At 52.0% G+C, this 141,891-nt stretch overlaps 2 protein-coding genes across 3 annotated transcripts; both read right to left on the reverse strand.

Moving 5' to 3' along the window:
* Positions 1 to 363: 363 nt before the first annotated feature.
* On the reverse strand, positions 364 to 64,050 carry RAB11FIP4 (RAB11 family interacting protein 4). 2 transcript variants are annotated; one of them, XM_073565269.1, is made up of 15 exons: positions 63,779 to 64,050; positions 31,970 to 32,057; positions 28,289 to 28,377; positions 9,109 to 9,317; positions 5,876 to 6,064; positions 5,672 to 5,806; positions 5,463 to 5,498; positions 5,290 to 5,389; positions 5,109 to 5,212; positions 4,261 to 4,401; positions 3,790 to 3,871; positions 3,552 to 3,689; positions 3,196 to 3,354; positions 1,856 to 1,999; positions 364 to 1,714 (listed from the first exon to the last, which is right to left on the reverse strand). In XM_073565269.1, the coding sequence occupies exons 1-15, from the start codon at positions 63,929 to 63,931 to the stop codon at positions 1,598 to 1,600; spliced, it is 1,884 nt and encodes a 627-aa protein (XP_073421370.1). In that variant the 5' UTR covers positions 63,932 to 64,050; the 3' UTR covers positions 364 to 1,597. The 2 variants fall into 2 exon arrangements, with proteins under 2 accessions (XP_073421370.1, XP_073421371.1); XM_073565270.1 differs by lacking the exons at positions 28,289 to 28,377; positions 31,970 to 32,057; positions 63,779 to 64,050 and adding an exon at positions 15,698 to 15,866.
* A 70,950-nt stretch (positions 64,051 to 135,000) lies between these two features.
* LOC141079072 (retinoid-inducible serine carboxypeptidase-like) lies at positions 135,001 to 138,504 on the reverse strand. Its single transcript, XM_073565268.1, has 4 exons — positions 138,350 to 138,504; positions 138,142 to 138,279; positions 137,652 to 137,809; positions 135,001 to 135,285 (listed from the first exon to the last, which is right to left on the reverse strand). The coding sequence occupies exons 1-4, from the start codon at positions 138,405 to 138,407 to the stop codon at positions 135,223 to 135,225; spliced, it is 417 nt and encodes a 138-aa protein (XP_073421369.1). The 5' UTR covers positions 138,408 to 138,504; the 3' UTR covers positions 135,001 to 135,222.
* Between the last annotated feature and the right edge of the window lie 3,387 nt (positions 138,505 to 141,891).

Below are 141,891 nucleotides of genomic sequence, written 5' to 3' on the forward strand. Positions count from 1 at the left end.
AGAGCGGTCCAGAGAGTCGGAGCGGTAACCTGTAGAGCGGGCCGGAGAGCCGGGGCGGTAACCTGTAGAGCGGTCCACAGTCGGAGCGGTAACCTGTACAGCGGTCCAGAGAGTTGGGGCAGTAATCTGTAGCACGGGCCGGAGACCCGGGGCAGTAACCTGTAGAGCAGGCCCGAGAGCCGGGGGCAGTAACCTGTAGAGCAATCCAGAGAGCCGGGGCAATAACCTGTAGAGTGGGCTGGAGAGCCGTGGTGGTAACCTGTAGAGCGGGCCGGAGAGTCCACCGGTACTGGAGGTAGGGGGGAGCGACAGCATGATGGGACTTGTGGTGCCAGAATGGTAGAAGATGAATAAAACAATGGATTTGATCATTGGACAGAACAAGATTTATTAAGAAAACCAGGTATCAGGGTTCGCAGACCCTCTTTTGCGGCCCGCAGGCCCTCGTACAATATGGCTGCTGCGTCCAATATTTTTTTCCTGGATTTCTTTACAATTTTATTTTTTACAACTTTCATCAAATCATGAATAAAAAAATAAATAAGTCGCCATCGTCCACATCCGAGCGCTAGAAAGGTCCGATATCTGTACAAAATAGCGGGGTCCCATGTGCCCCCACCAGAGAAGCTCATCATCTGTGACGTCACACTACAAGGACGCCGGCGGCTCGTGAGCGTCCACGTGGCACCAAGTGTACAAGTCACCGTGTATTTACACCTATGTACAGTGAGTCCGGGATGGCACCGCCGCGGCTTAAAGGCACGGCGCCAATACAAGTAACATCTACAACATACTGCCCCCTAGAGGTCACATATGTACACGAGTTCAGTGTGAGGATCACCATCTGGTGGTGACTGAGGGCAGTGCAAGTAATGGAGATGTGTGCGCTTCAAGTAGTGAGGCTATTCAGGGGGACGGGGACCCCAGATATCTTACTGTGAAAACCAGTGCAGGGGAGGAGCGTACAGGCAGCCCCCCATTGTGTGCGCAGAGGGGGAGGGTACGGGCAGCCCCCCATTGTGTGCACAGAGGGGGGAGGGTACGGGCAGCCCCCCCATTGTGTGCAGGGTGGGCGGTAGGAAGTGATGTGGGGTTATAGTGCGGTACCGATTACGAGGCAGTGACAGATCCACAACTTCCAGCGCAATTATCCATAGGAGAGGTCTGCGGCGATGGTGCCGGGCCAGTCAGACCGCGGCCCCGACTCCAGGAGCCACAAAGTGAAAGAACAAGACAAGTTCACACTCCCCGCAGAGGAGGAGGAGGCGGCGGCGTTGTGTAGTGCAAGCTAGTGTATCCAGTGGTCAGGCATACTGAATTATTCCAGTGCTTGTGGTCAGAAGTCGCCGCTCTGCCACCATGGGTCACACCAGGAAGCCCCCCAGGGTACACCAGTGTGGGGGGGTGAAATGAATCCCGGTCCTGTCACTTTACATCCACAGAGCGGCACTCGTGTGTTCCAGTCTAATCCAGTTCTGCTAGAGAAGCCTCAAGTCTTAACATAAAAAGGAAGAGGGAAGGTCTCGAGGAAGCACCGCCCCTGAGGAGCTCCGATGTAGAAAACCAGCAGAGTGTGGCACTAAGGCTGGAGCAGCGCTCAGTACTTGATCTCCAGGATGGACGGGTTATGGTCCAAGATGGCCAGAATGATCTTATCCATGTACTGGCGGAGGCGAAGGTTGATCTCCTCTTGCTCCTTTAAGGCTTCCATCAGCTAAAAGGGGGGGAAAGAACAAGTTTACATCCAAAATGTGTAACACAAGCTCCACCGTAATCCCGATCACAGACAGATGTGACCCTCCATGGTGACACAGCCTGAATCTGAGGCGGCCCGGCAGCTGTCTACAGCCCTCACCTCATCCTTGGAGGCAGAGTCGATCTCCGCAGCCAGAGACTGGGCCTTGGTTTGGGTGGATAGCAGGTTCTTGGCTTCGTACAAGCTGAGGCTCAGGATCTGCCCGTTCAGGTCGTCGTTCTGGTCCCTTAATTTCTGGTTATCCTATAGGAGAGGAGAAGGCGGCAGTTACTAAGCGGCACCCTCATCATCACCACCCTCATCATCACAATTCACATTACATATATAATGGGTAAAACTGCATCCAAAGCTGCACTCACAATTCTGCCTCATGTTATACTGTAGTCTCCTCCAGAGCTGCGCTCACAATTCTGCCTCATGTTATACTGTAGTCTCCTCCAGAGCTGCACTCACAATTCTGCCTCATGTTATACTGTAGTCTCCTCCAGAGCCGCCTCACAATTCTGCCTCATGTTATACTGTAGTCTCCTCCAGAGCTGCGCTCACAATTCTGCCTCATGTTATACTGTAGTCTCCTCCAGAGCTGCGCTCACAATTCTGCCTCATGTTATACTGTAGTCTCCTCCAGAGCCGCCTCACAATTCTGCCTCATGTTATACTGTAGTCTCCTCCAGAGCTGCACTCACAATTCTGCCTCATGTTATACTGTAGTCGCCTCCAGAGCTGCACTCACAATTCTGCCTCATGTTATACTGTAGTCACCTCCAAAGCTGCACTCACAATTCTGCTTCATGTTACACTGTAGTCACCTCCAGAGCTGCACTCACAATTCTGCTTCATGTTACACTGTAGTCACCTCCAGCGCTGCACTCACAATTCTGCCTCATGTTATACTGTAGTCCCCTCCAGAGCTGCACTCACAATTCTGCCTCATGTTATACTGTAGTCTCCTCCAGAGCTGCGCTCACAATTCTGCCTCATGTTATACTGTAGTCACCTCCAAAGCTGCACTCACAATTCTGCCTCATGTTATACTGTAGTCACCTCCAAAGCTGCGCTCACAATTCTGCTTCATGTTACACTGTAGTCACCTCCAGAGCTGCACTCACAATTCTGCCTCATGTTATACTGTAGTCTCCTCCAGAGCTGCACTCACAATTCTGCCTCATGTTATACTGTAGTCTCCTCCTCCAGAGCTGCACTCACAATTCTGCCTCATGTTATACTGTAGTCTCCTCCAGAGCTGCACTCACAATTCTGCCTCATGTTATACTGTACTCCCCTCCAGAGCTGCACTCACAATTCTGCCTCATGTTATACTGTACTCCCCTCCAGAGCTGGACTCACAATTCTGCCTCATGTTATACTGTACTCCCCTCCAGAGCTGCACTCACAATTCTGCTTTACGATCTGCCTTTGGCCGCAGGGATGTTCCTCACCTGTCTGAGGCGTCGGATCTCCTGCTCCAGCTCGGTTTCCCGGGTTTTGGCATTAAACTCATAGAGTCCGGTTGATGAGCTGCGTCCTCGGCCGGCGCGCTCACAGTCCAGGCGATAAATCTGCAGATGTTCTAGTTCTTTCCGCAAGTCCTCGATGAGCTGGAGGAGAAAGCAGAGGATGAGGCTCAATACCAGCCCTGTGAGTGGAGGTAACGAATCACACGCGGCGGCCCGGGGAAGGGGGGCAGGTCACACATGGCGATGGCCCGGGGAAGGGGGGCAGGTCACACATGGCGATGGCCCGGGGAAGGGGGGCAGGTCACACATGGCGGCGGCCCGGGCAGCATCACACGCACCTCCTGGGTAGCCTCCCGCTCCTGCTGGAACTTCTGGCGGTTCTGTCGCAGTTTGTCCATCATTTTCTTGTACAGATCCATCTCGTCTTTGAGCCGCAGACTGGTGTCCTCCAGCTTATCCGACATCCTCTGCCGCTCCTGAGGAAGAAGAGGGTGAGGGCTTATACAACACTATGCTAAAGTATGTAGGACAGTCCACACAAAGCGCACGCGCGCACACACCGGCCGCGGCACGCACCTCGTCCATCCTCTCGCTGTGGGACTTCAGTCGGGTGATCGCGGTCAGTAAATCGTCATTTTCTTCCTCCAGCTCCTGAACTCTGAATCAGAAACAGGATGTTACCCACCAGAGACTACAACTCCCATCCTCCCCCACTGCACAGTGTGGAGTCCTGACACCGCCGCAGTCTGCTCCTGAGTTATCTCCATTTCTGCACAGCAGCATGGAGTCGTGACAGGTAAGACCCCCAAATATCACCATGTCTAGTAGGGGGAGGGGAAGAAGAGGACAGAGCCGGAGGGAGGGCCGGCGGCGACAGAGCCGGAGGGAGGGAGGGCGGCGACAGAGCCGGTGGGAGGGAGGGCGGCGACAGCCGGAGCAAGAAGGATACAGCCAGGCCTCTCAGATGACCACCAAGACTCCAGAATGGTAAGTGTGCCTTGTCGGACCCTCGGCCGTCCTTCTCCTCCACACTTTATGTGGCCGTACCTGGCGTTCAGCAGCTCCATCTCCACGCTCTTCTCCTTCTCAAGGCGGTTGTATGTGTCTCTGTGACGCTTCAGCTCGTCATCCAGGATCTGCTCCGACCTCGTCTCCTGGTCCTTCAGCATCTCTTCCAGTTCATGGACTCTGCACAAAAGCAATCACTGTCACTGCCGGAATCCAACACCCCCCGACCCAGGTATAGAAACCTGTACTGTCTTATCTATGGAAAAGGGGGACAGTGCACGAGGCGGGGCACTGTGCGAGGCGCTCACCGACCCTCCAGACAGCACGCAAGGTGGGCAGTGCCCCTCAGGACAGCGGACGAGGAGGGGCACCGTGCGAGGCGGGCAGTATCCCTTCAGACAGCACGTGGCTGGCCATCACCGCCCCTCGGGGCACTGTGTGAGGTGGGCGCCGTCCCTTCGGACGAGACGGAGTACTGTGGAAGGCGGGCACCGCCCCTCGGGACAGCACGCGAGGCGGGGCAGTGCCCCTCAGGACAGCGGGCGAGGAGGGGCACCGTGCGAGGCGGGCAGTATCCCTTCAGACAGCACGTGGCTGGCCCTCACCGCCCCTCGGGGCACTGTGTGAGGTGGGCACCGTCCCTCCGGACGAGACGGAGTACTGTGGAAGGCGGGCACCGCCCCTCGGGACAGCACGCGAGGCGGGGCACCACCCGAGGCGGGCAGCACCCCTCTGGCAAGCGCGTGGCCAGTGCTCACTGCCCTTCGGGACAGCGGGCGAGGCGGCGCACAGTGCGAGGCAGGCACCACCCCTCGGGACAGCGGGCGAGGCGGCGCATCATGCGAGGCAGGCGCCGTCCCTCCAGACGGCGGGCGGCCGGCACTCACCTCAATACGAGCTGTGTATTCTCCAGCCGCAGCTTGCTCTTCACGTCTCCATTCGTCAGGTTGTCGTTCTCCAGCTCCGTCACTTTCTTCTCCAGGAAGCTGACCTATCACGAAAGTAACGTTGGCATTAGAGGAGTCCTCAGATGGGGTCACTAGCGGGATCGCCGCCCAGACCCCTCACCTTCTCAGTGATGTCATTCTCACAGGAGTCAATGCTGTCTCTGAACAAGTCCTCGGTGCTGCCATTGCTGCTGCTCAGGTTACTGGTGTTCATCAGCTGCCTGCAAGACAGCGAGGGTCACTGAGCGCCCCACCATGACTAAGGACCACCCAGCCGCCATCGCTGACCCTTACCTCCCAAATGCCGTGCTGGAGATCTTCCTGTTGGGGCTGTGAAAAGATACAAATTAAGAAAAAAGTAAAAGCCACAAGCCAATCCCAGAAAAGCTGAGACCCCATCATGTTGCACCCCAGAGATGGGGGCGTCCTACAAGGCAGAAGAGCAGAACCACCCAGGGGACAGGTCATGTACAGGAGATGGGCACTCGAGCCCCCAGCCTCACCTGTTGGCTCGGAGGTTCCTCAGTCGGGCCTCCAGGTCGTTGAGGAGGGTGATCTTCTTTGAGCACTGGCTGCAGTACATGTCCAGGATCTCGCTGTGGTAGAGGCTCCTTATCTTACGTGGCGTCTGCCCGGCACTGCAAGAAGACACAAGGTTAAAGGGTCCTACAGACACCGGACCCCACAGGACGAAGAGGGAGGGCTACCTGGAGGAGACGGAGGAGCCCAGGTCAGAGAGGGCGTTGGTCCGGCTCTCATCATCGGGGCAGGGGCTGCTCGGGGTGTAATCCACATCATCACCTTCACCGTAGTCCTCAAACTGCTCCTCGTTACTAATCAGGGAGGCCGAGGAGCGACTGGAGAAGTATGAGGAGGCCGCGGGAGTGAGGAGGCTCCTGGGAAAGATGAAACATCATGGTGAGTGACAACTGTCTGCCCCCCACCAGAAAGGGGGAGAAGGCCACAGCCCGGACCCACCACAGAAGGAGCATGTGGCTCAGACCCACCAGAAAGGGGTAGGAGGCCATAGCCCAGACACACCAGGAAGAGGGGAGGAGGCTCCTGGGAAAGATGAAACATCATGTGAGAGAAATCTGTCACCCACCAGAAAGGGGGAGGAGACGACAGCCCAGACACACCACGGGAGGACGCTCTTTGGAAAAGATGAAACACCATGGTGAGCGAAACTGTCTGCCCCCCCACCAGAAAGGGGGAGGAGGCCACAGCCCGGCCCCACCACAAAGAGGGAGGAGGCCACAGCCCGGCCCCACCACAAAGAGGGAGGAGGCCACAGCCCGGCCCCACCACAAAGAGGGAGGAGGCCACAGCCCGGCCCCACCACAAAGAGGGAGGAGGCCACAGCCCGGCCCCACCACAAAGAGGGAGGAGAGCACAGCCCAGACCCACCACAAAGAGGGAGGAGGCCACAGCCCGGCCCCACCACAAAGAGGGAGGAGGCCACAGCCCGGACCCACCACAGGAGGCTCCTGCTAAAGATGAAAAACCATCGTCAGCGACAACGGTCTGCCCCCCCACCTTCTGGGAGGAGGAAACATTCCCGGACCCACCAGTATAACAATCTGGTAGATTGTGGCTTCGGAGTCACCGAACTATCATTATGGAAAGAAGACAGCGCAGATGTGGAATGGACGCTAACAGGACGGTGCAGATGACGGGCCTTGTTGCTGTGCATTCTGTGGGTGGTTGTAGGTGAGGGCAAGAGAAGCTGATAGGTACGATGGTGAGGGCGGTAGGGGCCGATGAGTAAGACGAGGCAGGCTGATGTGGAGAGGAGACCACTACTCACGGAGCCATCAAGGGGAAAGATGGCAGATACAGAGATGGAGCCTGTATGAACGAACGGCTAATGCATGCCCGACTGGGCCTCTGCAGCAAATGAAGCCAGGGACTAAATTAGAGGCCCAACACCAGTGGACAACTTGATTGACCAGAAAAGTAGTGGTGCAGCCAACAATCTGCAGGTAATAGCAGCCAGGAAGCCGCACAGACATGCGTCAGCAGAGTCTACACTACATGTACGAGGCGGCACCGCTCAACATCCAACATCACTAATATTCAAAGAAGGAGCTCTGTGCAGGGCGAAACCTCACTGGTGTAGGACGTCCCTGCTTGAAGAAGGAGCTCTTATCAAGGCAAAACCTCACAAGTGTATGACGTCCCCGCTGGAGAAGGCGCTCTGATCAAGGCAAAACCTCACAGGTGTAGGACGTCCCCACTGGAGGAGCTCTGGTCAAGGCTAAACCTCACCGGTGTAGGACGTCCCCACTGGAGAAGGAGCTCTGATCAAGGCAAAACCTCACTGGTGTAGGACGTCCCTGCTTGAAGAAGGAGCTCTGATCAAGGCAAAACCTCACAAGTGTATGACGTCCCCGCTGGAGAAGGCGCTCTGATCAAGGCAAAACCTCACAGGTGTAGGACGTCCCCACTGGAGGAGCTCTGGTCAAGGCTAAACCTCACCGGTGTAGGACGTCCCCGCTGAAGGAGCAGCTCTGATCAAGGCAAAACCTCACAGGTGTATGACGTCCCCGCTGGAGAAGGCGCTCTGATCAAGGCAAAACCTCACAGGTGTAGGACGTCCCCACAGGAGGAGCTCTGGTCAAGGCTAAACCTCACCGGTGTAGGACGTCCCCACTGGAGGAGCTCTGATCAAGGCAAAACCTCACAGGTTTAGGACGTCCTCGCTGGAGAAGGAGCTCTGAGCAAGGCAAAACCTCACAGGTGTAGGACGTCCCCACTGGAGGAGCTCTGGTCAAGGCTAAACCTCACCGGTGTAGGACGTCCCCGCTGAAGAAGGAGCTCTGATCAAGGCAAAACCTCACAGGTGTATGACGTCCCCGCTGGAGAAGGCGCTCTGATCAAGGCAAAACCTCACAGGTGTAGGACGTCCCCACAGGAGGAGCTCTGGTCAAGGCTAAACCTCACCGGTGTAGGACGTCCCCACTGGAGGAGCTCTGATCAAGGCAAAACCTCACAGGTTTAGGACGTCCTCGCTGGAGAAGGAGCTCTGATCAAGGCAAAACCTCACAGGTGTAGGACGTCCCCGCTGGAGAAGGAGGTTTGATCAAGGCAAAACCTCACAGGTGTAGGACGTCCCCGCTGGAGGAGCTCTGATTAAGGTGAAACCTCACAGGTTTAGGACGTCCCCACTGGAGAAGGAGCTCTGATCAAGGCAAAACCTCACAGGTGTAAGACGTCCCCACTGGAGAAGGATCTCTGATCAAGGCAAAACCTCACAGGTGTAAGACGTCCCCACTGGAGAAGGAGCTCTGATCAAGGCAAAACCTCACCGGTGTAGAACGTCCCCACTAGAGAAGGAGCTCTGATCAAGGCTAAACCTCACAGGTTTAGGACGTCCCAACTGAAGAAGGCGCTCTTGATCAAGGCTAAACCTCACAGGTTTAGGATGTCCCAACTGAAGAAGGCGCTCTGATCAAGGCTAAACCTCACAGGTTTAGGATGTCCCAACTGAAGAAGGCGCTCTGATCAAGGCTAAACCTCACAGGTTTAGGACGTCCCCACTGAAGAAGGCGCTCTGATCAAGGCTAAACCTCACAGGTTTAGGACGTCCCCACTGGAGAACGAATTCTGATTTGGCAAAACCTCACAGGTTTAGGACGTCTGAAGAAGGAGCTCTGATCAAGGCGAAACCTCACAGGTTTAGGACGTCCCCACTGAAGAAGGCGCTCTGATCAAGGCTAAACCTCACAGGTTTAGGACGTCCCCACTGGAGAACGAATTCTGATTTGGCAAAACCTCACAGGTTTAGGACGTCTGAAGAAGGAGCTCTGATCAAGGCGAAACCTCACAGGTGTATGGTGCTGGAGGAATATTTTTCCCACAGGCTGTCACCCAGTGAGGAAGTCTTCCCTTACACTTAATGATGGATTAGGGGGCGCTGCAGACATTTCTTCTCACTTACTGATCTCCAGGGAGGTAAAGTCCCCCCAGATCTTTGCCGTCATCTCCCCGACATTCATCGGAGGCCTCCGAGCTCTGGGTGCTCTCGATGGCGCTGTCCAGGTCCGACTCATGGTGGCCAAGGGTTATACCGTCCTCCTCATGGTAGAGCTCAGAGTCGCTGTCCGCGCCGTCTGCGTTCACGTACATCCCATGTGTGAGGTCAGAGCTCTGCAACACAACAAGGGCAATGAGCACAGCGAAACGCATGAATGCACGGGGTCTGACAACAGCCTCATGTGGAGACCCTGGCTCCAGCCATGTGTCACCTCCTGATACAATCACTGATGCCCCCTCCACTGACTCACAGCTGTGTGACCACTGTGCATAGGCAGAAAGCTGACAGTCAGCACCACCGGTGGGAGAGGGGCCCTGGAAGATCTGCAGCAGCAAAACCAGAAATCCGAGCAAAACTGCAGGAAGCCCAGAAAGAGACTCTGCCCGACATCGGGGCAGCACAGACTGCATCCAAGCTCCGCGGCATCTCAGGGATAGGATTAGATACACGGCTCAGCAGTCAGTATCACACAGGAGAGAATTAGATACACTGCTCAGCAGTCCGTATCACACAGGAGAGGATTAGATACACGGCTCAGCAGTCAGTATCACACAGGAGAGAATTAGATACACTGCTCAGCAGTCCGTATCACACAGGAGAGGATTAGATACACGGCTCAGCAGTCAGTATCACACAGGAGAGAATTAGATACACTGCTCAGCAGTCCGTATCACACAGGAGAGGATTAGATACACGGCTCAGCAGTCCGTATCACACAGGAGAGGATTAGATACACGGCTCAGCAGTCAGTATCACACAGGAGAGAATTAGATACACGGCTCAGCAGTCCGTATCACACAGGAGAGGATTAGATACACGGCTCAGCAGTCCGTATCACACAGGAGAGGATTAGATACACGGCTCAGCAGTCAGTATCACACAGGAGAGAATTAGATACACGGCTCAGCAGTCAGTATCACACAGGAGAGGATTAGATACACGGCTCAGCAGTCAGTATCACACAGGATAGGATTAGCTACACGGCTCAGCAGGCAGTATCACACAGGATAGGATTAGATACACGGCTCAGCAGTCAGTATCACACAGGAGAGGATTAGATACACGGCTCAGCAGTCAGTATCACACAGGAGAGGATTAGATACACGGCTCAGCAGTCAGTATCACACAGGAGAGGATTAGATACACGGCTCAGCAGTCAGTATCACACAGGATAGGATTAGATACTAGGCTCAGCAGTCAGTATCACACAGGATAGGATTAGATACTAGGCTCAGCAGTCAGTATTACACAGGATAGGATTAGATACACTGATCAGCAGTCAGTATCACACAGGAGAGGATTAGATACACGGCTCAGCAGTCAGTATCACACAGGATAGGATTAGATGCACGGCTCAGCACACAGTATCACACAGGATAGGATTAGATGCACGGCTCAGCACACAGTATCACACAGGAGAGGATTAGATACACGGCTCAGCAGTCAGTATCACACAGGAGAGGATTATATACATGGCTGAGCAGTCAGTATCACACAGGATAGGATTAGATACACGGCTCAGCAGACAGTATCACACAGGAGAGGATTAGATACACGGCTCAGCAGACAGTATCACACAGGATAGGATTAGATACACGGCTCAGCAGTCAGTAGCACACAGGAGAGGATTAGATACACAGCTCAGCAGTCAGTAGCACACAGGAGAGGATTAGATACACGGCTCAGCAGTCAGTATCACACAGGATAGGATTAGATACACTTTGCTCCCCCGTGTCCCCCCCTCTTTCCTCGGTGATTTCTCCCCCATGTCCCCCCTCTTTCCCCGGTGATTGCTCCCCCGTGTCACCCCTCTTTCCCCGGTGATTGCTCCCCCGTGTCCCCCCTCTTTCCTCGGTGATTGCTCCCCCGTGTCCCCCCTCTTTCCCCGGTGATTGCTCCCCCGTGTCCCCCCTCTTTCCTCGGTGATTGCTCCCCCGTGTCCCCCCTCTTTCCCCGGTGATTACTCCCCCGTGTCCCCCCTCTTTCCCCGGTGATTACTCCCCCGTGTCCCCCCTCTTTCCCCGGTGATTGCTCCCCGTGTCCCCCCTCTTTCCCCGGTGATTGCTCCCCGTGTCCCCCCTCTTTCCCCGGTGATTGCTCCCCCGTGTCCCCCCTCTTTCCCCGGTGATTGCTCCCCGTGTCCCCCTTCTTTCCCCGGTGATTGCTCCCCGTGTCCCCCCTCTTTCCCCGGTGATTACTCCCCCGTGTCCCCCCTCTTTCCCCGGTGATTGCTCCCCGTGTCCCCCCTCTTTCCCCGGTGATTACTCCCCGTGTCCCCCCTCTTTCCCCGGTGATTGCTCCCCGTGTCCCCCTTCTTTCCCCGGTGATTGCTCCCCGTGTCCCCCCTCTTTCCCCGGTGATTACTCCCCCGTGTCCCCCCTCTTTCCCCGGTGATTGCTCCCCGTGTCCCCCCTCTTTCCCCGGTGATTACTCCCCGTGTCCCCCCTCTTTCCCCGGTGATTACTCCCCGTGTCCCCCCTCTTTCCCCGGTGATTGCTCCCCGTGTCCCCCCTCTTTCCCCGGTGATTGCTCCCCCGTGTCCCCCCTCTTTCCCCGGTGATTACTCCCCGTGTCTCCCCTCTTTCCCCGGTGATTACTCCCCGTGTCCCCCCTCTTTCCTCGGTGATTATTCCCCGTGTCCCCCCTCTTTCCTCGGTGATTACTCCCCGTGTCCCCCCTCTTTCCCCGGTGATTGCTCCCCGTGTCCCCCCTCTTTCCCCGGTGATTGCTCCCCCGTGTCCCCCCTCTTTCCCCGGTGATTACTCCCCGTGTCCCCCCTCTTTCCCCGGTGATTGCTCCCCGTGTCCCCCCTCTTTCCCCGGTGATTGCTCCCCCGTGTCCCCCCTCTTTCCCCGGTGATTGCTCCCCCGTGTCCCCCCTCTTTCCTCGGTGATTGCTCCCCCGTGTCACCCCTCTTTCCCCGGTGATTACTCCCCGTGTCACCCCTCTTTCCCCGGTGATTGCTCCCCCGTGTCCCCCCTCTTTCCCCGGTGATTGCTCCCCCGTGTCCCCCCTCTTTCCCCGGTGATTGCTCCCCCGTGTCCCCCCTCTTTCCCCGGTGATTACTCCCCCGTGTCCCCCCTCTTTCCCCGGTGATTGCTCCCCGTGTCCCCCCTCTTTCCCCGGTGATTGCTCCCCGTGTCCCCCCTCTTTCCCCGGTGATTGCTCCCCCGTGTCCCCCCTCTTTCCCCGGTGATTGCTCCCCGTGTCCCCCTTCTTTCCCCGGTGATTGCTCCCCGTGTCCCCCCTCTTTCCCCGGTGATTACTCCCCCGTGTCCCCCCTCTTTCCCCGGTGATTGCTCCCCGTGTCCCCCCTCTTTCCCCGGTGATTACTCCCCGTGTCCCCCCTCTTTCCCCGGTGATTACTCCCCGTGTCCCCCCTCTTTCCCCGGTGATTGCTCCCCGTGTCCCCCTTCTTTCCCCGGTGATTGCTCCCCGTGTCCCCCCTCTTTCCCCGGTGATTGCTCCCCCGTGTCCCCCCTCTTTCCCCGGTGATTGCTCCCCCGTGTCCCCCCTCTTTCCCCGGTGATTGCTCCCCCGTGTCCCCCCTCTTTCCCCGGTGATTACTCCCCCGTGTCCCCCCTCTTTCCCCGGTGATTGCTCCCCGTGTCCCCCCTCTTTCCCCGGTGATTGCTCCCCGTGTCCCCCCTCTTTCCCCGGTGATTGCTCCCCCGTGTCCCCCCTCTTTCCCCGGTGATTGCTCCCCGTGTCCCCCTTCTTTCCCCGGTGATTGCTCCCCGTGTCCCCCCTCTTTCCCCGGTGATTACTCCCCCGTGTCCCCCCTCTTTCCCCGGTGATTACTCCCCCGTGTCCCCCCTCTTTCCCCGGTGATTACTCCCCCGTGTCCCCCCTCTTTCCCCGGTGATTACTCCCCGTGTCCCCCCTCTTTCCCCGGTGATTGCTCCCCGTGTCCCCCTTCTTTCCCCGGTGATTGCTCCCCGTGTCCCCCCTCTTTCCCCGGTGATTACTCCCCCGTGTCCCCCCTCTTTCCCCGGTGATTACTCCCCGTGTCTCCCCTCTTTCCCCGGTGATTGCTCCCCGTGTCCCCCCTCTTTCCCCGGTGATTACTCCCCGTGTCCCCCCTCTTTCCCCGGTGATTGCTCCCCGTGTCCCCCCTCTTTCCCCGGTGATTGCTCCCCCGTGTCCCCCCTCTTTCCCCGGTGATTACTCCCCGTGTCTCCCCTCTTTCCCCGGTGATTACTCCCCGTGTCCCCCCTCTTTCCCCGGTGATTACTCCCCGTGTCCCCCCTCTTTCCTCGGTGATTACTCCCCGTGTCCCCCCTCTTTCCCCGGTGATTACTCCCCGTGTCCCCCCTCTTTCCCCGGTGATTACTCCCCGTGTCCCCCCTCTTTCCCCGGTGATTGCTCCCCCGTGTCCCCCCTCTTTCCCCGGTGATTGCTCCCCGTGTCCCCCCTCTTTCCCCGGTGATTACTCCCCGTGTCCCCCCTCTTTCCCCGGTGATTGCTCCCCGTGTCCCCCTTCTTTCCCCGGTGATTGCTCCCCGTGTCCCCCCTCTTTCCCCGGTGATTACTCCCCCGTGTCCCCCCTCTTTCCCCGGTGATTACTCCCCGTGTCCCCCCTCTTTCCCCGGTGATTACTCCCCCGTGTCCCCCCTCTTTCCCCGGTGATTACTCCCCGTGTCCCCCCTCTTTCCCCGGTGATTGCTCCCCGTGTCCCCCTTCTTTCCCCGGTGATTACTCCCCGTGTCCCCCCTCTTTCCCCGGTGATTGCTCCCCGTGTCCCCCTTCTTTCCCCGGTGATTACTCCCCGTGTCCCCCCTCTTTCCCCGGTGATTGCTCCCCGTGTCCCCCTTCTTTCCCCGGTGATTGCTCCCCGTGTCCCCCTTCTTTCCCCGGTGATTGCTCCCCGTGTCCCCCCTCTTTCCCCGGTGATTACTCCCCCGTGTCCCCCCTCTTTCCCCGGTGATTACTCCCCGTGTCCCCCCTCTTTCCCCGGTGATTGCTCCCCGTGTCCCCCCTCTTTCCCCGGTGATTACTCCCCGTGTCCCCCCTCTTTCCCCGGTGATTGCTCCCCGTGTCCCCCCTCTTTCCCCGGTGATTGCTCCCCGTGTCCCCCTTCTTTCCCCGGTGATTGCTCCCCGTGTCCCCCTTCTTTCCCCGGTGATTGCTCCCCGTGTCCCCCCTCTTTCCCCGGTGATTACTCCCCCGTGTCCCCCCTCTTTCCCCGGTGATTACTCCCCCGTGTCCCCCCTCTTTCCCCGGTGATTACTCCCCGTGTCCCCCCTCTTTCCCCGGTGATTACTCCCCGTGTCCCCCCTCTTTCCCCGGTGATTGCTCCCCCGTGTCCCCCCTCTTTCCCCGGTGATTACTCCCCCGTGTCCCCCCTCTTTCCCCGGTGATTACTCCCCGTGTCCCCCCTCTTTCCCCGGTGATTGCTCCCCGTGTCCCCCTTCTTTCCCCGGTGATTGCTCCCCGTGTCCCCCCTCTTTCCCCGGTGATTACTCCCCCGTGTCCCCCCTCTTTCCCCGGTGATTACTCCCCGTGTCTCCCCTCTTTCCCCGGTGATTACTCCCCGTGTCTCCCCTCTTTCCCCGGTGATTACTCCCCCGTGTCCCCCCTCTTTCCCCGGTGATTACTCCCCGTGTCCCCCCTCTTTCCCCGGTGATTGCTCCCCGTGTCTCCCCTCTTTCCCCGGTGATTACTCCCCGTGTCCCCCCTCTTTCCCCGGTGATTACTCCCCCGTGTCCCCCCTCTTTCCCCGGTGATTACTCCCCGTGTCTCCCCTCTTTCCCCGGTGATTACTCCCCGTGTCCCCCCTCTTTCCCCGGTGATTACTCCCCGTGTCCCCCCTCTTTCCCCGGTGATTACTCCCCGTGTCCCCCCTCTTTCCCCGGTGATTACTCCCCGTGTCCCCCCTCTTTCCCCGGTGATTGCTCCCCGTGTCCCCCCTCTTTCCCCGGTGATTACTCCCCGTGTCCCCCCTCTTTCCCCGGTGACTGCTCCCCGTGTCCCCCCTCTTTCCCCGGTGATTACTCCCCCGTGTCCCCCCTCTTTCCCCGGTGATTACTCCCCGTGTCTCCCCTCTTTCCCCGGTGATTACTCCCCGTGTCCCCCCTCTTTCCCCGGTGATTACTCCCCGTGTCTCCCCTCTTTCCCCGGTGATTACTCCCCGTGTCCCCCCTCTTTCCCCGGTGATTACTCCCCGTGTCCCCCCTCTTTCCCCGGTGATTGCTCCCCGTGTCCCCCCTCTTTCCCCGGTGATTACTCCCCGTGTCCCCCCTCTTTCCCCGGTGATTGCTCCCCGTGTCCCCCCTCTTTCCCCGGTGATTACTCCCCGTGTCCCCCCTCTTTCCCCGGTGACTGCTCCCCGTGTCCCCCCTCTTTCCCCGGTGATTACTCCCCGTGTCTCCCCTCTTTCCCCGGTGATTGCTCCCCGTGTCCCCCCTCTTTCCCCGGTGATTACTCCCCGTGTCCCCCCTCTTTCCCCGGTGACTGCTCCCCGTGTCCCCCCTCTTTCCCCGGTGTCTCTCACCTCGGGGCGGCCGTCACTCGCGCTGTACCGGGGGCTGCGGCTGATCTGGGCCGACATTCGCGGCGGCCGTTGATCTCAGGCTTTGTAGTGAGATCAGACACCGCAGCCTCAGCCCCGCCCCCGTCACCTAGAGACCGGAGACCCCGCCCACAGCAGGATGTGACCAATAGTGGAAGAGGAAGTGCTGGCACGCTCATTACAGCTCCGCCCCCGTCACCTAGAGACCGGAGACCCCGCCCACAGCAGGATGTGACCAATAGTGGAAGAGGAAGTGCTGGCACGCTCATTACAGCTCCGCCCCCGTCACCTAGAGACCGGAGACCCCGCCCACAGCAGGATGTGACCAATAGTGGAAGAGGAAGTGCTGGCACGCTCATTACAGCTCCGCCCCCGTCACCTAGAGACCGGAGACCCCGCCCACAGCAGGATGTGACCAATAGTGGAAGAGGAAGTGCTGGCACGCTCATTACAGCTCCGCCCCCGTCACCTAGAGACCGGAGACCCCGCCCACAGCAGGATGTGACCAATAGTGGAAGAGGAAGTGCTGGCACGCTCATTACAGCTCCGCCCCCGGCACCTAGATACCGGAGACCCCGCCCACAGCAGGATGTGACCAATAGTGGAAGAGGAAGTGCTGGCACGCTCATTACAGCTCCGCCCCCGTCACCTAGAGACCGGAGACCCCGCCCACAGCAGGATGTGACCAATAGTGGAAGAGGAAGTGCTGGCACGCTCATTACAGCTCCGCCCCCGTCACCTAGAGACCGGAGACCCCGCCCACAGCAGGATGTGACCAATAGTGGAAGAGGAAGTGCTGGCACGCTCATTACAGCTCCGCCCCCGGCACCTAGATACCGGAGACCCCGCCCACAGCAGGATGTGACCAATAGAGGAAGAGTTAGCCCACTATCACCGCCCCTCAACCGATTAATAGAGAAAGGGCCGCCCACTCACCGCGGGGCCCTCGCCGCGCTGACACAGCTAGCTTGGTACGGTGTCACACGAGTCCAGGGAGGCACCCCACTCGCTCACAACCCTGACAGGCTCAGGGACCCCTTTCACTAGCCCCAGTGAAGCAGTGCTGCCTGCCCGGTAGGACTGCCTCCAGTTCCTCGTTGGATATATAGGGTTATATCAGGCCAGAAACCAGCCCCGGTAGTATTGGAAGTTAATCCGATAAATGGTCGTGTGCATCATGTTGCCTCGGGCGCACGGTGCAGTATCTACATATACAGTGATCAGTGTAGGGATGAGGAAGGGACAGGAAGACTATTTCAGTAAAATGTCCAGGCTGGTTTATTAAGTCTTCATAAACTGCACAGGAAGCCAAACAGACAGCACAAGGTAAGCGATCCTTACAGGATCGCGGTGTCGCCCGCTCAGGACAGTGTCCGGTTCTTCAGGCCTTGGCACAGACCAACAACAGGAGATCCGCGCAGCTCCAGACTCTGAATGAGACACTTGGCCTCCATCTTATCTGAGAAACCACACCCCTAGTGTGTGGCTATGTGTACAGTCGTTCTCACCCATGACTGCTCGTAAAAGCCACCGGCCCCGATACGCCCTGTTAACTCTCTAAGCACTATATGTGCTGGAGCATGCTATGCTGGGCTTCCATAACCGAAGCTACCAGCCTCCATGACACATCTCCCCTCAATGTCCAGCAGCCAATTTACATACCTGCCCTCTGCCCAGAGCTTGGCATCTTCTGCCATCAATCAGTGGGCGTCAGCTAGTCATGTGTCAGTCGAAAGAGCCGGCTCCCTGCTGTGAACTATGGGAGCCGGCACTCCAGTGAGAGACTAAAATCCCTGAATGGCTCTCACTGGGCCTAAAATCCCTATGTGCAGCAGGCGTAACTCCGCCCACCCGGACAAAACTCTGCCCACTCAGCAAACTGGTTAATAGAAAGTGGGCGGAGTTTCAGAAGCCTGCACATGTAAGCCGGCTCTTTTTGGTGAGCGGAGCCATGAGAGCCAGATCACCAAAAAGAGCCGGACTGCCCATCACTAGCGTCAGCACTGCCATTCAGTTTCCCTTGGCTGTGCTCTACATGGAAGCTAAATCCTGAAGTGCTAGGAACCACCTGGTCAATCAAGCATTGTCCCCTTTCTTCTCCCTCTTCCACCATAGTGGGGCATGGTCTTGACACTAGCCTAAACTTCCTAAGAGTTAGTATCTAAGAGAGTCCAACGCCCACTTGATGGCCAAGCGTTCCTTCTGCACTATGGAGGAATTCGCACAGGATGACAACTTCCGACTCAGACTCATTATGGGGTGCTCTTCCCCGTTCACCTCTAGACAGCAGCCAGCCTGACATCTGACGTGTCCGTCTGGACCACAAGCTCCTTGGAGAAATTAGGTGCTACCAGCACCGGCTGTTACACAGGGCCTAGCTTCAGTTCCTGGAAGGCAGTCTCAGCTTCTGGAGACCACTTAGCCATAGGCGACTTTGTCCCTTGTAAGGAGGTCCGTCAGAGGGGTGGCTATCATGGCATAGTTAGGGATAAACTGGCGGTAATAATCCACAATGACCAGCAACGCTCTGACCTGCTTCTTTGAGAGGGGTTGTGGCCAACTCTCTATCACATAAACTTTATTTATTTGGGGCTTTATTTTGCCTCTGCCCAGGACACAGCCCAAGTATTTAGCTTCCTCCATTTCCTTGGCATATTTCTTCAGGTTTATAGAAACCCCACCTTCCGTAGAGCATCAAGTATCGCTTGGAGTTTGCTCAGATGGCTTCCCCAATTCTGGCTGAAGATCACGATGTCATCTAGGTAGACCACTGTGTACCTCTTTTGGGGAGCTAGGAATCCGGTCCATGCCTTTCTGGAATGTGGCTGGAGCTCCTTGTAACTCAAACGGCATCCTTGTGTACTATAAGCATCCATCTGGCATGGAGAAGGCAGTCTTCTACTTGGTGTCTTGGGACATGGGAATTTGCTAATACCCTTTTGTGAGGTCAAGGGTGGTAATGTACCAGGCTGGCCCCTGGGTGGTAATGTACCGGGCCAGCCCCTAGCCTTTCAATCAATTCATCGACACGGGGCATTGGGTATGTATCGAACTTGGAGACCTGATTCAGCTTCCTATAGTCATAGCAAAACCACCATTCTCCATCTGGTTTGGCACTAAGACTAATGGACTGGACCAGCCAATCTTGGATTCCACGATGACTCCAAGGCTCAGCATTCTCTTCACCTCTTTCGAGATCACCGCTTGGGGTACTTCGGGAATCCGATTCGGCTTCAAGTTTACCTGGATATGAGGCTCCGTCAGAATTTCATGCTCTATGATCTGAGTACAACCTGATAGATTTACCAGTGACTGTTGCGTGGGTTTGTAAGTGTGGTAATTCCCTTCCCTCCTCTTACTATGGCTTTTCCCCGTCCTCCACTCCCCGGTGCATTCCTCGGTTATATGTGAGTGAATATTTGTATGCGTGGTATTTTCAGTTTACCCTTGTTTGTGTTGCCTTGTTTGTTGGGTTTGTGTACTGCGGTGCATGGCAGCTCCATTCTTCCCTGGGTGGGGGAAGAGAACAGACTAAGGGCTGATTCAGAAGAGGGTGGAGGCCCTGGCTTCTTCACCTTCAGAAGTGTTCTGGGGAATAGGGCAAGCTAGGGTGCCCTCTTAGTGTTAGTGCCAGGGAAGGAGCGCCTGGTCCCGGGTCACCCGACAGCTGAGTTGTGACACAGACTTGACGAGGGGTTCCACTAGATCCATGACTATGGCACCTCAATGATGGACAATTTCACTAAAGGGCTATGAAAGCTGGCAAGTACGACAGGACCTACAAAAGAACCACAAATTCTTGGTGACTACTGGGTCAGTAGGACTTCTGGAGGATCCGTTCCTGGGTTTTTTTCTACCCGCAGATGATTACCTAACACATGAGTATGGGCCATATCTAACACCTTGTGTCTGGACGGCCCTGGCTACAGTAACTGCTTGATTACCTCCCCTCTCAGCTTGGTGACCCAATATAGTAACTCCCCATTCATGGCAAAATACATATATCGGAGGTCAGCCACTGGCTTTGAGCAACACCATTAAGTACCGTCACATTATCAAATGCGCCCTTTAGAGTTAAATCCCTGAGTTGTGCAGTTCCAAAGTTTCCCTCGGACACCTCCAGCTCAGAGATGTTGGCCTCCATGGATGCTTCCTCATCCTCATCGTCAGGATTCTTTAGGAGCGACCTGGCTGTTATCCGGGCAACCAGATGTCCTCAACCCCACAAGTTACAAAACAATGGAAAGTCCCACCTTATTATAACAGGGTGCAATAGGTCCTTGACTACGCCCACCTCATGGGACTCTGTGCCACATTTTGTGTCTGACCACTCGGGCCACAAGGTAGTCCTTTGCGTCCCCATGGATATAGTAGACGCCCACCAACTTCCCAAGAATTAGCCGATGAGGAATTGTGGCCCTTACTACGGTTACCAAATTCCTCAAGCCCAACAGGCCAGTCATTTGCACTCCATTCACTGATACGGGACATGCCTGCGGTCCCTCGCTTGACTGAGGGACAGCACTGCAGGCAGGATATGCAAAATAAGAGCAGCGCCGTCCTGTGCTGCAGTCCACTGGCTCGGTGGTCATGGGGCAACGGGCAGCTATGTGACCTGGGAATGACACCTCCAACAAATTGCATTGTTAGAGCTTTTGGCAACAACTCGGATGCCTCCTGGGCTCTTGGACGCCCCCAGATGTGACTCTAGCTCCCCTCTTTATGGTGTCGGCCCCACTTTGGGAACCCCTTGCTTCCCCAAGGAACTCTCGACTGCCTGGTACCTTTCACCAGGCCTACCAGGTCATCGGCATTACAGAGATCTCCCTGGAAAACCCAGGATTGCACCGGCCTTGGAGGGGACTATATGAACCTGTCCATGAAGACTCTCTCCACCATCTGCGCTGGGGAGGAAGATTCAGGTTGCAACCACTTTTGGACCAGGTGTAGGAGGTCAAACATTTGGGTCTGGGGAGTTTTGCCACTGGAATAGGCCCAGTGGTGCATCCATTGCGCTCTGACAGTCACTCCTAAGCGCACCAAGATCTCAGTTTTCAACTTGGCGGAATCTTTTTGCAACCTTCAAGGCCATAATAGGCCTTTTGTGGCTCCCCTGATAAATATGATGCCAGAGCCTTCACCTGCTGCTTCGGAAGCAATTTCTCCTGTTCCACCACCCTTTCCAACACATTTAAGAACGCCTCGACGTCATCACCAGGGGTCATCTTTTTTGAGGCTCTCCTTACTGTCTTCCTCACTTGTGAGTCATCACTTCGACCTGGAGGTGGGTCGGTTGCCCTGCAACGGATCGCCTAGGCTAGGAGTTCTATCTGCTGCTGTTGTCACTGCTGATGCAGCTTTTGCCACTGCTGTTGATGCTGCTGCATATCTTTTGCTGCTGGAGATCAGCCTGCATCCGTTGCTTTATCAACTCCACCATGTTGACTTTCGCTCCTGCAGTTGCTTCCATCCAGGACTTGCGGTATCTCTGCCCCTCGGGATTCGTACCCATGCTCCCAATTGTAGGGTTTACTCGCTCAGCTGTGGTTGAGGTACGCACAGGAAAACCGTTTCATTAACACTAGAACTACCGGAGGGGTCATTTTGACCCTTTTGCTATTTTTCCTATGATTTCTAAAATTTTAACAAATGAGTTCTGACTTTTTGTGACTTTTATTTATTCATGGTAGTGTATATTTTAGGACACAAAAATGAAATGTAACTTTTTCAGGAGCCCGGATTTTACAATTCATACCTATAAGTACTGAAGGGGTCAATTTTACCCCATACATAAAAGAAGTAGTAGGCAAGACACCTAATATTAGAGTACAGAAAATCACAGTGCTTCTCCCTAGTTGTAGAGTGTAATTGTATCTTTGCATATCAGGTGTCACGGTCACGTGTGTCTGGACGCAGCGAGTACCGCAAGGCGAACCCGTGACACGCGTGACCCTGGATACACCGCCTCTAGTAGGGCGAATTTAAATAATAAAACGTGCATCTGGATACACCGCCTCCAACTGGCGAATTTAGGTAATACACGTTATAAAACAGTAGTCTGGAAACCCCGCCTCCAGTAAGGTGAATTTAAATAATAAAGGGGAAACCTGGGTAACAATAACAATGGTGGGCCCTGCGATAGGGAATAGGGACGTGGAGACCTCCTGAGCTCCCCTGAGCCAGTGTCCCTGCATTCCTAACGTTCCCTATGCCGGTTCCGCACCGGGCGACGCACGAGTACCTCAAACCCTGACTCGCCCTGCACCTAAACCCTCACTAGGGAATTGGTCGGTGCGGAAACTAATCCCACCACTGCACTAAACACATAAGGGAAAATGACAATACAGGGGAACACCACTTAGCTTTGCTCTGCTTATGCTCCCTGCAACAGAGCCCACCACCTGCATGCATCTTCAATCGGATCCATCACCATAACCGGATCCATCACCATAGTGCAGCCTTGGAGCAGAGTCCACCACCAGTTGCAGCTGTCCAGTAACAGAGTCCCAAAGATGAGTCCAGCTTCTGCCAAAAAGTCCAGCATGCTTGAGTTCAACTTTTCTGCCAATAAGTCCAGCATGCTTGAGTCCAGTTTTCAGCAACCAAGTCCAGCATGCTGAGTGCAACTCTCACCATAGTCGCCACTCCACCAAGCCATGCAAGCACCTCCTGCTGACACCATAAACTGCGACTCCACCACGCCATGCCAGCCCTTCTTGCAGACCACATCGTTGGACTCCACCAATCCATGCCAGTACTCCTTGCAGACTCCAAAGCTGCCACTCGTCCCCTCTGGCTGGGCTGCCCAGGACTCTAGCTCAGCTCCATCTTTCACCCAAGCTTCCTTATAAATGACTAACTATCACCAACACTGATCAACACACCTGACACTCTTTTATAGAGCGTCACACCTGATTTGTAATTACGTGCACATTAAACCAAAGAACTAAAGTGCGATACCACTCACCACCACCGGGGCAAGTTAGAACAAACGACACCACGTGTAATAATTCTAATGGCCACCGGGGGCAATCAACCCACTTTGGCACCAAGCCACAGGAAAAAAAGTTCACTTTGTCCATTTACTTGTCAGATCCACCTTGGATCATGACATCAGGGATGATTCAGCATTTTGTTTTGTCTGAACATGTTTGATCCCTGTCTCTTGTAGCGATTTCTGTCTGCACTTCAGTAGCAAACATTACAGTTGAAGCTACAACTCTGCGTGTTTGTACAGTGTCGTTTTATTACTTCTGCGATCTTACAAGTCCCTTTTTGCGACGTATATTTGAAGCATGAGTAAGCAGAGGGGTCTGACAAGTGATGAAATTTTGAAATGTCTTCAGAATTTATCTGAAAATGAGTCAGAAGAAGTGGCCCATCATCCGCAATGTCTGAACCACAAACAAAAGGACAAGAAATCTGCAAGCGTCGAAAATGTGGAGTTGGAAGATGCAACGAAAACAACTAAAACTAGCACAAGCTGTAACAAACTAGTTTGTGGAAAACGCACTGGGAAAGTGGAAGTACTGTTTGTGTTAACTGTTGGACACCGCCTGCTATGACCATGTAGAAGGAAAATGCGTGCGATACTTGATGTTAACACTGTTCCATAGAATCATAGAATTGTAGAGTTGGAAGGGACCTCCTAGGCCATCTGGTCCAACCCCCTGCAGAGCAGGATTCGCTAAATCATTCCAGTCAGATGTCTGTCCAGCCTCTGTTTGAAGACTTCCATTGAAGGAGAACTCACAACTTCTCGTGGCAGCCTGTTCCACTCATTGATCACTCTAACTGTCATAAAGCTTTTTCTAATATCTAATCTGTGTCTCCTTCCATTCAGTTTCATCCCATTGATCCACTCCCGCCTGGATTACTGCAACGCTCTATTAATTGGCCTCCCCGTCACTTGACTATCTCCTCTCCAGTCCATACTTAATGCAGCAGCCAGGGTCGTCCATCTGGCTAATCGGTACTCGGACGCGTCCGCTCTTCGCCAGTCGTTACATTGGCTGCCCATTCATTATAGGATCCAATTCACAGTACTTGTTGTCACCCACAAAGCTCTCCACAGTGCAGCACCCCCCTACATCTCCTCCCTCATTTCTGTCTATTGGCCTAGCCGATCGCTGCGTTCTGCAAACGACTTTCGACTAACCTCTGCACTAATCCGTACCTCCCACTCCCGACTCCAAGACTTCTCCCGTGCTGCTCCTATACTCTGGAATGCTCTACCCCAAGAAATTAGGACTATCCACAATTTACATAGTTTTAGGCGCTCCCTCAAAACACATTTGTTCAGAGCGGCCTATCACATTCACTAATCACAGTCATTATATGTGTAAGTGTGCGTGTGTAGCCCATTCACTATCTCCATCCATCCCTCACTCCCACAAGATGGCTGGACCTTCATTGTAAATACACCATTGTATATACACCCCTGTACTCTGTATCTCCCCCACCTCACTGTAGAGTGTACGCTCTCACCAGCAGGGGCGGATTATTTGCTTTCATTATTGTATTGTTAACGTTATTTATGACTTGTGTTTGAAACGTTAAACTGTAAAGCGCAGCGGAATATGTTGGCGCTATATAAAGATTATTATTATCCACACGGCAGCAAGCCTTTTGTTCTGCTCTGAGCTGAATCAAGGTATGAGATCTGTCACTCACAGCCTTTCAGGCTTTATTAACCTGCTGAGCTAGCTGCACACTGAAGGGGGTCTTATAATCCCATGCCACATAGGATACAAATTATTGGTATGAGATTATATCTCCAGTATTCTTCACATAAGGACACCACGCTGTACCACTTCTCTTTCTGAGTAACCATTTACATGCTCACAGTATTACACTATTCTCCTCACAGCCATCCCCCTGCCGCCCTCTCGATACCGCCTTCCTCCTGCCGTCCTCGCTGCCTCCTCCTGTCACCCTTGCTGGCCTTCTCACTGCCTCCTGCTGCACCCACCACCCTCCTGCTGTCCTCGCCGACCTGCCATCCTCTCTGCCCCTACTGCTGCGCTCACCACCCTCCTGCCATCCTCACTGCTTCCTCCTGTCACCCTTGCCGACCTTCTCGCTGCCTCTCCTGCTGCACCCACCACCCTCCTCCTGCCACTCTCGCCGACCTCCTCATGCCATCCTCGCTGCTCCCTCCTTCACTCACCACTCTCCTCCTGCCATCCTCTTTTCCCCCTCCTGCGCTCGCCACCCTCCTGCTATCCTCGCTGCCACCGTCCTGCTATCCTCGCTGCCCCCTCCTGCTGCGCTCGCCACCCTCCTGCCATCCTTGCTGCCCCCTCCTGCTGCTCTCACCACCCTCCTGCCATCCTCGCTGCCCCCTCCTGCTGCGCTCACCACCCTCCTCCTTCCGTCCTCGCTGTCCCCTTCTGCTGTGCTCACCACCCTCCTGCCGTCCTCGCTGCCCCCTTCTGTTGTGCTCACCACCCTCCTGCCATCCTCGCTGCCCCCTCCTGCTGCGCTTACCACCCTCCTTCCGTCCTCGCTGTCCCCTTCTGCTGCACTCACCATCCTCCTGCCGTCCTCGCTGCTCCCTTCTGCTGTGCTCACCACCCTCCTGCCGTCCTCGCTGTCCCCTTCTCCTGTGCTCACCACCCTCCTCCTTCCGTCCTCGCTGTCCCCTTCTGCTGTGCTCACTACCCTCCTCCTTCCGTCCTCGCTGTCCCCTTCTGCTGTGCTCACCATCCTCGCTGCCCCCTTCTGCTGTGCTCACCACCCTCCTCCTGCCGTCCTCGCTGCCCCCTCCTGCTGCACTAACCACCCTCCTGCCGTCCTCGCTGCCCCCTCCTGCTGCGCTCACCACCCTCCTCCTTCCATCCTCGCTGCTCCCTTCTGCTGTGCTCACCACCCTCCTGCCGTCCTCGCTGCCCCTTCTGCTGCGCTCACCACCCTCCTGCCATCCTCGCTGCCCCCTCCTGCTGCGCTCACCACCCTCCTTCCGTCCTCGCTGTCCCCTTCTGCTGTGCTCACCACCCTCCTCCTGCCGTCCTCGCTGCCCCCTTCTGCTGCCCTCACCACCCTCCTGCCGTCCTCGCTGCCCCCTTCTGCTGCGCTCACCACCCTCCTGCCATCCTCGCTGCCCCCTCCTGCTGCGCTCACCACCCTCCTGCCGTCCTCGCTGCCCCCTCCTGCTGTGCTCACCACCACCCTCCTCCTTCCGTCCTCGCTGTCCCCTTCTGCTGTGCTCACCACCCTCCTCCTGCCGTTCTCGCTGCCCCCTCCTGCTGCACTAACCACCCTCCTGCCGTCCTCGCTGCCCCCTCCTGCTGCGCTCACCACCCTCCTCCTTCCGTCCTCGCTGCTCCCTTCTGCTGTGCTCACCACCCTCCTGCCGTCCTCGCTGTCCCCTTCTGCTGTGCTCACCACCCTCCTCCTTCCGTCCTCGCTGTCCCCTTCTGCTGTGCTCACTACCCTCCTCCTTCTGTCCTCGCTGTCCTCTTCTGCTGTGCTCACCACCCTCCTGCCATCCTCGCTGCCCCCTTCTGCTGTGCTCACCACCCTCCTGCCATCCTCTCTGCCCCTTCTGCTGTGCTCACCACCCTCCTGCCATCCTCGCTGCCCCCTCCTGCTGCGCTCACCACCCTCCTGCCGTCCTCGCTGCCCCCTCCTGCTGCGCTCACCACCCTCCTCCTTCCGTCCTCGCTGCCCCCTCCTGCTGCGCTCACCACCCTCCTCCTGCCGTCCTCGCTGCCCCCTCCTGCTACGCTCACCACCCTCCTGCCGTCCTCGCTGCCCCCTTCTGCTGCGCTCACCACCCTCCTGCCGTCCTCGCCCCCTCCTGCTGCGCTCACCACCCTCCTCCTTCCATCCTCGCTGCCCCCTCCTGCTGCTCTCACCACCCTCCTCCTTCCGTCCTCGCTGCTCCCTTCTGCTACGCTCACCACCCTCCTGCCGTCCTCGCTGCCCCTTCTGCTGTTCTCACCACCCTCCTCCTGTCCTCGCTGCCCCCTCCTGCTGCGCTCACCACCCTCCTCCTTCCGTCCTCGCTGTCCCCTTCTGCTGTGCTCACCACCCTCCTCCTTCTGTCCTCGCTGTCCCCTTCTGCTGTGCTCACCACCCTCCTGCCATCCTCGCTGCCCCCTCCTGCGCTCACCACCCTCCTGCCATCCTCGCTGCCCCCTCCTGCTGCGCTCACCACCCTCCTTCTGTCCTCGCTGTCCCCTCCTGCTGCCTTCACCACCCTCCTGCTGTCCTCGCTGCCCCCTTCTGCTGTGCTCACCACCCTCCTCCTGCCGTCCTCGCTGCCCCCTTTTGCTGTGCTCACCACCCTCCTGCCATCCTCGCTGCCCCCTCCTGCTGCCTTCACCACCCTCCTCCTGTCCTCGCTGTCCCCTTCTGCTGTGCTCACCACCCTCCTGCCATCCTCGCTGCCCCCTCCTGCTGCGCTCACCAACCTCCTTCCATCCTCGCTGTTCCCTCCTGCTGCGCTCACCACCCTCCTGCCATCCTCGCTGCCCCCTCCTGCTGCGCTCACCACCCTCCTTCCATCCTCGCTGTCCCCTTCTGCTGCGCTCACCACCCTCCTGCCATCCTCGCTGCCCCCTCCTGCTGCGCTCACCACCCTCCTGCCATCCTCGCTGCCCCCTCCTGCTGCGCTCACCACCCTCCTGCCATCCTCGCTGCCCCCTCCTGCTGCGCTCACCACCCTCCTTCCATCCTCGCTGTCCCCTTCTGCTGCGCTCACCACCCTCCTGCCATCCTCGCTGCCCCCTCCTGCGCTCACCACCCTCCTGCCATCCTCGCTGCCCCCTCCTGCTGCGCTCACCACCCTCCTGCCATCCTCGCTGCCCCCTCCTGCTGCGCTCACCACCCTCCTGCCATCCTCGCTGCCCCCTCCTGCTGCGCTCACCACCCTCCTTCCATCCTCGCTGTCCCCTTCTGCTGCGCTCACCACCCTCCTTCCATCCTCGCTGCCCCCTCCTGCTGCGCTCACCACCCTCCTTCCATCCTCGCTGTTCCCTCCTGCTGCGCTCACCACCCTCCTGCCATCCTCGCTGCCCCCTCCTGCTGCGCTCACCACCCTCCTTCCATCCTCGCTGTTCCCTCCTGCTGCGCTCACCACCCTCCTGCCATCCTCGCTGCCCCCTCCTGCTGCGCTCACCACCCTCCTGCCATCCTCGCTGCCCCCTCCTGCTGCGCTCACCACCCTCCTGCCATCCTCGCTGCCCCCTCCTGCTGCGCTCACCACCCTCCTGCCATCCTCGCTGCCCCCTCCTGCTGCGCTCACCACCCTCCTGCCATCCTCGCTGCCCCCTCCTGCTGCGCTCACCACCCTCCTGCCATCCTCGCTGCCCCCTCCTGCTGCGCTCACCACCCTCCTGCCATCCTCGCTGCCCCCTCCTGCTGCGCTCACCACCCTCCTGCCATCCTCGCTGCCTCTCCTGCTGCACCCACCACCCTCCTGCCACTCTCGCTGTCCCCTCCTGCTGCCTTCACCACCCTCCTCCTGTGGTCCCGCCGCTCTCCCCTTGTCAGTAGCATGGTCACTTCTGTGCCCCACCCATGTGAAGTGTCACCTCACAGAGCTCGCACCCGGCTGTTATCACTTACCTGATAGTGACACCCAACACAGCAGGATGAAAACGGGGAGGACTTTCTGCTATTCATCCGGAGGACGCCCCGCAGCAGCTCACTACACCCTAAAAAGAGATGGAGCAGCCAGAAATCAGCAGAGTCAGGAGTGCAGAACAATCCACTGTCCATTATGATCATCATCAGGAGTCTGGTCAAAAGGGACTGAAGAAGCACAGAGGAGTTTGAATGTGATGGGATAGTCTGAAATAGAGGAGTCTGATGGGGACAGATGGGTTTGGATCAGTACAGAAAAGTATTTGGGAGGACGATATGTTTAGTGGAGGACAGGTGTCTGGAGGAGGACAACTGAGGAGTCTGTAGGAAGGAAGAGGACAAGTGAAGAAAGGAGGAGGACAACAACAGGAGTCTGGAGGAAGGAAGAGGACACCAAAGAAAGGAGGAGGACAACAACAGGAGTCTGGAGGAAGGAAGAGGACAGTGAAGAAAGGAGGGGTCTGGAGGGAGGAGGAGGGCAACAGAGGAGTCTGGAGGAAGGAAGAGGACTGTGAAAGAAAGGAGGGGAGTCTGGAGGGAGGAAGAGGACAGTGAAGAAAGGAGGAGGAGTCTGGAGGGAGCAAGAGGACAGTGAAGAAAGGAGGAGTCTGGAGGGAGGAGGACAATAGAGAAGTCTGGAGGAAAGAAGAGGACTGTGAAGAAAGGAGGAGGAATCTGGAGGGAAGAGGACAATAGAGGAATCTGGAGGGAGGAGGAGGACAACAACAGAGGAGTCTGGAGGAAGGAAGAGGACAGTGAAGAAAGGAGGAGTCTGGAGGGAGGAGGAGGACAACAGTGGAGTCTGGAGGAAGGAAGAGGACTGTGAAAGAAAGGAGGGGAGTCTGGAGGGAGGAAGAGGACAGTGAAGAAAGGAGGAGGAGTCTGGAGGAAGATGGAGGACAACAACAGAGGAGTCTGAGGAAGGAAGATGACAGTGAAGAAAGGAGGAGGAGTCTGGAGGGAGGAGGACAATAGAGGAGTCTGGAGGAAGGAAGAGGACTGTGAAGAAAGGAATCTGGAGGGAGGAGAAGGACAACAACAGAGGAGTCTGGAGGAAGGAAGAGGACAGTGAAGAAAGGAGGAGGAGACTGGAGGGAGGAGGACAGTGAAGAAAGGAGGAGGACAACAACAGAGGAGTCTGGAGGAAGGAAGAAGACAGTGAAGAAAGGAGGAGGAGTCTGGATGGAGGAGGAGGACAACAACAGAGGAGTCTGGAGGAAGGAAGAGGACAGTGAAGAAAGGAGCAGGATTCTGGAGGGAGGAAGAGGATAGTGAAGAAAGGAGGAGTCTGGAGGGAGGAGGAGGACAACAGAGGAGTCTGTAGGAAGGAAGAGGACTGTGAAAGAAAGGAGGGGAATCTGGAGGGAGGAAGAGGACAGTGAAGAAAGGCGGTGTCTGGAGGGAGGAGGACAATACAGGAGTCTGGAGGAAGGAAGAGGACAGTGAAGAAAGGAGGAGGATTCTGGAGGGAGGAAGAGGACAGTGAAGAAAGGAGAAGTCTGGAGGGAGGAGGAGGACAATAGAGGAGTCTGGAGGAAGGAAGAGGACTGTGAAGAAAGGAGTCTGGAGGGAGGAAGAGGACTGTGAAAGAAAGGAGGGGAGTCTGGAGGGAGGAAGAGGACAGTGAAGAAAGGAGGAGGAGTCTGGAGGGAGCAAGAGGACAGTGAAGAAAGGAGGAGTCTGGAGGGAAGAGGACAATAGAGGAGTCTGGAGGAAAGAAGAGGACTGTGAAGAAAGGAGGAGGAATCTGGAGGGAAGAGGACAATAGAGGAATCTGGAGGGAGGAGGAGGACAACAACAGAGGAGTCTGGAGGAAGGAAGAGGACAGTGAAGAAAGGAGGAGTCTGGAGGGAGGAGGAGGACAACAGTGGAGTCTGGAGGAAGGAAGAGGACTGTGAAAGAAAGGAGGGGAGTCTGGAGGGAGGAAGAGGACAGTGAAGAAAGGAGGAGGAGTCTGGAGGAAGGAGGAGGACAACAACAGAGGAGTCTGAGGAAGGAAGATGACAGTGAAGAAAGGAGGAGGAGTCTGGAGGGAGGAGGACAATAGAGGAGTCTGGAGGAAGGAAGAGGACTGTGAAGAAAGAAGGAATCTGGAGGGAGGAGGAGGACAACAACAGCGGAGTCTGGAGGAAGGAAGAGGACAGTGAAGAAAGGAGGAGGAGACTGGAGGGAGGAGGACAGTGAAGAAAGGAGGAGGACAACAACAGAGGAGTCTGGAGGAAGGAAGAAGACAGTGAAGAAAGGAGGAGGAGTCTGGATGGAGGAGGAGGACAACAACAGAGGAGTCTGGAGGAAGGAAGAGGACAGTCAAGAAAGGAGCAGGATTCTGGAGGGAGGAAGAGGATAGTGAAGAAAGGAGGAGTCTGGAGGGAGGAGGAGGACAACAGAGGAGTCTGTAGGAAGGAAGAGGACTGTGAAAGAAAGGAGGGGAGTCTGGAGGGAGGAAGAGGACAGTGAAGAAAGGAGGAGTCTGGAGGGAGGAGGACAATACAGGAGTCTGGAGGAAGGAAGAGGACAGTGAAGAAAGGAGGAGGATTCTGGAGGGAGGAAGAGGACAGTGAAGAAAGGAGAAGTCTGGAGGGAGGAGGAGGACAATAGAGGAGTCTGGAGGAAGGAAGAGGACTGTGAAGAAAGGAGTCTGGAGGGAGGAAGAGGACTGTGAAAGAAAGGAGGGGAGTCTGGAGGGAGGAAGAGGACAGTGAAGAAAGGAGGAGGAGTCTGGAGGGAGGAAGAGGATAGTGAAGAAAGGAGGAGGAGTCTGGAGGAAGGAGGAGGACAACAGCAGAGGAGTCTGGAGGAAGGAAAATGACAGTGAAGAAAGGAGGAGGAGTCTGGAGGGAGGAGGAGGACAATAGAGGAGTCTGGAGGAAGGAAGAGGACTCTGAAGAAAGGAGGAGGAATCTGGAGGGAGGAGGAGGACAACAGCAGAGGAGTCTGGAGGAAGGACGAGGACAGTGAAGAAAGGAGGAGGCGACTTGAGGGAGGAGGAGGACAGTGAAGAAAGGAAGAGGAGTCTGGATGGAAGAGGACAACAACAGAGGAGTCTGGAGGAAGGAAGAGGACAGTGAAGAAAGGAGGAGGAATCTGGAGGGAGGAGGAGGAGAACAACAGGAGTCTGGAGGAAGGAAGAGGACAGTGAAGAAAGGAGGAGGAATCTGGAGGGAGGAGGAGGACAACAACAGGAGTCTGGAGGAAGGAAGAGGACAGTGAAGAAAGGAGCAGGATTCTGGAGGGAGGAAGAGGACAGTGAAGAAAGGAGGAGGAGTCTGGAAGGAGGACAACAACAGGAGTCTGAAAGAAGAGGACAGTGAAGAAAGGAGGAGGAGTCTGGAGGGAGGAGGAGGACAACAACAGGAGTCTGGAGGAAGGAAGAAGTCGACACAGGAGTGTGTCGGGAGGCGGAGGACAGTGCAGAAAGGAGGAGGACAGAGGAGTTTGCACAGGCCAAAGAGCATGATAGACATGGGCATGGCTAGGAGGTTTGGCTGTCTTTAACCCTGTGGTTGCTGGAGCATGAGTATTGATACCTCACGGCCCTTCCTGCCGGTAATGTTGTGTAATGGACTGTTACATGTTGCAGTACTCGGGGGGATTCAGGGGCACAACATGTGGTACGGGGCAGGGAGGACAGTGGTTACTGGAGTTCAGTCAAGTGACACTTACCTTTAATGGCCAACACCCCCTGACAGAAGTCCCTAAAGGTGATTCGTCCCAGGTCATGGGGGTCTAAGTATTGTACAAGTTTTCCCACCTGAGAAGAAAATGTGACAATATATAGATGTCAGGGTTAGGGGTTGTTGACCTTTGGCCACACACGGCTATAACATGTGCAGGGGGGCTTATCCTAGTTATCCCACCACTGTCACAATGTGATGAAAACAGCAAGCTAGTCTTGCCATAACAATTTACCACAGGGGCTTATTGGAGTTATCCCACTGCTTTCCACTATATGTCACGAACTGCGGGGATTTATGTATATCCCACTTTTCAGTTCCACTTTGGAACTCGCAGCTCTCCGGCGCCCCCCCTTACCCTCAGGACAGTCAGGGAACTGCACCTAGGATAATTAGTCACCGGATGGGCCACATGATGTGCACTGGCTATTAGGCACACTGCAGCGAGGAAATTTAAATGCTTTGGCCGCAGCCACACAATCAGCTTATAAATCCCGCTCCGTCACTCCGTCAGCCAAAACACACTTTGCTGCCATCAGCTTCCAATTTCTCTATACATTTTTTAATGAATAAAGGGGTACAAAGCCAACCCAAATTAGTAGCGTAATCACTTCAGGCACGTAAAAGTTCGGTATAGAACATGGAGATGGAACTAATAATTTTATATTTTACTCCCAAAAGACAGGCACTGTTTACAGAAGATATAAAAAGATTTTACAATATGAGACAACTAAAATATGTACAATGCAAATACAAATAAAAGGGGATTAAGAGAAGAAATAAAACTCACGTATTGCTTAGATCATCTTAGGCAGAACCATGCTGGTAGGAGGAGCCATACGTCACAATGCACAATGAGGTTCTGCATCATTTTGGTCAGGTTAGTCACCTGACCTGACAGAGCACGCAGTGAGTCCATGACACACAGTGAGTTACAAAGCCCCTGAAAAAATGTAGGGTCGGTGATAATGTAGTGACACTGGATTAGTGTCACTGAGGAAAGCCTAGAGGGCGCTAGCAGGGGGCACAGGTCCGCACGCAGGGAGTGTAAGGACTAAGGCACGCAGTGCGCACAGGACCTGAGACTAAGTAGACGGTGGGGGGAAGAGCCACCGCGCGTGAGGATGGGGAACCAACCAAGAGAGCGGTGTACAGGGCACAGAATGATAATGTAGTCAGTAGGGAGCCGAGGGTCAGAAGCCAGATGAGAGTGAGGTTCCCAGGGGCAAGACAGAAGAGTAAACCAAGACGAACCAAGGGGTCAGAGAACCAGGACACAGCAGTACCGAGCAGAAAACAGAGGCAAAAGTTAGGGGACAAACCGGGTCATGCACAACGATTACAGATGAGTAACCTGGGTCAGCTACCTCTAACCGAGTAAACGGAAGTATCACCAACACTGACCCCAGGAACTACCAGCAATAAATAGACGCCCCAGAACCAAAAGGAGGCGAACTCACTTTTCCCTGACCTGACCAAAACAGAGCCCGATACAACCCCATCCAGAGTCATGACAGTTTGCCTGTTTTGTGGTTCAATAAAGTGTTGCCACAGTCACACTGTTTTACCCTTGCCCTGTGTTGTCTGAGTTGTATTACACCCATGGTAAAAGGAAACTAGGCGTTCTGTGGGATGAGCCCTGGTCCATGCGGTTTCGGCTAGCGGGGTAGAGCACTCACTGACCCCCGTGTCTCTGCAGCTACCCTTCCTCTATAATTAGTTTTCTTTCCTAGTTTGTGATATTGTTTCTCTCAAGTTATGAATATCATTTCTCTCTAGCTATGGATATCCTTCTTCCATAGTTAGGGTTATCTTTCCTCTCAATTTAGGGTTATCCCTCCATAGTGTTCTCCTCCCTCCACAGTTTGGGTTATCCTCTCTCCACAGTTGGGGTTATCCTTCCTCTCAATATTGGGTTATCCTTCTTCTCACTTTAGGGTTATCCTTCCTCCACAGTTGGGATTATTCTTCCTCCACAGTTGGGGTTATCCTCCCTTCACAGTTGGGGTTATCCTTTCTCTCAATTTAGGGTTATCCTTCCTCTCACTTTAGGGTTATCCTTCCTCCACAGTTGGGATTATTCTTCCTCCACAGTTGGGGTTATCCTCCCTTCACAGTTGGGGTTATCCTTTCTCTCAATTTAGGGTTATCCTTCCTCTCACTTTAGGATTATCCTTCCTCCATAGTGTTCTTCCTTCACAGTTAGGGTTATCCTTCCTCCACAGTTGGGGTTATCCTTCCTCCAAAGTTGGGGTTATCCTCCCTTTACAGTTGGGGTTATCCTCCCTCCACAGTTGGGGTGATCCTCCCTCCACAGTTGGGGTGATCCTTTCTCAATATAGGGTCATCTTTCCTCTCACTTTAGGGTTATCCTTCCTCCATAGTTTTCTCCTTCTTTCACAGTTAGGGTTATCTTTCCTTCACAGTTAGGGTTATCCTCTCTCCACAGTTGGGGTTATCCTTCCTCCACAGTTGGGGTTCTCCTTCCTCCACAGTTGGGGTTATCCTCCCTCCACAGTTGGGGTTATCTGTTATGAATCGGTCACCGAGGAGGATGGCAGAAATAGGAAACCAGAAAGGTTGGTCACTGAGCGGATTGCAGACCCCTAGTCCTAACAACACAACTAACAGCAGCCGTGGAGCGTACTGTGAGAATCATGTGGGAATAGTGGATGAGGGCAGGTATATCTCGCCCAGATTCCTTTCCTATGTGGCCTAGTCTGGTCAGTATCTCACCTGCTTACTAATGGATAATGGGAGGTGGATATAAAAGGATGCCAGGTGGTTATGTGAGGGTCTCAGCCCGGGAACACAGAGAGCCTGTCTGTGTGAGAGACACACGTGAGTGGAAGCAGTGCCCACTGCAACTGTGGTTTGGCTGGACGGGAGAAGCCCGCCAGTTGGTAGTTAGGTTGTCCATTGTTTAGTTAGTGCCGGACAGGCAAGGATTTGTTTTATGTTTTATTTCCTTTTGCATTGCTTTCACCATTAATAAACCTGACCCAGGGTCAGTTATACCCGAATCCCAGCTCTGCGCCTGAGTTTCATGCTGAACGCACGTGACCTTTGACCCCAGCAAAGCCGATCCCGGAGTGTTTTATCACATTGTGGTGGAGAACGCGGGCATCACGTTGCAAGCATGAGCATGGAGTACGTGGTGAAAGCGCTGGTACAGTCCACCGCCGTCCAGCAAGAAGCTAATCGGGTGATGATGGCGCAGCTGAAGGAGTTGGTGGACATGACAGTTACCAATCGTTCGCTTCTCCAGCAGGTGGCGCAGCGCTTGGCAAGCTTACCTGAGCTTAACCTGGAAGCCGAGTCGAGAGTGATTCACGTGAGTCGGTACTGGCAGAAAATGACGACCGAAGATGACGTCGAGGCATACCTGACCACGTTTGAACGGACGGCGGTGCGAGAAAAATGGCCGAAGGCACGATGGGCCGGCCTGATTGCCCCGTTTCTTTTCGGTGAGGCCCAAAAGGCTTATTATGACTTAGAGCCTGAAGCCGCGCAGGACTTTGACAAATTGAAAGCCGAGATCTTGGCCCGGCTGGGAGTGACGACCGCTGTCCGTGCACAGAGAGTGCATCAATGGACTTATCAGCCGGATAAACCACCGCGGTCACAGATGTTCGACCTGATCCACGTGACGAAGAAGTGGCTACAACCCGAGGTGTTGACAGCGCCAGAGATAATCCAGAGAGTCGTCATGGACAAGTACCTGAGAGCTCTACCGCCAGCCCTGAGGAAGTGGGAAAGCCATGGAAATCCTACGACGGCAGATCGACTGGTGGATCTGGTTGAACGTTACTCCGTGGCGGAAGGACTCCGAGACGACGCTACCCCACCTCGTTCTTCATCGTCTCCACGTGGAACCGGTAAGACTGTTCCAGGGAGTAGGGGAGATGGAACAATCCCTAAGACAGTGGGGGAGGAAAACGGGACTGCCCGCACTGCGAGGCCGAGAGTAACGAACTATGGTCTAAGCAAGGGGCCCGTTAGGTGTTTCCGCTGCCAAGAGATGGGACATATTGCTGCAAACTGTCCGGTCACTACTGAACCCATGCAGTGCGACGTCACAGACTCTAAAAACCGCATGTCTATGGTTGCACGGGTAGTGAGTGTGAATGCCGGTCAAAAGGATGTGGAAAAACACTTGTGTGATTTAACTGTTGATGGCAAAAATGTGGTGGCATTGTTAGACTCGGGAAGTGTGGTGACTCTGGTGAAGGCCAGTCTGGTGTCAGCCCCGACTGGACTATCAGACAAATTTTCTGTAACGTGTGTGCATGGAGACACCTGTTCGTACCTCACCACGGTCATATGCATTACTACTTCCTATGGGTCTGTGCAACATAAAGTGGGACTCGTCCCGGCGTTATTGCATGATGTTATCCTGGGCCGGGATTTTCCCCACTTCTGGCAATTGTGGGAGAATCAGTTGATGCCCTCGGGTAATAGTGTACACGATTCTTCTCCCAGGGCGCGTGTGGGTCCCGAACCCCTGGAAGAGGTCTCCCCGGAAGACTCTGGGGAAGAGTCTGCGGGAAATTACCTGCAGTTCCCGTTTTCAGTCATGGCGGGTGATACGGAGGAGACCGGGGAAGAGGAGGAGGCCGACAGCCGTCCACCTCCCCGTTTGCCGGATTTAGAAGTTCAGAAAGATGACTTCCAAAGAGAGCAAATAAAGGATCCTACCCTTTCTCAGGCTAGGACAAATGTAAAAGTGATAAATGGGGTACCCGTAGAACCTGGCTGTAGGCTGGCATATCCTTACATGGTTCTGGAGAATGATTTACTCTATCAGATAGAGAAAAAGGGGGAAGGTACGGTGCAACTATTAGTCGTGCCAAAACCCTACCGGCGGCAGGTGCTGGACCTGGCCCACGGACATGTGATGGGAGGTCACCTGGGAGTCCAGAAAACCACCGAAAGGATATTACACTGTTTTGTTTGGCCAGGCATGCATCACGATATTCGAGTATATTGTGAGTCTTGTCCTGACTGCCAAGCCTCTGCGCCTAAGCCCCGGTTCTGTAGCCCTTTGGTACCCCTACCTATTATTGAAGTCCCGTTTGAGAGGATTGGGATGGATTTAGTTGGGCCCCTTCCACGGTCTGCACGTGGACACCAACATATCCTGGTCATCTTGGATTATGCCACTCGTTACCCGGAGGCCATCCATTTGCGTAACACGGCCACCAAGACGATTGCCAAGGAACTGGTGCATGTGTTTAGTGGGGTCGGTATACCAAAACAGATACTCACCGACCAGGGGACCCCCTTTATGTCCAGGGTAATGAAGGAGCTCTGCCGATTGTTACAAATTGAACCGTTACGCACATCCGTGTATCACCCTCAAACAGACGGGTTGGTCGATCGGTTCAATAAAACTCTGAAGCAGATGCTGAGAAAGGTGATAGACAAGGATGGGAAGAACTGGGACTATTTACTTCCGTATTTGCTTTTTGCCATCAGGGAAGTACCCCAGTCTTCCACGGGATTCTCGCCTTTCGAGTTATTGTACGCCCGACGTCCTCGCGGACTGTTAGACGTTGCAAAAGAAACCTGGGAGGGTCAGGTCACTCCATTTAAAACAGTGATAGATCACGTCACACAAATGCAGGACCGTATTGCGGCTGTTATGCCTATCGTCAAAGAACACATGATACAGGCTCAAGGAGCCCAAAAAAGAATCTATGATAGGGGCGCCAAGATCCGTACGTTTGCACCCGGAGATAGGGTGTTGATCCTGGTCCCCACAGTGGACAGTAAGTTCCTGGCAAAGTGGCAGGGCCCCTTTGAGATCAAGGAAAGAGTTGGTGAAGTAAACTACAAAGTATACCAGGCAGGTAAACGGAAACCTGAACAGATTTATCATGTAAATCTGATAAAGCCCTGGAAGGATCGGTCTGCCTTGTCAGCGGAGCTGGCCCGTCCCGTCTGCTCGCATACCGTACCGGAGGTACGGGTTGCAGAGACTCTCTCGGAGCGGCAAAAGACTGAGGTCAGGCAGTTTCTACTTCACAACCAAAAGTTTTTCTCAGAAAAACCTGGGCAGACTATGCTAATGAAACATGACATCGTAACGGAACCTGGTGTCACAGTTCACGTAAAGCCCTACCGAATCCCGGAAGCGTGCCGTGAAGCCGTTTGCCGAGAAGTGAAGGCAATGTTAGAGTTAGGAGTCATTGAGGAATCGCACAATGCTTGGTCCAGCCCGATTGTGCTAATTCCTAAACCGGACGGCACAATCCGGTTCTGCAATGACTTCAGGAAACTGAATGCGGTCTCAAAATTTGATGCCTACCCCATGCCCCGGGTCGACGAGTTAATAGATCGGTTAGGAAAAGCCCGGTATATTACAACCCTAGACCTAACAAAGGGGTATTGGCAGATCCCTCTGGCTGAGGCTGCCAGAGAAAAGACGGCATTTGCTACGCCGGAAGGTTTATTTCAGTATGTGTATATGCCGTTTGGACTGCACGGGGCACCGGCAATCTTCCAGAGACTGATGGATCGAGTCTTGAGGCCACATAGGCAGTACGCTTCGGCCTATTTGGATGACATTGTCATTTACAGCTTGGACTGGGAGACTCATCTCCAGAAAGTACAAGCTGTGATTGACGACCTGTGGGAGGCAGGTCTTACCGCGAACCCCAAGAAATGTCATATCGGGCTAGAAGAAGCCCGGTATTTGGGGTATGTAATTGGGAGGGGTATTGTTAAACCCCAGCTCGATAAGATTCAGGCGGTTCAGGACTGGCCACAACCTGTCAACAAGAAGCAGGTGCAAGCCTTCCTGGGGATCGCCGGCTATTATCGCCGGTTCATACCCAATTTTGCAGCCATCGCTACCCCCCTGACGGATCTTACAAAGGGGAAAGACTCCGTCATGATTAAATGGAGTTTAGCGGCTGAAGAATCCTTCCATAGCCTAAAACGGGCACTTTGCTCTCAGCCCGTACTGGTGACTCCGGACTTCCGCAGTGAGTTTGTGGTACAAACGGATGCCTCTAATACCGGTATCGGGGCCGTACTGTCAAAAGTGAGGGACGGAGTGGAACACCCAGTCCTCTATCTAAACACGAGCAAAGGTATGCAGTCGTAGAAAAAGAGTGCCTCGCCATTAAGTGGGCTCTAGAGGCCCTCAAATATTACCTGGTGGGCCGAAAGTTCAGGCTGATCACTGACCATGCCCCTCTCAAGTGGATGCCCTTGAACAAGGAACGGAATAGCCGGGTGACCCGGTGGTTCCTTGCCCTGCAGGCCTACACTTTTACGGTGGAGCACCGCCCAGGGGAACAGATGGAAAATGCAGATGCCCTGTCCCGAGTGCACTGTTTGGCGGGTGTCATTGCTCGACCGGAGTGGTCTGAGCAGAGGGGGGGATATGTGAGAATCATGTGGGAACAGTGGATGAGGGCAGGTATATCTCGCCCAGATTCCTTTCCTATGTGGCCTAGTCTGGTCAGTATCGCACCTGCTTACTAATGGATAATGGGAGGTGGATATAAAAGGATGCAAGGTGGTTGTGTGAGTGTCTCAGCCTGGGAATACAGAGAGCCTGTCTGTGTGAGAGACACATGTGAGTGAGAGCAGTGCCCACTGCAACTGTGGTTTGGCTGGACGGGAGAAGCCCGCCAGTTGGTAGTTAGGTTGTCCATTGTTTAGTTAGTGCCGGACAGGCAAGGATTTGTTTTATGTTTTATTTCCTTTTGCATTGCTTTCACCGTTAATAAACCTGACCCAGGGTCAGTTATACCCGAATCCCCGCTCTGCGCCTGAGTTTCATGCTGAATGCACGTGACCTTTGACCCCAGCAAAGGCGATCCCGGAGTGTTTTATCACAGTACCTACGATGCCCTAGACGCCTCGGCACAGCCGGAGAACTAATTAAGCCTAAAGTAAGAAAGCTGAAATCTAAACTGCCCTGGAGAAGAACCCCAAAGAAATAGATAGCCCCCAAACATATATTGTCTGTAAGACAAGATGAGGCACAAACACAGACAGAAAATAGACTGAGCAAATGATGGCGCCCAAACTGTCTGAATAGGACAGGAAAGGAAAGACACTGTCTGCAATCACGCAAAAACCCTAAAAAATCCAACACATCTGATGTACAAAAAATACTGAGGTCTCGTGACCTCTCCCCCACTATATCCGCATTCTGGTGTGAACTGGCAGCAAAGCAAAAGAGACTAATATAACAGGGGACTGAACAAACTGACACAAGCTGTAACATATGGAGCGGGGTCCAGCACAGCCCCAGCAGGGAGCTCGCTGAACCCTCACAGCAAAGCAGAAAGAGGCAAAAACAGATCAGATGCAAAGGATTAGCAAATGAACAACCTAGCTGAAAAATGTAGGATCAGGCAGGAGACAGCAGACCTCAAGATGCACAAGAAGAACTAATCACCAGCAACCACTGAGGGAAGCCTGCTCACTTATATCCTGCCAGTCAGTAACCCCTGATTTCCAATCATCGTCGTCAGGTGGCAGACTTTCAACCCGGCCAGCTCCACTACTCGCAGTGACCACCAGAGGGAGCCCCGAATCAGAAGTCAGATCCAGAGAGTTCACAACAGTTATCCTTCCTCTACAGTTGGGATTATCCTCCCTTCACAGTTGGTGTTATCCTCCCTCCACAGTTGGTGTTATCCTCCCTTCACAGTTGGGGTTATCCTTGCTTGATACATAGGGTTACCCTTTCTCCTTAGTTATTGTCATAAAGAAAAAATTAAAATCCCTAAATACATCTCCAGAGAGGGTACAGATCACACTCACATTGAAATATAGGAATAATTATAACTGGGTAAGTGAGAGGGAGCTGACACTTCAACCTCCTCCAGATGGTGAAGTCAGGCTTGGCTACAGGTAGCCACCAGGTATCACTCCTAGACAGTCCCCGGTACTTCAGCTGCTGACACCCGGGGTCAGGTATGCGGACACGGAAAGGACTAGAACTCCTTTAGACTAATAAGTTCTGGATCCTCTGTAGAATGGACACAGACTGGCTCCACAATAGGGTCATGGACTTCATGTTCAGGACTGGCCACACTAGGACCAGGGACTTCAGGTTCAGAATTGGCTGCACTAGGCCCAGGGACTTTGGGTTCAGGACTGGCTGAACTAGGCCCAGGGACTTCGGGTTCAGGACTGGCCGCACTTGGACCAGGGACTTCGGGTTCAGGATTGGAGTCCCAGACTGCAGAAGGTTGACAGTCATCTTGTGTTTCCTCCATTTTCTAATAATTGTGCCATCAGTTGTTGCCTTCTCACCAAGCTGCTTGCCTATTGTCCTGTAACCCATCCCAGCCTTGTGCAGGTCTACTATTTTGTCTCTGATGTCCTTAGACAGCTCTTTGGTCTTGGCCATGGTGGAGAGGCTGTAATGTGATTGATTGAGTGGACAGGTGTCTTTTATACAGGTAACGAGTTCAAATATGTGCAATTAATACAGGTAATGAGTGCAGAGTAGGAGGCTTCTTAAATACAAACTAACAGGCCTGTGAGAGCCAGAATTCTTGAGGGTTGGTCAATGATCAAATACTTATTTCATGCAATAAAATGCATACATTGTGAATGTGTAGAAACGGGTCGGCGGGCATCCAAGTCCGCTAGCTGGAACCGCATGGACCAGGGATCGTTCTGCCTAACGCCCGCTCTCCCGTTAATGTGGGGATAACGCTACTCAGTCAACAGCGTGAGGGTAAAACAGTGTGGGCAATAATTTATTGAACCACAAAACAGGCAGATAACACGTAGAACAGTCCCAGCACAGTACCCAAGATGGCGCACATTACAGAGTCTCACCCTTCCGCTAACTCGCTGGGATAATGGCAGATGATACGTCTGAGCTCTCAGGGTCGGCTACCCCACCTGTGGTACACACACAGAGAGGCGTTATCGACATGCATAGAAAGATATCAGACCATTGAGTCCATACAAGGCCTAAAGCCAGTTGACATGAGAGTCACCACCTGGCTCATCCGACCATCTCCATGGAGCCAGGCGACCAGCGGGTCCCATTCCTGGCTTTTTTTCAAACATATCCATGGTTCATCGATGGTCAATGGAGCAGATCTGTATCCATCCAACTGAGGATGAAGACCCCTTGGTTGTTTCCTGTAGAATGATAGATCCGTGTCCCTCGTGATGGAGCCATGATGTGAAATGGTTGCTGTCCTGTCTCTGGTCCTTTGGATGTCTTGGCAGAATCTCTCTGGCTGTTTCTCTCTCTGTCTCTTTATACAGAGGCATGTAACCTATTTTTAGATTTACCCAGTGTCCTTCAGTCCATCCTCACAGATATGGGGAAGAATGGTGATGGCCAAGTTGCCTCGTTTGCACAGATTTTCCTCCTCTGTTTCAAAAATCAACAAACTGTCTGGGCTAGACCATGAATAATTAGCATATCAGCAGACCTCACTATTCATCACGGATGAGAGCTGTAATGATATTATGAATATGCTCATATTCAAAGTACCCTTCTAGAATTTTCCTTTGCTTTACTAGCACACTTAGCTCTGCTACATCTTTTGGGTTTGCAAATGACATGCACCCAAGCTGCAGCTGTGATCCCCCTCACCCCTCTCTCTCTGCCTGCTTGTGTAATCCTATACGCCAGGGTCCCCCAGCTCCAGTCCTCAAGGCCCACCAACAGGTTATGTTTTCAGGATTTCTTTAGTATTGCTCTGGTGATAATTGCATCACCTGTACAATACAAGGGAAATCCTGAAAACATGACCTGTTGGTGGGCCTTGAGGACTGGAGTTGGGGAACCCTGCTATTCGCCTTTCGCCCTCCTTCAAAAATGTGTTGGTTATCAGAACCCAGTCCTTTGTCTGAAACATGTGCGTTCTTTGTGTTTGAGAAGGTTATTCCAGACGAAATAACTTGACTCCAAGTAGTGATATAGGGGTGAAACTTACACTTGTGCCCCAGCAGAACCACACACCAGTACATTTTCTAAGCTCTGGGAGCAGCAGAATCTGAGAAAGGTATTACTGCTTACCCGAGGCACGTAGCCAAGTCGTGCTTGGATTTAAATGAATGCCAATTTCATGCTGACAAAATGATAATTTTGTCGTCCTTCTATGAGCTTCCCTGCCAGAGTAACGACAGTTTGAGTTTTTTAGTAAGTTTTAGTAACTCTGAAAAAAGGGGAGTACATCCCATAGCTCTGCCCATCAGTGATGTCATGATCAGAGGGTATAAAATATTGAACCTCATTTTAGGAGAGAGAGTCTTTGCCCAGGAAGTCAGCTACCAGAGGCTGTACAACCTGCCCTGACGCATTGGGATGTCTCTCCTCCCCCACCACATGGCTTACCATTGTCTGAGATAACTGTGTAGTGATATGTATATATATGTATGGATGTATGACCAGCAGAAATTAACATCTGTCCTTAGACTGCAGCTCTCCACACAGGTCATAACCTATGTTATCCTGAGAAGGCAGTCTCCTGTCTCCAATCTCACCAGGGGGCTTTACTGACCACAACAAGTGAAAACATTTCACACCCTCCAGCTCTTTGAAGAGAGGTACCGATTGAAGAATAACACTATCTATCTATGAGAAAAGGTTACACACAGAGTTTCAGAGAAAAAAAAAATGTATTCATTGGTAAAATAACCATGGTCCAGTCACAAACAAGGAATTAGAATATTAAAATGAGAGGCCGGTCCAGAAACCTGATCCCTGAGTAAATCTATAAATTAGGCCTACACACAAAGAAAAAGGGTTCACAGTGAGGGCAGCCTGGACAGCTGATGTGCTCCATTCCATATTTCCCCCTCCCTCAGGGACAGAGTACCAGACATTTCTGTAAGTTTCTCACTTTTATTTTATCACTGTTTTGCATAACTGTATGTCACTTTTTATTTCTATTTCTATATCCTTTTATTGTAAGCTCTGTTCCTTTTATATTAAAGCTTAAAACTTTAATAAGTCTGAACCTTGTTGCTCTAAAGAATCCACAGCCTTACAGTGTGTGCTCCTGGTGATTGGCAGACAGTAGTAGTAGTACTTCCGGGACTCATCGCCCGTGTGTTCGGTGAGTGGTGGCAGCGTGTATGAGCGGGGTGTGTGGTCTGTGTCGGGGTGTGATTTATGCTCTCACTGCAGCATAGGACAGAGGGTGAATGCTGGACTGAGGGAGAGGAGGTAGATTAACCCTTGCAGGTGCAACCCCAACTCACGTGCTGAGAAGCGAGTACGTGACAAATTGGTGGCAGCGGTGGGATATACGAATATATCCTCTCTGGTAATTCGTGACAAACTGTAACTGTTTTTCATTTTTAATCCATTTTTATTTGTAACTAGATGGTGGCCCGATTCTAACGCATCGGGTATTCTAGAATATATATGCAGTTTATTTTTGAAGATTTAATAATAATGCAATAATGCACCCCCCAATCCTGGAATGCATGGTCCTCTCACCCCGCAATCCTGGTATGCATGCTACACCTCAACCCCATATCCTGGTATGCATGGTCCCCTGACCCCCCAATCCTGGTATGCATGGTCCTCTCACCCCTCTTTCCTGATATCCATGGCCCTCTTACCCCCCCCTTTTGGGGTATGCATGGTCCCCTCACCCCCCAATCCTGGTATGCATGATCCCCTCACCCCCCAATCCTGGTATGCATGGTCCCCTCACCCCCCAATCCTGGTATGCATGGTCCCCTCACCCCCCAATCCTGGAATGCATGGTCCCCTCATCCCCCAATCCTGGTATGCATGGTCCCCTCACCCCCCAATCCTGGTATGCATGGTCCCCTCATCCCCCAATCCTGGTATGCATGGTCCTCTCACCCCGCAATCCTGGTATGCATGGTCCTCTCACCCCTCTTTCCTGATATGCATGGCCCTCTTACCCCCCCTTTTGGGGTATGCATGGTCCCCTCACCCCCCAATCCTGGTATGCATGGTCCCCTCACCCCCCAATCCTGGTATGCATGGTCCCCTCACCCCCCAATCCTGGTATGCATGGTCCCCTCATCCCCCAATCCTGGTATGCATGGTCCTCTCACCCCGCAATCCTGGTATGCATGCTACCCCTCAACCCCATATCCTGGTATGCATGGTCCCCTGACCCCCCAATCCTGGTATGCATGGTCCTCTCACCCCTCTTTCCTGAGATGCATGGCCCTCTTACCCCCCCTTTTGGGGTATGCATGGTCCCCTCACCCCCCAATCCTGGTATGCATGGTCCCCTCACCCCCCAATCCTGGTATGCATGGTCCCCTCATCCCCCAATCCTGGTATGCATGGTCCCCTGACCCCCAATCCTGGAATGCATGGTCCTCTCACCCCCCAATCCTGGTATGCATGGTCCTCTCACCTCTTTTTCCTGGTATACATGGTCTTCTTCCTCCCCTTTCGGGGTATGCATGGTCCCCTCACCTCCCAATCCTGGTATGCATGGTCCCCTCACCCCCCAAATCCTGGTATGCATGGTACCCTCACCCCCCAATCCTGGTATGCATGGTCCCATCACCCCCCAATCCTGGTATGCATGGTCCCCTCATCCCCCAATCCTGGTATGCATGGTCCCCTGACCCCCCAATCCTGGAATGCATGGTCCTCTCACCCCCCAATCCTAGTATGCATGGTCCTCTCACCTCTTTTTCCTGGTATGCATGGTCTTCTTACTCCCCTTTTGGGGTATGCATGGTCCCCACACTCCGCAATCCTGGTATGCATGGTCCTCTCACCCCTCTTTCGGGGTATGCATGGTCCCTTCACCCCCCAATCCTGGTATGCATGGTCCTCTCACCCCTCTTTTCTGGTATGCATGGTCCCCTCACCCCCCCAATCCTGGTATGCATGGTCCTCTTACCCTCCTTTTAGGGTATGCATGGTCCCCTCACCTCCCAATCCTGGTATGCATGGTATCCTCACCCCCCTTTCCTGGTATGCATGGTCCCCTCACCCCCCTATCCTGGTATGTATGGTCCCCTCACCCCCCTTTCCTGTTATGCATGATCCCCTCACCCCCAATCCTGGTATGCATGGTCCCCTCACCCCCCAATCCTGGTATGCATGGTCCTCCTACCCTCCTCTTGGGGTATGCATGGTCCCCTCACCCCCCAGTCCTGGTATGCATGGTCCTCTCACCCCCCAATCCAGGTATGCATGGTCCCCTCACTCCCCTTTCTTGGTATGCATGGTCCCCTCACCCCCCTATCCTGGTATGCATGGTCCTCTTACCCTCCTCTTGGGGTATGCATGGTCCCCTCACCCCCCCAGTCCTGGTATGCATGGTCCTCTCACCCCCCTATCCTGGTATGCATGGTCCTCTCACCCCCCAATCCTGGTATGCATGGTCCCCTCACCCCCAATCCTGATATGCATGGTCCCCTCACCCCCCTTTCCTGGTATGCATGGTCCCCTCACTCCCCTTTCTTGGTATGCATGGTCCCCTCACCCCCCTATCCTGGTATGCATGGTCCTCTTACCCTCCTCTTGGGGTATGCATGGTCCTCTCACCCCCCTATCCTGGTATGCATGGTCCTCTCACCCCCCAATCCTGGTATGCATGGTCCCCTCACCCCCCTATCCTGGTATGTATGGTCCTCTCACCCCCCAATCCTGGTATGTATGCTCACCGTCACCCACCTTTCCTGGTATGCATGGTCCCCTCACCCCCCAATCCTGGTATGCATGGTCCTCTTACCCTCCTTTTGGGGTATGCATGGTCCCCTCACCCTCCCAGTCCTGGTATGCATGGTCCTCTCACTCCCCAATCCTGGTGTGCATGGTCCTCTTACCCTCCTCTTGGGGTATGCATGGTCCCCTCACCCCCCAGTCCTGGTATGCATGGTCCTCTCACCCCCCAATCCAGGTATGCATGGTCCCCTCACCCCCCTTTCTTGGTATGTATGGTCCTCTCACACCCCAATCCTGGTATGTATGCTCACCGTCACCCCCCTTTCCTGGTATGTATGGTCCCCTCACCCCCCAATCCTGGTATGCATGGTCCTCTTACCTTCCTTTTGGGGTATGCATGGTCCCCTCACCCCCCAAGTCCTGGTATGCATGGTCCTCTCACCCCCCAATCCTGGTATGCATGGTCCTCTCACCCCCCTATCCTGGTATGTATGGTCCCCTCACCCCCCAATCCTGGTATGCATGGTCCTCTTACCTTCCTTTTGGGGTATGCATGGTCCCCTCACTCCCCTTTCTTGGTATGCATGGTCCCCTCACCCCCCTATCCTGGTATGCATGGTCCCCTCACCCCCCTATCCTGGTATGCATGGTCCCCTCAGTCCCCTTTCTTGGTATGTATGGTCCTCTCACACCCCAATCCTGGTATGTATGCTCACCGTCCCCCCCCTTTCCTGGTATGCATGGTCCCCTCACCCCCCAATCCTGGTATGCATGGTCCCCTCACCCCCCAATCCTGGTATGCATGGTCCTCTTACCCTCCTTTTGGGGTATGCATGGTCCCTTCACCCCCCAGTCCTGGTATGCATGGTCCTCTTACCCTCCTCTTGTGGTATGCATGGTCCCCTCACCCCCCCAGTCCTGGTATGCATGGTCCTCTCACCCCAAATCCTGGTATGCATGGTCCCCTCACCCCCAATCCTGATATGCATGGTCCCCTCACTCCCCTTTCCTGGTATGCATGGTCCCCTCACCCCCAATCCTGATATGCATGGTCCCCTCACCCCCCTATCCTGGTATGCATGGTCCTCTTACCCTCCTCTTGGGGTATGCATGGTACCCTCACCCCCCCAGTCCTGGTATGCATGGTCCTCTCACCCCCCTATCCTGGTATGCATGGTCCTCTCACCCCCCTATCCTGGTATGCATGGTCCCCTCACCCCCCAATCCTGGTATGTATGCTCACCGTCACCCATCTTTCCTGGTATGCATGGTCCCCTCACCCCCCAATCCTGGTATGCATGGTCCTCTTACCCTCCTTTTGGGGTATGCATGGTCCCCTCACTCCCCTTTCTTGGTATGCATGGTCCCCTCACCCCCAATCCTGGTATGCATGGTCCCCTCACCCCCCTATCCTGGTATGCATGGTCCCCTCAGTCCCCTTTCTTGGTATGTATGGTCCTCTCACACCCCAATCCTGGTATGCATGGTCCTCTCACTCCCCATTCCTGGTATGCATGGTCCTCTCACACCCCAATCCTGGTATGCATGGTCCCCTCACCCCACAATCCTGGTATGTATGCTCACCGTCACCCATCTTTCCTGGTATGCATGGTCCCCTCACCCCCCAATCCTGGTATGCATGGTCCCCTCACCCCCCTTTCTTGGTATGCATGGTCCCCTCACCCCCAATCCTGGTATGCATGGTCCCCTCACCCCCCTATCCTGGTATGCATGGTCCCCTCAGTCCCCTTTCTTGGTATGTATGGTCCTCTCACACCCCAATCCTGGTATGCATGGTCCTCTCACTCCCCATTCCTGGTATGCATGGTCCTCTCACACCCCAATCCTGGTATGCATGGTCCCCTCACCCCACAATCCTGGTATGCATGGTCCCCTCACCCCCCTTTCCTGATATGCATGGTCCCCTCACCCCCCAATCCTGGTATGCATGGTCCTCTTACCCCCCTTTTGGGGTATGCATGGTCCCCTCACCCTCCAGTCCTGGTATGTATGGTCCTCTCACCCCCAAATCCTGGTATGCATGGTCCCCTCACCCCCAATCCTGATATGCATGGTCCCCTCACCCCCCTTTCCTGGTATGCATGGTTCCCTCACTCCCCTTTCTTGGTATGCATGGTCCCCTCACCCCCCTATCCTGGTATGCATGGTCCCCTCACCCCCCTTTCTTGGTATGCATGGTCCCCTCACCCCCCAATCCTGGTATGCATGGTCCCCTCACCCCCAATCCTGGTATGCATGGTCCCCTCACCCCCCAATCCTGGCATGCATGGTCCCCTCACCCCCAATCCTGGTATGCATGGTCCCCTCACCCCCAATCCTGATATGCATGGTCCACTCACCCCCCCTTTCCTGGTATGCATGGTCCCCTCACTCTCCTTTCTTGGTATGCATGGTCCCCTCACCCCCCTATCCTGGTATGCATGGTCCCCTCACCCCCCTTTCTTGGTATGCATGGTCCCCTCACCCCCCAATCCTGGTATGCATGGTCCCCTCACCCCCAATCCTGGTATGCATGGTCCCCTCACCCCCCAATCCTGGCATGCATGGTCCCCTCACCCCCAATCCTGGTATGCATGGTCCCCTCACCCCCAATCCTGATATGCATGGTCCCCTCACCCCCCTTTCCTGGTATGCATGGTCCCCTCACTCCCCTTTCTTGGTATGCATGGTCCCCTCACCCCCCTATCCTGGTATGCATGGTCCCCTCACCCCCCTATCCTGGTATGCATGGTCCCCTCACCCCACTTTCTTGGTATGCATGGTCCCCTCACCCCCCAATCCTGGTATGCATGGTCCCCCCACCCCCCAATCCTGGTATGCATGGTTCCCTCACCCCCCTTTCCTGGTATGCATGGTCCCCTCACCCCCCTTTCCTGGTATGCATGGTATCCTCACCCCCCTTTCCTGGTACGCATGGTCCCCTCACCCCCCAATCCTGGTATGCATCGTCCTCTTACCCTCCTTTTGGGGTATGCATAGTCCCCTCACCCCCCAGTCCTGGTATGCATGGTCCTCTCACCCCCCAATCCTGGTATGCATGGTCCCCTCACCCCCTTTCCTGGTATGTATGGTCCCCTCACCCCCCAATCCTGGTATGCATGGTATCCTCACCCCCCTTTCCTGGTATGCATGGTCCCCTCACCCCCTTTCCTGATATGCATGGTCCCCTCACCCCCCAGTCCTGGTATGCATGGTGCCCTCACCCCCCAATCCTGATGTGCATGGTCCCCTCACCCCCAATCCTGATATGCATGGTCCCCTCACCCCCCCCTTTCCTGGTATGCATGGTCCCCTCACCCCCCTTTCTTGGTGTGCATGGTCCCCTCACCCCCCTTTCGTGGTATGCATTGTCCCCTCACCCCCTATCCTGGTATGCATGGTCCCCTCACCCCCCTTTCTTAGTATGCATGGTCCCCTCACCCCCAAATCCTGGTATGCATGGTCCCCTCACCCCCCTATCCTGGTATGCATGGTCCCCTCACCCCCCAATCCTGGTATGCATGGTCCCCTCTCCCCCCAATCCTGGTATGCATGGTCCACTCACCCCCCTATCCTGGTATGCATGGTCCCCTCACCCCCCAATCCTGGTATGCATGGTCCCCTCTCCCCCCAATCCTGGTATGCATGGTCCCCTCACCCCCCAATCCTGGTATGCATGGTCCCCTCACCCCCCAATCTTTGAATGCATGGTCCCCTCACCCCCAATCCTGGTATGCATGGTCCCCTCACCCCCCAATCCTGATATGCATGGTCCCCTGACCCCCCAATCCTGGTATGAATGGTCCTCTCACACCCCAATCCTGATATGTATTCTCACCGTCACCCCCCTTTCCTGGTATGCATGGTATCCTCACCCCCCTTTCCTGGTATGCATGGTCCCCTCACCCCCCTTTCCTGATATGCATGGTCCCCTCACCCCCCAATCCTGGTATGCATGGTCCTCTTACCCCCCTTTTGGGGTATGCATGGTCCCCTCACCCCCCAGTCCTGGTATGCATGGTCCCCTCACCCCCAATCCTGGTATGCATGGTATCCTCACCCCCCAATCCTGGTATGCATGGTCCCCTCACCCCCGAATCCTGGTATGCATGGTCCCCTCACCCCCCAATCCTTGTATGCATGGTCCCCTCACCACCTATCCTGGTATGCATGGTCCCCTCATCCCCCAATCCTGGTATGTATGGTCCCCTCACCCCCCAATCCTGGTATGCATGGTTCCCTCACCCCCCTTTCCTGGTATGCATGGTCCCCTCACCCCCCTTTCCTGGTATGCATGGTCCCCTCACCCCCCTTTCCGTGTAGCCGTGACCAATCAGCGTCGCGGCCCTCTAGCCGCGACCAATCACTGCTGCGGCCCTGTACAAAAATAATATTAAAAAATAAAAAAAAAGTTTTTCTCACCTTCCGACGACCTCCTGTCTTCTTTCCACACGCCCGGCCTCGCTTTCCCAGTAATGCTTTGCGGCTTAGACCGCTGATGACGTCGGTCTTCTTTCTCGCTCTCGCGAGAGTGACGTCGGTCCTCTTTCTTGCTCTCGCGAGAGTGACGTCATCAGCGGTCTAAGCCGCAAAGCATTACTGGGAATGCGAGGCCGGGTGCGTGGAAAGAAGACAGGAGGCCGTCGGAAGGTGAGAATAAGTTTTTTTTATTTTAATTCTCTTTTTTACAGATTAAGGCCTGCGCCTGCCGCTGACAATCAGCGGCCCGCGATTTCGGTTACAGACAGACACGATAAGGCGTTTATATATATAGATTGTCTGTACATATTGTAATTGTCTCCTTTTGTAACATCTTTTTATACTTTTGTAAACACTGCCTATTCTTTTTGGAGTAAAATATAAAACTTTGCTAGCTTTGTTCTCCTTGCTCTAATAACTTACGGCCATGTCCTCCGACTAACTCAACGCTACTGATTTGGATTGGCTCCTGACCCGATATTAAGTCAAATCAGGGTCTGGTGGCAGCGAAGTGCGTTCTGGGATATTGGGGAGACCCTGGCAGTGACGGACAGAATTTGATAAGTGTATATCCCGCTTGGGACCAGGAATAGTCTTTTCTCCCTCACTGCAGCGTGTCCAATAGCCAGTACACAGCAAGACAGCCTTTCTGGCGACTACTTAACCTAGGTGCAGTTCCCTGACTGACCTGAGGGTAAGGGGGGCGCCAGAGACCTGCAAGTTCTATACAGGAACTGGAAAGTGGGATATATAAATATTCTCCTGAAGAAGAACTGGGGGCAACCAAACACCCCCAATTCCTGACAAGTGCACACTATGTTATATCAAATATCAGCTAACAATTCAATTTTCCAGGCTTACACAAACAAAAGTCTGTGTTCGTGACCAACTAGAAATCAACACTTAAATCCAAAAGCCAACATACAGATAAAAAGTCAAGTCTTCATGGTTTGCTAACAATGGTTGTGATGGTGTGATAGGCTATGTGGATATCATTTTGTGTATATTTCTATTTCACTGATTTTCATAATGTTTTCTTGTTGCCCTGTATCATTTCGTGTATTCCCCATATTGTCTGCAGTCTCAATTACCTTCCAAAAGGCTGATAATTGAATTAGCTCACTTACTGTCTGCAGCCTGACTGTACATAGTGGGTGTTTATCTTTATCTATTGATGTGTACTGATATACTAATTGTGCATTGTATTATGAAACTAGTTTGTGGACTTCTAAAGAGGGAACAGAATGTGAGGGTGTACTGAAGGACACTGGGTAATTCTAAAAATAGCTTACTTTTCTGGGGTATAAAAGACCCTGAGATGGAGAGACCACATCCCAATCTCATCACATAGCACGTCAGAGAGAAAGGGAAGCGTATGGACCCATTTTATCCTCTGGCTGCTGGTTATTGGACTCTCATCTCCCTGGACCATTATTATAGGCAAAATTAGAAGGTCCATAAACAATCCACCACACTGAGGATACAATAGTCCAGAACACGAATGAAGTTCAGTAACAGGATAACTGTTACTGAACTTCATTCGTGTTCTGGACTATTGTATCCTCAGTGTGGTGGATTGTTTATGGACCTTCTAATTTTGCCTATAATAATGGTCTTGCGATTGTTCACACTTCCCTCGCTCTCTTGATTGTGGGAGAAGGACCCCGTGACAATAGTCTTCTGGGTAATTAAGATATAATCTGGTTTCTTCACAGTGAATTTCGTTTTTACATTCTGTCTCTCACAGGTGTTTTGAATCTGCCAAAAGTCTTGTGTGAGAATCCCAAAATGTATGGAGGAAGGTGCTGTGGTGAGATGAGACCAAAATTGAACTTTTTGGCCACCAAGGTAAACTTTATGTCTGTTGCCAAACCAACACAGCTCATCACTCCAAGAACACCATCCCCTCAGTGAAACATGGTGGTGGCAGTATCATGCCGTGGGGATGTTTTCAGCAGCAGGTACAGGGAAAATGGTCCGAGTCGAGGGGTAGATGGAAGGTGAAATATATTGGGATATTCATGAGCAAAACCTGTTTCTGTCAGTGATTTGAGACTGGGTTGGAGATTCACATTCCAACAAGACAATGGCCCAAACCACACTACTAAAGCAACACTCAAGTGGTGTAAGGGGAAAGGTGTGAATGTTCTGGAGCAGCCGAGTCACAGTCCAGACCTTAATCCAATGGACAATCTGTGGTCAGACATGAAGATCGCTGTTCACCAGAGGAAACATCTCACCTGAAGGAGCTGGAACAGTTTTACCTTGAGGAATGAGCAAATATCCCAGTGGCCAGATGTGGAAACTCGTAGAGACTTATCCAAAGCGACTTGCAGTCGTAATTACCGCAAAAGGAGGCTCTACAAAATTCTGACTTCATGGGGAGTGAATAGTTATGCACACTGAAGCTTTCAGTTATTTGACCCATTTGTTTTTTGCTTCACAATAAAAAGAAAACCAAATGTCCACAGTTGTCGGCATGCAAAGCCTCAGAAAAAATGAAATTCCAGATTGTGAGGAAACAAAACACCAAAAATGTCAAGGGGGTGAATACTTTTGCGAGCCATTGTATACCTGGGACAATACTGTATGTGGAGCAGTTGCACCCCTACTTCCTCTTATTTTTATGTTCTATCTTTTATTTGGCGAGTGACTGCTAAGATGGCAGCTGCTTAGAAGAAGCACGAGAAAGCTGTCCTGATCCATTGCTGTGAGGTGCGAGGTCTCAATGGGTCAGACAAAATCAAAGAAATGCTGATCTGTGCCTTGGTGGAGGATGATCATAGGCACCGACACAATGTGCCACCAGAGCCTGGGACCAGTGGAGCACCAGGAGGTCCAGTTCTGCATACGGTTCAAGAACTGTCCAACTCAGAGTGCCAGCAGCAGCCATAGCTCCCAGGGTGGGATGGGCTCTTGTTTGCCCCTCATTCTTCAGCAGATGGGAGGATGTGACCCAGAAATGTGGCTGCAACTTGTGCTACAAGAACACAGTGCAAGAATTTGCAGAGTGGCAGGCCAAGGTTGAGCTAGAGGCTGCACAACAGGCCAAACAAGAGTTTGCTGAGCGAGAGGCCCAGGCCTAGCGAAAGATGTGACATGCTGAGTGAGAAGCTGCTGAGCGACAAGTCAAATGAGAGTACCAGCTACAATTAATCCGACTCCAGAAGGAACCATCTACCCCACTGAACAGCTAGTCCAGTAATGTCAACACCCCGTCCCAAGCATTCACCTATTACTGACTGATCTCGACACTTTTTTAGGGGGTTTGAAAAGGCCAGCAGATGGTACCAGTTGTCTGATGACCAGTGGTCACCATATTTAACCCCGGGTCTAGGAGGCAAAGCTCTGGCGGTGTTTGCCTCTCTCCTCCAAGATCATGATGGAAACTATGAGGCTAAGAAACTGGCCCTGATAAGAAAATGTCAGCTGACTCCTCAAGTGTGCTGATAAAGGTTCTGGACTCTCCGACATGGACCTCACAACAGCTACGATGATGTGGTGGATAGGATCAGGGCCAACTTTGAGCAATGGGTTTAGTGACTATCAATTACCACCTTCAAGGAACTGAAGCACCTGATGGTGAAGCACCAATTTCTTTATTTTTGCTCTGTGGAGGTGCGACAATTGCTGGTGGACTGGGAGCCAAAGGCCACAGAGATTGTTGGCCAACCATACAACTGAGGTGCAGAAATCAGCCATTACCAGCTGGAAAGGGGGTAAGCAGACACCCTATGCTACTGCCAGCCGGTCCTCTGGGAGCTATCGTCCAGCCCTGGCCTGCATCTGAATCCCGACGGTGCTATATCTGTGACCAAACTGGCCACATCAGCCTCACCTGTCCAGAAAGACGGAAGATGGACTCCACATCTGAGGCCCAGGGGACTAATGCAGCAGTCCATTTTGTGGGTGGGGCAGTTGGGAGTGCCCATGAAAATTTGCAACCGGTTACTGAGGGTGACAACATCACTGAGGGGCTCAAGGACACCAGCACAGAACGAACCCTCATCCACCCTGAATTTGTGTACCCAGAAAAGCTTATCTCTGGGAAAAACCCAGACTGTCACCAGGATTGGGGGTGTTCACCAACTTTTACTGATGGCCGGGTTTTCATAGACTGGGGTCCTGGGAGGGGGTTGAGGGAAATAGGGGTGTCTAAGAACCTCTAAACAAATGTTTTATTGGGGACCGATCTTGGACGGTTGGTTGCTCAAAACTTTCTTGACAACCCTCCCAGATCTGTTACGTCTAGTGTTTCCAATGTTGATGTCAATGTCATGCATGATAATACTGTGGCTTGTGGTACAGGAGAACTTAGCCATGTCGCGCTATAGGGTGATGTCGCTGACAATTCCCTAAAAGAAGCCATCAACAGTGCTGAGGGAGATGGGAACAGGCACACAAATCATTACCCAGGTGGTGCCGTGCAGCTGACCAGTGTCACAATGAACTGTGACATGGCCGGTGGTTGCTGTCCTATGATTAGCACTGCTTCTGAGGTATCAGGGGAGGCGGGAATGTTTTATCCTCAGTCTGTCAGGGAGGTGAGAAAATGTGTCCCATAGCCTGTCAGGGTGATGGGAAAGTGCTGTCCACATCCTGTCAGGGTGATGGGAAATTAGTATCCCCAGTGTGTCAGGGTTAGGGGAAAGGCTGATGGAAAAGTGTTGTTATCATCTGGGGAGACAGCCTACATAGTCGCCGTTACCTGCTTTCAGAGTGCCCAGAATCCAGGTAACGCCCTGCCTTCTGGACCCTCATCATCCAGTAGTATAACAGGACCAATTACTGACCCAGAGCAGTTCCCAGAGGGTTCTTGTGAGTTTGGGGCCTTAACATCGATTACGGCTGCCTCCAGCCAGGAGTTTTAGACTGCTCTTCCCATAGATGCCAGTCTGGAGTCGCTGAATGACCTCATGGAGAAGATCACCTCCGAGTCCAAGAAGGAGAGGGTAACGTGAGATCTAGGAAGGTTGTGCTGAGAGATGGGCTTGGGATACTATCTGTAAATTAGTCCCCCATGCCACCTCTAAAAGGGGGAGGTGTCATAGAGATAAATTAAAATTTATAAAGAGATCTCCAGAGAGAGGACATATCACCCTCACATTGAAGATATAATTGGAGAAGTGAGAAAAACTGACACTTCATCCTCCATTGAAGTAGAACTTCACATTGAACATTTGGGATTAACCCTAACTGGGTAAGAGAGAAACTAATAATTGTAGAAGTGAGAGGGAGCTGACACTTTGACCTCCATTGAAATAGGGACCTCTTTCAGTGACCAGGTAATTACAACCGGAAATCTGCTGTGAGAACCAAACACTATGTTTGGGATTTGCTTATTCAGAGGCAGATAAGTACAGGGGCTCCCTCTGTTCAATTTATTTTTCTGAGACTCTTTGGAGCCCGTGATCAGTGATGATTATTGCGGTTTGCATCAATACGTTATTTATGGAAGATATATTTTCAGTATCGCAGCTGAGAGACAAACAACACATTCACTCATATCAACGTAAGACCATTCTAACCCCTCCAACTTAATATCTAACCCATGGATGATGCTATCCATGCCATGTTTCAGCTCTATAGAAAGTTAAAATTGCTAAAGGAGACATGATGCTTGCTGTAGTTTTGAATGTTTCCCTAAGGATTACCTCCCTCCACTAAGCTCCGAGCCATTTCTGTGACATAAGGTTTAGTAATTTCTTTTCTTATCCCTTTTATTTTATGTAATTGTATATATCATATTGTTTGATCCATTTTATATCATCTTTGTATATTTTTTTATGAACACTTCCTATCTTTCTGGATTAAATGTATAAATGTAATAGCTCTGTTCCTCTTGCTCTGTAAACCGCACTCCTGAAGCCATACACTGCCTATAACAGGTGTCCAGTTGGCTTGTATAAATGACTGACGGAGGCATCGAGTATTTATCTTTGCTATTATGGAGTTAGCAGTGATTGTACTGGGGTTTGTGGGGTGTGTGTGTATATGTATATATATATATATATATATATATATATATATAGTATATATAAAGTTGAAACCAGAAGTTTCCATCCACTGTGTAAAAAGTCACATCTGCATGTTTTTCTCAATATCTGATATATGAAATCAGAATAAACCTTTCCCGTTTTAGGACAATTAGGATTACCATAATTATTAATATTTGCTAATTGCCAGAATAATGAGAGAGGGAGAGAATGTTTTAAGGCATTTTTATTACTACAAAGTCAAAAGCTTACATGCACTAAGATAACTATGCCTTTAAACAATTCTGTACTGCCTATATGATGATGTCATGTGTTTGGAAGCTTTTTTTTTTTCCAACATCTGAGTTAATTAGAGACACACCTGTGGATGTATTTTAATGCACACCTGAAACACACTGCTTCTTTGTGTAGCATCATGGGAAAGTCTAAAGAAATCAGCCAAGATATCAGGAAGAGAATTGCGGAATTGCACAACTCTGGCTCATCCTTGAGTACAATTTCAAGATCATCTGTGCAAACAATTATACGCAAGTACAAACAAGATGGGAATGTCCAGCCATCACACCGCTCAGGAAGGAGACGGGTTCTGTGTCCCAGAGATGAACTTGGTTTGGTCCGACGTGTGCATATCAACCCAAGGACAAAAGCAAAAGACCTTGTGAAGATGATGGCGGAAGCTGATAAGATTGTGTCAATATCTACAGTGAAACAAGTACTGCATCAACATGGGCTGAAAGGCCACTCTGCAAGTAAGAATCCATTACTCCAAAAGAAACATAAATCCAGATTAACGTTTGCAAATACACACAGGAATATAGACCTTAATTTTTGAAGACATGTCCTGTGGTCTGATGAAACTAATGTTGAACTTTTTGGGGCATAATGACCATCGATATGTTTGGAGGAAAAAAGGGAGAAGTTTGGAAGCCTAATAACACCAATCCCACTGTGAAACAAGGTGGTGGCAGCATCATGTTGTGGGGTTGTTTTGCTGCAGGAGTGACAATACTGAACCTACATCTCAAGACATCAGCCAGGAAGTTAAAGCTTGGGCAGAAATGGGTCTTCAAAATGGACAATAACCCGATGCATACTGCCAAAATTGTAACAAAGTGGCATCAGGATAACAAAGTCAATGTTTTAGAGTGCCCATCATAAAGCACTGATCTCAATTCTATTTAAAATTTATGGGCAAAGCTGGAAAGGCCGGTGCAAGCAAGTCGACCTCCAATCCTGGATCAGTTACAACAGTGTTGTCAGGAGGAACGGGCCCAAATTCCGTCCAACTATTGTGAGAAGCTTGTGGAAGGAAATCCCAAACGTCTAACCCAAGTCACTCAGTGTAAGGACAATGGTAACAAATACTAATGATATGGATGGAAACTTCTAACTTTGCAGTAAGTAATAAAAATGCCTTAGAACATTCTCTCTCTCATTATTCTGGCATTTGGCAAATATTAATAATTATGGTAATCCTAATTGTCCTACAATGGGAAAGGTTTATTCTGATTTCATGTCAGATATTGAGAAGAAACTGCAGATGTGTCTTTATATACAGTGGATGGAAACTTCTGGTTTCACCTGTTACATACTGTGTATATATATATTCCACGTGGCGGAATCTGAGGTGTATATACCATTCACTCACTATAAGTCCCCCAATAACCGTCCATCACTAGTCAGTCAATTGCGTAATCGTCCTGATGATTGGAGGCAGCGGAATTGCGTTCTCTGACAAACGGTTGGCAGTGGAGGGATATCACAGAGCGTTAGTGATCTGGGGTGAGCAGTCATTCCTGTCACTAAAAACGTGCATGTTCCCTTCAAGGATTATCAACATAAATTTGAGGAACAGACTCGTTTATTTACAGTGGCTTGCAAATCTATTCACCCCCTTGGCTTTTTACCTATTTTGATACATTACAACCTGTGTAAATATTTGTGTAATCCGATATGTGTGATGATCAGCACTGAATCGTCTAAGTTGGTGAAGTGACAAAAATATAGGCAAAAATGAAAATATAGCATCAAATAACTAAACATTGGCATGTGCATATGTATTTACCCCCTTTCGTTATGAAGCTCCTGGTGCAAGCAATTCCCTTCATAAGCCCCAGGCTTTGTGACAGGACATCCACCTGTGTGCAACTTAAGTGTCACATGTCTGTCTGTATATACACTTTACCTTTTTTGAAATGCCACAGAGGCTACAACATCATTAGCAAGAGACACCACGAACCAAACACCATGAAGACCAAGGAGATCTCCAACCATCACCATGAAGACCAAGGAGATCTCCAACCATCACCACAAAGACCAAGAAGATCTCCAAACATCACCACAAAGACCATGGAGATCTCCAAATATCACCACGAAGACCAAGGAGATCTCCAAACGTCACCACAAACACCAAGGAGCTCTCCAAACAACACCATGAAGACCAAAGAGAGCTCCAAACAACACCACGAAGACCAAGAAGAACTCCAAACAACACCACAAAGACCAAGGAGAGCTCCAAACAACACCACGAAGACCAAAGAGAGCTCCAAACAACACCACGAAGACCAAGGAGAGCTCCAAACACCACAAAGACCAAAGAGAGCTCCAAACAACACCATGAAAACCAAGGAGAGCTCTAAACAACACCACGAAGACCAAAGAGAGCTCCAAACAACACCACAAAGACCAAGAAGAATTCCAAACAACACCACAAAGACCAAGGAGAGCTCTAAACAACACCACAAAGACCAAGGAGAGCTCCAAACAACACCACAAAGACCAAGGAGATCTCCAAACAACACCACGAAGACTAAGGAGAGCTCCAAACAACACCACAAAGACCAAGGAGAGCGCCAAACAACACCACGAAGACTAAGGAGAGCTCCAAACAACACCACAAAGACCATGGAGAGCTCCAAACAACACCACAAAGACCATGGAGAGCTCCAAACACCATGAAGACCAAGGAGATCTCTAAACAAGTCAGGGACAAAGCTGTTGAGAAGTACAAGTCAGAGTTGTTTTTATCAATCCAATCTCTGATGATCCCCTGGAGCACCATCAAATCCATTATCATCAAATAGAAAGAACATGGTACCACAACAAACCTGCCAAGAGAGAGCGCCCAACAAAACTCTCAGCCTGGGCGAGGAGGGCATTAATCAGAGAGGCTGCACAGAGACCAAAGGTGACCCTCTCATCGTTATACAAAGATAAAATCACGATAGGAAACATGATGCTTGCTGTAGTTCTGTCTGTTTCCCTAAGGAGCACTGTGCTCCACTAGGAAGGCTCTGAGCCACTTCTGGGCCATCAGGTTTAGTACATATCTTTCATTATCCCTTTTTATTCTATGTAATTGTATCTATCGTATTGTGTTCCCATTTTGTGTCATCTTTGTATACTTTTATAAACACTGCCTATCTTTCTGGACTAAATATATAAATTGAATCTCTATATTCCTCTTGTTCTGTAAGCTGCACTCCGGAAGCCATACGCTACCTGTAACTGGTGTCCTATCGGCCTTTACAAGCGATTGGTGGTGACAGATCGTAGTTACTGTTTTCTGTTGTGGAGCTGACACTGACCGTACTGGGGAATATATGTATACATACATTTATACATACACGCATACATTTATATATATACACAATATATACATACATTTATATTCCATGTGGTGGACTCGGAGGTGTATATAGCATACGCTCACTATGAGTTCCCCAATAACAGCCTAGTAGTGGAAGCAGCCGCGGCATCGTCCATCACTCGTCAGTCAGTTGCATAATTGTCCTAATGATTGGAGGCAATGGAGTTGTGTTCCCTGAGAAACTGGTGGCAGCGGTGGGATCTGCTCAACATCCCTGGCTGTAATTCTTGACAGTTATCCTTCCCTTTTAATTACAGTTTTCTTTCCATTCTAGTTAGGGTTATCCTTCCTCCATAGTTGGGGTTATCCTTCCTCTTTAATTTTCTTTCCTCTCTAGTTTAGCATATCCTTCCTCCTTAGTTTGGGGTTATTGTTCTTCCTTAGTTGGGGTTATCCTTCCTCCATAGTTCTTCTTCCATAGTTAGTGTTATCCTTCCGCTCTTGGTATGATTATCCTTCCTCCACAGTTGGGGTATCCTTCCTCCCTAGTTCTTCTTCCATAGTTAGTGTTATCTTTCCTCCCTAGTTGGGGTTATCCTTCCTTTCTTGGTATGATTATCCTTCCTCCACAGTTGGGGTTATCCTTCCTTTCTTGGTATGATTATCCTTCCTCCACAGTTGGGGTTATCCTTCCTCTGTTGGTATGGTTATCCTTCCTCCACAGTTGGGGTTATCCTTCCTCTGTTGGTATGATTATCCTTCCTCCACAGTTGGGGTTATCCTTCCTACACAGTTGGGGTTATCTTTCCTTTCTTGGTATGATTATCCTTCCTCCACAGTTGGGGTTATCCTTCCTCTGTTGGTATGGTTATCCTTCCGCCACAGTTGGGGTTATCCTTCCTTTGTTGGTATGATTATCCTTCCTCCACAGTTGGGGTTATCCTTCCTCCACAGTTGGGGTTATCCTTCCTTTCTTGGTATGATTATCCTTCCTCCGCAGTTTGGGTTATCCTTCCTCTGTTGGTATGATTATCCTTCCTCCACAGTTGGGGTTATGCTTGCTCCACAGTTGGGGTTATCTTTCCTCTCTTGGTATGGTTATCCTTCCTCCACAGTTGGGGTTATCCTTCCTTTGTTGGTATGGTTATCCTTCCTCCACAGTTGGGGATATCCTTCCTCCACAGATGGGGTTATCCTTCCTTTCTTGTTATGATTATCCTTCCTAAAAAGTTGGGGTCATCCTTCCTCTGTTGGTATGGTTATCCTTCCTCCACAGTTGGGGTTATCCTTCCTCTGTTGGTATGATTATCCTTCCTCCACAGTTGGGGTTATCCTTCCTCCACAGTTGGGGTTATCCTTCCTTTCTTGGTATGATTATCCTTCCTCCACAGTTTGGGTTATCCTTCCTCTGTTGGTATGATTATCCTTCCTCCACAGTTGGGGTTATCCTTCCTCCACAGTTGGGGTCATCCTTCCTCTCTTGGTATGGTTATCCTTCCTCCACAGTTGGGGTTATCCTTCCTCTGTTGGTATGATTATCCTTCCTCCACAGTTGGGGTTATCCTTCCTTTCTTGGTATGATTATCCTTCCTCCACAGTTGGGGTTATCCTTCCTCTGTTGGCATGGTTATCCTTCCTCCACAGTTGGGGTTATCCTTCCTTTCTTGGTATGATTATCCTTCCTCCACAGTTGGGGTTATCCTTCCTCTGTTGGCATGGTTATCCTTCCTCCACAGTTGGGGTTATCCTTCCTCTCTTGGTATGGTTATCCTTCCTCCACAGTTGGGGTTATCCTTCCTCTCTTGGTATGGTTATCCTTCCTCCACAGTTGGGGATATCCTTCCTCTGTTGGTATGATTATCCTTCCTCCACAGTTGGGGTTATCCTTCCTTTCTTGGTATGATTATCCTTCCTCCACAGTTGGGGTTATCCTTCCTCTGTTGACATGGTTATCCTTCCTCCACAGTTGGGGTTATCCTTCCTCCACAGTTGGGGTTATCCTTCCTCTCTTGGTATGGTTATCCTTCCTCCACAGTTGGGGTTATCCTTCCTCTCTTGGTATGGTTATCCTTCCTCCACAGTTGGGGTTATCCTTCCTCCACAGTTGGGGTTATCCTTCCTCTCTTGGTATGGTTATCCTTCCTCCACAGTTGGGGTTATCCTTCCTCTCTTGGTTTAGTTATCCTTCCTCCACAGTTGGGGTTATTCTTCCTCCACAGTTGGGGTTATCCTTCCTCCACAGTTGGGGTTATGCTTCCTCTCTTGGTATGGTTATCCTTCCTTCATGGTTGGTGTTATCCTTCCTCTACGGTTGGGGTTATCCTTCCTCTACTGTTGGGGTTATTTTTACTCCATGGTTGGGGCTATCCCTCCTCAACGGTTGGGGTTATCCTCCCCCCCCCATATTTCAGTGTATATTTTTTTGTTGACCATGTGGATATTCCTCCACTTGTGTGTAGTGATTCAGCTGTCAGCGATATTTGGGAGCGCGATACACAAGGAGGATGAGATACTCCACTGACCTCATCACCGCCAGGAACTTTGTGGAAGAATCCGGCAGTCTGTAAATCTATTCTTAGTGATGGCGGTAATGATTATGTTTCCCCTTTGTCCTGAATTTGAGGGTCTTTTGGCATCAAGCACTCATGGTCACTGGTGGCCGCCTGGACCCATCATGGAATGTGCCATTAGGGTGTGTTTACACCCTAGATGCTCTATGTATGTATGTGTATATATGTGTGTATATATGTATGTATGCATATATATAGCCAAAACATAATGTATATAGCCTTACAGAGAAGGCGGGAGTCGTATTGGTTTACTGACGGCCACCCTTTCTCCACTGCCATCATTGATATCAGCTTTCTACATTAATATGGTGATGTGTGGGACTTCAATCATGACTACTACTCATAGTCTCCTCAAAGATGAGCACTGCTGAGGCTTATCGTTGCCCACAGCTGTATGTAACATGCCTCAGAACAAGCACTAGCAGCTAGATTATAGGTTTGTTTTAAGCAGAACTTCATTAGATGGATTGAATGCAGGATGCAAAGGGTTAACAATGTACCATTGGGGGCACCTGTGAATCCCCGGACCCATTAGTCATTCTCTCACCTCATCTCCCTGAGCAAACTGCTGCCCCAGATCCAAGAAATCGTCCACCCGGATGAATCCATCAGCATCCTCATCACACACGTCAAACACCTGGCGCAGCTTGTGGAGCAAGGGCTGCACCTGACCCTGTGCCTCCAGCCCACCGCTGTCCATGGGGGGGAACTATGAAGAGCAGAAGCTGCCAGATGCTGCCGCCATCATCATCGCCTCAATTATACAAAGCCAGAGGGAGAAGAAAAGGAAAGAAGGAAGGGAGGGGGAGCAGACAGGAGAGAGAAAGGGAGGGAGAGAGAAGGAGAGAGGGAGAAAGAGAGAAGCAGGCAGCAAAGCAAAAGAGAGGGAGCGACAGCGAAGAGCAAGAGAAAGGGAGAGACAGTGAAGAGCAAGAGAAAGGGAGAGACAGCGAAGAGCAAGAGAAAGGGAGAGACAGCAAAGAGCAAGAGAAAGGGAGTGACAGCAAAGAGCAAGAGAAAGAGAGGGAGAGACAGCGAAAGCAAGAGAAAGGGAGTGACAGCGAAGAGCAAGAGAAAGGGAGGGAGAGACAGAGAAGAAGAGCAAAAGAGAGGGAGGGACAGCGAAGAGCAAGAGAAAGAGAGGGAGAGACAGCGAAGAGCAAGAGAAAGGGAGGGACAGCGAAGAGCAAGAGAAAGGGAGAGACAGCGAAGAGCAAGAGAGAGGGAGAGACAGTGAAGAGCAAGAGAAAGGGAGGGACAACGAAGAGCAAGAGAAAGGGAGAGACAGCGAAGAGCAAGAGAATGAGATGGAGAGACAGAGAAGAAGAGCAAAAGAGAGGGAGGGACAGCGAAGAGCAAGAGAAAGGGAGAGACAGCGAAGAGCAAGAGAAAGGGAGAGACAGTGAAGAGCAAGAGAAAGGGAGGGACAACGAAGAGCAAGAGAAAGGGAGAGACAGCGAAGAGCAAGAGAATGAGATGGAGAGACAGAGAAGAAGAGCAAAAGAGAGGGAGGGACAGCGAAGAGCAAGAGAAAGGGAGAGACAGCAAAGAAGAGCAAAAGAGAGGAAGGGACAACGAAGAGCAAGAGAATGAGAGGGAGAGAGAGAAGAAGAGCAAAAGAGAGGGAGGGAGAGACAGAGAAGAAGAGCAAAAGAGAGGGAGGGATAGCAAAGAGCAAGAGAAAGGGAGAGACAGTGAAGAGCAAGAGAAAGGGAGAGACAGCGAAGAGCAAGAGAAAGGGAGAGACAGCAAAGAGCAAGAGAAAGGGAGTGACAGCAAAGAGCAAGAGAAAGAGAGGGAGAGACAGCGAAAGCAAGAGAAAGGGAGGGAGAGACAGCGAAGAGCAAGAGAAAGGGAGGGAGAGACAGAGAAGAAGAGCAAAAGAGGGAGGGACAGTGAAGAGCAAGATAAAGGGAGGGACAGCGAAGAGCAAGAGAAAGGGAGGGAGAGACAGAGAAGAAGAGCAAAAGATAGGGAGAAAGAGAGAAGCAGGCAGCAAAGCAAAAGAGAAGGAGCGACAGTGAAGAGCAAAAGAAAGGGAGGGACAACGAAGAGCTAGAGAATGGGAGAGACAGTGAAGAGCAAGAGAAAGGGAGGGACAACGAAGAGCAAGAGAAAGGGAGAGACAGCAAAGAGCAAGAGAAAGGGAGTGACAGCAAAGAGCAAGAGAAAGAGAGGGAGAGACAGCGAAAGCAAGAGAAAGGGAGGGAGAGACAGCGAAGAGCAAGAGAAAGGGAGGGAGAGACAGAGAAGAAGAGCAAAAGAGAGGGAGGGACAGCGAAGAGCAAGAGAAAGAGAGGGAGAGACAGCGAAGAGCAAGAGAAAGGGAGGGACAGCGAAGAGCAAGAGAAAGGGAGAGACAGCGAAGAGCAAGAGAGAGGGAGAGACAGTGAAGAGCAAGAGAAAGGGAGGGACAACGAAGAGCAAGAGAAAGGGAGAGACAGCGAAGAGCAAGAGAATGAGATGGAGAGACAGAGAAGAAGAGCAAAAGAGAGGGAGGGACAGCGAAGAGCAAGAGAAAGGGAGAGACAGCGAAGAGCAAGAGAAAGGGAGAGACAGTGAAGAGCAAGAGAAAGGGAGGGACAACGAAGAGCAAGAGAAAGGGAGAGACAGCGAAGAGCAAGAGAATGAGATGGAGAGACAGAGAAGAAGAGCAAAAGAGAGGGAGGGACAGCGAAGAGCAAGAGAAAGGGAGAGACAGCAAAGAAGAGCAAAAGAGAGGAAGGGACAACGAAGAGCAAGAGAATGAGAGGGAGAGAGAGAAGAAGAGCAAAAGAGAGGGAGGGAGAGACAGAGAAGAAGAGCAAAAGAGAGGGAGGGATAGCAAAGAGCAAGAGAAAGGGAGAGACAGTGAAGAGCAAGAGAAAGGGAGAGACAGCGAAGAGCAAGAGAAAGGGAGAGACAGCAAAGAGCAAGAGAAAGCGAGTGACAGCAAAGAGCAAGAGAAAGAGAGGGAGAGACAGCGAAAGCAAGAGAAAGGGAGGGAGAGACAGCGAAGAGCAAGAGAAAGGGAGGGAGAGACAGAGAAGAAGAGCAAAAGAGAGGGAGGGACAGTGAAGAGCAAGATAAAGGGAGGGACAGCGAAGAGCAAGAGAAAGGGAGGGAGAGACAGAGAAGAAGAGCAAAAGATAGGGAGAAAGAGAGAAGCAGGCAGCAAAGCAAAAGAGAAGGAGCGAAAGTGAAGAGCAAAAGAAAGGGAGGGACAACGAAGAGCTAGAGAATGGGAGAGACAGTGAAGAGCAAGAGAAAGGGAGGGACAACGAAGAGCAAGAGAAAGGGAGAGACAGCGAAGAGCAAGAGAATGAGATGGAGAGACAGAAGAAGAGCAAAAGAGAGGAAGGGACAGCGAAGAGCAAGAGAAAGGGAGAGACAGCGAAGAAGAGCAAAAGAGAGGAAGGGACAGCGAAGAGCAAGAGAATGAGAGGGAGAGAGAGAAGAAGAGCAAAAGAGAGGGAGGGACAGCGAAGAGCAAGAGAAAGGGAGAGACAGCGAAGAGCAAGAGAAAGGGAGAGACAGTGAAGAGCAAGAGAAAGGGAGGGACAACGAAGAGCAAGAGAAAGGGAGAGACAGCGAAGAGTAAGAGAATGAGATGGAGAGACAGAGAAGAGCAAAAGAGAGGAAGGGACAGCGAAAGCCTGCAAAGCCTCATCAAGACCCACATCCATAGAAAAAAACAGGGGAAAATATTTGCATGTTTTGTGGACTTCAAGAAGGCCTTTGACTCAGTGTGGCACCCAGGTCTGTTCCTGAAACTCCTGGAGAGCGGAATAGGTGGCAGAACCTATGACGTCATCAAGAGCTCAAACACTGAGAATCGGTGCAGCGTGAAGAGGACGGCCTTCTTCCGGCAGTGCCGTGGGGTAAGACAGGGCTGCAGCCTGAACCCAACTCTATTTAACATCTACCTAAATGGACTGGCAGCGGCCCTGGAATCCTCCTCTGCCCCAGGTCTCAGCCTGCACGACCGAGAGGTGAAGATCCTGCTGTATGCAGATGACTTCCTGCTGCTTTCCCCAACCGAGAGAGGCCTCCAAGATAGCTTGGCCGTGCTGGAAACATTCAGCACCACATGGGCGCTGCCCATCAACCAAAAGAAGACAAAAGTCATGGTGTTTCAAAAGAGGAGTTCTAAAGAAACCTCCACTTCCTCCCTCACACTAAATGGTGCCACGCTAGAGAAGACAAGCAGCTATACCTACCTCGGTCTGGAGCTAAGCCAAACCGGGAGCCTCAAGCAAGCAGCAGAGACCCTGAAAGGGAAAGCATGCAGAACCTTCTATGCCATCAGAAGACAAATGTACCACCTCAAACCACCGGTGAGAGTCTGGCTCAAGATATTCGACAGCGTCATCACACCTATACTGCTATATGGCAGCGAGGTATGGGGTCCAGCAACCTATCCAGACCAGAAAAACTGGGATTCCAGCCCAACCGAAGTCTTCCATCTGGAGTTCTGCAAATATCTCCTCCAGGTACATCGCAGCACCTCAATCATAGCCTGTCGGGCAGAGCTGGGCCGATTCCCCTTATGGCTCACTATACACAAGAGGGCGCTATCACACCAGGTGCATATACAGAACAGCAACCCCAGCTCCTACCATCATAAAGCCCTGCTGAGCCAGAGCCAAGAGCAAGCCAGGAACCTCGGCAGCCAGCTCAACCAAAGTCAGCAACACACCCTAACTAAAGCCCAAATAAAAGAGATCTCAGAGAGCTGCAAGATGCAATACATAGAGGGTTGGAAGAGTGAATTGGAGAACTCCCAGAAACTCACCATCTACCGGTCACTGCGGAGGGACTAAACACTGGCTCCATACATGGAAAGGCTACGCCACCCCAAAGACAGGCAGACCTTGAGTATATACAGATTAAGCGCCCACAACCTAGAGGTGGAAACAGGGCGGCACCGACAGACCAACAAGCCACGAGAGAACAGACTGTGCCAGCACTGCCAGCAGGGGGCCCTGGAAGATGAGGTGCATTTCCTGCTGCACTGCAACAAATACTCAGCAGTGAGGGACTCCCACTTCCAGAAACTTACCACCCATACCCCAGACTTCCCATCCATGGACGAGGAGAGGAAACTCTGCATCCTACTGGGGGAAGAAGAATCAATGGTGGAGGTCGCCGCCCAATATGTCACCACATGTCATAAGATGAGAGGAACTAAAGACCTCCAAATGGACAATCACTCCCCAAATTTTGCCCCCAACACCCCATCCCCACTACCCTAATCCACTCCCCTGCCACACTTCTTTTCTTGCTTTGGCAACACTAATTGTATTTTGGTCCTGCCAATAAAGCCTATTTGAATTTGAATTTGCAAGAGAAAGGGAGAGACAGCAAAGAGCAAGAGAAAGAGAGGGAAAAACAGAGAAGAAGAGCAAAAGAGAGGGAGGGACAGCGAAGAGCAAGAGAAAGAGAGGGAGAGACAGCGAACAGCAAGAGAAGAAGAAGAGCAAAGAGAGGGAGGGACAGTGAAGAGCAAGAGATTGAGAGGGAGAGACAGAGAAGAAGAGCAAAAGAGAGGGAGGGACAGCGAAGAGCAAGAGAATGAGAGGGAGAGACAGAGAAGAAGAGAAAAAGAGAGGAAGGGACAGCGAAGAGCAAGAGAAAGAGAGGGAAAGACAGAGAAGAAAAGCCAAACAGAGGGAGGGACAGTGAAGAGCAAGAGAATGAGAGGGAGAGACAGCGAAGAGCAAGAGAAAGGGAGGGAGAGACAGAAGAAGAGCAAAAGAGAGGAAGGGACAGCGAAGAGCAAGAGAATGAGAGGGAGAGACAGAGAAGAAGAGCAAAAGAGAAGGAGGGACAGCGAAGAGCAAGCGAATGACAGGGAGACACAGAGAAGAAGAGCAAAAGAGAGGGAGGGACAGCGAAGAGCAAGAGAATGAGAGGGAGAGACAGAAGAAAAGCAAAAGAGAGGGAGGGACAGCGAAGAGCAAGAGAATGAGAGGGAGAGGGAGAGAAGAGAAAAAGAGACACAGGGACAGATAAGAGCAAGAGAATGACAGGGAGAGACAGGGAAGAAGAGCAAAAGAGAGGGAGGGACAGCGAAGAGCAAGAGAAAGAGAGGGAGAGACAGCGATGAGCAAGAGAAAGGTAAAGCCAGCAAAGAGCAAGAGAAAGGGAGAGACAGCGAAGAGCAAGAGAAAGAGAGGGAGGGACAGAGAAGAGCAAAAGAAAGGAAGGGACAGCGAACAGCAAGAGAAAGGGAGAGACAGCGAAGAGCAAGAGAAAGGGAGAGACAGTGAAGAGCAAGAGAAAGGGAGAGACAGCAAAGAGCAAGAGAAAAAGAGAGACAGCAAAGAGCAAGAGAAAGAGAGGAAAAAACAGAGAAGAGCAAAAGAGAGGGAGGGACAGTGAAGAGCAAGAGAAAGAGAGTTAGAGACAGCAAAGAGCAAGAGAAAGGGAGGGAGAGACAGAGAAGAAGAGCAAAAGAGAGGGAGGGACAGCGAAGAGCAAGAGAATGAGAGGGAGAGACAGAGAAGAATAGCAAAAGAGAGGGAGGGACAGCGAAGAGCAAGAGAATGACAGGGAGAGACAGAGAAGAAGAGAAAAAGATGTAGGGATAGAAAAGAGCAAGAGAATGAGACGGAGAGACAGAGAAGAAGAGCAAAAGAGAGGGAGGGACAGCGAAGAGCAAGAGAATGAGAGGGAGAGACAGAGAAGAAGAGCAAAAGAGAGGGAGGGACAGCGAAGAGCAAGAGAATGAGAGGGAGAGACAGCGAAGAGCAAGAGAAAGGGAGGGAGAGACAGAAGAAGAGCAAAAGAGAGGGAGGGACAGCGAAGAGCAAGAGAATGAGAGGGAGAGACAGAGAAGAAGAGCAAAAGAGAGGGAGGGACAGCGAAGAGCAAGAGAATGACAGGGAGAGACAGAGAAGAAGAGCAAAAGACAGGGAGGGACAGCGAAGACCAAGAGAATAACAGGGAGAGACAGAAGAAAAGCAAAAGAGAGGGAGGGACAGCGAAGAGCAATTGAATGAGAGGGAGAGACAGAGAAGAAGAGAAAAAGAGACACAGGGACAGATAAGAGCAAGAGAATGACAGGGAGAGACAGGGAAGAAGAGCAAAAGAGAGGGAGGGACAGCGAAGAGCAAGAGAAGGAAAGGGAGAGACAGCGAAGAGCAAGAGAAAGGGAGGGAGAGACAGAAGAAGAGCAAAAGAGAGGGAGGGACAGCGAACAGCAAGAGAATGAGAGGGAGAGACAGAAAAGAAGAGCAAAAGAGAAGGAGGGACAGCGAAGAGCAAGAGAATGACAGGGAGAGACAGAGAAGAAGAGAAAAAGATGTAGGGATAGAAAAAAGCAAGAGAATGAGAGGGAGAGACAGGGAAGAAGAGCAAAAGAGAGGGAGGGACAGCGAAGAGCAAGAGAATGAGAGGGAGAGACAGAGAAGAAGAGCAAAAGAGAGGGAGGGACAGCGAAGAGCAAGAGAATGAGAGGGAGAGACAGCGAAGAGCAAGAGAAAGGGAGGGAGAGACAGAAGAAGAGCAAAAGAGAGGGAGGGACAGTGAACAGCAAGAGAATGAGAGGGAGAGACAAAGAAAAAGAGCAAAAGAGAGGGAGGGACAGCGAAGAGCAAGAGAATGACAGGGAGAGACAGAGAAGAAGAGAAAAAGATGTAGGGATAGAAAAGAGCAAGAGAATGAGACGGAGAGACAGAGAAGAAGAGCAAAAGAGAGGGAGGGACAGCGAAGAGCAAGAGAATGAGAGGGAGAGACAGAGAAGAAGAGCAAAAGAGGGAAGGAAAGCGAAGAGCAAGAGAATGAGAGGGAGAGACAGCGAAGAGCAAGAGAAAGGGAGGGAGAGACAGAAGAAGAGCAAAAGAGAGGGAGGGACAGCGAAGAGCAAGAGAATGAGAGGGAGAGACAGAGAAGAAGAGCAAAAGAGAGGGAGGGACAGCGAAGAGCAAGAGAATGACAGGGAGAGACAGAGAAGAAGAGCAAAAGACAGGGAGGGACAGCGAAGACCAAGAGAATAACAGGGAGAGACAGAAGAAAAGCAAAAGAGAGGGAGGGACAGCGAAGAGCAATTGAATGAGAGGGAGAGACAGAGAAGAAGAGAAAAAGAGACACAGGGACAGATAAGAGCAAGAGAATGACAGGGAGAGACAGGGAAGAAGAGCAAAAGAGAGGGAGGGACAACGAAGAGCAAGAGAAGGAAAGGGAGAGACAGCGAAGAGCAAGAGAAAGGGAGGGAGAGACAGAAGAGCAAAAGAGAGGGAGGGACAGCGAACAGCAAGAGAATGAGAGGGAGAGACAGAAAAGAAGAGCAAAAGAGAAGGAGGGACAGCGAAGAGCAAGAGAATGACAGGGAGAGACAAAGAAGAAGAGCAAAAGAGAGGGAGGGACAGCGAAGAGCAAGAGAATGAGAGGGAGAGACAGAGAAGAAGAGCAAAAGAGAGGGAGGGACAGCGAAGAGCAAGAGAATGAGAGGGAGAGACAGCGAAGAGCAAGAGAAAGGGAGGGAGAGACAGAAGAAGAGCAAAAGAGAGGGAGGGACAGCGAAGAGCAAGAGAATGAGAGGGAGAGACAGAGAAGAAGAGCAAAAGAGAGGGAGGGACAGCGAAGAGCAAGAGAATAACAGGGAGAGACAGAAGAAAAGCAAAAGAGAGGGAGGGACAGCGAAGAGCAATTGAATGAGAGGGAGAGACAGAGAAGAAGAGAAAAAGAGACACAGGGACAGATAAGAGCAAGAGAATGACAGGGAGAGACAGGGAAGAAGAGCAAAAGAGAGGGAGGGACAGCGAAGAGCAAGAGAAGGAAAGGGAGAGACAGCGAAGCGCAAGAGAAAGGGAGGGAGAGACAGAAGAAGAGCAAAAGAGAGGGAGGGACAGCGAACAGCAAGAGAATGAGAGGGAGAGACAGAAAAGAAGAGCAAAAGAGAAGGAGGGACAGCGAAGAGCAAGAGAATGACAGGGAGAGACAAAGAAGAAGAGCAAAAGAGAGGGAGGGACAGCGAAGAGCAAGAGAATGAGAGGGAGAGACAGAGAAGAAGAGCAAAAGAGAGGGAGGGACAGCGAAGAGCAAATGAATGAGAGGGAGAGAAAGAGAAGAAGAGCAAAAGAGAGGAAGGGACAGCGAAGAGCAAGAGAAAAAGAGGGAGAGACAGAGAAGAAAAGCAAAAGAGAAGGAGGGACAGCGAAGAGCAATAGAATGAGAGGGAGAGACAGCGAAGAGCAAGAGAAAGGGAGGGAGAGACAGAAGAAGAGCAAAAGAGAGGGAGGGACAGCGAAGAGCAAGAGAATGAGAGGGAGAGACAGAGAAGAAGAGCAAAAGAGAGGGAGGGACAGCAAAGAGCAAGAGAATGACAGGGAGAGACAGAAGAAAAGCAAAAGAGAGGGAGGGACAGCGAAGAGCAATTGAATGAGAAGGAAAGACAGAGAAGAAGAGAAAAAGAGACACAGGGACAGATAAGAGCAAGAGAATGACAGGGAGAGACAGGGAAGAAGAGCAAAAGAGAGGGAGGGACAGGGAAGAGCAAGAGAAAGAGAGGGAGAGACAGCGAAGAGTAAGAGAAAGGGAGGGAAGGAGAGAAGAAGAGCAAAAGAGAGGGAGGGACAGCGAAGAGCAAGAGAATGAGAGGGAGAGACAGAGAAGAAGAGCAAAAGAGAGGGAGGGACAGCGAAGAGCAAGAGAATGACAGGGAGAGACAGAGAAGAAGAGCAAAAGACAGGGAGGGACAGCGAAGACCAAGAGAATAACAGGGAGAGACAGAAGAAAAGCAAAAGAGAGGGAGGGACAGCGAAGAGCAATTGAATGAGAGGGAGAGACAGAGAAGAAGAGAAAAAGAGACACAGGGACAGATAAGAGCAAGAGAATGACAGGGAGAGACAGGGAAGAAGAGCAAAAGAGAGGGAGGGACAGCGAAGAGCAAGAGAAGGAAAGGGAGAGACAGCGAAGAGCAAGAGAAAGGGAGGGAGAGACAGAAGAAGAGCAAAAGAGAGGGAGGGACAGCGAACAGCAAGAGAATGAGAGGGAGAGACAGAAAAGAAGAGCAAAAGAGAAGGAGGGACAGCGAAGAGCAAGAGAATGACAGGGAGAGACAAAGAAGAAGAGCAAAAGAGAGGGAGGGACAGCGAAGAGCAAGAGAATGACAGGGAGAGACAGAGAAGAAGAGAAAAAGATGTAGGGATAGAAAAGAGCAAGAGAATGAGACGGAGAGACAGAGAAGAAGAGCAAAAGAGAGGGAGGGACAGCGAAGAGCAAGAGAATGAGAGGGAGAGACAGAGAAGAAGAGCAAAAGAGAGGGAGGGACAGCGAAGAGCAAGAGAATGAGAGGGAGAGACAGCGAAGAGCAAGAGAAAGGGAGGGAGAGACAGAAGAAGAGCAAAAGAGAGGGAGGGACAGCGAAGAGCAAGAGAATGAGAGGGAGAGACAGAGAAGAAGAGCAAAAGAGAGGGAGGGACAGCGAAGAGCAAGAGAATGACAGGGAGAGACAGAGAAGAAGAGCAAAAGACAGGGAGGGACAGCGAAGACCAAGAGAATAACAGGGAGAGACAGAAGAAAAGCAAAAGAGAGGGAGGGACAGCGAAGAGCAATTGAATGAGAGGGAGAGACAGAGAAGAAGAGAAAAAGAGACACAGGGACAGATAAGAGCAAGAGAATGACAGGGAGAGACAGGGAAGAAGAGCAAAAGAGAGGGAGGGACAGCGAAGAGCAAGAGAAGGAAAGGGAGAGACAGCGAAGAGCAAGAGAAAGGGAGGGAGAGACAGAAGAAGAGCAAAAGAGAGGGAGGGACAGCGAACAGCAAGAGAATGAGAGGGAGAGACAGAAAAGAAGAGCAAAAGAGAAGGAGGGACAGCGAAGAGCAAGAGAATGACAGGGAGAGACAGAGAAGAAGAGAAAAAGAGAGGGAGGGACAGCGAAGAGCAAGAGAAAGAGAGGGCGAGACAGAGAAGAAGAGCAAAAGACAGGGAGGGACAGAGAAGAGCAACAGTATGAGAGGGAGAGACAGAAGAAGAGCAAAAGAGAGGGAGGGAAAGCGAAGAGCAAGAGAATGACATTGAGAGACAGGCAAGAAGAGCAAAAGAGAAGCAGGGACAGAGAAGAGCAAGAGAATGACAGGGAGAGACAGAGAAGAAGAGCAAAAGAGAGGGAGGGACAGTGAAGAGCAAGAGAATGACGGAGAGACAGAGAAGAAGAGCAAAAGAGAGGGAGGGACAGCGAAGAGCAAGAGAATGAGCGGGAGAGACAGCGAAGAGCAAGACAAAGGGAGAGACAGCGAAGAACGAGAGGGAGAGACAGAGAAGAAGAACAAAAGAGAGGGAGGGACAGCGAAGAGCAAGAGAATGAGAGGGAGAGACAGAGAAGAGCAAAAGAGAGGGAGAGACAGAGAAGAAGAGAAAAAGAGAGGGAGGGACAGCGAAGAGCAAGAAAATGAGAGGGAGAGACAGCGTAGAGCAAAAGAGAGGGAGGGACAGTGAAGAGAAAGAGAGGGAGAGACAGCGAAGAGCAAGAGAATGGGAGGGAGAGACAGAGAAGAAGAGCAAAAGAGAGGGAGGAACAGCGAAGAGCAAGACAATGAGAGGGAGAGATAGAGAAGAAGAGCAAAAGAGAGGGAGGGACAGCGAAGAGCAAGAGAATGAGAGGGAGAGACAGAGAAGAAGAGCAAAAGAGAGGGAGGGAGAGACAGAGAAGAAGAGCAAAAGAGAGGGAGGACAGCGAAGAGCAAGAGAATGAGAGGGAGAGACAGAGAAAAAGAGAAAAAGAGACGTAGGGACAGCGAAGAGCAAGAGAATGAGAGGGAGAGACAGGGAAGAAGAGCAAAAGAGAGGGAGGGACAGCAAAGAGCAAGAGAATGACAGGGAGAGACAGAGAAGAAAAGCAAAAGAGGGAGGGACAGCGAAGAGCAAGAGAATGAGAGGGAGAGACAGAGAAGAAAAGCAAAAGAGAGGGAGGGACAGAGAAGAGCAAGAGAAAGGGAGAGACAGCGAAGAGCAAGAGAAATGGAGAGACCACAAAGAGCAAGAGAAAGGGAGAGACAGCAAAGAGCAAGAGAAAGGGAGAGACAGCGATGAGCAAGAGAAAGGGAGAGACAGCGAAGAGAAAGAGAGGGAGACACAGAGAAGAAGAGCAAAAGAGAGGGCGGGACAGCGAAGAGCAAAAGAATGAGAGGGAGAGACAGAGTAGAAGAGCAAAAGAGAGGGAGGGACAGCGAAGAGCAAGAGAATGAGAGGGAGAGACAGAGAAGAAGAGCAAAAGAGAGGGAGGGACAGCGAAGAGCAAGAGAATGAGAGGGAGAGACAGAGAAGAGCAAGAGAAAGGGAGAGACAGCGAAGAGAAAGAGAAAGAGAGGGAGAGACAGAAGACGAGCAAAAGAGAGGGCGGGACAGCGAAGAGCAAGAGAATGAGAGGGAGAGACAGATTAGAAGAGCAAAAGAGAGGGAGGGACAGCGAAGAGCAAGAGAAAGGGAGAGACAGCAAAGAGAAAGAGAGGGAGACACAGAAGACGAGCAAAAGAGAGGGCGGGACAGCGAAGAGGAAGAGAATGAGAGGGAGAGACAGAGAAGAAGAGGAAAAGAGAGGGAGGGACAGCGAAGAGCAAGAGAATGAGAGGGAGAGACAGAGAAGAAGAGAAAAAGAGAGGGAGGGACAGCGAAGAGCAAGAGAAAGAGAGGGAGAGACAGAGAAGAAGAGCTTAAGAGAGGGAGGGACAGCGAAGAGCAAGAGAATGAGAGGGAGAGACAGAGAAGAAAAGCAAAAGAGGGAAGGACAGCGAAGAGCAAGAGAATGAGAGGGAGAGACAGAGAAGAATAGCAAAAGAGAGGGAGGGACAGAGAAGAGCAAGAGAATGAGAGGGAGAGACAGAGAAGAGCAAGAGAAAGGGAGAGACAGTGAAGAGCAAGAGAAAGGGAGAGACAGCGAAGAGCAAGAGAAATGGAGAGACCGCAAAGAGCAAGAGAAAGGGAGATACAGCAAAGAGCAAGAGAAAGGGAGAGACAGCGAAGAGTAAGAGAAAGGGAGAGACAGCAAAGAGAAAGAGAGGGAGACACAGAGAAGAAGAGCAAAAGAGAGGGCGGGACAGCGAAGAGCAAAAGAATGAGAGGGAGAGACAGAGTAGAAGAGCAAAAGAGAGGGAGGGACAGCGAAGAGCAAGAGAATGAGAGGGAGAGACAGAGAAGAAAAGCAAAAGAGAGGGCGGGACAGCGAAGAGCAAGAGAATGAGAGGGAGAGACAGAGAAGAATAGCAAAAGAGAGGGAGGGACAGAGAAGAGCAAGAGAATGAGAGGGAGAGACAGAGAAGAGCAAGAGAAAGGGAGAGACAGTGAAGAGCAAGAGAAAGGGAGAGACAGCGAAGAGCAAGAGAAATGAAGAGACCACAAAGAGCAAGAGAAAGGGAGAGACAGCAAAGAGCAAGAGAAAGGGAGAGACAGCGATGAGCAAGAGAAAGGGAGAGACAGCGAAGAGAAAGAGAGGGAGACACAGAGAAGAAGAGCAAAAGAGAGGGCGGGACAGCGAAGAGCAAAAGAATGAGAGGGAGAGACAGAGTAGAAGAGCAAAAGAGAGGGAGGGACAGCGAAGAGCAAGAGAATGAGAGGGAGAGACAGAGAAGAAGAGCAAAAGAGAGGGAGGGACAGCGAAGAGCAAGAGAATGAGAGGGAGAGACAGAGAAGAGCAAGAGAAAGGGAGAGACAGCGAAGAGAAAGAGAAAGAGAGGGAGAGACAGAAGACGAGCAAAAGAGAGGGAGGGACAGCGAAGAGCAAGAGAATGAGAGGGAGAGACAGATTAGAAGAGCAAAAGAGAGGGAGGGACAGCGAAGAGCAAGAGAAAGGGAGAGACAGCAAAGAGAAAGAGAGGGAGACACAGAAGACGAGCAAAAGAGAGGGCGGGACAGCGAAGAGGAAGAGAATGAGAGGGAGAGACAGAGAAGAAGAGCAAAAGAGAGGGAGGGACAGCGAAGAGCAAGAGAATGAGAGGGAGAGACAGAGAAGAAGAGAAAAAGAGAGGGAGGGACAGCGAAGAGCAAGAGAAAGAGAGGGAGAGACAGAGAAGAAGAGCTTAAGAGAGGGAGGGACAGCGAAGAGCAAGAGAATGAGAGGGAGAGACAGAGAAGAAAAGCAAAAGAGGGAAGGACAGCGAAGAGCAAGAGAATGAGAGGGAGAGACAGAGAAGAGCAAGAGAAAGGGAGAGACAGTGAAGAGCAAGAGAAATGGAGAGACCGCAAAGAGCAAGAGAAAGGGAGATACAGCAAAGAGCAAGAGAAAGGGAGAGACAGCGAAGAGTAAGAGAAAGGGAGAGACAGCAAAGAGAAAGAGAGGGAGACACAGAGAAGAAGAGCAAAAGAGAGGGCGGGACAGCGAAGAGCAAAAGAATGAGAGGGAGAGACAGAGTAGAAGAGCAAAAGAGAGGGAGGGACAGCGAAGAGCAAGAGAATGAGAGGGAGAGACAGAGAAGAAAAGCAAAAGAGAGGGCGGGACAGCGAAGAGCAAAAGAATGAGGGAGAGACAGAGTAGAAGAGCAAAAGAGAGGGAGGGACACTGCCAGCACTGCCAGCAGGGGGCTCTGGAAGATGAGGTGCATTTCCTGCTGCACTGCAACAAATACTCAGCAGTGAGGGACTCCCACTTCCAGAAACTTACCACCCATACCCCAGACTTCCCATCCATGGACGAGGAGAGGAAACTCTGCATCCTACTGGGGGAAGAAGAATCAATGGTGGAGGTCACCGCCCAATATGTCACCACATGTCATAAGATGAGAGGAACTAAAGACCTCCAAATGGACAATCACTCCCCAAATTTTTCCCCCAACACCCCATCCCCACTACCCTAATCCACTCCCCTGCCACACTTCTTTTCTTGCTTTGGCAACACTAATTGTATTTTGGTCCTGCCAATAAAGCCTATTTGAATTGAACTGAATTGAATTGAATTGAATTGACAGAGAAGAGCAAGAGAATGAGAGGGAGAGACAGAGAAGAAAAGCAAAAGAGAGGGAGGGACAGCAAAGAGCAAGAGAAAGAGAGGGAGAGACAGCGAAGAGTAAGAGAAAGGGAGGGAGAGAGACAGAAGAAGAGCAAAAGAGAGGGAGGGACAGCGAAGAGCAAGAGAATGAGAGGGAGAGACAGAGAAGAAAAGCAAAAGAGAGGGAGGGACAGCAAAGAGCAAGAGAATGAGAGGGAGAGACAGCGAAGAGTAAGAGAAAGGGAGGGAGAGAGACAGAAGAAGAGCAAAAGAGAGGGAGGGACAGCGAAGAGCAAGAGAATGAGAGGGAGAGACAGAGAAGAAGAGCAAAAGAGAGGGAGGGACAGCGAAGAGCAAGAGAATGACAGGGAGAGACAGAGAAGAAGAGCAAAAGAGAGGGAGGGACAGCGAAGAGCAGGAGAATGAGAGGGAGAGACAGAGAAGAAGAGCAAAAGAGAGGAAGGGACAGCGAAGAGCAAGAGAAAGAGAGGGAGAGACAGAGAAGAAGAGAAAAAGAGAGGAAGGGACAGCGAAGAGCAAGAGAATGAGAGGGAGAGACAGAGAAGAAAAGCAAAAGAGAGGGAGGGACAGAGAAGAGCAAGAGAAAGGGAGAGACAGCGAAGAGCAAGAGAAATGGAGAGACCACAAAGAGCAAGAGAAAGGGAGAGACAGCAAAGAGCAAGAGAAAGGGAGAGACAGCAAAGAGCAAGAGAAAGGGAGAGACAGCGAAGAGCAAGAGAAAGGGAGAGACAGAGAAGAGCAAGAGAAAGGGAGAGACAGCGAAGAGCAAGAGAAAGGGAGAGACAGTGAAGAGAACAATCCTACAGAGGAAAACTGTGCCCTCATTCCCTGCAACAGAAATACAGCCCCAACACCACAGCAGTCAAAGACAACCATCACCCAAGGACCAAACGATGCACAAACAGCAAATGACCCAAATAGAACACCGATCCCCGACATCGTCCTAATAATAGACTCTAATGGAAAATACCTGGACACTAAGAGACTGTTCCCAGGGGCACAAGTCACAAAAATCCGCTGTTCAACAATCCCACAAGCAGAGAAGGTGATCAGTAATCCATACTTCACAGAGCCCACACACCTCATACTACACACCGGGACAAACGATATCCAACAAGAGACAGTCACTCAGGACCTAACAAAACTCGCAATAGCAGCCCAGCAAAAATTCCCCAGAACCAAAATAATCCTGTCTGCCCTGCTTCCAAGGAAAGAAATAAACCAAGAGGTAATCCAGCAAATCAACTCAGAGCTGGCAGCCAGTATCGCCTCAAACATAAATGCCTTCATCGTCACCCCTGAAACCCACCTGTCAGACCACAACCAGACACTGCTGTACATGAGATCCACGGACAAACAACCCATAGAAAAGCCACACCTGACCAGTCTACACAACCTGCCACCATCCTACAAGTGGCCCAAACAGTTATCCACTGAATACACCAACATGACTAACAGAACCGAGATCCAAGAGCTACTTGTAGATTTCAACACAAGTAGTTACGCATCAAACCAACAAGGAGTCAACTGGGCAGTGAATGACTTTAACAACATCCTATACACCATGGCAGAGCTAGCAGGCATCAGAAGAACCAACCCCAAGAAACCAACAAATAAACAAGGCCAAAAATGGTTTGACAAAGAATGTAAGTCACTACGCAACTCCCTAAGGGTAGCCTCAAACCAAAAGCACAGAGATCCAAACAACAGGGACCTAAGAGCGGCCCATGACTTCCTACAGAGGCAATACAAACGCACTCTCAGGGAGAAAAAACAGAGGCATATCTGCCAAGAACTACAGAAGCTTGAGGACTCCCTCCAGGACAACTCATTCTGGGAGACCTGGAATCATATCGGCACAAAGCCCAAGCAGAGCACCCTCCACATCCAAAATGGCAACATCTGGCACAGCTACTTCAAAGGCCTCTACAAGAACATACCAGAAGAAGACCTAACCCCAGAACAGAAGCACCTAACCACTAAACTCAGAGACATGGAGGAGACAATCAAAGACTTCCAAAATCCTCTGGACATACCAATCAGTGTGCTGGAAATAAAAGACAGTATCAAATTTATGAAATGTAAGAAGGCCGCGGGCAGTGACGGCATCCTGCCAGAGATGATCAGTTCCCCAGATATACATGCAGCACTGGCAAAACTATTCACCCACATCCTGAGTGCTGGCTACTTCCCAAAAAGCTGGAATCAAGGTCTCATAACGCCCATCTACAAGAATGGAGACCCATATGATCCAGCAAACTACAGAGGAATATGTGTTAACAGCGTTCTGGGAAAACTATTTAACAGCAGTATTAACAAAAGGATCATCACCTTCCTCACCCAGCGGGACACCCTCAGCAGAAGCCAAGCTGGGTTCATGCCAAACCATCGCACCACGGATCACATCTACACCCTGCAAAGCCTCATCAAGACCCACATCCATAGAAAAAAACAGGGGAAAATATTTGCATGTTTTGTGGACTTCAAGAAGGCCTTTGACTCAGTGTGGCACCCAGGTCTGTTCCTGAAACTCCTGGAGAGCGGAATAGGTGGCAGAACCTACGACGTCATCAAGAGCTCATACACTGAGAATCGGTGCAGCGTGAAGGTGAATGGAAAGAGGACGGCCTTCTTCCGGCAGTGCCGTGGGGTAAGACAGGGCTGCAGCCTGAGCCCAACTCTATTTAACATCTACCTAAATGGACTGGCAGCGGCCCTGGAATCCTCCTCTGCCCCAGGTCTCAGCCTACACGACCGAGAGGTGAAGATCCTGCTGTATGCAGATGACCTCCTGCTGCTTTCCCCAACCGAGAGAGGCCTCCAAGATAGCTTGGCCGTGCTGGAAACATTCAGCACCACATGGGCGCTGCCCATCAACCAAAAGAAGACCAAAGTCATGGTGTTTCAAAAGAGGAGTTCTAAAGAAACCTCCACTTCCTCCCTCACGCTAAATGGTGCCACACTAGAGAAGACAAGCAGCTATACCTACCTCGGTCTGGAGCTAAGCCAAACCGGGAGCCTCCAGCAAGCAGCAGAGACCCTGAAAGGGAAAGCATGCAGAACCTTCTATGCCATCAGAAGACAAATGTACCACCTCAAACCACCGGTGAGAGTCTGGCTCAAGATATTCGACAGCGTCATCACACCTATACTGCTATATGGCAGCGAGGTATGGGGTCCAGCAACCTATCCAGACCAGAAAAAGTGGGATTCCAGCCCAACCGAAGTCTTCCATCTGGAGTTCTGCAAATATCTCCTCCAGGTACATCGCAGCACCTCAAACATAGCCTGTCGGGCAGAGCTGGGCCGATTCCCCTTATGGCTCACTATACACAAGAGGGCGCTATCACACCAGGCGCATATACAGAACAGCAACCCCAGCTCCTACCATCATAAAGCCCTGCTGAGCCAGAGCCAAGAGCAAGCCAGGAACCTCGGCAGCCAGCTCAACCAAAGTCAGCAACACACTCTAACTAAAGCCCAAATAAAAGAGATCTCAGAGAGCTGCAAGATGCAATACATAGAGGGTTGGAAGAGTGAATTGGAGAACTCCCAGAATCTCACCATCTACCGGTCACTGCGGAGGGACTACACACTGGCTCCATACCTGGAAAGGCTACGCCACCCCAAAGACAGGCAGACCCTGAGTATATACAGATTAAGCGCCCACAACCTAGAGGTGGAAACAGGGCGGCACCGACAGACATACAAGCCACGAGAGAACAGACTGTGCCAGCACTGCCAGCAGGGGGCTCTGGAAGATGAGGTGCATTTCCTGCTGCACTGCAACAAATACTCAGCAGTGAGGGACTCCCACTTCCAGAAACTTACCACCCATACCCCAGACTTCCCATCCATGGACGAGGAGAGGAAACTCTGCATCCTACTGGGGGAAGAAGAATCAATGGTGGAGGTCGCCGCCCAATATGTCACCACATGTCATAAGATGAGAGCAACTAAAGACCTCCAAATGGACAATCACTCCCCATCCCCACTACCCTAATCCACTCCCCTGCCACACTTCTTTTCTTGCTTTGGCAACACTAATTGTATTTTGGTCCTGCCAATAAAGCCTATTTGAATTTGAATTTGAATTTGACAGAGTAGAAGAGCAAAAGAGAGGGAGGGACAGCGAAGAGCAAGAGAAAAGGAGAGACAGCAAAGAGAAAGAGAGGGAGAGACAGAAGACGAGCAAAAGAGAGGGCGGGACAGCAAAGAGGAAGAGAATGAGAGGGAGAGACAGAGAAGAGCAAGAGAATGGGAGAGACAGCGAAGAGCAAGAGAATGACAGGGAGCGACGTAAGAAGAGCAAAAAAGAGGGAGAGACAGAGAAGAGGAAGAGAAAGAGAGGGAGAGACAGAGAAGAAAAGCAAAAGAGGGAGGGACAGCGAAGAGCAAGAGAATGAGAGGGAGAGACAGCGAAGAGCAAGAGAAAGGGAGAGACAGCAAAGAGCAAGAGAAATGGAGAGACCGCAAAGAGCAAGAGAATGGGAGAGACAGCAAAGAGCAAGAGAAAGGGAGAGACAGCGAAGAGAAAGAGAGGGAGACACAGAGAAGAGCAAAAGAGAGGGCGGGACAGCGAAGAGCAAGAGAATGAGAGGGAGAGACAGAGTAGAGCAAGAGAAAGGGAGGGACAGCGAAGAGCAAGAGAATGAGAGGGAGAGACAGAGAAGAAGAGCAAAAGAGAGGGAGGGACAGCGAAGAGCAAGAGAATGAGAGGGAGAGACAGAGAAGAAAAGCAAAAGAGAGGGAGGGACAGCGAAGAGCAATAGAATGAGAGGGAGAGACAGAGAAAAAGAGAAAAAGAGACGTAGGGACAGCGAAGAGCAAGAGAATGAGAGGGAGAGACAGGGAAGAAGAGCAAAAGAGAGGGAGGGACAGCAAAGAGCAAGAGAATGAGAGGGAGAGACAGAGAAGAAAAGCAAAAGAGAGGGAGGGACAGCGAAGAGCAAGAGAATGAGAGGGAGAGACAGAGAAGAAAAGCAAAAGAGGGAGGGACAGCGAAGAGCAAGAGAATGACAGGGAGAGACAGAGAAGAAGAGCAAAAGAGAGGGAGGGACAGCGAAGAGCAAGAGAATGAGAGGGAGAGACAGAGAAGAAGAGCAAAAGAGAGGGAGGGACAGCAAAGAGCAAGAGAATGAGAGGGAGAGACAGAGAAGAAAAGCAAAAGAGAGGGAGGGACAGCGAAGAGCTAGAGAAAGGGAGGGAGAGACAGAAAAGAAGAGCAAAAGAGAGGGAGGGACAGCGAACAGCAAGAGAATGAGAGGGAGAGACAGAAAAGAAGAGCAAAAGAGAGGGAGGGACAGCGAAGAGCAAGAGAATGACAGGGAGAGACAGAGAAGAAGAGAAAAAGATGTAGGGATAGAAAAGAGCAAGAGAATGAGACGGAGAGAGAGAGAAGAAGAGCAAAAGAGAGGGAGGGACAGCGAAGAGCAAGAGAATGAGAGGGAGAGACAGAGAAGAAGAGCAAAAGAGAGGGAGGGACAGCGAAGAGCAAGAGAATGAGAGGGAGAGACAGCGAAGAGCAAGAGAAAGGGAGGGAGAGACAGAAGAAGAGCAAAAGAGAGGGAGGGACAGTGAACAGCAAGAGAATGAGAGGGAGAGACAAAGAAGAAGAGCAAAAGAGAGGGAGGGACAGCGAAGAGCAAGAGAATGACAGGGAGAGACAGAGAAGAAGAGAAAAAGATGTAGGGATAGAAAAGAGCAAGAGAATGAGACGGAGAGACAGAGAAGAAGAGCAAAAGAGAGGGAGGGACAGCGAAGAGCAAGAGAATGAGAGGGAGAGACAGAGAAGAAGAGCAAAAGAGAGGGAAGGAAAGCGAAGAGCAAGAGGATGAGAGGGAGAGACAGCGAAGAGCAAGAGAAAGGGAGGGAGAGACAGAAGAAGAGCAAAAGAGAGGGAGGGACAGCGAAGAGCAAGAGAATGAGAGGGAGAGACAGAGAAGAAGAGCAAAAGAGAGGGAGGGACAGCGAAGAGCAAGAGAATGACAGGGAGAGACAGAGAAGAAGAGCAAAAGACAGGGAGGGACACCGAAGACCAAGAGAATAACAGGGAGAGACAGAAGAAAAGCAAAAGAGAGGGAGGGACAGCGAAGAGCAATTGAATGAGAGGGAGAGACAGAGAAGAAGAGAAAAAGAGACACAGGGACAGATAAGAGCAAGAGAATGACAGGGAGAGACAGGGAAGAAGAGCAAAAGAGAGGGAGGGACAGCGAAGAGCAAGAGAAGGAAAGGGAGAGACAGCGAAGAGCAAGAGAAAGGGAGGGAGAGACAGAAGAGCAAAAGAGAGGGAGGGACAGCGAACAGCAAGAGAATGAGAGGGAGAGACAGAAAAGAAGAGCAAAAGAGAAGGAGGGACAGCTAAGAGCAAGAGAATGACAGGGAGAGACAAAGAAGAAGAGCAAAAGAGAGGGAGGGACAGCGAAGAGCAAGAGAATGAGAGGGAGAGACAGAGAAGAAGAGCAAAAGAGAGGGAGGGACAGCGAAGAGCAAGAGAATGAGAGGGAGAGACAGCGAAGAGCAAGAGAAAGGGAGGGAGAGACAGAAGAAGAGCAAAAGAGAGGGAGGGACAGCGAAGAGCAAGAGAATGAGAGGGAGAGACAGAGAAGAAGAGCAAAAGAGAGGGAGGGACAGCGAAGAGCAAGAGAATGACAGGGAGAGACAGAGAAGAAGAGCAAAAGACAGGGAGGGACAGCGAAGACCAAGAGAATAACAGGGAGAGACAGAAGAAAAGCAAAAGAGAGGGAGGGACAGCGAAGAGCAATTGAATGAGAGGGAGAGACAGAGAAGAAGAGAAAAAGAGACACAGGGACAGATAAGAGCAAGAGAATGACAGGGAGAGACAGGGAAGAAGAGCAAAAGAGAGGGAGGGACAGCGAAGAGCAAGAGAAGGAAAGGGAGAGACAGCGAAGAGCAAGAGAAAGGGAGGGAGAGACAGAAGAAGAGCAAAAGAGAGGGAGGGACAGCGAACAGCAAGAGAATGAGAGGGAGAGACAGAAAAGAAGAGCAAAAGAGAAGGAGGGACAGCGAAGAGCAAGAGAATGACAGGGAGAGACAAAGAAGAAGAGCAAAAGAGAGGGAGGGACAGCGAAGAGCAAGAGAATGAGAGGGAGAGACAGAGAAGAAGAGCAAAAGAGAGGGAGGGACAGCGAAGAGCAAATGAATGAGAGGGAGAGAAAGAGAAGAAGAGCAAAAGAGAGGAAGGGACAGCGAAGAGCAAGAGAAAGAGAGGGAGAGACAGAGAAGAAAAGCAAAAGAGAAGGAGGGACAGCGAAGAGCAATAGAATGAGAGGGAGAGACAGCGAAGAGCAAGAGAAAGGGAGGGAGAGACAGAAGAAGAGCAAAAGAGAGGGAGGGACAGCGAAGAGCAAGAGAATGAGAGGGAGAGACAGAGAAGAAGAGCAAAAGAGAGGGAGGGACAGCAAAGAGCAAGAGAATGACAGGGAGAGACAGAAGAAAAGCAAAAGAGAGGGAGGGACAGCGAAGAGCAATTGAATGAGAAGGAAAGACAGAGAAGAAGAGAAAAAGAGACACAGGGACAGATAAGAGCAAGAGAATGACAGGGAGAGACAGGGAAGAAGAGCAAAAGAGGGAGGGACAGCGAAGAGCAAGAGAAGGAAAGGGAGAGACAGCGAAGAGCAAGAGAAAGGGAGGGAGAGACAGAAGAAGAGCAAAAGAGAGGGAGGGACAGCGAACAGCAAGAGAATGAGAGGGAGAGACAGAAAAGAAGAGCAAAAGAGAAGGAGGGACAGCGAAGAGCAAGAGAATGACAGGGAGAGACAAAGAAGAAGAGCAAAAGAGAGGGAGGGACAGCGAAGAGCAAGAGAATGACAGGGAGAGACAGATAAGAAGAGAAAAAAATGTAGGGATAGAAAAGAGCAAGAGAATGAGACGGAGAGACAGAGAAGAAGAGCAAAAGAGAGGGAGGGACAGCGAAGAGCAAGAGAATGAGAGGGAGAGACAGAGAAGAAGAGCAAAAGAGAGGGAGGGACAGCGAAGAGCAAGAGAATGAGAGGGAGAGACAGCGAAGAGCAAGAGAAAGGGAGGGAGAGACAGAAGAAGAGCAAAAGAGAGGGAGGGACAGCGAAGAGCAAGAGAATGAGAGGGAGAGACAGAGAAGAAGAGCAAAAGAGAGGGAGGGACAGCGAAGAGCAAGAGAATGACAGGGAGAGACAGAGAAGAAGAGCAAAAGACAGGGAGGGACAGCGAAGACCAAGAGAATAACAGGGAGAGACAGAAGAAAAGCAAAAGAGAGGGAGGGACAGCGAAGAGCAATTGAATGAGAGGGAGAGACAGAGAAGAAGAGAAAAAGAGACACAGGGACAGATAAGAGCAAGAGAATGACAGGGAGAGACAGGGAAGAAGAGCAAAAGAGAGGGAGGGACAGCGAAGAGCAAGAGAAGGAAAGGGAGAGACAGCGAAGAGCAAGAGAAAGGGAGGGAGAGACAGAAGAAGAGCAAAAGAGAGGGAGGGACAGCGAACAACAAGAGAATGAGAGGGAGAGACAGAAAAGAAGAGCAAAAGAGAAGGAGGGACAGCGAAGAGCAAGAGAATGACAGGGAGAGACAGAGAAGAAGAGAAAAAGAGAGGGAGGGACAGTGAAGAGCAAGAGAAAGAGAGGGCGAGACAGAGAAGAAGAGCAAAAGACAGGGAGGGACAGAGAAGAGCAACAGTATGAGAGGGAGAGACAGAAGAAGAGCAAAAGAGAGGGAGGGAAAGCGAAGAGCAAGAGAATGACATTGAGAGACAGGCAAGAAGAGCAAAAGAGAAGCAGGGACAGAGAAGAGCAAGAGAATGACAGGGAGAGACAGGGAAGAAGAGCAAAAGAGAGGGAGGGACAGTGAAGAGTAAGAGAATGACAGGGAGAGACAGAGAAGAAGAGCAAAAGAGAGGGAGGGACAGTGAAGAGCAAGAGAATGACGGAGAGACAGAGAAGAAGAGCAAAAGAGAGGGAGGGACAGCGAAGAGCAAGAGAATGAGCGGGAGAGACAGCGAAGAGCAAGACAAAGGGAGAGACAGCGAAGAACGAGAGGGAGAGACAGAGAAGAAGAACAAAAGAGAGGGAGGGACAGCGAAGAGCAAGAGAATGAGAGGGAGAGACAGAGAAGAGCAAAAGAGAGGGAGTGACAGAGAAGAAGAGAAAAAGAGAGGGAGGGACAGCGAAGAGCAAGAAAATGAGAGGGAGAGACAGCGTAGAGCAAAAGAGAGGGAGGGACAGTGAAGAGAAAGAGAGGGAGAGACAGCGAAGAGCAAGAGAATGGGAGGGAGAGACAGAGAAGAAGAGCGAAAGAGAGGGAGGAACAGCGAAGAGCAAGACAATGAGAGGGAGAGATAGAGAAGAAGAGCAAAAGAGAGGGAGGGACAGCGAAGAGCAAGAGAATGAGAGGGAGAGACAGAGAAGAAGAGCAAAAGAGAGGGAGGGAGAGACAGAGAAGAAGAGCAAAAGAGAGGGAGGACAGCGAAGAGCAAGAGAATGAGAGGGAGAGACAGAGAAAAAGAGAAAAAGAGACGTAGGGACAGCGAAGAGCAAGAGAATGAGAGGGAGAGACAGGGAAGAAGAGCAAAAGAGAGGGAGGGACAGCAAAGAGCAAGAGAATGACAGGGAGAGACAGAGAAGAAAAGCAAAAGAGGGAGGGACAGCGAAGAGCAAGAGAATGAGAGGGAGAGACAGAGAAGAAGAGCAAAAGAGAGGGAGGGACAGCAAAGAGCAAGAGAATGAGAGGGAGAGACAGAGAAGAAAAGCAAAAGAGAGGGAGGGACAGAGAAGAGCAAGAGAAAGGGAGAGACAGCGAAGAGCAAGAGAAATGGAGAGACCACAAAGAGCAAGAGAAAGGGAGAGACAGCAAAGAGCAAGAGAAAGGGAGAGACAGCGATGAGCAAGAGAAAGGGAGAGACAGCGAAGAGAAAGAGAGGGAGACACAGAGAAGAAGAGCAAAAGAGAGGGCGGGACAGCGAAGAGCAAAAGAATGAGAGGGGGAGATAGAGTAGAAGAGCAAAAGAGAGGGAGGGACAGCGAAGAGCAAGAGAATGAGAGGGAGAGACAGAGAAGAAGAGCAAAAGAGAGGGAGGGACAGCGAAGAGCAAGAGAATGAGAGGGAGAGACAGAGAAGAGCAAGAGAAAGGGAGAGACAGCGAAGAGAAAGAGAAAGAGAGGGAGAGACAGAAGACGAGCAAAAGAGAGGGCGGTACAGCGAAGAGCAAGAGAATGAGAGGGAGAGACAGATTAGAAGAGCAAAAGAGAGGGAGGGACAGCGAAGAGCAAGAGAAAGGGAGAGACAGCAAAGAGAAAGAGAGGGAGACACAGAAGACGAGCAAAAGAGAGGGCGGGACAGCGAAGAGGAAGAGAATGAGAGGGAGAGACAGAGAAGAAGAGCAAAAGAGAGGGAGGGACAGCGAAGAGCAAGAGAATGAGAGGGAGAGACAGAGAAGAAGAGAAAAAGAGAGGGAGGGACAGCGAAGAGCAAGAGAAAGAGAGGGAGAGACAGAGAAGAAGAGCTTAAGAGAGGGAGGGACAGCGAAGAGCAAGAGAATGAGAGGGAGAGACAGAGAAGAAAAGCAAAAGAGGGAAGGACAGCGAAGAGCAAGAGAATGAGAGGGAGAGACAGAGAAGAATAGCAAAAGAGAGGGAGGGACAGAGAAGAGCAAGAGAAAGGGAGAGACAGAGAAGAGCAAGAGAAAGGGAGAGACAGCGAAGAGCAAGAGAAATGGAGAGACCGCAAAGAGCAAGAGAAAGGGAGATACAGCAAAGAGCAAGAGAAAGGGAGAGACAGCGAAGAGTAAGAGAAAGGGAGAGACAGCAAAGAGAAAGAGAGGGAGACACAGAGAAGAAGAGCAAAAGAGAGGGCGGGACAGCGAAGAGCAAAAGAATGAGAGGGAGAGACAGAGTAGAAGAGCAAAAGAGAGGGAGGGACAGCGAAGAGCAAGAGAATGAGAGGGAGAGACAGAGAAGAAAAGCAAAAGAGAGGGCGGGACAGCGAAGAGCAAAAGAATGAGGGAGAGACAGAGTAGAAGAGCAAAAGAGAGGGAGGGACACTGCCAGCACTGCCAGCAGGGGGCTCTGGAAGATGAGGTGCATTTCCTGCTGCACTGCAACAAATACTCAGCAGTGAGGGACTCCCACTTCCAGAAACTTACCACCCATACCCCAGACTTCCCATCCATGGACGAGGAGAGGAAACTCTGCATCCTACTGGGGGAAGAAGAATCAATGGTGGAGGTCACCGCCCAATATGTCACCACATGTCATAAGATGAGAGGAACTAAAGACCTCCAAATGGACAATCACTCCCCAAATTTTTCCCCCAACACCCCATCCCCACTACCCTAATCCACTCCCCTGCCACACTTCTTTTCTTGCTTTGGCAACACTAATTGTATTTTGGTCCTGCCAATAAAGCCTATTTGAATTGAACTGAATTGAATTGAATTGAATTGACAGAGAAGAGCAAGAGAATGAGAGGGAGAGACAGAGAAGAAAAGCAAAAGAGAGGGAGGGACAGCAAAGAGCAAGAGAATGAGAGGGAGAGACAGCGAAGAGTAAGAGAAAGGGAGGGAGAGACAGAAGAAGAGCAAAAGAGAGGGAGGGACAGCGAAGAGCAAGAGAATGAGAGGGAGAGACAGAGAAGAAGAGCAAAAGAGAGGGCGGGACAGCGAAGAGCAAGAGAATGACAGGGAGAGACAGAGAAGAAGAGCAAAAGAGAGGGAGGGACAGCGAAGAGCAAGAGAATGAGAGGGAGAGACAGAGAAGAAGAGCAAAAGAGAGGGAGGGACAGCGAAGAGCAAGAGAATGACAGGGAGAGACAGAGAAGAAGAGCAAAAGAGAGGGAGGGACAGCGAAGAGCAGGAGAATGAGAGGGAGAGACAGAGAAGAAGAGCAAAAGAGAGGGAGGGACAGCGAAGAGCAGGAGAATGAGAGGGAGAGACAGAGAAGAAGAGCAAAAGAGAGGAAGGGACAGCGAAGACAAAGAGAAAGAGAGGGAGAGACAGAGAAGAAGAGAAAAAGAGAGGAAGGGACAGCGAAGAGCAAGAGAATGAGAGGGAGAGACAGAGAAGAAAAGCAAAAGAGAGGGAGGGACAGAGAAGAGCAAGAGAAAGGGAGAGACCACAAAGAGCAAGAGAAAGGGAGAGACAGCAAAGAGCAAGAGAAAGGGAGAGACAGCAAAGAGCAAGAGAAAGGGAGAGACAGCGAAGAGCAAGAGAAAGGGAGAGACAGCGAAGAGCAAGAGAAAGGGAGAGACAGCGAAGAGCAAGAGAAAGGGAGAGACAGCGAAGAGCAAGAGAAAGGGAGAGACAGCGAAGAGCAAGAGAAAGGGAGAGACAGCAAAGAGCAAGAGAAAGGGAGAGACAGCGAAGAGCAAGAGAAAGGGAGAGACAGAGAAGAGCAAGAGAAAGGGAGAGACAGCGAAGAGCAAGAGAAAGGGAGAGACAGTGAAGAGAACAATCCTACAGAGGAAAACTGTGCCCTCATTCCCTGCAACAGAAATACAGCCCCAACACCACAGCAGTCAAAGACAACCATCACCCAAGGACCAAACGATGCACAAACAGCAAATGACCCAAATAGAACACCGATCCCCGACATCGTCCTAATAATAGACTCTAATGGAAAATACCTGGACACTAAGAGACTGTTCCCAGGGGCACAAGTCACAAAAATCCGCTGTTCAACAATCCCACAAGCAGAGAAGGTGATCAGTAATCCATACTTCACAGAGCCCACACACCTCATACTACACACCGGCACAAACGATATCCAACAAGAGACAGTCACTCAGGACCTAACAAAACTCGCAATAGCAGCCCAGCAAAAATTCCCCAGAACCAAAATAATCCTGTCTGCCCTGCTTCCAAGGAAAGAAATAAACCAAGAGGTAATCCAGCAAATCAACTCAGAGCTGGCTGCCAGTATCGCCTCAAACATAAATGCCTTCATCGTCACCCCTGAAACCCACCTGTCAGACCACAACCAGACACTGCTGTACATGAGATCCACGGACAAACAACCCATAGAAAAGCCACACCTGACCAGTCTACACAACCTGCCACCATCCTACAAGTGGCCCAAACAGTTATCCACTGAATACACCAACATGACTAACAGAACCGAGATCCAAGAGCTACTTGTAGATTTCAACACAAGTAGTTACGCATCAAACCAGCAAGGAGTCAACTGGGCAGTGAATTACTTTAACAACATCCTATACACCATGGCAGAGCTAGCAGGCATCAGAAGAACCAACCCCAAGAAACCAACAAATAAACAAGGCCAAAAATGGTTTGACAAAGAATGTAAGTCACTACGCAACTCCCTAAGGGTAGCCTCAAACCAAAAGCACAGAGATCCAAACAACAGGGACCTAAGAGCGGCCCATGACATCCTACAGAGGCAATACAAACGCACTCTCAGGGAGAAAAAACAGAGGCATATCTGCCAAGAACTACAGAAGCTTGAGGACTCCCTCCAGGACAACTCATTCTGGGAGACCTGGAATCATATCGGCACAAAGCCCAAGCAGAGCACCCTCCACATCCAAAATGGCAACATCTGGCACAGCTACTTCAAAGGCCTCTACAAGAACATACCAGAAGAAGACCTAACCCCAGAACAGAAGCACCTAACCACTAAACTCAGAGACATGGAGGAGACAATCAAAGACTTCCAAAATCCTCTGGACATACCAATCAGTGTGATGGAAATAAAAGACAGTATCAAACTTATGAAATGTAAGAAGGCCGCGGGCAGTGACGGCATCCTGCCAGAGATGATCAGTTCCCCAGATATACATGCAGCACTGGCAAAACTATTCACCCACATCCTGAGTGCTGGCTACTTCCCAAAAAGCTGGAATCAAGGTCTCATAACGCCCATCTACAAGAATGGAGACAGATATGATCCAGCAAACTACAGAGGAATATGTGTTAACAGCGTTCTGGGAAAACTATTTAACAGCAGTATTAACAAAAGGATCATCACCTTCCTCACCCAGCGGGACACCCTCAGCAGAAGACAAGCTGGGTTCATGCCAAACCATCGCACCACGGATCACATCTACACCCTGCAAAGCCTCATCAAGACCCACATCCATAGAAAAAAACAGGGGAAAATATTTGCATGTTTTGTGGACTTCAAGAAGGCCTTTGACTCAGTATGGCACCCAGGTCTGCTCCTGAAACTCCTGGAGAGCGGAATAGGTGGCAGAACCTACGACGTCATCAAGAGCTCATACACTGAGAATCGGTGCAGCGTGAAGGTGAATGGAAAGAGGACGGCCTTCTTACGGCAGTGCCGTGGGGTAAGACAGGGCTGCAGCCTGAGCCCAACTCTATTTAACATCTACCTAAATGGACTGGCAGCGGCCCTGGAATCCTCCTCTGCCCCAGGTCTCAGCCTACACGACCGAGAGGTGAAGATCCTGCTGTATGCAGATGACCTCCTGCTGCTTTCCCCAACCGAGAGAGGCCTCCAAGATAGCTTGGCCGTGCTGGAAACATTCAGCACCACATGGGCGCTGCCCATCAACCAAAAGAAGACCAAAGTCATGGTGTTTCAAAAGAGGAGTTCTAAAGAAACCTCCACTTCCTCCCTCACGCTAAATTGTGCCACGCTAGAGAAGACAAGCAGCTATACCTACCTCGGTCTGGAGCTAAGCCAAACCGGGAGCCTCAAGCAAGCAGCAGAGACCCTGAAAGGGAAAGCATGCAGAACCTTCTATGCCATCAGAAGACAAATGTACCACCTCAAACCACCGGTGAGAGTCTGGCTCAAGATATTCGACAGCATCATCACACCTATACTGCTATATGGCAGCGAGGTATGGGGTCCAGCAACCTATCCAGACCAGAAAAAGTGGGATTCCAGCCCAACCGAAGTCTTCCATCTGGAGTTCTGCAAATATCTCCTCCAGGTACATCGCAGCACCTCAAACATAGCCTGTCGGGCAGAGCTGGGCCGATTCCCCTTATGGCTCACTATACACAAGAGGGCGCTATCACACCAGGCGCATATACAGAACAGCAACCCCAGCTCCTACCATCATAAAGCCCTGCTGAGCCAGAGCCAAGAGCAAGCCAGGAACCTCGGCAGCAAGCTCAACCAAAGTCAGCAACACACCCTAACTAAAGCCCAAATAAAAGAGATCTCAGAGAGCTGCAAGATGCAATACATAGAGGGTTGGAAGAGTGAATTGGAGAACTCCCAGAAACTCACCATCTACCGGTCACTGCGGAGGGACTACACTCTGGCTCCATACCTGGAAAGGCTACGCCACCCCAAAGACAGGCAGACCCTGAGTATATACAGATTAAGCGCCCACAACCTAGAGGTGGAAACAGGGCGGCACCGACAGACATACAAGCCACGAGAGAACAGACTGTGCCAGCACTGCCAGCAGGGGGCTCTGGAAGATGAGGTGCATTTCCTGCTGCACTGCAACAAATACTCAGCAGTGAGGGACTCCCACTTCCAGAAACTTACCACCCATACCCCAGACTTCCCATCCATGGACGAGGAGAGGAAACTCTGCATCCTACTGGGGGAAGAAGAATCAATGGTGGAGGTCGCCACCCAATATGTCACCACATGTCATAAGATGAGAGCAACTAAAGACCTCCAAATGGACAATCACTCCCCATCCCCACTACCCTAATCCACGCCCCTGCCACACTTCTTTTCTTGCTTTGGCAACACTAATTGTATTTTGGTCCTGCCAATAAAGCCTATTTGAATTTGAATTTGAATTTGACAGAGTAGAAGAGCAAAAGAGAGGGAGGGACAGCGAAGAGCAAGAGAAAAGGAGAGACAGCAAAGAGAAAGAGAGGGAGAGACAGAAGACGAGCAAAAGAGAGGGCGGGACAGCAAAGAGGAAGAGAATGAGAGGGAGAGACAGAGAAGAGCAAGAGAATGGGAGAGACAGAAAAGAGCAAGAGAATGGGAGAGACAGCAAAGAGGAAGAGAAAGAGAGGGAGAGACAGAAGACGAGCAAAAGAGAGGGCGGGACAGCAAAGAGGAAGAGAATGAGAGGGAGAGACAGAGAAGAGCAAGAGAAAGGGAGAGACAGAAAAGAGCAAGAGAATGGGAGAGACAGCAAAGAGGAAGAGAATGAGAGGGAGAGACAGCGAAGAAGAGCAAAAGAGGGAGGGACAGCGAAGAGCAAGAGAATGAGAGGGAGAGACAGGGAAGAGCAAGAGAAAGGGAGAGACAGCAAAGAGCAAGAGAAATGGAGAGACCGCAAAGAGCAAGAGAATGGGAGAGACAGCAAAGAGCAAGAGAAAGGGAGAGACAGCGAAGAGTAAGAGAAAGGGAGAGACAGCGAAGAGAAAGAGAGGGAGACACAGAGAAGAGCAAAAGAGAGGGCGGGACAGCGAAGAGCAAGAGAATGAGAGGGAGAGACAGAGTAAAAGAGCAAAAGAGAGGGAGGGACAGCGAAGAGCAAGAGAATGAGAGGGAGAGACAGAGAAAAAGAGACGTAGGGACAGCGAAGAGCAAGAGAATGAGAGGGAGAGACAGGGAAGAAGAGCAAAAGAGAGGGAGGGACAGCAAAGAGCAAGAGAATGACAGGGAGAGACAGAGAAGAAAAGCAAAAGAGGGAGGGACAGCGAAGAGCAAGAGAATGAGAGGGAGAGACAGAGAAGAAGAGCAAAAGAGAGGGAGGGACAGCAAAGAGCAAGAGAATGAGAGGGAGAGACAGAGAAGAAAAGCAAAAGAGAGGGAGGGACAGCGAAGAGCAAGAGAAAGGGAGGGAGAGACAGAAGAAGAGCAAAAGAGAGGGAGGGACAGCGAAGAGCAAGAGAATGAGAGGGAGAGACAGAAAAGAAGAGCAAAAGAGAAGGAGGGACAGCGAAGAGCAAGAGAATGAGAGGGAGAGACAGAAAAGAAGAGCAAAAGAGAAGGAGGGACAGCGAACAGCAAGAGAATGAGAGGGAGAGACAGAAAAGAAGAGCAAAAGAGAAGGAGGGACAGCGAAGAGCAAGAGAATGACAGGGAGAGACAGAGAAGAAGAGAAAAAGATGTAGGGATAGAAAAGAGCAAGAGAATGAGACGGAGAGACAGAGAAGAAGAGCAAAAGAGAGGGAGGGACAGCGAAGAGCAAGAGAATGAGAGGGAGAGACAGAGAAGAAGAGCAAAAGAGAGGGAGGGACAGCGAAGAGCAAGAGAATGAGAGGGAGAGACAGCGAAGAGCAAGAGAAAGGGAGGGAGAGACAGAAGAAGAGCAAAAGAGAGGGAGGGACAGTGAACAGCAAGAGAATGAGAGGGAGAGACAAAGAAGAAGAGCAAAAGAGAGGGAGGGACAGCGAAGAGCAAGAGAATGACAGGGAGAGACAGAGAAGAAGAGAAAAAGATGTAGGGATAGAAAAGAGCAAGAGAATGAGACGGAGAGACAGAGAAGAAGAGCAAAAGAGAGGGAGGGACAGCGAAGAGCAAGAGAATGAGAGGGAGAGACAGAGAAGAAGAGCAAAAGAGAGGGAAGGAAAGCGAAGAGCAAGAGAATGAGAGGGAGAGACAGCGAAGAGCAAGAGAAAGGGAGGGAGAGACAGAAGAAGAGCAAAAGAGAGGGAGGGACAGCGAAGAGCAAGAGAATGAGAGGGAGAGACAGAGAAGAAGAGCAAAAGAGAGGGAGGGACAGCGAAGAGCAAGAGAATGACAGGGAGAGACAGAGAAGAAGAGCAAAAGACAGGGAGGGACAGCGAAGACCAAGAGAATAACAGGGAGAGACAGAAGAAAAGCAAAAGAGAGGGAGGGACAGCGAAGAGGAATTGAATGAGAGGGAGAGACAGAGAAGAAGAGAAAAAGAGACACAGGGACAGATAAGAGCAAGAGAATGACAGGGAGAGACAGGGAAGAAGAGCAAAAGAGAGGGAGGGACAGCGAAGAGCAAGAGAATGAGAGGGAGAGACAGAGTAGAAGAGCAAAAGAGAGGGAGGGACAGCGAAGAGCAAGAGAATGAGAGGGAGAGACAGAGTAGAAGAGCAAAAGAGAGGGAGGGACAGCGAAGAGCAAGAGAATGACAGGGAGAGACAGAGAAGAAAAGCAAAAGAGAGGGAGGGACAGCGAAGAGCAAGAGAATGAGAGGGAGAGACAGAGAAAAAGAGAAAAGGAGACGTAGGGACAGCGAAGAGCAAGAGAATGAGAGGGAGAGACAGGGAAGAAGAGCAAAAGAGAGGGAGGGACAGCAAAGAGCAAGAGAATGACAGGGAGAGACAGAGAAGAAAAGCAAAAGAGGGAGGGACAGCGAAGAGCAAGAGAATGAGAGGGAGAGACAGAGAAGAAGAGCAAAAGAGAGGGAGGGACAGCAAAGAGCAAGAGAATGAGAGGGAGAGACAGAGAAGAAAAGCAAAAGAGAGGGAGGGACAGCGAAGAGCAAGAGAAAGGGAGGGAGAGACAGAAGAAGAGCAAAAGAGAGGGAGGGACAGCGAAGAGCAAGAGAATGAGAGGGAGAGACAGAAAAGAAGAGCAAAAGAGAAGGAGGGACAGCGAAGAGCAAGAGAATGAGAGGGAGAGACAGAAAAGAAGAGCAAAAGAGAAGGAGGGACAGCGAACAGCAAGAGAATGAGAGGGAGAGACAGAAAAGAAGAGCAAAAGAGAAGGAGGGACAGCGAAGAGCAAGAGAATGACAGGGAGAGACAGAGAAGAAGAGAAAAAGATGTAGGGATAGAAAAGAGCAAGAGAATGAGACGGAGAGACAGAGAAGAAGAGCAAAAGAGAGGGAGGGACAGCGAAGAGCAAGAGAATGAGAGGGAGAGACAGAGAAGAAGAGCAAAAGAGAGGGAGGGACAGCGAAGAGCAAGAGAATGAGAGGGAGAGACAGCGAAGAGCAAGAGAAAGGGAGGGAGAGACAGAAGAAGAGCAAAAGAGAGGGAGGGACAGTGAACAGCAAGAGAATGAGAGGGAGAGACAAAGAAGAAGAGCAAAAGAGAGGGAGGGACAGCGAAGAGCAAGAGAATGACAGGGAGAGACAGAGAAGAAGAGAAAAAGATGTAGGGATAGAAAAGAGCAAGAGAATGAGACGGAGAGACAGAGAAGAAGAGCAAAAGAGAGGGAGGGACAGCGAAGAGCAAGAGAATGAGAGGGAGAGACAGAGAAGAAGAGCAAAAGAGAGGGAAGGAAAGCGAAGAGCAAGAGAATGAGAGGGAGAGACAGCGAAGAGCAAGAGAAAGGGAGGGAGAGACAGAAGAAGAGCAAAAGAGAGGGAGGGACAGCGAAGAGCAAGAGAATGAGAGGGAGAGACAGAGAAGAAGAGCAAAAGAGAGGGAGGGACAGCGAAGAGCAAGAGAATGACAGGGAGAGACAGAGAAGAAGAGCAAAAGACAGGGAGGGACAGCGAAGACCAAGAGAATAACAGGGAGAGACAGAAGAAAAGCAAAAGAGAGGGAGGGACAGCGAAGAGCAATTGAATGAGAGGGAGAGACAGAGAAGAAGAGAAAAAGAGACACAGGGACAGATAAGAGCAAGAGAATGACAGGGAGAGACAGGGAAGAAGAGCAAAAGAGAGGGAGGGACAGCGAAGAGCAAGAGAAGGAAAGGGAGAGACAGCGAAGAGCAAGAGAAAGGGAGGGAGAGACAGAAGAGCAAAAGAGAGGGAGGGACAGCGAACAGCAAGAGAATGAGAGGGAGAGACAGAAAAGAAGAGCAAAAGAGAAGGAGGGACAGCGAAGAGCAAGAGAATGACAGGGAGAGACAGAGAAGAAGAGAAAAAGAGAGGGAGGGACAGCGAAGAGCAAGAGAAAGAGAGGGCGAGACAGAGAAGAAGAGCAAAAGACAGGGAGGGACAGCGAAGAGCAAGAGAATGACAGGGAGAGACAAAGAAGAAGAGCAAAAGAGAGGGAGGGACAGCGAAGAGCAAGAGAATGAGAGGGAGAGACAGAGAAGAAGAGCAAAAGAGAGGGAGGGACAGCGAAGAGCAAGAGAATGAGAGGGAGAGACAGCGAAGAGCAAGAGAAAGGGAGGGAGAGACAGAAGAAGAGCAAAAGAGAGGGAGGGACAGCGAAGAGCAAGAGAATGAGAGGGAGAGACAGAGAAGAAGAGCAAAAGAGAGGGAGGGACAGCGAAGAGCAAGAGAATGACAGGGAGAGACAGAGAAGAAGAGCAAAAGACAGGGAGGGACAGCGAAGACCAAGAGAATAACAGGGAGAGACAGAAGAAAAGCAAAAGAGAGGGAGGGACAGCGAAGAGCAATTGAATGAGAGGGAGAGACAGAGAAGAAGAGAAAAAGAGACACAGGAACAGATAAGAGCAAGAGAATGACAGGGAGAGACAGGGAAGAAGAGCAAAAGAGAGGGAGGGACAGCGAAGAGCAAGAGAAGGAAAGGGAGAGACAGCGAAGAGCAAGAGAAAGGGAGGGAGAGACAGAAGAAGAGCAAAAGAGAGGGAGGGACAGCGAACAGCAAGAGAATGAGAGGGAGAGACAGAAAAGAAGAGCAAAAGAGAAGGAGGGACAGCGAAGAGCAAGAGAATGACAGGGAGAGACAAAGAAGAAGAGCAAAAGAGAGGGAGGGACAGCGAAGAGCAAGAGAATGAGAGGGAGAGACAGAGAAGAAGAGCAAAAGAGAGGGAGGGACAGCGAAGAGCAAATGAATGAGAGGGAGAGAAAGAGAAGAAGAGCAAAAGAGAGGAAGGGACAGCGAAGAGCAAGAGAAAGAGAGGGAGAGACAGAGAAGAAAAGCAAAAGAGAAGGAGGGACAGCGAAGAGCAATAGAATGAGAGGGAGAGACAGCGAAGAGCAAGAGAAAGGGAGGGAGAGACAGAAGAAGAGCAAAAGAGAGGGAGGGACAGCGAAGAGCAAGAGAATGAGAGGGAGAGACAGAGAAGAAGAGCAAAAGAGAGGGAGGGACAGCAAAGAGCAAGAGAATGACAGGGAGAGACAGAAGAAGAGCAAAAGAGAGGGAGGGACAGCGAAGAGCAAGAGAAGGAAAGGGAGAGACAGCGAAGAGCAAGAGAAAGGGAGGGAGAGACAGAAGAGCAAAAGAGAGGGAGGGACAGCGAACAGCAAGAGAATGAGAGGGAGAGACAGAAAAGAAGAGCAAAAGAGAAGGAGGGACAGCGAAGAGCAAGAGAATGACAGGGAGAGACAAAGAAGAAGAGCAAAAGAGAGGGAGGGACAGCGAAGAGCAAGAGAATGAGAGGGAGAGACAGAGAAGAAGAGCAAAAGAGAGGGAGGGACAGCGAAGAGCAAGAGAATGAGAGGGAGAGACAGCGAAGAGCAAGAGAAAGGGAGGGAGAGACAGAAGAAGAGCAAAAGAGAGGGAGGGACAGCGAAGAGCAAGAGAATGAGAGGGAGAGACAGAGAAGAAGAGCAAAAGAGAGGGAGGGACAGCGAAGAGCAAGAGAATGACAGGGAGAGACAGAGAAGAAGAGCAAAAGACAGGGAGGGACAGCGAAGACCAAGAGAATAACAGGGAGAGACAGAAGAAAAGCAAAAGAGAGGGAGGGACAGCGAAGAGCAATTGAATGAGAGGGAGAGACAGAGAAGAAGAGAAAAAGAGACACAGGGACAGATAAGAGCAAGAGAATGACAGGGAGAGACAGGGAAGAAGAGCAAAAGAGAGGGAGGGACAGCGAAGAGCAAGAGAAGGAAAGGGAGAGACAGCGAAGAGCAAGAGAAAGGGAGGGAGAGACAGAAGAAGAGCAAAAGAGAGGGAGGGACAGCGAACAGCAAGAGAATGAGAGGGAGAGACAGAAAAGAAGAGCAAAAGAGAAGGAGGGACAGCGAAGAGCAAGAGAATGACAGGGAGAGACAAAGAAGAAGAGCAAAAGAGAGGGAGGGACAGCGAAGAGCAAGAGAATGAGAGGGAGAGACAGAGAAGAAGAGCAAAAGAGAGGGAGGGACAGCGAAGAGCAAATGAATGAGAGGGAGAGAAAGAGAAGAAGAGCAAAAGAGAGGAAGGGACAGCGAAGAGCAAGAGAAAGAGAGGGAGAGACAGAGAAGAAAAGCAAAAGAGAAGGAGGGACAGCGAAGAGCAATAGAATGAGAGGGAGAGACAGCGAAGAGCAAGAGAAAGGGAGGGAGAGACAGAAGAAGAGCAAAAGAGAGGGAGGGACAGCGAAGAGCAAGGGAATGAGAGGGAGAGACAGATAAGAAGAGCAAAAGAGAGGGAGGGACAGCAAAGAGCAAGAGAATGACAGGGAGAGACAGAAGAAAAGCAAAAGAGAGGGAGGGACAGCGAAGAGCAATTGAATGAGAAGGAAAGACAGAGAAGAAGAGAAAAAGAGACACAGGGACAGATAAGAGCAAGAGAATGACAGGGAGAGACAGGGAAGAAGAGCAAAAGAGAGGGAGGGACAGGGAAGAGCAAGAGAAAGAGAGGGAGAGACAGCGAAGAGTAAGAGAAAGGGAGGGAAGGAGAGAAGAAGAGCAAAAGAGAGGGAGGGACAGCGAAGAGCAAGAGAATGAGAGGGAGAGACAGAGAAGAAGAGCAAAAGAGAGGGAGGGACAGCGAAGAGCAAGAGAATGACAGGGAGAGACAGAGAAGAAGAGCAAAAGACAGGGAGGGACAGCGAAGACCAAGAGAATAACAGGGAGAGACAGAAGAAAAGCAAAAGAGAGGGAGGGACAGCGAAGAGCAATTGAATGAGAGGGAGAGACAGAGAAGAAGAGAAAAAGAGACACAGGGACAGATAAGAGCAAGAGAATGACAGGGAGAGACAGGGAAGAAGAGCAAAAGAGAGGGAGGGACAGCGAAGAGCAAGAGAAGGAAAGGGAGAGACAGCGAAGAGCAAGAGAAAGGGAGGGAGAGACAGAAGAAGAGCAAAAGAGAGGGAGGGACAGCGAACAGCAAGAGAATGAGAGGGAGAGACAGAAAAGAAGAGCAAAAGAGAAGGAGGGACAGCGAAGAGCAAGAGAATGACAGGGAGAGACAAAGAAGAAGAGCAAAAGAGAGGGAGGGACAGCGAAGAGCAAGAGAATGACAGGGAGAGACAGAGAAGAAGAGAAAAAGATGTAGGGATAGAAAAGAGCAAGAGAATGAGACGGAGAGACAGAGAAGAAGAGCAAAAGAGAGGGAGGGACAGCGAAGAGCAAGAGAATGAGAGGGAGAGACAGAGAAGAAGAGCAAAAGAGAGGGAGGGACAGCGAAGAGCAAGAGAATGAGAGGGAGAGACAGCGAAGAGCAAGAGAAAGGGAGGGAGAGACAGAAGAAGAGCAAAAGAGAGGGAGGGACAGCGAAGAGCAAGAGAATGAGAGGGAGAGACAGAGAAGAAGAGCAAAAGAGAGGGAGGGACAGCGAAGAGCAAGAGAATGACAGGGAGAGACAGAGAAGAAGAGCAAAAGACATGGAGGGACAGCGAAGACCAAGAGAATAACAGGGAGAGACAGAAGAAAAGCAAAAGAGAGGGAGGGACAGCGAAGAGCAATTGAATGAGAGGGAGAGACAGAGAAGAAGAGAAAAAGAGACACAGGGACAGATAAGAGCAAGAGAATGACAGGGAGAGACAGGGAAGAAGAGCAAAAGAGAGGGAGGGACAGCGAAGAGCAAGAGAAGGAAAGGGAGAGACAGCGAAGAGCAAGAGAAAGGGAGGGAGAGACAGAAGAAGAGCAAAAGAGAGGGAGGGACAGCGAACAGCAAGAGAATGAGAGGGAGAGACAGAAAAGAAGAGCAAAAGAGAAGGAGGGACAGCGAAGAGCAAGAGAATGACAGGGAGAGACAGAGAAGAAGAGAAAAAGAGAGGGAGGGACAGCGAAGAGCAAGAGAATGAGAGGGAGAGACAGAGAAGAAAAGCAAAAGAGAGGGAGGGACAGCGAAGGGCAAGAGAATGAGAGGGAGAGACAGAGAAGAGCAAGAGAAAGGGAGAGACAGTGAAGAGCAAGAGAAAGGGAGAGACAGCGAAGAGCAAGAGAAAGGGAGAGACCGCAAAGAGCAAGAGAAAGGGAGAGACAGCAATGAGCAAGAGAAAGAGAGGGAAAGACAAAGAAGAAGAGCAAAAGAGAGGGAAGGACAGCGAAGAGCAAGAGAATGAGAGGGAGAGACAGAGAAGAAGAGAAAAAGAAAGAGAGGGACAGCGAAGAGCAAGAGAATGAGAGGGAGAGACAGAGAAGAAGAGCAAAAGAGAGGAAGGGACAGCGAAGAGCAAGAGAAAGAGAGGGAAAGACAAAGAAGAAGAGCAAAAGAGAGGGAAGGACAGCGAAGAGCAAGAGAATGAGAGGGAAAGACAAAGAAGAAGAGCAAAAGAGAGGGAGGGACAGCGAAGAGCAAGAGAATGAGAGGGAGAGACAGAGAAGAAAAGCAAAAGAGAGGGAAGGACAGCGAAGAGCAAGAGAATGAGAGGGAGAGACAGAGAGGAAGAGAAAAAGAAAGGGAGGGACAGCGAAGAGCAAGAGAATGAGAGGGAGAGAGAGAGAAGAAGAGCAAAAGAGAGGAATGGACAGCGAAGAGCAAGAGAAAGAGAGAGAAAGACAAAGAAGAAGAGCAAAATAGAGGGAGGGACAGCGAAGAGCAAGAGAATGAAAGGGAGAGACAGAGAAGAAGAGCAAAAGAGAGGGAGGGACAGCGAAGAGCAAGAGAAAGAGAGGGAAAGACAAAGAAGAAGAGCAAAAGAGAGGGAGGGACAGCGAAGAGCAAGAGAAAGAGAGGGAAAGACAAAGAAGAAGAGCAAAAGAGAGGGAGGGACAGTGAAGAGCAAGAGAAAGAGAGGGAAAGACAAAGAAGAAGAGCAAAAGAGAGGGAGGGACAGCGAAGAGCAAGAGAATAAGAGGGAGAGACAGAGAAGAAGAGCAAAAGAGAGGGAGGGTCAGCGAAGAGCAAGAGAATGAGAGGGAGAGACAGCGAAGAGCAAGTGAAAGGGAGAGACAGCGAAGAGAACGAGATGGAGAGACAGAGAAGAAGAGCAAAAGAGAGGGCGGGACAGCGAAGAGCAAAAGAATGAGAGGGAGAGACAGAGTAAAAGAGCAAAAGAGAGGGAGGGACAGTGAAGAGCAAGAGAATGAGAGGGAGAGACAGAGAAGAAGAGCAAAAGAGAGGGAGGGATAGCGAAGAGCAAGAGAATGAGAGGGAGAGACAGAGAAGAGCAAGAGAAAGGGAGAGACAGCGAAGAGAAAGAGAAAGAGAGGGAGAGACAGAAGATGAGCAAAAGAGAGGGCGGGACAGCGAAGAGCAAGAGAATGAGAGGGAGAGACAGAGTAGAAGAGCAAAAGAGAGGGAGGGACAGCGAAGAGCAAGAGAATGAGAGGGAGAGACAGAGAAGAAAAGCAAAAGAGAGGGAGGGACAGCGAAGAGCAAGAGAATGAGAGGGAGAGACAGAGAAGAAGAGCAAAAGAGAGGGAGGGACAGCGAAGAAAAAGAGAATGAGAGGGAGAGACAGAGAAGAAAAGCAAAAGAGAGGGAGGGACAGCGAAGAACAAGAGAATGAGAGGGAGAGACAGAGAAGAGCAAGAGAAAGGGAGAGACAGTGAAGAGCAAGAGAAAGGGAGAGACAGCGAAGAGCAAGAGAAAGGGAGAGACCGCAAAGAGCAAGAGAAAGGGAGAGACAGCAATGAGCAAGAGAAAGAGAGGGAAAGACAAAGAAGAAGAGCAAAAGAGAGGGAAGGACAGCGAAGAGCAAGAGAAAGAGAGGGAGAGACAGAGAAGAAGAGCAAAAGAGAGGAAGGGACAGAGAAGAGCAAGAGAAAGGGAGAGACAGCGAAGAGAAAGAGAAAGGGAGAGACAGCGAAGAGAAAGAGAGGGAGAGACAGAAGATGAGCAAAAGAGAGGGCGGGACAGCGAAGAGCAAGAGAATGAGAGGGAGAGACAGAGTAGAAGAGCAAAAGAGAGGGAGGGACAGCGAAGAGCAAGAGAAAGGGAGAGACAGCAAAGAGAAAGAGAGGGAGAGACAGAAGACGAGCAAAATAGAGGGCGGGACAGCGAAGAGCAAGAGAATGAGAGGGAGAGACAGAGAAGAAGAGCAAAAGAGAGGGAGGGACAGCGAAGAGCAAGAGAATGAGAGGGAGAGACAGACAAGAGCAAAAGAGATGGAGGGACAGCGAAGAGCAAGATAATGAGAGGGAGAGACAGAGAAGAGCAAGAGAAAGGGAGAGACAGCGAAGAGCAAGAGTTAGAGAGGGAGAGACAGAGAAGAAGAGCAAAAGAGAGGGCGGGACAGCGACGAGCAAGAGAATGAGAAGGAGAGACAGAAGAAAAGCAAAAGAGAGGGAGGGACAGCGAAGAGCAAGAGAATGAGAAAGAGAGACAGAGAAGAAGAGCAAAAGAGAGGAAGGGACAGCGAAGAGTCAGAGAATGAGAAAGAGAGACAGAGAAGAAGAGCAAAAGAGAGGGAGGGACAGCGAAGAGCAAGAGAATGAGAAAGAGAGACAGAGAAGAAGAGCAAAAGAGAGGGAACGACAGTGAAGGGCAAGAGAAAGGGAGGGAGAGACAGAGAAGAAGAGCAAAAGAGAGGGAGAGACAGAGAAGAAGAGCAAAAGCGAGGGAAGGACAGCGAAGAGCAAGAGAATGAGAGGGAGAGACAGAGAAGAAGAGCAAAAGAGAGGGAGGGACAGCGAAGAGCAAGAGAATGAGAGGGAGAGATAGAGAAGAGCAAGAGAAAGGGAGAGACAGCGAAGAGCAAGAGAAAGGGAGAGACAGCGAAGAGAAAGGGAGAGACAGCAAAGAGCAAGAGAAAGAGAGGGAAAGACAAAGAAGAAGAGCAAAAGAGAGGGAAGGACAGCGAAGAATAAGAGAATGAAAGGGATAGACAGAGAAGAGAAAAAGAGAGGGAGGGACAGCAAAGAGCAAGAGAATGAAAGGGAGAGAAAGAGAAGAAGAGCAAAAGAGAGGGAGGGACAGCGAAGAGCAAGAGAATGAGAGGGAGAGACAGAGAAGAAGAGCAAAAGAGAGGGAGGGACAGCGAAGAGCAAGAGAATGAGAGGGAGAGACAGAGAAGAAAAGCAAAAGAGAGGGAGGGACAGCGAAGAGCAAGAGAATGAGAGGGAGAGTGTTGTGAGTTCATTTTTCCCTTCACCATTGAGGTCTGATGAACTCCCTCCTCTGGTGAAGGAAGGTAGTGAGGCTGATTACCAAACACCTGGGCAGCTAGATGATCACTGGGTGGCTATAATTGAGGACTGGATATAAGGCTGCCGACGCCCTTCTTCCTGGCTGGTGATTTTCCTGCTGGATTCTTGGAGACCAGTCTGTTTCCTGCATCTCAAAGCTAAGTTTTTCTGCTTTGCTTTGTACTCTTCAGTTTTGTTTTTGTTTTGCCTTGTTTTTTGGGAGTTCTGCCATCCCCGGCCGGGGTTGAGCTGAATTCCATTTTTGTCCCTGATCTATTGATATTTTGCTCTGTCTTCAGAATATACCTGAGTGCTGATATAGTCTTTTGAAGCCTAGCGACTTCAGGGCCTGTTTTTCCTATCAGTCGGTTGGCTCATTTTGATAGGGTTTTTGCGGATGGCAGACAGCAGCTTTCCTATCCTGTCCTATGTAGTTAGCTTGGGCCCCATCATTTGCTCAACCTATCTTTCTATCTGTGTTGGTGTTTTCATCGTGCTTCACCGTCATTGTATGTTGGGGGCTGCCCATAGGTGGTTTCCTTCATTGGAGACTGCCCTTCCCGTGGTTGTTCCTTCCCGGGCAAAGACCTGGCTGGTCATTGCTTGCGTTGAGAAACACGTGATGGTGTCTCCGCGGCTTCTGTTTTGCATGTTTTACATATTTCCCATAAGGGATGGGGGCAGTGCTCTAGAATCACTGCGTTGAGAAACACGTGATGGTGTCTCCGCAGTGTCGGATGTTGATCTCCATGAGTTCATTCATCCTCCTCTTCATAGTCTTTTTACTTGGCATTGCTCCTACCAGCCAGTTTCCTACTCCACACTGATGAGGGGCAATACCCCGAAACAGCTGTATGTGGATGGATACCATGTTTTGGCATACTGTAGGTGGTTTCCTTCATTGGAGGCTGCCCTTCCCGTGGTTGTTCCTTCCCGGGGAAAGACCTGGCTGGTCATTGCTTGCGTTGAGAAACACGTGATGGTGTCTCCGCGGCTTCTGTTTTGCATGTTTTACATATTTCCCATAAGGGATGGGGGCAGTGCTCTAGAATCACTGCGTTGAGAAACACGTGATGGTGTCTCCGCAGTGTCGGATGTTGATCTCCATGAGTTCATTCATCCTCCGCTTCATAGTCTTTTTACTAGGCATTGCTCCTACCAGCCAGTTTCCTACTCCACACTGATGAGGGGCAATACCCCGAAACAGCTGTCAGTGGATGGATACCATGTTTTGGCATACTGTAGGTGGTTTCCTTCATTGGAGGCTGCCCTTCCCGTGGTTTTTCCTTCCCGGGCAAAGACCTGGCTAGTCATTGCTTGCGTTGAGAAACACGTGATGGTGTCTCCGCGGCTTCTGTTTTGCATGTTTTACATATTTCCCATAAGGGATGGGGGCAGTGCTCTAGAATCACTGTGTTGAGAAACACGTGATGGTGTCTCCGCAGTGTCGGATGTTGATCTCCATGAGTTCATTCATCCTCCTCTTCATAGGAATTTTGTGCAGTCCTGTGGGACTTGATCCCGGTCTAAACCTTGTTCTCGCTCTAGTGGCTTGTTGATGCCTTTGCCGGTGCCCAGGAGGCCATGGACCCATATTTCAATGGATTTCATCTCTGATATGCCTGTCTCTCAGAGAATGACTGTTATTTGGGTGATTTGTGATAGATTCTCTAAGATGGTCCATCTTGTACCACTCCCTAAGTTGCCATCTTCCTCTGAGTTGGTGCCCTTGTTTTTGCAACAGGTGGTTCGCTTGCACGGGATTCCTGAGAACATTGTATCTGACAGAGGAGTTCAGTTTGTGTCTAGATTTTGGAGAACTTTCTGTTCCAAGCTGGGAATTCAGTTGTCCTTCTCCTCTGCGTTTCACCCTCAGACCAATGGGCAGACAGAGAGAACAAACCAGACTTTGGAGTCGTATTTGAGATGTTTTATTTCTGCCGATCAGGATGATTGGGTTTCATTTTTGCCCTTCGCCGAATTTGCTTTAAATAATAGAGCTAGTTCTGCCACTTTGATGTCACCTTTTTTTTTTAACTTTGGTTTTCACCCTCGATTTTCTTCAGGGCAGGTGGAGTCTTCTGCCTGCCCAGGTGTTGACACTGTGGTGGAGAGAATGCACCAGATCTGGGAGCAAGTAGTGGATAAGTTGTCTCTCTCCCAGGAAAAGGCCCAGCGGTTTTCCAACCGGCGTAGGACCATTGGTCCCCAGTTTAAGGTGGGTGATATGGTTTGGTTGTCCTCAAAAAATATCGCTATGAAGGTGGCTTCTCCTAAGTTTAAGCCTAGATTTATTGGACCTTACAAGATTTTGGAGATTATTAATCCGGTCTCTTTTCGGTTGGCTCTTCCTGTCACATTTAAAATTCATAATGTGTTTCATAAGTCCTTGTTGAAGAGGTTTGTTGAACCAGTAGTTCCTGGGGTGGCACCTCCGGACCCTGTATTGGTTGAAGGTAACATGGAATATGAGGTAGAGAAGATACTGGATTCCCGTCTGGCTAGACGGAGACTCCAGTATTTGGTTAAGTGGAAGGGTTATGGTCAGGAGGATAATTCCTGGGTCTCTGCCTCTGATATTCATGCCGAAAGATTGGTGCGTGCCTTTCATCGGGCTCACCCGGATCGCCCTGGTGGCATGGATGAGGGTTCGGTGACCCCTCCTCAAGGGGGAGGTACTGTTGTGAGTTCATTTTTCCCTTCACTATTGAGGTCTAATGAACTCCCTCTTCTGGTGAAGGAAGGTATTGAGACTGATTACCAAACACCTGGGCAGCTAGATGATAACTGGGTGGCTGGAATTGAGGACTGGATATAAGGCTGCCGACGCCCTTCTTCCTGGCTGGTGATTTTCCTGCTGGATTCTTGGAGACCAGTCTGATTCCTGCGTCTCAAAGCTAAGTTTTTCTGCTCTGCTTTGTACTCTTCAGTTTTGTTTTTGTTTTGCCTTGTTTTTTGGGAGTTCTGCCATCCCCGGTCGGGGGTGAGCCGAATTCCATTTTTGTTCTCTGATCTGTTGATCTTTTTTGCTCTGTCTTCAGAATATATCTGAGTGCTGATATAGTCTTTTGAAGCCTAGCGACTTCAGGGCCTGTTTTTCCTATCAGTCGGTTGGCTCATTTTGATAGGGTTTTTGCGGATGGCAGACAGCAGCTTTTCTATCCTGTCCTATGTAGTTAGCTTGGGCCCCATCATTTGCTCAACCTATCTTTCTATCTGTGTTAGTGTTTTCATCTTGCTTCACCGTCATTATATGTTGGGGGCTGCCTATTGCTTTGGGGTCTGCTCTGGGGCAGTTTAGTTTTTCCCCTTTCTGTCTTTAGGCTATGTAGCTCTCTGGCTGTGATCGAGGGGTCTAGGGCACCGTAGGAACCCCCCACGGCTACTGCTAGTTGTTGTGGATAGGTTCAGGGGTCTGCAATCCGATAGCTGCCAACCTCTCTGGTTTTTCTGGACTTAGCTGGTATTTTGTTTTTTCCTCCTTCAGTGACTCATCATAACAGGCAGGGACACCAGGCCGGTGATGTACGGTGTGATGGGTGACAGAGCAGGCAGGGACAGCAGACCGGTGATGTATGGTGTGGTGGGGTGTGTGACAGAGCAGGCAGTGACAGCAGGCTGGTGATGTACAGCGTGACGGGGTTTGTGACAGAGGAGGCAGGGACAGCAGACTGGTGATGTACGGTGTGATGGGTGTGTGACAGAGCAGGTAAGGACAGCAGGCCGGTGAGGTACGGTGTGATGGGTGTGTGACAGAGCAGGCAGGGACAGCAGGCTGGTGATGTACGGTGTGATGGGTGTGTGACAGAGCAGGCAGGGACAGCAGACCCGTGATGTATGGTGTGGTGGGGTGTGTGACAGAGCAGGCAGGGACAGCAGGCCGGTGATGTATGGTGTGATGGGTGACAGAGCAGGCAGGGACAGCAGGCTGGTGATGTATGGCGTGACGGGGTGTGTGGCAGAGGAGGCAGGGACAGCAGACTGGTGATGTATGGAGTGATGGGTGTGTGACAGAGTAGGCAGGAACAGCAGGCCGGTGATGTACGGTGTGATGGATGTGTGACAGAGCAGGCAGGGACATCAGGCCAGTGATGTATGGTGTGACGGGGTGTGTGACAGAGCAGGCAGGGACAGCAGGCTGATGATGTATGGTGTGACGGGGTGTGTGACAGAGGAGGCAGGGACAGCAGGCCAGTGATGTACGATGTGATGGGTGTGTGACAGAGCAGGCGGGGACAGCAGACCGGTGATGTATGGTGTGATGGGTGTGTGACAGAGAAGACGGGGACAGAAGACCGGTGATGTACGGTGTGACGGGGTTTGGGACAGAGCAGACAGGGACAGCAGACTGGTGATGTACGGTGTGATGGTTGTGTGACAGAGCAGATGGGGACAGCAGGGCGGTGATGTATGGTGCGACGGGGTATGTGACAGAGCAGGCAGGGACAGCAGGCTGATGATGTATGGTGTGACGGGGTGTGTGACAGAGGAGGCAGGGACAGCAGGCCAGTGATGTACAATGTGATGGGTGTGTGACAGAGCAGGCGGGGACAGCAGACCGGTGATGTATGGTGTGATGGGTGTGTGACAGAGCAGACGGGGACAGAAGACCGGTGATGTACGGTGTGACGGGGTTTGGGACAGAGCAGACAGGGACAGCAGACTGGTGATGTACGGTGTGATGGTTGTGTGACAGAGCAGGCAGGGACAGCAGGCTGGTGATGTATGGTGTGACAGGGTGGGTGACAGAGGAGGCAGGTGTGACAGCAGGCTGGTGATGTATGGTTTGACGGGGTGTGTGATAGAGCAGGCAGGGACAGCAGGCCGGTGATGTATGGTGTGATGGGTGTGTGACAGAGCAGATGGGGACAGCAGGACGGTGATGTACGGTGTGATGGGTGTGTGACAGAGCAGGCAGAGACAGCAGACCGGTGATGTACGGTGTGATGGGTGTGTGAGAGAGCAGGCAGGGACAGCAGGCCGGTGATGTATTGGTGTGATGGGTGTGTGACAGAGCAGGCAGGGACAGCAGGCCAGTGATGTATGGTGTTATGGGTGTGTGACAGAGCAGGCAGGGACAGCAGGCTGGTGATGTACGGTGTGATGGGTGTGTGAAAGAGCAGGCAGGGACAGCAGGCCGGTGATGTACGGTGTGATGGGCGTGTAACAGAGCAGGCAGGGACAGCAGGCCGGTGATGTATGGTGTGATGGGTGTGTGACAGAGCAGGCAGGGACAGCAGGCTGGTGATGTACGGTGTGATGGGTGTGTGACAGAGCAGGCAGGGACAGCAGGCCGGTGATGTACGGTGTGATGGGTGTGTAACAGAGCAGGCAGGGACAGCAGGCCGGTGATGTATGGTGTGATGGGTGTGTGACAGAGCAGGCAGGGACAGCAGGCTGGTGATGTACGGTGTGATGGGTGTGTGACAGAGCAGGCAGGGACAGCAGGCCGGTGATGTATGGTGTGATGGGTGTGTGACAGAGCAGGCAGGGACAGCAGGCTGGTGATGTACCGTGTGATGGGTGTGTGACAGAGCAGGCAGGGACAGCAGGCCGGTGATGTATGGTGTGGTGGGGTGTGTCACAGAGCAGGCAGGGACAGCAGGCCGGTGATGTATGGTGTGATGGGTTTGTGACAGAGCAGGCAGGGACAGCAGGCCGGTGATGTATGGTGTGATGGGTGTGTGACAGAGCAGGCAGGGACAGCAGGCCGGTGATGTATGGTGCGACGGTGTGTGTGACAGAGCAGGCAGGGACAGCAGGCCGGTGATGTATGGTGTGGTGGGGTGTGTGAGAGAGCAGGCAGGGACAGCAGGCCGGTGATGTATGGTGTGGTGGGGTGTGTCACAGAGCAGGCAGGGACAGCAGGCCGGTGATGTATGGTGTGGTGGGGTGTGTGACAGAGCAGGCAGGGACAGCAGGCCGGTGATGTATGGTGTGGTGGGGTGTGTGAGAGAGCAGGCAGGGACAGCAGGCAGGTGATATACAGTGTGATGGGTGTGTGACAGAGCAGGCAGGGACAGCAGGCCGGTGATGTATGGTGTGGTGGGGTGTGTGAGAGAGCAGGCAGGGACAGCAGGCCGGTGATGTATGGTGTGGTGGGGTGTGTCACAGAGCAGGCAGGGACAGCAGGCCGGTGATGTATGGTGTGATGGGTTTGTGACAGAGCAGGCAGGGACAGCAGGCCGGTGATGTATGGTGTGATGGGTGTGTGACAGAGCAGGCAGGGACAGCAGGCCGGTGATGTATGGTGTGGTGGGGTGTGTCACAGAGCAGGCAGGGACAGCAGGCCGGTGATGTATGGTGTGGTGGGGTGTGTGAGAGAGCAGGCAGGGACAGCAGGCAGGTGATACACAGTGTGATGGGTGTGTGACAGAGCAGGGAGGGACAGCAGGCCGGTGATGTATGGTGTGACGTGGTGTGTGACAGAGCAGGCAGGGACAGCAGGCCGGTGATGTATGGTGTGGTGGGGTGTGTGACAGAGCAGGCAGGGACAGCAGGCCGGTGATGTATGGTGTGGTGGGGTGTGTCACAGAGCAGGCAGGGACAGCAGGCCGGTGATGTATGGTGTGATGGGTTTGTGACAGAGCAGGCAGGGACAGCAGGCCGGTGATGTATGGTGTGATGGGTGTGTGACAGAGCAGGCAGGGACAGCAGGCCGGTGATGTATGGTGTGGTGGGGTGTGTCACAGAGCAGGCAGGGACAGCAGGCCCGTGATGTATGGTGTGATGGGTTTGTGACAGAGCAGGCAGGGACAGCAGGCCGGTGATGTATGGTGTGATGGGTGTGTGACAGAGCAGGCAGGGACAGCAGGCCGGTGATGTATGGTGCGACGGTGTGTGTGACAGAGCAGGCAGGGACAGCAGGCCGGTGATGTATGGTGTGGTGGGGTGTGTGAGAGAGCAGGCAGGGACAGCAGGCAGGTGATACACAGTGTGATGGGTGTGTGACAGAGCAGGCAGGGACAGCAGGCCGGTGATGTATGGTGTGACGTGGTGTGTGACAGAGCAGGCAGGGACAGCAGGCTGGTGATGTATGGTGTGATGGGTGTGTGACAGAGCAGGCAGGGACAGCAGGCTGGTGATGTACGGTGTGATGGGTGTGTGACAGAGCAGGCAGGGACAGCAGGCCGGTGATGTATGGTGTGGTGGGGTGTGTGACAGAGCAGGCAGGGACAGCAGGCCGGTGATGTATGGTGTGGTGGGGTGTGTGAGAGAGCAGGCAGGGACAGCAGGCAGGTGATATACAGTGTGATGGGTGTGTGACAGAGCAGGCAGGGACAGCAGGCCGGTGATGTATGGTGTGGTGGGGTGTGTGAGAGAGCAGGCAGGGACAGCAGGCCGGTGATGTATGGTGTGGTGGGGTGTGTCACAGAGCAGGCAGGGACAGCAGGCCGGTGATGTATGGTGTGATGGGTGTGTGACAGAGCAGGCAGGGACAGCAGGCCGGTGATGTATGGTGCGACGGTGTGTGTGACAGAGCAGGCAGGGACAGCAGGCCGGTGATGTATGGTGTGATGGGTGTGTGACAGAGCAGGCTGGGACAGCAGGCTGGTGATGTACGGTGTGATGGGTGTGTGACAGAGCAGGCAGGGACAGCAGGCCGGTGATGTATGGTGTGGTGGGGTGTGTGAGAGAGCAGGCAGGGACAGCAGGCCGGTGATGTATGGTGTGACGTGGTGTGTGACAGAGCAGGCAGGGACAGCAGGCCGGTGATGTATGGTGTGATGGGTGTGTGACAGAGCAGGCAGGGACAGCAGGCTGGTGATGTACGGTGTGATGGGTGTGTGACAGAGCAGGCAGGGACAGCAGGCCGGTGATGTATGGTGTGGTGGGGTGTGTGACAGAGCAGGCAGGGACAGCAGGCCGGTGATGTATGGTGTGGTGGGGTGTGTGAGAGAGCAGGCAGGGACAGCAGGCAGGTGATATACAGTTTGATGGGTGTGTGACAGAGCAGGCAGGGACAGCAGGCCGGTGATGTATGGTGTGGTGGGGTGTGTGAGAGAGCAGGCAGGGACAGCAGGCCGGTGATGTATGGTGTGGTGGGGTGTGTCACAGAGCAGGCAGGGACAGCAGGCCGGTGATGTATGGTGTGATGGGTTTGTGACAGAGCAGGCAGGGACAGCAGGCCGGTGATGTATGGTGTGATGGGTGTGTGACAGAGCAGGCAGGGACAGCAGGCAGGTGATACACAGTGTGATGGGTGTGTGACAGAGCAGGCAGGGACAGCAGGCCGGTGATGTATGGTGTGACGTGGTGTGTGACAGAGCAGGCAGGGACAGCAGGCCGGTGATGTATGGTGTGGTGGGGTGTGTGACAGAGCAGGCAGGGACAGCAGGCCGGTGATGTATGGTGTGGTGGGGTGTGTCACAGAGCAGGCAGGGACAGCAGGCCGGTGATGTATGGTGTGATGGGTTTGTGACAGAGCAGGCAGGGACAGCAGGCCGGTGATGTATGGTGTGGTGGGGTGTGTCACAGAGCAGGCAGGGACAGCAGGCCGGTGATGTATGGTGTGATGGGTTTGTGACAGAGCAGGCAGGGACAGCAGGCCGGTGATGTATGGTGTGATGGGTGTGTGACAGAGCAGGCAGGGACAGCAGGCCGGTGATGTATGGTGTGGTGGGGTGTGTCACAGAGCAGGCAGGGACAGCAGGCCGGTGATGTATGGTGTGATGGGTTTGTGACAGAGCAGGCAGGGACAGCAGGCCGGTGATGTATGGTGTGATGGGTGTGTGACAGAGCAGGCAGGGACAGCAGGCCGGTGATGTATGGTGCGACGGTGTGTGTGACAGAGCAGGCAGGGACAGCAGGCCGGTGATGTATGGTGTGGTGGGGTGTGTGAGAGAGCAGGCAGGGACAGCAGGCAGGTGATACACAGTGTGATGGGTGTGTGACAGAGCAGGCAGGGACAGCAGGCCGGTGATGTATGGTGTGACGTGGTGTGTGACAGAGCAGGCAGGGACAGCAGGCCGGTGATGTATGGTGTGATGGGTGTGTGACAGAGCAGGCAGGGACAGCAGGCTGGTGATGTATGGTGTGGTGGGTGTGTGACAGAGCAGGCAGGGACAGCAGGCCGGTGATGTATGGTGTGGTGGGGTGTGTGACAGAGCAGGCAGGGACAGCAGGCCGGTGATGTATGGTGTGGTGGGGTGTGTGAGAGAGCAGGCAGGGACAGCAGGCAGGTGATATACAGTGTGATGGGTGTGTGACAGAGCAGGCAGGGACAGCAGGCCGGTGATGTATGGTGTGGTGGGGTGTGTGAGAGAGCAGGCAGGGACAGCAGGCCGGTGATGTATGGTGTGATGGGTGTGTGACAGAGCAGGCAGGGACAGCAGGCTGGTGATATACAGTGTGATGGGTGTGTGACAGAGCAGGCAGGGACAGCAGGCCGGTGATGTATGGTGTGGTGGGGTGTGTGACAGAGCAGGCAGGGACAGCAGGCCGGTGATGTATGGTGTGGTGGGGTGTGTGAGAGAGCAGGCAGGGACAGCAGGCAGGTGATATACAGTGTGATGGGTGTGTGACAGAGCAGGCAGGGACAGCAGGCCGGTGATGTATGGTGTGGTGGGGTGTGTGAGAGAGCAGGCAGGGACAGCAGGCCGGTGATGTATGGTGTGATGGGTTTGTGACAGAGCAGGCAGGGACAGCAGGCCGGTGATGTATGGTGTGATGGGTGTGTGACAGAGCAGGCAGGGACAGCAGGCCGGTGATGTATGGTGCGACGGTGTGTGTGACAGAGCAGGCAGGGACAGCAGGCCGGTGATGTATGGTGTGATGGGTGTGTGACAGAGCAGGCAGGGACAGCAGGCTGGTGATGTACGGTGTGATGGGTGTGTGACAGAGCAGGCAGGGACAGCAGGCCGGTGATGTATGGTGTGGTGGGGTGTGTGACAGAGCAGGCAGGGACAGCAGGCCGGTGATGTATGGTGTGGTGGGGTGTGTGAGAGAGCAGGCAGGGACAGCAGGCAGGTGATATACAGTGTGATGGGTGTGTGACAGAGCAGGCAGGGACAGCAGGCCGGTGATGTATGGTGTGGTGGGGTGTGTCACAGAGCAGGCAGGGACAGCAGGCCGGTGATGTATGGTGTGATGGGTTTGTGACAGAGCAGGCAGGGACAGCAGGCCGGTGATGTATGGTGTGATGGGTGTGTGACAGAGCAGGCAGGGACAGCAGGCCGGTGATGTATGGTGCGACGGTGTGTGTGACAGAGCAGGCAGGGACAGCAGGCCGGTGATGTATGGTGTGGTGGGGTGTGTGAGAGAGCAGGCAGGGACAGCAGGCAGGTGATACACAGTGTGATGGGTGTGTGACAGAGCAGGCAGGGACAGCAGGCCGGTGATGTATGGTGTGACGTGGTGTGTGACAGAGCAGGCAGGGACAGCAGGCCGGTGATGTATGGTGTGATGGGTGTGTGACAGAGCAGGCAGGGACAGCAGGCTGGTGATGTACGGTGTGATGGGTGTGTGACAGAGCAGGCAGGGACAGCAGGCCGGTGATGTATGGTGTGGTGGGGTGTGTCACAGAGCAGGCAGGGACAGCAGGCCGGTGATGTATGGTGTGATGGGTTTGTGACAGAGCAGGCAGGGACAGCAGGCCGGTGATGTATGGTGTGATGGGTGTGTGACAGAGCAGGCAGGGACAGCAGGCCGGTGATGTATGGTGCGACGGTGTGTGTGACAGAGCAGGCAGGGACAGCAGGCCGGTGATGTATGGTGTGATGGGTGTGTGACAGAGCAGGCAGGGACAGCAGGCTGGTGATGTACGGTGTGATGGGTGTGTGACAGAGCAGGCAGGGACAGCAGGCCGGTGATGTATGGTGTGGTGGGGTGTGTGACAGAGCAGGCAGGGACAGCAGGCCGGTGATGTATGGTGTGGTGGGGTGTGTGAGAGAGCAGGCAGGGACAGCAGGCAGGTGATATACAGTGTGATGGGTGTGTGACAGAGCAGGCAGGGACAGCAGGCCGGTGATGTATGGTGTGGTGGGGTGTGTGAGAGAGCAGGCAGGGACAGCAGGCCGGTGATGTATGGTGTGGTGGGGTGTGTCACAGAGCAGGCAGTGACAGCAGGCCGGTGATGTATGGTGTGATGGGTTTGTGACAGAGCAGGCAGGGACAGCAGGCCGGTGATGTATGGTGTGATGGGTTTGTGACAGAGCAGGCAGGGACAGCAGGCCGGTGATGTATGGTGCGACGGTGTGTGTGACAGAGCAGGCAGGGACAGCAGGCCGGTGATGTATGGTGTGGTGGGGTGTGTGAGAGAGCAGGCAGGGACAGCAGGCCGGTGATGTATGGTGTGGTGGGGTGTGTAACAGAGCAGGCAGGGACAGCAGGCCGGTGATGTATGGTGTGACGTGGTGTGTGACAGAGCAGGCAGGGACAGCAGGCCGGTGATGTATGGTGTGATGGGTGTGTGACAGAGCAGGCAGGGACAGCAGGCCGGTGATGTATGGTGTGACGTGGTGTGTGACAGAGCAGGCAGGGACAGCAGGCCGGTGATGTATGGTGTGATGGGTGTGTGACAGAGCAGGCAGGGACAGCAGGCTGGTGATGTACGGTGTGATGGGTGTGTGACAGAGCAGGCAGGGACAGCAGGCCGGTGATGTATGGTGTGTTGGGGTGTGTGACAGAGCAGGCAGGGACAGCAGGCCGGTGATGTATGGTGTGGTGGGGTGTGTGACAGAGCAGGCAGGGACAGCAGGCCGGTGATGTATGGTGTGGTGGGGTGTGTGAGAGAGCAGGCAGGGACAGCAGGCAGGTGATATACAGTGTGATGGGTGTGTGACAGAGCAGGCAGGGACAGCAGGCTGGTGATGTATGGTGTGGTGGGGTGTGTGAGAGAGCAGGCAGGGACAGCAGGCAGGTGATATACAGTGTGATGGGTGTGTGAGAGAGCAGGCAGGGACAGCAGGCCGGTGATGTATGGTGTGATGGGTGTGTGACAGAGCAGGCAGGGACAGCAGGCCGGTGATGTATGGTGTGGTGGGGTGTGTGAGAGAGCAGGCAGGGACAGCAGGCCGGTGATGTATGGTGTGGTGGGGTGTGTGAGAGAGCAGGCAGGGACAGCAGGCAGGTGATATACAGTGTGATGGGTGTGTGACAGAGCAGGCAGGGACAGCAGGCCGGTGATGTATGGTGTGACGTGGTGTGTGACAGAGCAGGCAGGGACAGCAGGCCGGTGATGTATGGTGTGACGTGGTGTGTGACAGAGCCACAAACACCAAGAACTCTCCGACACCTCCAGCACGACCTCCTGTAAGTGCTTTGCTTGATGATTAGAGGAACTCGTGGCTGTGGCCCGCACCCCATAAACCTCTAGTGGTCAAACATGGGTGTCTGAGCCACTCAAAAAGTCACCTTCGAGGGGTGGCACCTCTTCCTCCATTACAGTTGGCTATCGATAGTTGACAGGTCTATTTGGTGCAGGGTCATTCTTCAATTGGCCAGAAGGGCAGGTGATTTGCAGATGCCCAGGCTGCCCACATCGGTAACATCTGTGCTATATCGCACTCCATCCCATATGCCATCTGGGGAAAGAGGTAAGGGAGCCTGGAGGCTGATATCCAGGTGAAAGTACATGAGGTGGTTGCTGGATTCACATTGACTCTGCTCAGTACTGGAATATGTTTTCTCACCCCTGTTACACATCCATCACTGAGTACTGATTTGCACTGAGCTCCATGCAGCAGCTGCTTCTTATGTCAGTATTTTTGTATAATGGCCCCAGTGCTGCTGTCTCTAGCAGTATTTTAGCTCAGCCCAGTGCTGGATTCACATTGTCTCTGCTCAGTACTGCAGTATGTTCTCTCACCCTAGTTAGAGTACTGATCTGCACTGAGCTCCATGCAGCAGCTGCTTCTTATGTCAGTATTTTTGTATAATGGCCCCAGTGCTGCAGTCTCTAGCAGTATTTTAGCTCAGCCCAGTGCTGGATTCACATTGTCTCTGCTCAGTACTGCAGTATGTTCTCTCACCCTAGTTAGAGTACTGATCTGCACTGAGCTCCATGCAGCAGCTGTTTCTTATATCAGTATTTTTGTATAATGGCCCCAGTGCTGCTGCTTCTAGCAGTATTTTAGCTCAGCCCAGTGCTAGATTCACAGTTTCTCTGCTCAGTACTACGATCCTCAGTGGTGCTGTTTCTCTTTTTCTCTGTCTGCAGACGCCTTTTATAAAGCGTCAAGGACCACTGTCCGCAATAAAGACCTCCGCAGAGTGAGAAAACAAAGGAGAGTCCACCATTTCTATAGCAGGGGTATGCAGTCACTCCCCACCCCTTTCTTATAAAAAAAAAAGAGGAAAAGTGGGATCTGACAGTGCAGAGAAGTTATAACTGTGCAGCAGGACTTTAGTACTTCCTAAATAGCTTTCTCAATAGTCCTGGAGGACAAGGATGCGTTATAAAAGTCCACAGCAGCACTGTATATAAGGATAAGGATGTCATCAATAAAAGCCATGGTGCAATATATAAGGGCATAGTGTGGTATATACCCGGTGCTGTAAAAAGTAAGATAGGTTCAAAGTGAAAGGCACAGGAACACAGACCAGAGCTGCCACAATCCTCTTTGGGGTCTAGATTCACATCTACACTGCTCAGTACCATATAATGTTCTCCTAGCTGCAGCTTCTAGTAAGCGTACACTCTCACTCCCTTCTCCACCGAGCTGTTAGAGCCTGGATGCTGGATGGAGAGTGATGACAACTTGCCTTTTTCCAATTCCCCATAGGTGTGAGGTTGTCAGATCAGGAGATACGTAGCGACCAAGAACCCGTTCTTCTTCAGAAATGCAGCCATTATGAAGAAAAAAGGGCCAGAGTGATGGCGGCATCCTCTCTATCACTATAGAGCAGCACATCCGTGACTTCATGGCGCCATCAATGACATGTATCCCACTTTCACCAGTGGCTCATGTGCCCCCCGACACCAGGAGGTCATGTGACCTCCCGACGCCCACAGGTCATATGTTCCCCCCTTTTGTGCACCTCGCGGCACCAGCAGCTCATGTGTCCCCTCCTCTTGTGCCCCTGTGGCACTTGATGTTCAAGTGTCCCCCCTGGTACTGACATCTTGTGTCCCCCCCGACATTAGCAGCTCATGTGTCTCCTGACGCCCACAGGTCATGTATCCTCCATCTTGTGCCCCTTCGGCACTGGCAGCTCATGTGTCCCCCACACGGCACCGGTAGCTCATGTGTAGCCCCTCTTGTGCCCCCACGGCACCAGCTGCTCATGTGCTCCCCACACGGCACCGGTAGCTCATGTGTACCCCCTCTTGTGCCCCCACGGCACCTGCTGCTCATGTGCCCCCCACACGGCACCGGTAGCTCATGTGTAGCCCCTCTTGTGCCCCCACAACACCAACTGCTTATGTGTCCCCCACACGGCACCGGTAGCTCATGTGTACCCCCTCTTGTGCCCTCACGGCACCTGCTGCTCAAGTGCCCCGCACACGGCACCGGTAGCTCATGTGTAGCCCCTCTTGTGCCCCCATGGAACCAGCTGCTCATGTGCCCCCCCACGGCACCGGTAGCTCATGTGTACCCCCTCTTGTGCCCCCCCAGCACCAGCTGCTCATGTGTCCCCCAAACGGCACCGGCAGCTCAAGTGTAGCCCCTCTTGTGCCCCCCCAGCACCAGCTGCTCATGTGTCCACAACACGGCACCGGTAGCTCATGTGTAGCCCCTCTTGTGCCCCCTCGGCACCAGCTGCTCATGTGTCCCCCACACGGCACCGGTAGCTCATGTGTACCCCCTCTTGTGCCCCCACGGCACCAACTGCTCATGTGCCCCCCACACGGCACCGGTAGCTCATGTGTCCCCCCCGACATTAGCAGCTCATGTGTCTCCTGACGTCCACAGGTCATGTGTCCTCCATCTTGTGCCCCTTCGGAATCGGTAGCTCATGTGTAGCCCCTCTTGTGCCCACACGGCGCCAGCTGCTCATGTGTCCCCCACACGGCACCGGTAGCTCATGTTTAGCCCCTCTTGTGCCCCCACGGCACCAGCTGCTCATGTGCCCCCCACACGGCACCGGTAGCTCATGTGTAGCCCCTCTTGTGCCCCCACGGCACCAGCTGCTCATGTGCCCCCCACACGGCACCGGTAGCTCATGTGTAGCCCCTCTTGTGCCCCCACGGCACCAGCTGCTCATGTGCCCCTCACACGGCACCGGTAGCTCATGTCTACCCCCTCTTGTGCCCCCACGGCACCTGCTGCTCATGTGCCCCCCACACGGCACCGGTAGCTCATGTGTAGCCCCTCTTGTGCCCCCACGGCACCAGCTGCTCATGTGCCCCCCCACGGCACCGGTAGCTCATGTGTACCCCCTCTTGTGCCCCCCCCAGCACCAGCTGCTCATGTGTCCCCCACACGGCACCGGTAGCTCATGTGTACCCCCTCTTGTGCCCTCACGGCACCTGCTGCTCATGTGCCCCCCACACGGCACCGGTAGCTCATGTGTAGCCCCTCTTGTGCCCCCGCGGCACCAGCTGCTCATGTGCCCCCCACGGCACCGGTAGCTCATGTGTAGCCCCTCTTGTGCCCCCCCAGCACCAGCTGCTCATGTGCCCCCCACACGGCACCGGTAGCTCATGTGTCCCCCCCCGACATTAGCAGCTCATGTGTCTTCTGACGTCCACAGGTCATGTGTCCCCCCTCTTGTGCCCCAGCAGCACATGTATCCTCCATCTTGTGCCCCTTCAGCACTGGCAGCTCATGTGTCCCCACACGGCACCGGTAGCTCATGTGTAACCCCTCTTGTGCCCCCACAACACCAGCTGCTCATGTGCCCCCCCACGGCACCGGTAGCTCATGTGTACCCCCTCTTGTGCCCCCCCAGCACCAGCTGCTCATGTGTCCCCCACACGGCACCGGTAGCTCATGTGTACCCCCTCTTGTGCCCTCACGGCACCTGCTGCTCAAGTGCCCCGCACACGGCACCGGTAGCTCATGTGTAGCCCCTCTTGTGCCCCCATGGAACCAGCTGCTCATGTGCCCCCCCACGGCACCGGTAGCTCATATGTACCCCCTCTTGTGCCCCCCAGCACCAGCTGCTCATGTGTCCCCCAAACGGCACCGGCAGCTCAAGTGTAGCCCCTCTTGTGCCCCCCCAGCACCAGCTGCTCATGTGTCCACAACACGGCACCGGTAGCTCATGTGTACCACCTCTTGTGCCCCCACGGCACCAACTGCTCATGTGCCCCCCACACGGCACCGGTAGCTCATGTGTCCCCCCCGACATTAGCAGCTCATGTGTCTCCTGACGTCCACAGGTCATGTGTCCCCCCTCTTGTGCCCCAGCAGCACATGTATCCTCCATCTTGTGCCCCTTCAGCACTGGCAGCTCATGTGTCCCCCAAACGGCACCGGTAGCTCACGTGTAGCCCCTCTTGTGCCCCCACGGCACCAGCTGCTCATGTGCCCCCCACACGGCACCAGTAGCTCATGTGTAGCCCCTCTTGTGCCCCCACGGCACCAGCTGCTCATGTGTCCCCCCACACGGCACCGGTAGCTCATGTGTCCCCCCCGACATTAGCAGCTCATGTGTCTCCTGACGTCCACAGGTCATGTGTCCCCCCTCTTGTGCCCCAGCAGCACATGTATCCTCCATCTTGTGCCCCTTCGGCACTGGCAGCTCATGTGTCCCCCACACGGCACCGGTAGCTCATGTGTAGCCCCTCTTGTGCCCCCACGGCACCAGCTGCTCATGTGCCCCCCACACGGCATCGGTAGCTCATGTGTAGCCCCTCTTGTGCCTCCCCACGGCACCAGCTGCTCATGTGTCCCCCACACGACACTGGTAGCTCATGTGTAGCCCCTCTTGTGCCCCCACGGCACCAGCTGCTCATGTGTCCCCCACACGGCACCGGTAGCTCATGTGTACCACCCCTCTTGTGCCCCCACGGCACCAGCTGCTCATGTGCCCCCCACACGGCACCGGTAGCTCATGTGTAGCCCCTCTTGTTCCCCCACGGCACCAGCTGCTCATGTGCCCCCCCACACGGCACCGGTAGCTCATGTGTAGCCCCTCTTGTGCCCCCACGGCACCAGCTGCTCATGTGTCCCTCACACGGCACCGGTAGCTCATGTGTAGCCCCTCTTGTGCCCCCACGGCACCAGCTGCTCATGTGTCCCCCACACGGCACCGGTAGCTCATGTGTAGCCCCTCTTGTGCCCCCCCAGCACCAGCTGCTCATGTGTCCCCCACAGGGCACCGGTAGCTCATGTGTACCCCCTCTTGTGCCCCCACGGCACCAGCTGCTCATGTGCCCCCCACATGGCACCGGTAGCTCATGTGTCCCCCCGACATTAGCAACTCATGTGTCTCCTGACGTCCACAGGTCATGTGTCCCCCCTCTTGTGCCCCAGCAGCACATGTATCCTGCCCCTTCGGCACTGGCAGCTCATGTGTCCCCCACATGGCACCGGTAGCTCATGTGTAGCCCCTCTTGTGCCCCCCCAGCACCAGCTGCTCATGTGTCCCCCACAGGGCACCGGTAGCTCATGTGTACCCCCTCTTGTGCCCCCACGGCACCAGCTGCTCACGTGTCCCCCACACGGCACTGGTAGCTCATGTGTAGCCCCTCTTGTGCCCCCATGGCACCAGCTGCTCATGTGCCACCCACACGGCACCGGTAGCTCATGTGTACCCCCTCCTGTGCCCCCCACACGGCATCGGTAGCTCATGTGTAGCCCCTCTTGTGCCCCCACAGCACCAGCTGCTCATGTGTCCCCCACACGGCATCGGTAGCTCATGTGTAGCTCCTCTTGTGCCCCCACGGCACCAACTGCTTATGTGTCCCCCACACGGCATCGGTAGCTCATGTGTAGCCCCTCTTGTGCCCCCTCGGCACCAGCTGCTCATGTGCCCCCCACACGGCACGATAGCTCATGTGTAGCCCCTCTTGTGCCCCCACGGCGCCAGCTGCTCATGTGTCCCCCACACGGCAACGGTAGCTCATGTGTAGCCCCTCTTGTGCCCCCCCGGCACCAGCTGCTCATGTGTCCCCCACACGGCACCGGTAGCTCATGTGTACCCCCTCTTGTGCCCCCACGGCACCAGCTGCTCATGTGTCCCCCACACGGCACCGGTAGCTCATGTGTAGCCCCTCTTGTGCCCACACGGCACCAGCTGCTCATGTGCCCCCCCACACGGCACCGGTAGCTCATGTGTAGCCCCTATTGTGCCCACACGGCGCCAGCTGCTCGTGTCCTCCACACGGCACCAGTAGCTCATGTGTACCCCCTCTTGTGCCCCCATGGCGCCAGCTGCTCATGTGTCCCCCACATGGCACCGGTAGCTCATGTGTAGCCCCTCTTGTGCCCACACAGCACCAGCTGCTCATGTGCCCCCCCACACGGCACCGGTAGCTCATGTGTAGCCCCTCTTGTGCCCCCACGGCACCAGCAGCTCATGAGCCCCCCCACACGGCAACGGTAGCTCATGTATAGCCCCTCTTGTGCCCCCACGGCACCAGCTGCTCATGTGCCCCCCACACGGCACTGTAGCTCATGTGTAGCCCCTCTTGTGCCCCCATGGCGCCAGCTGCTCATGTGTCCCCCACACGGCACCGGTAGCTCATGTGTACCCCCTCTTGTGCCCCCACGGCACCAGCTACTCATGTGTCCCCCACACGGCACCGGTAGCTCTTGTGTAGCCCCTCTTGTGCCCACACGGCGCCAGCTGCTCATGTGTCCCCCACACGGCACCGGTATCTCATGTGTAGCCCCTCTTTGTCCACACGGCACCAGCTGCTCATCTGTCCCCCACACGGCACCGGTAGCTCATGTGTAGCCCCTCTTTGCCCACACGGCACCAGCTGCTCATGTGCCCCCCCACACGGCACAGTAGCTCATGTGTAGCCCCTCTTGTGCCCCCACGGCGCCAGCTGCTCACGTGTCCCCCACACGGCACCGGTAGCTCATGTGTAGCCCCAATTGTGCCCCCCCAGCACCAGCTGCTCATGTGTCCCCCACACGGCACCGGTAGCTCATGTGTACCCCCCTTGTGCCCCGACGGCACCAGCTGCTCATGTGTCCCCCACACGGCACCAGTAGCTCATGTGTAGCCCCTCTTGTGCCCCCACGGCACCAGCTGCTCATGTGTCCCCCACACGGCACCGGTAGCTCATGTGTAGCCCCTCTTGTGCCCACACGGCACCGGTAGCTCATGTGTAGCCCCTCTTGTGCCCCCACGGCACCAGCTGCTCATGTGCCCCCCACATGGCACGGTAGCTCATGTGTAGCCCCTCTTGTGCCCCCACGGTGCCAGCTGCTCATGTGCCCCCCACACGGCACCGGTAGCTCATGTGTCCCCCCCGACATTAGCAGCTCATGTGTCTCCTGACGTCCACAGGTCATGTGTCCCCCCTCTTGTGCCCCAGCAGCACATGTATCCTGCCCCTTCGGCACTGGCAGCTCATGTGTCCCCCACACGGCACCGGTAGCTCATGTGTAGCCGCTCTTGTGCCCCCCCAGCACCAGCTGCTCATGTGTCCCCCACACGGCAACGGCAGCTCATGTGTAGCCCTAATTGTGCCCCCCCAGCACCAGCTGCTCATGTGTCCCCCACACGGCACCGGTAGCTCATGTGTACCCCCCTTGTGCCCCGACGGCACCAGCTGCTCATGTGTCCCCCACACGGCACCAGTAGCTCATGTGTAGCCCCTCTTGTGCCCCCACGGCACCAGCTGCTCATGTGTCCCCCACACGGCACCGGTAGCTCATGTGTAGCTCCTCTTGTGCCCACACGGCACCGGTAGCTCATGTGTAGCCCCTCTTGTGCCCCCACAGCACCAGCTGCTCATGTGCCCCCCACATGGCACGGTAGCTCATGTGTAGCCCCTCTTGTGCCCCCACGGTGCCAGCTGCTCATGTGTCCCCCACATGGCACCAGTAGCTCATGTGTACCCCCTCTTGTGCCCCCATGGCGCCAGCTGCTCATGTGTCCCCCACACGGCACCGGTAGCTCATGTGTACCCCCTCGGCACCAGCTGCTCATGTGTCCCCCACACGGCACCGGTAGCTCTTGTGTAGCCCCTCTTGTGCCCACACGGCGCCAGCTGCTCATGTGTCCCCCACACGGCACCAGTAGCTCTTGTGCCCCCATGGCGCCAGCTGCTCATGTGTCCCCCACACGGCACCGGTAGCTCATGTGTAGCCCCTCTTGTGCCCACACGGCACCAGCTGCTCGTGCCCCCCCCACGGCACCGGTAGCTCATGTGTAGCCCCTCTTGTGCCCCCACGGCACCAGCTGCTTATGTGCCCCCCACACGGCACAGTAGCTCATGTGTAGCCCCTCTTGTGTCCCCACGGCGCCAGCTGCTCATGTGTCCCCCACACGGCACTGGTAGCTCATGTGTAGCCCCTCTTGTGCCCCCCCAGCACCAGCTGCTCATGTGTCCTCCACAAGGCACCGGTAGCTCATGTGTACCCCCTCTTGTGCCCCCACGGCACCAGCTGCTCATGTGCCCCCCACACGGCACCGGTAGCTCATGTGTACCCCCTCTTGTGCCCCCACGGCACCAGCTGCTCATGTGCCCCCCCACGGCATCGGTAGCTCATGTGTACCCCCTCTTGTGCCACCCACAACACCAGCTGCTCATGTGTTCACCCCTCTTGTGACTATTACCAGGTGTCCGAGTAGGTTGTGACTTGTCGCCATCTTGCTCCTTCCATGCCGAGATGACTCAGAGCCTCCTGACACATCATGGAGGTGTTACTGATGGGGGTGTACTCACTTCTCCAATTCCTAACTGGAGTAACATTGAAGACTTACATTATATGAGCACCATCCTGTGATAGGGGAAATGTTCTCTGAAAACGAGAATTGTTAGAAAGTGGAAACTGTTCTTGTGCTCAGGAGATCGGGGCTGTGGAGTGGGTACTGTGGAGTGGAAGGTCTGGCTTACCGACTCCACAGCCCCGAGATATTGAGTACAAGCTTAGTTTTCACAGCAGGTGTACTCACTTATATTGAGCACTGTGCACACTGCTGAGTACCGCTGCCTCAGCTTGTCCATGCTATTGCTTCTGTCAGTTTATGGTCACCCATTTCATAAAGCGATAGTTATTTAGTGAAAAATCTCTGTATAATGTTCTGCTGCTGCATGTAGTGAGGTATCTTGGCAGGTGCTGGATGTGCAGCTACACTGCTCAGTACATGCAGTTTTGGAGGTCACAATGCTGGATGTGCAGCTACACTGCTCAGTACATGCGCAGTTCTGGAGGTCACAGCGCTGGATGTGCAGCTACACGGCTAAGTACATGTGTGCAGTACAGGTCACACCACTGGAGGTGTAGCTACATGGCTCAGTACGTGTGGTACCGGATGTCACAGTGCTGGATATGCAGCTACACAGCTCAGTACGTGTGGTACTGGAGGTCAAAGCGCTGGGGACGGAGACATCACTGTGAAGAAACTGGATTATATCTTAATTACCCAGATGGCTATTTTTAGCAAACCAAGAATATCTTATCTATACTTCTGCTTGTGTAAGCCCGTAATAGTAACTTGTAAGCGGATATTCCATATAACAGTGTGCGCTTATCTTTGATGACTTGTTTTGTTTGCTGATATTATAGCGCCATTTATTGCATGGCGCTTTACATGTGAGGAGGGGTATACATAATACATACAAGTACAGTAATCTTAAACAAGTCACATCTGGTACAGGAGGAGAGAGGACCCTGCCCGTGAGGGCTCACAATCTACAAGGGATGGGGAAGGATACAGTAGGCAAGGGTAGAGCTGGTCGGCAGCGGTTTGGTCGGTCGGTGGTTACTGCAGGTTGTAGGCTTGTCGGAACAGGTGGGTCTTCAGGCTCTTTTTGAAGGTTTCGATGGTAGGTGAGAGTCTGATATGTTGTGGTAGAGTTCCAGAGTAGGGGTGATGCGCGAGAGAAATCTTGTATGCGATTGTGGGAATCATAGAATCATAGAATCGTAGAGTTGGAAGGGACCTCCTGGGCCATCTGGTCCAACCCCCTGCTCAAAGCAGGATTCGCTAAATCATCCCAGTCAGATGTCTGTCCAGCCTCTGTTTGAAGACTTCCATTGAAGGAGAACTCACCACTTCTCGTGGCAGCCTGTTCCACTCATTGATCACTCTAACTGTCAAAAAGTTTTTTCTAATATCTAATCTGTGTCTCCTCCCATTCAGTTTCATCCCATTGCTTCTAGTCTTTCCTTGTGCAAATGAGAATAAAGTTGATCCTTCTACAATGTGACAGCCCTTTAGATATTTGTAGACAGCTATTAAGTCTCCTCTCAGTCTTCTCTTTTGCAAACTAAACATTCCCAAATCCTGCAACCTTTCCTCATAAGACAGGGTTTGCAGACCGGTCACCATTCTGGTCGCTCTTTTCTGAACTTGCTCCAGTTTGTTGATGTCTTTTTTAAAATGTGGTGCCCAAAACTGGACACAATATTCCAGATGAGGTCTGACCAAAGAGGAGTAGAGGGAAATAATGACTTCACGTGATCTAGACTGTATGCTTCTGTTAATACATCCTAGAATTGCATTTGCCTTTTTTGCTGCTGCATCACACTGTTGACTCATATTCAGTCTGTGATCTATTAGTATACCCAAGTCTTTTTCACATGTGCTGTCACTTAGCCCTATTCCTCCCATCCTATATATGCTTTTTTCATTTTTATTGCCCAGATGTAGTACTTTGCATTTCTCCCTGTTAAAAACCATTCTGTTAGTTGCTGCCCACTTCTCCAGTTTATTTAAATCTTTTTGAATCCTCTCTCTCTCTTCTCTAGTATTAGCTATCCCTCCTAGCTTTGTGTCATCAGCAAATTTAATCAGTTTACCCTCAATTCCTTCATCTAAATCGTTGATAAAGATGTTGAACAATACAGGGCCCAGGACAGAGCCCTGTGGTACCCCACTTGAGACATTCTTCCAACTGGATGTGCAGCCATTTACGACCACTCTTTGGGTCCGATCACTAAGCCAGTTATGAATCCACCTAACAGTTGCCTTGTCCATTCCATACTTAGTCATTTTTTCAATAAGGATTGTATGAGAGACTTTGTCAAATGCTTTGCTGAAGTCAAGATATACTATATCTACAGCATTTCCTTGATCCACCCAATCAGTGATACCGTCATAGAAGGAAATTAAGTTAGTCTGACATGACTTATTAGTTACAAACCCATGCTGACTCTGTTTAATCACTTCATTCTTATCCAGGTATTGACATACATGTTGTTTAATAATTTGTTCAAAGATCTTTCCTGGTATAGAAGTCAGACTCACCGGCCTATAGTTGCCTGGGTCCACCTTCTTCCCCTTTTTGAAGATAGGAACAACATTTGCTCTTCTCCAGTCTTCTGGCACTTCTCCTGTTCTCCAAGAATTTTCAAAGATTATGGAGAGGGGTTCAAAAATTTCTTCTGCTATCTCCTTCAGTACTCTGGGGTGTAATTCATCTGGACCTGGAGACTTGAATTCATTTAGGTTAGCTAAGTGTTTCCTCACTATCTTTCTGTTTATAGATATCCTGGATTCTTCTATTCCCTTAATAGGACAGTGAATAACAGTTGATGTTGCATTTCCTTTCTGAGAGAAAACAGATGCAAAATAGGAATTTAAAAGTTCAGCCTTCTCAACATCCTGTCTTACCATTTCATCATTTTCATCCTGTAAAAATCCTATAGCATCTTTGACTTTTCTTTTACTTTTGACATATCCCCAAAATCCTTTATTATTGCTTTTGACATCTCTTGCAAGCCTCAGTTCATTTTCAGCTTTAGCTAATCTGATTTGTGCCCTGCAGGTTCTGCAGACAGCATTATATTCTTCTTTCGATATGCCTCCCTCTTTCCATTTTATAAACATTTTTTTCTTCCTTTTTAGCATGTGCTTAAGTTCTGTGTTCATCCATCCTGGTTTCCTTAAATGCTTCCTATTCTTCCCTCTTTTCGGAATTGTTAACAACTGTGCTTTGAGAATTTCATTTTTCAAGATTTCCCATCCTTCCTGGACATTTTTGTCTTTAAGGATATCCAGCCATTGGATCCCTCCAATTCTCTTTCTGAATCCCTTAAAATCTGCCTTTCTGAAATCTAACCTTGACGTCTGAGTCTTCACAGGTCTTCCGCCTCTAGTTATCCAAAATTCTAAATTAGCATGGTCGCTACCTCCTAGGGTCCCAGCCACTTTTACCTCCTCAACCATTTCCTCCCTGTTTATAAGGATTAGATCCAAGGTAGCAGTTCCCCTTGTGTTCTCCCTTACCTTTTGGAAGATAAAGTTGTCAGCAAGAGAGGATAAGAATTTCCTTGACCTGTTAGTTTTGCCTGAGAGAGATTCCCAACAAATGTCTGGATAGTTGAAATCTCCCATGACAACTGTCATATTTTTTGGAGAACTTGGCCATCTGATGCATAAAGAGTTCATCTATATCTTCGGCTTGCACAGGCGGCCTGTAGTAAATGCCTACAATGGTGTCCTTTCCATTGTTCTGTCCTTGTATTCTTACCCAAACAGTTTCCACAGAACTCCCAGTCTCTAAAGCTTCAATCTCTGTGCAGATATACGCGTTTCTAACATACAATGCGACACCCCCTCCTCGTTTATCAAGTCTGTTTCTTGCAAATAAGTTGTATCCTTCTAGTCTTGTATTCCAATCATGTGCATTGTCCCACCAAGTTTCAGTGATTCCAATGACATCATATTTCTTTTCCTGTGTTAGTAGTTCCAATTCTCCTTGTTTGTTGCCCATGCTTTGTGCATTAGTATAGAAACATTTTAGTTTGTGATTGGTTTCTCTTTCTCCAATATTTTTATTAATTAGATTCTTTCGTCTTTGTTCTTCCTTTCCACTTCTAATAGCAGAGTTCTCAATAGCATTTGTCAGGTGTATGGCTTTTTCTGGTCTTTTGCTTCCCTTCCCATGTTGTTCTAGTTTAAAGCTCTCCTTACAAGTGTAGCAAGGCGACTTCCAAATACCTGCTTTCCAGTCTTCGTAAGGTGCACCCCATCTCTAGCAAGTAGTCCATCGTATAAGTAGTTCACTCCGTGATCCAGAAATCCAAATCGTTGCTGACGGCACCATCGACGTAGCCAGTTGTTCACCTGCAGAATCTTATTCCACCTCCTTGTTCCATGGCCATCCACTGGGAGGATGGAAGAGAAGACCACCTGCGCTCCCAGTTCTTTCACTTTCTTGCCTAAGTCTTCAAAGTCTCTGCAGATGGTTTCCAGGTCGTTTCTTGCGGTGTCATTTGTCCCCACATGTAGTAGCAGGAATGGGTAGTCATCTGTAGGTCTGAAGAGTCCTGATATCCTGTCAGACACATCTTTAATTTTTGCACCTGGAAGACAGCACATTTCTCTTGTAGTTATATCCGGTCTGCAGATAGCGGCCTCTGTTCCTCTCAGCAGGGAATCCCCCATGACCACCACTCTCCGTTTCTTCTTCACAACATTTTTCTTTCTCCATCCAGGAGGACTCTGAGGGCGTACAAGGTTGCTGTTTGTTGGCAAAGTCTTATCCTGATGTATTTCTTCATCGTTTTCCTGCGTGAGAGCTTGGTACTGGTTTCTGAGCAGTATGGGTGCTGACTGCCTCCTGATCCTCCTGCTTCTCTGGGTCACATGTCTCCATTCCTCTGTTTCTTCAGGTGCACTTCGAATTTCTTCTCTTTCTGTAACATGAAGAGATAATTCTGCTCTGTCCAAGAACTCTTCACCTTCCTTAATGATCTTCAACGTAGCTAACCTCTCTTCGAGATTTTGCAACTTTTCCTCCAACAGGGACACAAGCTTGCATTTGTGGCATGTGAAGTTTGGCTTTTCCACTGGTAAGTCTGTGAACATGTAGCAAGAAATGCAGCTCACCAAATGGCTCCTGGCCTCTTCCATCTTGAGATTTCTTAAAAACGATGAAAGATGAGCCAAATCGGCGCGCGGTTTTTCCAATTTCCTCTTTTCAGCTGCAACGGCCAAAACCCAGTGATCGTTGAGCTCGCGGAGACTCTTCACTTATCCCAGAAGGCACTGGGAATATGCAAATGATCTCCTCAAGACTCTTCCCCTGGTTTTCCGATTTCCTCTTTTCAGCTGCAACGGCCAAAACCCAGTGATCGTTGAGCTCGCGGAGACTCTTCACTTATCCCAGAAGGCACTGGGAATATGCAAATGATCTCCTCAAGACTCTTCCCCTGGTTTTCCAATTTCCTCTTTTCAGCTGCAACGGCCAAAACCCAGTGATCGTTGAGCTCGCGGAGACTCTTCACTTATCCCAGAAGGCACTGGGAATATGCAAATGATCTCCTCAAGACTCTTCCCCTGGTTTTCCGATTTCCTCTTTTCAGCTGCAACGGCCAAAACCCAGTGATCGTTGAGCTCGCGGAGACTCTTCACTTATCCCAGAAGGCACTGGGAATATGCAAATGATCTCCTCAAGACTCTTCCCCTGGTTTTCCGATTTCCTCTTTTCAGCTGCAACGGCCAAAACCCAGTGATCGTTGAGCTCGCGGAGACTCTTCACTTATCCCAGAAGGCACTGGGAATATGCAAATGATCTCCTCAAGACTCTTCTCCTGGAAGAGGAGATAAGAGGGGAGTAGAGGAGATCTTGTGATGATCGGAGGTTGCGTGCAGGAGAGTACCGGGAGACGAGGTCACAGATGTATGGAGGAGACAGGTTGTGGATGGCTTTGTATGTCATGGTTAGGGTTTTGTAATTGAGTCTCTGGGCAATGGGGAGCCAGTGAAGGGATTGACAGAGGGGAGAAGCTGGGGAATAGCGGGGGGACAGGTGTATTAGTCAGGCAGCAGAGTTTAGAATAGATTGGAGGGGTGCGAGAGTGTTAGAGGGGAGGCCACAGAGCAGGAGGTTGCAGTAGTCAAGGTGGGAGATGATGAGGGCATGGACTAGGATTTTTGCAGATTCTTGGTTGAGGAATGTACGGATCCGTGAAATATTTTTGAGTTGAAGTCGGCAGGAAGTGGAAAGGGCTTGGATATGTGGTTTGAAGGAGAGATCAGCGTCAAGGATTACCCCGAGGCAGCGAGCTCGTGGGACTGGGGAGAGTGGGCAGCCATTTACTTTAATGGATAGGTCCGTTGGGGGGGGTCACGAGAGATGGGGGAAAAATGATGAATTCTGTTTTGTCCATATTAAGTTTTAGAAATCTAGCGGAGGATGAAATAGTGGACAGACATTGAGGGATTCTGTTTAGTAGGGAGGTGATATCTGGTCCAGAGATGTAGATCTGTCATCAGCATAGAGGTGATACTGAAATCCATGAGATTCTATGAGCTGTCCCAGGCCGAAGGTGTAAACGGAGAAGAGCAGGGGCCCAAGGACTGATATGCTAATTATGCTTTGTGTTATGGAGCCAGCTTGTGGACTCTGAAAGCAGAGAAGGAAAAACTTTGAAATAGAGGAAATAATCAAGTAATGCTACTTGATCTCATCACCATTCTTCCTCTTATCTATGATGCTGGACTGAAGGACACTTGTTACATGCCTTAGGGTACCGTTACACCTAGCGACTCACCAGCGATCCCGACCAGTGATATGACGCGGTCAGGATCGCTGGTGAATCGCTGGGTGGTCGCTAGTGAGCTGCCACACAGGCAGATCTCACCAGCGACATCGCTGGGGATGGGGGTCGCTACTTACCTGTCACACCAGGTGATCCTGCGTCCTCCCGCCCGGCTCCATGCGTCGCTCGTCGTCACAGCAGGAAGCGCCGCAGGAAGCGGACGACGAGAAATGATCCAGCAGCTTCTCACACGATCAGCGATAACCAGCGGGGGAGCCGGTCGGAGGTAAGTATCACATGCACAAAATCGGTGACTTTACAGCAATATCGCAGTGTGTAACGGGGGCTTTAGGTATAAAGAGACTCCGAGACAGAGTGATTGAGAGAAACAGCCAGAGATTCTGCCAAGACAAAGACATCCAAAGCACCAGAGACAGCAGACCGTATCATGGCACCATCATGAGGGACACGGATCTAACATTCTACAGGAAACAACCTAGGGGTTTTTGGTCCCGGTTGGAAGAATACATAGGCCGGTGAGTCTGACTTCTATACCAGGAAAGAGCTTTGAACAAATTATTAAACAACATGTATGTCAATACCTGGATAAGAATGAAGTGATCAAACAGAGTCAGCATGGGTTTGTAACTAATAAGTCATGTCAGACTAACTTAATTTCCTTCTATGACGGAATCACTGATTGGGTGGATCAAGGAAATGCTGTAGATATAGTATAACTTGACTTCAGCAAAGCATTTGACAAAGTCTCTCATACAATCCTTATTGAAAAAATGGCTAAGTATGGAATGGACAAGGCAACTGTTAGGTGGATTCATAACTGGCTTAGTGATCGGACCCAAAGAGTGGTCGTAAATGGCTGCACATCCAGTTGGAAGAATGTCTCAAGTGGGGTACCACAGGGCTCTGTCCTGGGCCCTGTATTGTTCAACATCTTTATCAACGATTTAGATGAAGGAATTGAGGGTAAACTGATTAAATTTGCTGATGACACAAAGCTAGGAGGGATAGCTAATACTAGAGAAGAGAGAGAGAGGATTCAAAAAGATATAAATAAACTGGAGAAGTGGGCAGCAACTAACAGAATGGTTTTTAACAGGGAAAAATGCAAAGTACTACATCTGGGCAATAAAAATGAAAAAAGCATATACAGAATGGGAGGAATAGGGCTAAGTGACAGCACATGTGAAAAAGACTTGGGTATACTAATAGATCACAGACTGAATATGAGTCAACAGTGTGATGCAGCAGCAAAACAGGCAAATGCAATTCTAGGATGTAGTAACAGAAGCATACAGTCTAGATCATGTGAAGTCATTATTTCCCTCTACTCCTCTTTGGTCAGACCTCATCTGGAATATTGTGTCCAGTTTTGGGCACCACATTTTAAAAAAGACATCAACAAACTGGAGCAAGTTCAGAAAAGAGCGACCAGAATGGTGACCGGTCTGCAAACCCTGTCTTATGAGGAAAGGTTGCAGGATTTGGGAATGTTTAGTTTGCAAAAGAGAAGACTGAGAGGAGACTTAATAGCTGTCTACAAATATCTAAAGGGCTGTCACATTGTAGAAGGATCAACTTTATTCTCATTTGCACAAGGAAAGACTAGAAGCAATGGGATGAAGCTGAATGGGAGGAGACACAGATTAGATATTAGAAAAAACTTTTTGACAGTTAGAGTGATCAATGAGTGGAACAGGCTGCCACGAGAAGTGGTGAGTTCTCCTTCAATGGAAGTCTTCAAACAGAGGCTGGACAGACATCTGACTGGGATGATTTAGCGAATCCTGCTTTGAGCAGGGGGTTGGACCAGATGGCCCAGGAGGTCCCTTCCAACTCTACCATTCTATGATTCTAATACAGATCTGCTCCACCGTCCATCGCTGAACCATGTGACTCAGCGGCACCGTTTAAATAAAGCCGGGATTGGGACCCGCCGGGTGCCTGGCTCCATGGAGATGTTCAGAGAAGCCAGGTTGTGACCCTCCAGTCTCCTGGCCTTGTATGGACTGTCATCTTCCTACGCTTGTCATTACCCCCTGTGTGTGTGTGCCACAGCTGGGTAGTGACCCTGGAAGATCTGTAGTCACAGCTGCTCTTATCCCGGCGAGTCAGTGGAGGGTGAGACTCTGTAATGTGCCCCATCTTGGGTCCTGTGCTGGGACTGTTCTCTGTGTTATCTGCCTGTTTTGTGGCTCAGTAAAGCATTGCCCACACTGTTTAACCCTCACCCTGTGTTGTCTGAGTAGGGTTATGCCCACGTAAACGGGAGAGCTGTCGTTCGGTGGGAAGATCCCTGGTCGATGCGGTTCCGGAGAGCGGACCCGAGGCGCCCGTCGACCGCCCCGTCCGTGTCTTCACAATCACAATACAGGAAAAAGATTTTATTCCATAATTTGTAATAAAAAAATGTTTTTCACATCAGAGACCAGGCGCTGGATCCGGCCCAGCTCTCGCTGTCACTTCCCCCCATCTCCAGTCCTACATCATGTGACAGCCACGCGATCAGTGGCAGGTAGCAAAGCAATCCGCAGCAAAGCATCCTGGGACCCGTATAATAGCAGCAGCAGGAGCCCGGAGACGTCACGTAATCACTGCTGGTCCATGATCATCCGTAACATCTGCAGAGAGGTCCATGGCTGGTCAGCAGGAACCTGGAGAAGAAGGAGAGGGCCCTGCTGGTCACACGGTGTAATTACAGTACATGGAGGAAGACGCTGCCCCTGGGGGTCACGCGATGCAACTGCAGATTATAGAGGACGCTGCCCCCCGGGAGGTCACACGGTGTAACTGCAGATTATAGAGGAGGACGCTGCCCCCCGGGAGGTCACACGGTGTAACTGCAGATTATAGAGGAGGACGCTGCCCCCGGGAGGTCACACGGTGTAACTGCAGATTATAGAGGAGGACGCTGCCCCCCGGGAGGTCACACGGTGTAACTGCAGATTATAGAGGACGCTGCCCCCGGGAGGTCACACGGTGTAACTGCAGACTATAGAGGACGCTGCCCCCGGGAGGTCACACGGTGTAACTGCAGACTATAGAGGAGGACGCTGCCCCCGGGAGGTCACACGGTGTAACTGCAGATTATAGAGGAGGACGTTGCCCCCGGGAGGTCACACGATGTAACTGCAGATTATAGAGGAGGACGCTGCCCCCGGGAGGTCACACGATGTAACTGCAGATTATAGAGGAGGACGCTGCCCCCGGGAGGTCACACGGTGTAACTACAGATTATAGAGGACGCTGCCCCCGGGAGGTCACACGGTGTAACTGCAGATTATAGAGGACGCTGCCCCCGGGAGGTCACACGGTGTAACTGCAGATTATAGAGGACGCTGCCCCCGGGAGGTCACACGGTGTAATTGCAGATTATAGAGGAGGACGCTGCCCCCGGGAGGACACACGGTGTAACTGCAGATTATAGAGGAGGACGCTGCCCCCGGGAGGTCACACGATGTAACTGCAGATTATAGAGGACGCTGCCCCCGGGAGGTCACACAATGTAACTGCAGATTATAGAGGAGGACGCTGCCCCCCGGGAGGTCACACGGTGTAACTGCAGATTATAGAGGAGGACGCTGCCCCCCGGGAGGTCACACGGTGTAACTGCAGATTATAGAGCAGGACGCTGCCCCCGGGAGGTCACACTGTGTAACTGCAGACTATAGAGGAGGACGCTGCCCCCGGGAGGTCACACGGTGTAACTGCAGATTATAGAGGAGGACGCTGCCCCCGGGAGGTCACACGGTGTAACTGCAGATTATAGAGGAGGACGCTGCCCCCCGGGAGGTCACACGGTGTAATTGCAGATTATAGAGGACAACGCTGCCCCCGGGAGGTCACACGGTGTAACTGCAGATTATAGAGCAGGACGCTGCCCCCGGGAGGTAACACGGTGTAACTGCAGATTATAGAGGAGGACGCTGCCCCCGGGAGGTCACACGATGTAACTGCAGATTATAGAGGAGGACGCTGCCCCCGGGAGGTCACACGATGTAACTGCAGATTATAGAGGACGCTGCCCCCGGGAGGTCACAAGGTGTAATTGCAGATTATAGAGGAGGACGCTGCCCCCGGGAGGTCAAACGGTGTAACTGCAGATTATAGAGCAGGACGCTGCCCCCGGGAGGTCACACTGTGTAACTGCAGACTATAGAGGAGGACGCTGCCCCCGGGAGGTCACACGGTGTAACTGCAGATTATAGAGGAGGACGCTGCCCCCGGGAGGTCACACGGTGTAACTGCAGATTATAGAGGAGGACGCTGCCCCCCGGGAGGTCACACGGTGTAATTGCAGATTATAGAGGACGACGCTGCCCCCGGGAGGTCACACGGTGTAACTGCAGAGTATAGAGGAGGACGCTGCCCCCGGGAGGTAACACGGTGTAACTGCAGATTATAGAGGACGACGCTGCCCCCGGGAGGTCACACGATGTAACTGCAGATTATAGAGGAGGACGCTGCCCCCGGGAGGTCACACGGTGTAACTGCAGATTATAGAGGAGGACGCTGCCCTCGGGAGGTCACACGATGTAACTGCAGATTATAGAGGAGGACGCTGCCCCCCGGGAGGTCACACGATGTAACTGCAGATTATAGAGGAGGACGCTGCCCCCGGGAGGTCACACGGTGTAACTGCAGACTAAAGGAGGACGCTGCCCCCGCTGGTCTCATGGTGTAACTGCAGACTATAAATGAGGACGCTGCCCCCGGTGGTCTCATGGTGTAACTGCAGACTATAATGGAGGACGCTGCCCCCGGTGGTCTCATGGTGTAACTGCAGACAATAAAGGAGGACGCTGCCCCTGCTGGTCTCATGGTGTAACTGCAGACTATAGAGGACGCTGCCCCTGCTGGTCTCATGGTGTAACTGCAGACTATAGAGGACGCTGCCCCTGCTGGTCTCATGGTGTAACTGCAGACTATAGAGGACGCTGCCCCCGCTGGTCTCATGGTGTAACTGCAGACTATAGAGGAGGACGCTGAAGATATGGCGGCACAGCACTGTATTTCTCACCATGTGACCGGCCTTCAGGATCCAGTAGAAGCTGAAGTTGTCCAGCCTCTTGTAGAAGGCCGCAGTCTCGGCCTCGCTCAGGTGCAGCGGCCTCCAGTGGAGGCTCCTGAACTCCTCCCGCCTCTTCCATTGTAACTGCTTCACCCAGGACTCCTGACCTGAAGGAGAGAAGCGGCGTGAGACGCTGAAACCTTGCACCCATGTGTGGGGGCCACAGAGAGGCAGAAACATCCCATGCATGTGTGGGGGCCACAGACGCGCTGAAACCTCGTACCCCTGTGTGGAGGCTATGGCGGTGCAGAAGCCTCGCACCACGTCTGGGGGCAACGGAGGTGAAGAAACGTCACACATTGGTGGGGGGCCATGGAAGAGCAGAAACCTCACACACATGTGGAGGACAGAGGAGAAGAAACCTCCTATCCACGAATTGAGGCAACGGAGATGCAGGAACCTCCCACCCAGGTGTGGGGGTCACGGAGGTGCCACTCACCCACGGTGTCCACGATCAGGTCCAGCTGGCCATTATACACAGTCACGTTGATACCAGCAGACAACAGCTCATCCACGACGTCCACCACTGGCTTCATGAAATCTCCGGCCATGTTCTCAAACACTAGCGCGGCCTGTCCTAGAGGAGAGAGGCTGACAGTGAGGATTCCCACCCCGCAGTGCGGCCTCTGCAGGTGGAGGACACCTACCTCCCCAGCGCACCTCGTCAGGGATAATTCTCAGCAGCTTCCTGATTGGTCCATTCATCAGCCTATCCAGGTCGTCGCTCTGCAGAGGCTGAACATGGCGCTGGAAGAGGCGACCTGTCAGAGAGGGGGAGAAGTCTCAGGTTACAATAGTGACCCCAATACAGAAGGCCGACAGCTGGCTCATCCTGGGCTTCCTGATGCACTAACAGCATCAGAGCTCATGGAAAGTCCAGGACTATTGCCAACATCACGACAGCCCATCCAGAGAGTAATAGGGGCGGCTCATCCCCTGCCACTAGTAAGAGAAGGACAGGGACTCTCCTCTTCCCAGAAAGGGGGGCGACTCCTCCCCTCCCATCTTTCCAAGAAGGGCAGCGACTTCTCCCCTCCCGCCATTCCAAGAAGGTGGGTGGCTCCTCCCCTCCCGCCAGGCTTAAAAGGGCGGCAGCGACTCCTCCGCTCTCACCATTCCAAGAAGGGGGCAGTGATTCCTCTACACCTGCCAGTCTCAGAAGGTGGGTGGCTACTCCCAAACAGGTGGGCAGCGACTCCTCCCCTCCCGCCAAACAGGTGGGCAGCGACTCCTCCCCTCCCACCAGTCAGACAGATGGGCAGCGACTCCTCCCCTCCCGCCAGTCAAAGAGCTAGCGGCAACTCCTCCCCTCCCATTTTTCCAAGAAGGGGGGCAGCGACTTCTCCCCTCCCGCCATTCCAAGAAGGTGGGTGGCTCCTCCCCTCCCGCCAGGCTTAAAATGGCGGCAGCGACTCCTCCCCTCTCACCATTCCAAGAAGGGGGCAGTGATTCCTCTACACCTGCCAGTCTCAGAAGGTGGGTGGCTACTCCCAAACAGGTGGGCAGCGACTCCTCCCCTCCCGTCAGTCAAACAGGTGGGCAGTGACTCGTTCCCTCCCACCAGCGGGCAGCAACTCCTTCCCTCCCACCAGCTGGGATCAAATCCTTCCCTTCCATCAGCCGGCAGCGACTCCTTCCCTCCCACCAGCGGGCAGCGACTCCTTCCCTCCCACCAGCGGGCAGCGACTCCTTCCCTCCCACCAGCGGGCAGCGACTCCTTCCCTCCCACCAGCGGGCAGCGACTCCTTCCCTCCCACCAGCGGGCAGCGACTCCATCCCTCCCACCAGCGGGCAGCGACTCCTTCCCTCCCACCAGCGGGCAGTGACTCATTCCCTCCCACCAGCGGGCAGCGACTCCTTCCCTCCCACCAGATGGGATCAAATCCTTCCCTTCCATCAGCCGGCAGCGACTCCTTCCCTCCCACCAGCCGGCAGCGACTCTTTCCCTCCCACCAGCGGGCAGCGACTCCTTCCCTCCCACCAGCGGGCAGCGACTCCTTCCCTCCCACCAGCGGGCAGCGACTCCTTCCCTCCCACCAGCGGGCAGCGACTCCATCCCTCCCACCAGCGGGCAGCGACTCCATCCCTCCCACCAGCGGGCAGCGACTCCTTCCCTCCCACCAGCGGGCAGCGACTCCTTCCCTCCCACCAGCGGGCAGTGACTCCTTCCCTCCCACCAGCGGGGATCAAATCCTTCCCTTCCACCAGCCGGCAGCGACTCCTTCCCTCCCACCAGCGGGCAGCGACTCCTTCCCTCCCACCAGCGGGCAGCGACTCCTTCCCTCCCACCAGCGGGCAGCGACTCCTTCCCTCCCACCAGCGGGCAGCGACTCCTTCCCTCCCACCAGCGGGCAGCGACTCCTTCCCTCCCACCAGCGGGCAGCGACTCCTTCCCTCCCACCAGCGGGCAGCGACTCCTTCCCTCCCACCAGCGGGCAGCGACTCCTTCCCTCCCACCAGCGGGCAGCGACTCCTTCCCTCCCACCAGCGGGCAGCGACTCCTTCCCTCCCGCCAATGAAACAGTAGGCAGTGACTCCTCAGCATTGTATCTTAATTATCCAGATGACTATTTTCAGTGACCCAGGAAGAACAGACTGTTATCTATATGTAGACTTTTGAATGTATGTTTTTCGTTGGTTGGTCAAGAAGCATAGACTCTTGTTCGTATGAACCAATTCCAAAAATTCTAACCAAATATACAAAGGATCCAGTGAAGAAGAGATCCATGATAAATAACTATTTTAATTAAAACACAAATTATTAATACCAGTAACAAAACAAGCCAGATGCCATGGCCACAAATTCACTCTTGATGGCAAACTCCGCTCACCTCAGGTCAACAGTGTGAGGTCTACCCAGAGGCAAGATCCTCAAAATTTGCTCCTAAAAGTGGCGTAGGAGCGTCCTAAGAGGTACCACAACTGCAATTCCAGGAGTGTGTGCATTAAAGCGACTGATCAGGAGCCAACATCTTCAGTTAGCATCTGGCACTGCGCTCCCTACAACTCGTATTCTGCATTTTGGCTGTAAGCATTTACTCTAAGCACTGTCACTTAAATGTGTTTTTGTTTGTACCCTAGATACACTTATAGCAAGTAATACAACCCGGACAGCGCACTTAACACTTGTGGTTATAATGTTGTGGTAGCCCCTTCCAAGATAAGTTAATTTGGGATGAGATACAAATGATGTCCAATCTGCCATTACTGGTCCACATTAAATAACTATGATGCATCGAAGACAAGAGAATAACACACAGCCGGTGTCTGTCCGTGTACAATTCCTGTCTGATCCCAGTCACAAGTCTTTATTACACCCACAGAGATAAGAGAATAACACACAGCCGGTGTCTGTCCGTGTACAATTCCTGTCTGATCCCAGTCACAAGTCTTTATTACACCCACAGAGATAAGAGAATAACACACAGCCGGTGTCTGTCCGTGTACAATTCCTGTCTGATCCCAGTCACAAGTCTTTATTACACCCACAGAGATAAGAGAATAACACACAGCCGGTGTCTGTCCGTGTACAATTCCTGTCTGATCCCAGTCACAAGTCTTTATTACACCCACAGAGATAAGAGAATAACACACAGCCGGTGTCTGTCCGTGTACAATTCCTGTATGATCCCAGTCACAAGTCTTTATTACACCCACAGAGATAAGACAATAACACACAGCCGGTGTCTGTCCGTGTACAATTCCTGTCTGATCCCAGTCACAAGTCTTTATTACACCCACAGAGATAAGAGAATAACACACAGCCGGTGTCTGTCCGTGTACAATTCCTGTCTGATCCCAGTCACAAGTCTTTATTACACCCACAGAGATAAGAGAATAACACACAGCCGGTGTCTGTCCGTGTACAATTCCTGTCTGATCCCAGTCACAAGTCTTTATTACACCCACAGAGATAAGAGAATAACACACAGCCGGTGTCTGTCCGTGTACAATTCCTGTCTGATCCCAGTCACAAGTCTTTATTACACCCACAGAGATAAGAGAATAACACACAGCCGGTGTCTGTCCGTGTACAATTCCTGTCTGATCCCAGTCACAAGTCTTTATTACACCCACAGAGATAAGATAATAACACACAGCCGGTGTCTGTCCGTGTACAATTCCTGTCTGATCCCAGTCACAAGTCTTTATTACACCCACAGAGATAAGACAATAACACACAGCCGGT

Source organism: Dendrobates tinctorius, unplaced genomic scaffold (assembly GCF_039654945.1).
Source record: "Dendrobates tinctorius isolate UK_male_01 unplaced genomic scaffold, ASM3965494v1 ptg000631l, whole genome shotgun sequence".
Classification (NCBI taxonomy): domain Eukaryota; kingdom Metazoa; phylum Chordata; class Amphibia; order Anura; family Dendrobatidae; genus Dendrobates; species Dendrobates tinctorius.

Coding starts and splice junctions, on each gene's coding strand:
- RAB11FIP4 (XM_073565269.1), bottom strand. CDS start 63,931: ATGGACAGCGGTGGGCTGGAGGCACAGGGTCAGGTGCAGCCCTTGCTC. Junction 3,872..4,260: donor ATGGAGCTGCTGAACGCCAG/GTACGGCCACAT, acceptor TTTCTGATTCAG/AGTTCAGGAGCTGGAGGAAG. Junction 1,715..1,855: donor ACTCTGCCTCCAAGGATGAG/GTGAGGGCTGTA, acceptor CCCCCCTTTTAG/CTGATGGAAGCCTTAAAGGA.
- LOC141079072 (XM_073565268.1), bottom strand. CDS start 138,407: ATGAATGGACCAATCAGGAAGCTGCTGAGAATTATCCCTGACGAGGTG. Junction 138,280..138,349: donor TGACGAGGTGCGCTGGGGAG/GTAGGTGTCCTC, acceptor TCTCTCCTCTAG/GACAGGCCGCGCTAGTGTTT. Junction 137,810..138,141: donor CCTGATCGTGGACACCGTGG/GTGAGTGGCACC, acceptor TCTCTCCTTCAG/GTCAGGAGTCCTGGGTGAAG.